Source organism: Pinus tabuliformis, chromosome X (assembly GCF_031772625.1).
Source record: "Pinus tabuliformis cultivar Carrire ecotype Pingquan chromosome X, CPIR1, whole genome shotgun sequence".
In the NCBI taxonomy this organism is placed as follows: domain Eukaryota; kingdom Viridiplantae; phylum Streptophyta; class Pinopsida; order Pinales; family Pinaceae; genus Pinus; species Pinus tabuliformis.
Genome location: NC_142308.1, coordinates 670,406,225 through 670,550,403, shown reverse-complemented (window position 1 = coordinate 670,550,403; position 144,179 = coordinate 670,406,225). Strand labels below are relative to the sequence as shown.

Here is a 144,179-nt window from a genome sequence, read left to right as displayed (position 1 = left end):
AAAAATTTCTGGGTTAATTACAAAGAAAAATTTCCCTACTCAGCTTTTGATCAGGGCAGCAGTTTGTCAGGGCAACAATTAAATGAGTCAAGGTTTGGTATAAATACATCCATTGATGTGCCTGAAGAAGTTTCAGCTGGTTCTGATGGAGGAGATGAGGATGACAACTCCAACATAGAGCGAGTTGATCCAGGTTTGGCATCTAAAGTTGTTGTGGAGCTTAAAAATCTGAGGAAAGTCTATACTACACCCAGGAAATGGTAGGAGTTTTGGTCATTTGACCATGGAACGAGTCTAAGAACTAAAAGAGTCCATAGGGAAGTTGAAGCAGTAAAGGGCCTCAACCTGAAACTCTATGAGGGAGAACGTTTTGCTATTGTTGGTCACAGTGGATCTGGAAAGTCTTCCATCATCTATATGCTCTCTCGACTTTTTTGTTGCACATCAGGAGAAGCTTACATTTATGGACTTCCATTAGCAACAGAAGGGGCAGAGCTGAAGTCGATTGTGTCTGTCTGTCCTAAGAGTGATATCTGTAGTGGCCTGCTAACTCCCCGTGAAGAGCTAGAATATATTGATACCATTAAGGGGAAACGATGAGGACCTCAGAAATTCAGGTCGGAAAAGAAAGTCTGTCAAACTCCAGATTGATGAATTGCTGAAGGAGCTAAACCTTATAGAAGAAAGCAGATAAGCAAGCACGACAAATTTGTGGCCTGGATAGCTTTTTAGATGTGTCCACTGAACCTGTTGATGATGAAGACTCTTATTTGGATGATGCGGATGCAATACAGTTCTTCCAGACCCTTATCAATGAGAGTGTCAGCGCCTTATTCCCCCAAATGGTGGAGACAATTCATAGATGGGCTCAATATTGGCGTTAAAGACAGAGGATATACGTATTGTACAGATGTAAATCCATATCCTTTCCATCAAAACTTGTTCAATTGAAATAATTACTGTCATCTGCGTTAAAAATTCACATTAGATATCGTTATGGTGATAATTCCAAAACCAATGGAAGGCCTGCATTATTTGTTCCTCCTGCTGTAATCTCGGTAGAACGGCAGCGTTGGAGTATTGATGAAGCAACACGCCTTGATGTACTTCGTTTGGCTATAGAATTGGATGCCGACTATGTTGATGTGGAGCTCCAGGTGGCATACGATCTTGTTTTTGATGCTGTTTACACACCAAAAGTTACTAGATTCTTACGAGAAGCAGAAGAGTGCCAAGGGTAAACGTGTAATGCCACCGCTATTCAAACGGTGCCAGAACAACAAAATAGGATTCGATTCCTATTTCCCAGATTTTAATTAATATTGCAAACTAGATATGCGCTCCAGTTTTGGTCAATCATCAGCAGATTTAGAGGAAAGCTGCCTTACTTTAGGATAGAATATAACGCTCTTTTCTAATTTATGAAGTGTTAGTTAAAACAGCGCCTTTGTTTTGGGCAGCAGTTTTATTTAATGTATTAAAAAATTCATTTATAAAAAAGAGTGTAGAGAGGGGAGTTTTTCTGAGCGCTGGGAGCTGCTGGAGAAGCAGAGAGCTTTTTATTGTACAGTTTTATGACAGAGAATTTAATGGAATTTCACAGCTCTGTTTGCTGAGATTCATGTGGTATGTTGATTTAGCATAAGTTTTTCCCTTTGTCTCATATGTAAACTGTTATGTTTCATTCACCTCATGATCATATCTATTTGAGCAAATGAAGTGATTAGGTAGGAATTCATAGTATTATATGCTCCTCCTATAAGTTTGTTCAATTCAATGTTTTCTTCTGTTTAAGGAGGATTCGAAGTATTATTTGCCCTCCTTAGCTCCTCACCGGTCTTGCCATCCCATTTGAAACCAGATTTGGTGTTAAATTGCATGCCTACCTTGCCTCAGTTGAATAACCTGTGTAGTCATTATATTTCTCTGTTTCAAGCTGTGATTTTGCCCATGCAGCCCAGAAAAGCCCCGTCATTCCATTAAAAAACCCCAAAAATCATTAAATCAATCCCCCTTATCAATTTACTAGCCTAAAATCTTTATTCTTAATTGGTCAGCCTAATCCTATTGAAAGATCTACCGAATCTGACCCGAGAGAGCCTTCTCATACCTCGTAGGGCTATCTACGAGGTGAAATGGTTTGATGTAGCCTTGAAGATTTACTTTTCTCAGCCTAGGGTGAAATCTCAAGCGCTAACAGGGGGTATTCCCCATGGAAATGTGAAGATGAAGGACAAGTTGGAAACCAATGAGTTTGGGAGACACGATTGAGTGGCCTAGCTACTTGGTTAATTTAAGCAAGATTTAAGAATTAGATTAAATTCAACTTTGATACCAATGTCTTATGGAGTCAATTTTTCGCTTATTATCAATTAGAGACCAAGTAATCAGATGGAAAATCGTTGCTTAGATGATTTGATAACCTATATGTTATGAAAATCCTAAGATCTAGGTGTGATGAAAGAAACTTGGTTACTTTTAGTTATATGCTTATTCTAAGTATGACCTTCCTCTTAACTGTTTTGGAACCAGTCTTTAGAGTAGGTTGTGGGATGGAAGCCAACAAGAATCAAGAGAAGGCTTGATTAATGATACCTCCCCATCTTTTCCAACCACCGATGCCTTTGACGCTGTAGAGATTATGGATTTGACGACTACAAGGTCATCATGTTAACCGATGCTGAATCCCTAAAGCTAAATTGAGAAAGGGTGACCCTAGAAGTCTACCAACCAAGATTATGCTTGGAGATATGTTTATTAATGCAACTAGACTTAAAATGCTTATGCAAGGTGGACGAGTGATTATTAGGTTAAGATTACTTAATATTTAAGTACTTAATTTATTATTGATCTTCAATGACAAGAGTATTTAAAATGGAAAGACAATCTTATTACCAAGAATGTGCTAAATTATTAAGTGCCAATATTAAACAATAGGTAAATCCAAAGATACTTATCTTCCATGAGATGCTTAGTCAATGATAAAATTTAATAATGAGAAAATCTATTATCTTCCAAGAGAAAGTAGACGCCAATGATCTTATGACAATGAAAGATGCTTCTAGATACAATGGATAACCACAAGAAAAAATTTGCTCAATAAGATAAGCTCTTAAAGAAAATATTACCAATATGTTAAAGTTCCAAGACATATATCAAATTTAGTATATGAACCCTTAATCCAATAACAATTTGAGCATTTACAATTAGATAATGATTCTTGATAGACAATAAGATCATTAATGCTCTTAATTAGAAAGCCTTCAGGATATGCCAATATTACCCAAATTCCAATGAAAATATGTTAAAATAGATTCGTTTAAGAAGTGAGCACTTAGGATCTTAATGCCAATGTAGAATTATTGTTCACAAACAGAGGCTAATGTTGCAATAAGAGATGCCAATTACGAGATCACAATTTACCAATGTTTTTATGATAAAACAATTATTTTCCAAAAGACAAGGGCTGAAATTTAGATACCAATATCCAATGAACTCTTAGAACTATTTAATTAGGAAATCAAGTTTATTAGTTTATGAGATGAATGTGCTTTAGGAAGTGAAGTCTATGTGCACAATTTGAAGCTTTATGTCACTTGCCACAAATATGTTAGTGCATCAAACCAATAGTAACTTTCTACAATATAATCACAATGAGCAATATCAATATAGAACAACAACAATGAGCCTTTTGTATGCCACTTGTGTTTCAATGAATTTGAATGAACAATGATTATTTGGGACAATAGTAAGTAAATCAGTTCCAAACACATTCAACAATTCCAAATTTTTTACTTCCTTTTGAGCTAGATTAAAAAACTCGAGACAGAGAGCAAAAAAGGAGAAAATGGCTTTTCCACTAATGTATTTTCAGATCTCATTGTGCAACTCTAACATCGATGACAATCATTAATTTCTTGAGAGACAAGTCAATCAAATAAAAACCCAACTCATGGAATGACTTGTTAATTTATTAAGGCAACTTTCTAGATTGTTCCGACGTCACTTAAACAAATTTCTATTTACTGCCAAGAAGAAATCAGAGAGATGAATGGAAACAATGAGATGAGTAAGAGTTTCAAGGTAGCAAACCACCAAGGCCCAAGGGCTATAATGAAGCTAGGAAGTCTGTTCACAATTTCGTTGAGTAGTACGTCCTTCTGCAAACACAAATCTTACCCAAATTTCTTTGCAAACAATGATTAACTCAGAAATAAAAAGTGACTTAAATAGTGAGGAAAATATGGATAAGGGAGCAAGGAAAGAGACCAAGGAGGAGGCATGAGGCCAAAAGGGAGGTTGGGAAACCAACGCTTAGGCAAAGGAGGGGCAGCAACAATAAGAGAAGGGATAACGCAGACAGGAGGAGACCCTTTAGGGCATGCGACAGAGGGATTGAAGCCTTAAAGGCTTGATGACAAAGGTAAGGAGAGTTGCCATGAGGCAACAGAGGAGAAGAAAAGAAACGAGGAGGGATAAGGTTTGATGCAGGGGAGAAAAAGGGATAGTAGAGGCAGGAGTAGAGGCTGAGCGGAGGAGAAAATGGGCAGGAAGGGAAAGAAAAAACAGGATGGAGGGTAAGAAGGAAGGCTGAGGGGAGACGTCAGGTAGGAGGGGAGGAATAAGGGCTACCATGAGGAGATAAGGGGAGAAAGAGGGGAGTCGAGGGAAGAGGAGGCAAGGGAAAAGGTTACGACAAGGCTGGAGGAAGGAGGAGGAGGGGTCGAGAAGGAGATAAGGACACAATAGGTTTGCAACTTATGCTAACAAACCTTACAGGGCAACAACAAGTGTGGAAAGGGCCACGATAAGGCTTAAAAGGCCTAAACAAATTCGGATGCCCTACAAAACAAAAATTTCACCTTAGTTTTTTCTAATTTCCCAAAAATGCCACTAAATCATCTCCAAAGGGCTAGACGTCTTCCTCTTCTACTTGAGTGTTGAGTTTGTAAAGGAAAAAATGGTGGATCTTGCCTTCCTAAGCCTAGATCCATCTCTAGAAACCCTCACTGAAAATTCCAAGTCCTTAAACCCTCGAAACCCTTGAAAAATCTTCTGGGCTAGCTTGAAGCTTATCTGCACAAATAAAATTACAAGATCCCAAAACCACAATATATATAGAAAAAATTCAAAAAAATCTCAAAACCCCAGAAAACCCCAACTGCAAAACAAGGGTTAGAAAATAAAATAATTATACAAATTATATTTACAAAATATACAAGTGTACAATGCTTAGAGAAATTTTGACAAATAATTTTTTTGGAAATTTTTTGACGATGGCTATATGTATTTCGAAATATAAATGAAAAACCACAACCTTAGCGAAGTTAGAAAACCATAAAAAAAAAATTCAAGATCCAAACATAGTCAGCATGTGTCCACAATTTGTGAACATGGAGCCCAAGGGCTGGGGGACCTGCAAACACTATATAATTTCTCAAGAATAAACTGTTAGAACAAAAATGAATCAAAACACCTAAAATAAGCCCAAAACTTATCAATAAAATGTTCCTATCATCTACAATGAAATAACGATCTAATAAAAAAAATTAAGCACAATAAAGGAATGCCTGTACCCAACATGTACCACAAATCAGTAGATCAGAGACACCATGAGTTGCACCCCAAAGTCTTTTATTATGATTATTCAAATGTTCCCAACAAGACAATAGTTTACATTAGCTTTTCAGAGTTACATTAGCCAAAAATCAGATGGCCTGAGACAAAAATGACTTTTAATTTATAGATAAATCCTCCAAGTGGAAAATAATGACTAGTTGGTTTGATCCCCATCAAATAATCTCGACTGTCGATAAATATTTGATGATATTTTAATGTCTGCCGTTGAAATAATTATTTTTGAGGAATTTTCGAATTTCTCATTAAACCAATTTTTTATTAGCCCAAAAATAATTATTTTGAGATAATTTCCTCAAAAAATTGACTTTGAATTGACCACCAAGCCCAAGGGTCCATTTTTTCTTGAAATTTCGTATATTCCCTTGGTGGGGAACCTCAAAAAATTAATTTCTTTAAGACCCATGGATTATTCCACTTGGCGAATTTATTTTTCCTAATAATTTAATTTTTGGCTCTAATTAATTATTTTTCTCGCTTAGGATTAATTTTGTTTTTGCCAAAAAAATAATTAATTGACACTTGAGGGGATTAATTATTTTTTCCACCCTCAAATATTTTAGCCATGGTGTTTAAGTATGAGGGACCATGCACTACAATATTTTTAACATAAGATTTTACAAATTCAGCCCTCAAAGGGGGAATACCCGTTCGTTATAGACCCTCAAATAACCTCCCCAATTCTGTGACACAATATAATATTGTAGACCAAGTGACTTATAATAAAATAATTTAGCCGATTGGCTTAAATTATTCCCAAATCACTTTTACAAAAGAATTGAATAAAACACTAGGACTCACTTAAGATTTTGACGATAAATTCTACCCTAGCTTTGGAGTGAGGCTGAAGGGAAAAACTCTGATGATCATCTGTGTTTTGAAACACAGATAAATCAGTAAGACGAAAAGCCTCCTAGGATGAAATTCGTCGCCAAAATAATAGGCTCATCTAGGTTGTTACATACATACACGGTCTTACTAACATCATTTACATTACAAATTTTGAAGAATGGGTTTACAATGACTATCTCATTTAATGTAACAATATCATTAAACATCCATATAAAATCTATTTAGCTAAGTTAGACAGTTTGGTTTGAATAATTAGTACTATGAGTGTCATGTTCTCATTAAGATACAAATTGCTTTCCAACAATCAGTTCCACTTCTTTCAACTGGGAAGTTGACAATTTACACAATAGGTATAGTAATTTAAGTACATCGTTAAAGTTCAAATGAGACTCATTATCTTGATCCTTAATCTCTAGTCATGTATTCTTCCTTATTTAGGGTAATATGTTGAAATTCAACCTTAAGCTATTATTGGCCTTACCATCCTTCCTTAAATCATTAACATCAAACTTAAATCCCATGATTTTTCATCACTTCAAATCTTTGGTTTATCCTTTCTAGGGCTATTATACCTAATAACACATAAACATTAAGCCATCTTTGTTTAGGTTTTATGTCATGCTTAATCCACCCGCACAAAGGGATAGTGAAGGCTTGGTGGTTATCACTAAGATTAACTCATCTCATCATGTTGCTAGCTCAATACCACTTGCCCTATTTTATCATAGATGAACCATTATTCATGTTGGACTAAGGATTCTTCCCCTCCACTTTTTGTCCTATCATACACTATCTTTGATTTAAAATTTGAAACATTTGGAACCACTGATATCATTATCATTATCATTAACAAAATGTTTTACATGCTTGGTGTGCTTTGGCAATCAAGTGTCCGTGTAACATGAAACAAGGAATGAAAATTAGTTGAGTACACCCTCTATTAATCGAATCTCACCCTTTTTCTCAATTTGTGCATAATCCTTCTCAAGGTCCTATTATAAAATTTCTAGCAACATTCCTTCTTGAGTTTCATGCTAGGAGTTTACTCATCAGTATAAATCATCTATTTTGTTTTCCAACATGTCGTCAATTGTTATCTTTGAATTTTTAAACATTTTCTCTAGTTTATCACATGTCATCCTTAGCTAGTTGTGATCGTTTTTATTTATAACTCCATTTCTTGACACCTTAGAATGTATAGGTTATAAATATGACCTATACCAAGCATCCTTATTCATCCTTCACATTTCTAAATCTACTTACCAATATCCTTAACAAAGTTTTCCACCTAAGAGAGAGACACTCCCACACTTCAATATTATTAACTAGGTATACAACCTAAGGAAGTTGTCGAAGCTTTAATCACTTCTTTAATATGAAAATTTCCATATTGTTGTTATGGAAAATGGGCATCATGATCAATGGTCACTAATATTTGATTGGCTAGATCGCTTCCTTTATGCTAAGGTGGTTACCCTTTTTTTTAACTTGTGGAATTTCAATAGTTTTTGACTCATTTGCATCACTCTCCACATATAGGCACTAATGGGTTTATTACCTTTAGTATCACCATAATTTTGTAGTTGCTCTAAATGATCTATGTATTTATCTCAATCATGTAACTCAATTGTTTAGTTGACCACATCTTCTCCTCAATCAACATCTTTCTTATTTATACCTTACGGTGATTCTTATCATATTCTTATATGAAAATACTTATGTAATTCCATAACCATTTTCGACAAGGTTATTCATGATTCAAGTTTGAATTATAATTTCTCCATATCTTGGATGAATAGCTAGTGTCTTCTTTACTTCCTCAAGTTACCTTAGCCAGTTTAAATATATGTTATTGTATATTAATTCCTATCCCATGGCCTCTTCTTAGTATTTATATTCAATTCTTCAAGTCTATATTATCAGACATAAGAAAAACATTTAAGATACATATTGATTCTTATTACATACTCAATAGTGCATATCTACAAGATAAAACCACTATCATATTACTTAATTATCTATGCCATCATGCCATAAAGAGATTATCAAGGTTTCTTCATCTCTTTTAGACTATTTACTAGCTGTTTAGTTTTCTTTTGTAAAACCCATGTCAATACTTATTATTACAAGGTTATGTTGTGCCTATGAATTCAATCTATCCACTTCTTCAGTCATGTATACCTTGTAAGGGCATAAGTTGATGCTATCCCTCACTCCCTATCATATGTTGAGTTTTGGAATTTCCTTGTCTCTTATATATGCACTAATGCACACCATCCACTTTTACTATAACTTATCCACATGCTCCTTTGATATGATATGACTGCCATACACATATCTTAATTTTACATATCATTTTTAATTATGTTTCATGGAAAATATTAATATCCTTTATAATTACTTTATATAAAAGATCTTCGTCTTTTCTATATATATATAGTGATAAGACATTCCATTTAATAAAAAAATTATGTCCCAAAAAGAAATCTTCACATTAAATTTTTACAAAATCCATTACTATACATATTTAAAAAAATAATCATAATCATTATATAATATTATATATATATTTCCCTTCAAATATATAAAATATTGTTTTGTAATTTTTTAGTCCTTGCCTCGCCACAGACTATAGCACTCTCCTCGCGGTCAAATCCCGTTGACTCTCTGAGTTTTTTTCCATTTTCATGTACATAACCAAACATTTCAAGATTTTCTTTCTATTTACGTTTTTTCTTAAATTATTAAAATAATTTTATAATTTTTGAAAAATGTGTTTCTAATTTTCTGATTGGCCCAGAGCGTTTTGATGGGATATAATAGCCCCGATGAAGTGTCTTTTTATTTTCCTATTTTCTATTGTCTGACAAATCATTTTAAAATGAAAAAAGGCTAATTTTGTAAGTGGTCATTCCATTGGTGAGTACTTTGACACTGACACTAACTTTTTTATGCCCGACACTGCTACTTCTCTGCCTAATGATGCTAGAACTGACGTGGTGCAAGGTCCCTTACGTAAGCGAGGGCGGGGGGGGGCGCTGGTGGGGGGGCACTGAACAGATTTTTGGAGGAAGCTTTCTTTGTGTAGAGTGCAGAGGAAGTTAGTTTTCATTGTGCTTCCTCTACACCTCCACACCCCCCCCTCCTTTCACGATGCTGCGAAGGTGGGAAAGGGTTTCAAACGCTATGTAACATCCTCATTGAAAATTCAATGTAATAAAATTTAATAAAGGAAAAAGTAATAACCATGATTGATGGGATACTTATTCCATACTGAATGTTGGGAAAAACATCCTAGTGTGGGTGTTCATTTGGTTTATTATGGCTAAGGAAATTGGCAAAGGCTTTGGAAAGGAAAAATAACATTTTGGCACATTTATTTATGAAAATAATTGAAATTAGGAGAAAAGGAAGGTGAAAGGCCACAGGTTGCATGTGGGGAGGAAAATGAAGGAAAATAATGGAAATTGAAGAAAATAAAGGTCTAATTGATAAAAAGGCTTCCAAGGATCAGTTTGTAACATTTTGTCAGTTCAGTTTTGGAGCTCTCCCATTATTCTCTCAATCTCTCTCACTCTTGGACACAGAGTTTTCTTGGAGCACTTTGGCATTGGATCAAGAAAGACAAAGAAGGCAAGAAGAAGCAAAGAGAAAGCAACGAAGAGCAAGATCAAGCAACTACAACATGATTCTTTGCAGGTATCGCTTTGCATGTGTCATGGCTAGTAGGGGTCCAATCAATCCCTTGTTCAATTAATTACATTTGCAACATCATTCCCTTGTTATATTTTTGTTATGAAGGTGTCTCTTAGTTCTGGGCAGTGACCTGGTCTCTGGGCCTGAAAAAGTGGCTCAAATACTGGGGACGATGGCACAACACTGAGAAACAAATCCCTTGGACACTGGCATACCACACTGTGGGAGCATTCAAATCCCTTTGGAAACATGCATGCCCATATCATGGGAGCATTAGGGGGTTAATTGGTCTAAGAACTCAATGGGACCCAGGGGTTGGTTACTTGAGAGGTTGGGATGGTTCCTGGGAGTCCTGTTGCTGATGTGGAAGGTCTGTATGGTGTGTTTCCGTTGGTTCCACTTCCTTAAGGTGAATTAGGAGGTCAAATCATATCATAGTAGACCCTCACATGTTTACCTCGGTTGGATGATTACTTGGGTAGATGTTGGAGGAGGGTGTTACAAAGTGGTATAAGAGCGGGTTCCGTTCTCTTTGGGGAATGTTAGGTTTTCGTTCTCTTTAGGTGGTGTCTTGTTTCCATTCTTTTTGGGTGATATATGATACCACAGAGTGGTATCAGAGCATTGTTCACCCCTTATATTGGATGGGTGGGTTTGTTGGTCATGCATTCATGTCAGTTGCACGTGTGTTAATCATCCTTGTATTCTATATGCTTGTTGCATATACATGGTGTCGGTCATGGTTGTAGCGATGTCCCAATGTGAATGAGGATGTTTTTGTTGTGAAGTGTGTCGTCATGAGTGTATGGTTGGTTACATATTGTTATGCTTGCATATTTTCAGTGTACATTGGTATGGTTGTTGTTGTCATGCATGAGGTCATGGTATGTGTAGTTGATATGGTCATGCATTGATGACTGGAATCTAGCTAGACTGATCGTTACATAGTTATATGCTTATGTGTTATATGTCTATATGCTATTATGATTATGTTATACATGAACTACACTGATTGGTTGATCTTGTAGATGAGATATCATCCTCGAATTTTGCTAAGGTACATTGGTTTATTGTGATTTGGTTTACCTGACATAGTATGCTTTGCATGAAAGAGATCAAAATGACTAGCAAGATGGTAGACTACAAATATTCTCCCTATGAATCATATGAGCAGTGTGGTGTTGGGAAATCTTTTGATTTAGCAGACACATTGAGAAGCTTGAAGGAAGCAATAAGGAGTTGTAAGGTGACCAATGAAAAAATCATGCAGACACAAGGGAAACAAGAAAAGGTTAATGCAATACTCCTTCAGAGTTTGTCATAATTACAGTGACAAGGGCCACTTCAGATCAACCATGGACAAGAGGACAAAACTAATGGGGCATATGGTAGTAGGTCTCATGGTGGTCACATGTCCATATAGAGATGACATGGTTAGAGATAGCAGATTGTTGGATACTCCGGATAGGAGAGGTGATGGATATAAGTACTAATCTAGTTCTGGTTATGATAGGCATCATGATCGTCATCGTTATCATCATTACAGGAGGAGTGATAGAGGATACTTGCCAGATGAATTTAAGAATGCAAAGCCACCTACTTTTGATGTATATTTGGAGAAGCCGAAAGATGCAAAGGGTTGGATACTTGGGATGAACAAGTTATTTGAGTTGCATGAGTACATAGAAAACATGAAGGCCATAATTTCTATCTTTAGCCTAAAAGGTAAAGAAGATATTTGGTGGGAAGATGTGAAGCAGTTCAGAGACATCAAGACAGAGAACTTGAGTTGGCATGATAATTAAGAGGATTTTCAAGAAGAAGTACTTGTCAGAAAGGTATTACGACAGTAAGGCCAAAGAATTCTATGAGCTAAAGATGGGATCAATGACAGATGAAGAGTAAAAGATAAAGTTCCTATAGCTATTGAGGTATGTATCGTATCTTAAAGATGAGAAGGCTAAAGTTCAATGATTTGTCAGTGGTTTTCCATTAGCATTTAGAGATTGGATTGAGTATGATGAGCCTCGGTCACTTGAGGAGGTTATTGGAAAATTGAAACATTGCTATGAACAGTCAAAGCATAAGAATGAATCTCAGCAAGGATGGAAAGGGAAGGATAAGGATAAAGGTAAGGGTAAATGGCAGTCGAAAAGAACAAGGCCTCATAATGTAGAAGAGAAAGAAAATGTGGCACCACAAAAGAAGTTCAATGCAACTAGACAGGGACATGGATCACAACAACAACATAGAGGTGATGGTATTGGACGGTTGGAGTGTTGGACATGCGATAAGGAATACCTTAAGAGAGACTGTCCATATAATCAGGGTGATAGGCCTTAGATCTATAGTGCACAGGAGACATATGCTATTGAGGATGTTGGACAAAGTATTCCTAGGATCTATGCAGCACTAGATAACAGAAAAACATACCATCAGGCATCTATCATTGAGATGGATGGTAAGATTTGTGATGAAGTTGTTTCTATTTTGATTGACCCTAGATCTAATTATAGTTATGTTAGTCCTAACTTGTTGGGTAAGTGTGGTTTGAATAAAGAAGTGCATGCAAAACCTTGTTTAATGCAGTTGGCTATAGGTACAAAGAAAAGAGTTCATCATTGGGTAAGAGTTTGTGCATTTGAGTTGAATGGTATGTCTGTTATAACATAATTCAACACTTCGGCAGTTTTGATGCTCTGATATGTCATTGGGAAAACTTTTCCCATTCAGACTTGATCATTTCTTAGAAAATAATATTTTCAATTCCATACATGACTCTGCCCTTTAAAAAATGCGTACACACACAGGTACCATAATACATAACCCACGTACATAATTTAAAATATGAAAAAATAAAATATATCCTATTTTTTGGGCGGGGTTTACGGGTTTCACCAAAATCCCACCTACAAGAGCCCGTGGCCTAACTGAATCAACTGATTTCTAGTGGTATTTATACACCTCATGGGAAGGCCTAATCATAGAAGGAGATAGGATATAGACATTATAATCCCTTTTGTCCAGATCAAGTATGATTTTCCTTGTGCTTCTTGCACTCCCAGTCATAGGAAACCCTTGTTTCCTTGCAGAGATGCTCATCTTCCATTATATGACATCATTTTGCACATGCTTGATATGTTATCTCTGAGGATTGGGCTGGACGGATCCAGAGGAAGGTTTCGTTGGTGCCATGGTCAGATCAGGTTGTATCTTTCCACTACTATTTGTTGATACCAATAAAGAATCTCTGTATTATTCCTGATATGTTATGATCTCATGTTTTTTTTATGATTCATGTGTAATTTATCATGGTTTATATGTTTATTCTTGATGATCTAACATGTTATTTATGCACACAGTTTGAACTACTTACTATATATATGCTTCTCTAAATTGTGTTGCAGGTTTGATCACTTTGGAGGAAGCAGAGGGTTTGGACCCTACGAGATTAAAATTAAACATAAAACCTACGGGTACTCCTATCAAACCCAACTTTGGTAGTTTATATAATTTTCTTGCTTGAATGTATGCTTCTTGTTGATAGTCTGCCTTTGATCTGTTGAGGATGTCAACCCTTACCTTAGGGAAGTTTTTCCCACCCACAGAACTGGCGACTCTGCTAGGGAATACAATCTTGTATTTCCTAGAAGGGTTGTTTTTTTCCTTTATCTAGGCTTTTCTTTCTTGTTTCTTTATTTTTCCAATATTGTTGACTCATTTGCAATCAGGTGAATTAGTCTGATCTTTTGGATCAGGTTTGTGTTTTTTATTTTTCCCTATTTTTTTGCATATACACATTTTTCTTGTATACAAAAGCATACACACATGGTTTCTGCCAAAGAAACCCATGTATACGCCAATTTCTTTGGAAACAATCACATGTACACGCGGCTTGGCCATTACACAGTCACGAAGATTTGGAAAAATTTGAATCTTTTCAAATGTTTGCCTTCAGTTAGGGGTGTAGCCTGGTTTTCCTGCTCTCTTGAGGTCATTTGCAGTCTGGAATGGTCTTGTTTCTTGCTGGTGTCGGTTTCTTTGTCTCTTTTGCAAAAATATTTTGTCAACCTAGGGTTTGCAATTTTTTGAAGTTTTTGCATTTTAAGTTTGGGTTTCAGACCTTTTTGGTAAAGTTTCTGACTGTTCTATGCTTCTAGAATAGTGAGTTGATTCTCAACTTGCTTATAATCCAATATTTTCATTACTTCGCTTTGCATTCTTGAAGTTGGCTCATTTGGTTTCTTTTTTATTATTTGAGAAAGGTCTTTGCAATTTTGGTTCAGTGAAGGATTTTGGTTCTCTGAAATATTTCTATTTTTTTGAATCTTTTAGGTATCCTTCAGGTCAAGTTGTTCAAGTGTTTTGGTCTCTTAGTCACTTTAGTCTTATCATCTTGATGATTGTTTATGGCTTGTGAAGTTTGGAGTCTTTTCGCTTGATTTTGATTTTGAGGTGATTGATTGCTTTGCTTTCTTGAAACTTTTGTTTTAAGTCCTTAAAAAGAAAAAAGAAAAAAAGAAAAAAAATTGTTTTTGCCTTTCCTTTCTTTGATTTTTGGTTTTTAATCTTTTTAGCTTACCAACAAGTGTGCAAATCTTTGTTTGAGGTTGAAATTTGCTTCGCTTGGGAGATATTTTCTTGGATATTTGTTTCTCCTTGTTTGGTCAAATTTTGGCTTTAGGTCTTTGAAATAAAACATTTGTTTGTTTGGAGCATTCTGTAGAATCTTTCATTTAGGCATTTCTAGTATGCATTAAGGTAGTTTGCATTTTAGGCATTGTAGTCTCTTTCGATAGATGCTGAATGTGTGAATGTGTTTAAAAGAAAAAGAAAAGAGTTTTTGCTTTCATAGATTCCTCATAGAACCTTGTAGAGATCACTTTTCATTGAAGAAAAATAAGTTGCATTTGCATGTAGCCTAGTTTTCTATTGATTCCTTTTTGCATTAGAAAATCATAAGTTTCACTTCTGCTGCCCGTGACCTAAATCAAAACCAATAAAATTAAGCGCTTAATCTAAAATGAACTAGATTTTTTTTTTGTCATATATACATCAATTAGTCTAGGGCATTTAGGGCCTTGGAATAGGTGTGTGGAAAGTAAACTCTCCAAGGCCACTCTAAAATGAAACATATAAGTTGATTAAAGAGTGTAAATCCAGTCTCGTTAACTAGTCCAGGAAAACTCTTCTAACACGAGTTAAGCATGAGGAAGAGTGAAGACAAGGAAAGAGAGATACCCCCTCTCCTACTTGTTGGATCTCGTGCCCACGACTGTTTTTCTCAGCTTCTGATCACGAACTGGTGACCTTAATTTCCTATCCTAGGGACCGCACAAGTGACGGTAGGGGGTAATGCCTATGGTACATCAGACAAACGTTGCATCACTTTCATAATACTTCTAGAGGGTGCCCTTGCGAAGCTTGGGTACTTTCACCGACAAATTCTATTGTCTAGAGGTTAGAGTAATTGTTTCTCATACCTTCGTTGGTAGGCTTGGGCCGTAATTATCCCAAACTATCTTCAGAAGGTCCTTATCTTCACTTTCTTGTATTTTGGTGTCCGATCCTAATCACTCGGAGCGGAAATACCTAGAAGCTACTTGTTTGGTTGTATATTTATGGACTTTTTAGTGAGTGCTCTTTGCTCCTAGATTGCCATAAGTTTTTATTTTTTGAGTCTTTAAAAGTTATATTAATATTTAAAAGTGGTTGATCGACATGTTTTTCGATCTAGGAGGCTTTGCGGGCTTTCATATGCGAGTGCCCAACCTTCATCTATAAGGCATAGGAGTAGTTCTGCTAGTGATTTTCAACCAGTAGCAGCTAACACATCAGAGATTAATCCTTCTTTAGGGTATCTCATTTCACAGGCTGAACCTAGTTTAGTTCATAATTTGGACGGTAATGCTCCAGTCCTTTCTAGGGTGCTCTTCTAATTGGAAGATGAGATTGATATTGAGGACGTCCCTGAGTCCCCCATGACTCCTTCGACACCTATTGCTTCCCATATTCCTTACGTCGTATGATATGTGGGTACCCCGAATCATAGGCCGACAAGTCCTATTCACTCTCCTTTTTTTCTGATGGCCAATTTTAGTGGCATAGGTATGGCTACTAATACTTCTGGTGTGAAGACCGCTCCTTCAGTTGCAGGTGGGGTACTATTGATATCCTTCCACCCCTTTCACTGGTGCCTATCCTTTTGGGATGCCATCTAGTGGGATTCCTTCGTTCCTTCAACCTTTCCATATGCTATATCCACATCTATGAATTCTATGCCAAGTGGTTCAACATATTTTCAAGGTTTTGCTTTTGGAAGTGGTCATATTCCTCCTTCCAACCCACCTTTGAACTTAGGACAGGCTCAAAATGTTAATCCTTTCCAAGGAGGTCAAGGATGGCCAAATCCTTCTGTTAGTGGTTTAGGGGCTGGGAACTTATCCCATCTATTTGGTCAAAAGGGGATTATGCCCTTCCCTTTTTCTGGGACCTCACAGGTCTTTCCTCCACTAGCTAGTGCATGGAATCCTTATCAGAGGATTTCTCCTTCTTTCAATGTTCTGCTAGGAGGAAATTACCCTATGCATGGTTACCTTGTGACTAGGGGTGGATACCTTCTGAATTCTTCTGTTCCACAAGGATTTAGTTATGGTTCACGTCCTTCTATGAGTAACCCATGGAAACCTGATGCCTCTCCAAATCCAAGATACTATTTTCCTAATGTCGGAAATTTTTCTCTTGGTGGGTGGAATTCTCCTACTCCTCTGCGCTTACCATTCCTGGCAACTTTAAACTTTCCAGATCTTTCGAAATTGATAAATGATCTGATCCGATACAATCCATCTTGGCCTCCATTCCCCACCAAAATTCCATCTGATATTCCAAAATTCGAAGGGAAGTCTGGAGAGGATATGACTAATCATATAACCACGTTCTATTTGTGGTGCTCATCTAACTCCTTGATCGATGGTTCGATCAGGTTGAGATTATTCAAACACACCCTAACTGGAAACGCTACAAAATTGTATATTGAGCTTAGAGGGGGAACCTTTGCTACATTTGGCGAATTGGCCACTTTGTTTCTAAACCATTTTCAGTTGTCTTTCTGATATGATGCTGGAACTGAGCTTCTAGGGAATTTTGAACAAGACAAAGAAACTCATATTTCTGACCACATCCAAGAGTGGCACAAAAGGAAGAGGCTCTACAAGGCATATATCCGTAATGAGTTCCTTCTTGAATGGTTTTTTAAATCTTTGCAGCCAAATATTTCTAAGGATGTGTCACTCTTCAGAATGTTCACTGAAGAACAAGCCATCTTTAGAGCTCAACAGTTAGAACTCATATATTCTCAGTCTAGAGTCCTCTATAATATTCTGTATGATGCTCCTCAATTGATGACCGATCTAGCCAAACCTAAGCTGCGACCCCATGATGATGGAATTGTAGGGTCAATCGATAGTAGTACATCTAATCTGTTGAATCAATTGCAACATTTGTCTTTACAATCTGCTTCTCCGACACAGGATATGCTGTTAGTGTCTATGTCTTCCCAACCTTTAGCAGTTTATGCTATCCAATCTTCAAATCCCAAAGGGGACTAACAATCTGATGGGAAGAAGAAGGGACATGGTAAGAAGAAATATAAGGCAGGGAAGGGAAATGCGAACAATCCTAGTAATGATACTGGGGAGGGAAAGAAGGATTCGAAAAAGAAAGTAAAATTCCCATGAAAATTATGCAATGGGGATCATCTTACCCATATTTTCCCTAAGATTCAGGATGCTCAGTGCTTGTTAGCTCAGCAGGGTTCTTCAAGCTCCTAGGTTGTGCTGACTAACCCTTTTCCCCAAGGGCAGAAAATTCTTGCTGGTGCTAATGCTGGTACTGGAACCCCCACAGGGGGCAACCAGGATGGGGAATCCACATTGAATGTGTATATGGTGAGGTCTCATGTTGATGTTTCTACAAGATCACATGATTATGGTGAGCCAGAACCTTCTAAGGCTAAGGATGCTTCCGATATCCCATAGACGCGCCATATCGAGAGGCCCACAGTTGAGTCTATAACTCGGATGCCGGAAGTCTCTACAAAACGTTCAACTGTCAATCCCAATGCTAGGGCTGCTAAGAACTATTATATTGTTGAAGATATGGGTCAAAGCCCCTATGCAATGTCAATGTTAGAGGTACTCCAATCATGTCCTGCAAAAAGGAGTGCATTTCTCACTACGATCAGAGTAGTAGATCCAAAGAACTCTCTTGTTATTACATTTGATATGTCAAGTGTTAAGAAGAGACTCCCTCATCATATGAATTTCCAGATTAAATCTACATATCAGAAAATGAATATCTTTTGAACTATAGTTGATGAAGGGGATTCCACGTGCATCATGTCGATGTCATGTTGGAAAGCTATCGGGTCTCTAGAAGATGTTCCTTCCCCTACTCTCCTTATTGCATTTGATGGTCATTCTCATAGGCCTCATGGAATTATTCCAACCTTTCCCATCTATGTTGGGGGCAAGGTTGTTAATGTCGAGGTAGAGATAGTTGATTCCAACCTTGATTATAATATTTTGTTGGGTCAAAATTAGGTTTATGCAATGGATTCTATTGTTTCATCGTTGTTTCACATCCTATGCTTCCCTCATGAAGGGAGAATTGTTATAATTGATCAAATGGCTTATTCTCCTAATGATCCCAATGCATCTTTTGACTCTACTGTCCCCTTGGTGAAGAATACCAAGCAACCTATTGAGAATTTGGGAGTTGGAATGTATTCCTCATTGATGGGTACTTTTGATCTTCCTTCTCCTATTGCTCATGTTAATTCCATTTCATCCTCCAAGATCGCTCCTCGAAAAGGTTCGTTCATAACTCATTATTTTTTCGAAGCTTAGCCCTTACCCCCCTCTACTACCACATTATAAGAGGGGAAAGTAGGTGGAATGACATATCCCGTATCTGCAACAAAAATCACGTACCAATCTATTGTGAATTCTACATATTCTGACCCCATTCCTCTCCCATCAGAGGATTTGGATGGTGATGTGGCTCTGGTCTGGACTCTTGACTCTACTTCAGCTATGGATTGCCTTGACATTGTCTTACTATCTGAAGAGGAAATCTTAGAAGCAATGACTGGTGCAGAAAGACTGTGTGATGATTTGCATCATCGCTGATATTTTCTCCTAGATTTACATTGAGTTGAGTCAAATTTGTCTGGTCCTTCTTCAACTGGAAGTGTTCATAAAATTCTAAATCCTTTGGCCCCAACACATATTTTTGCCGAAGGTAATATGTCTAATATCTCGGAAACCATTCCGATGAACATTTCCATGAATCCCAATATTATCATGAATATCTTCATTGGAGCTACAAGTTCCCCTGAATAAATCAAGATTTATACTGACCTCTTTAAGGAATTTTGAGATGTGTTCGCTTGGTCTTATGAAGAAATGCCTAGAATTGATCCATTGATAGTTCAACATGAGATCAAGACATACGAAAATGATAAGTCTATACGACAAAAGCTTCCACTTGTAAATCCTAGGAAAGCAACAACTATTAAAGTTGAGGTTGAAAAGATGCTCAAGGCAGGTTTCATATACCCCATTCCTCTAATTGAATGGGTCTCGAATCCAATCCCTGTTGATAAAAAGAAATGAACAATCCGAGTATGCATCAACTTTAGGGATTTGAATAAGGCTTGTCCTAAAGATAATTTCCCCACTCCATTTACTGGTTAGATCATTGATGATTGTGCTGGAAATGAGGTGTTTTAATTCATGGACGGTTTTTAGGGATACAATCAAATAACTATCTGTCCTGAAGATCAACACAATACATCATTTATTTGCCCCTAGGGTATGTTTGCATACAAAAAGATGCCTTTTGGCCTCAAAATTGCTGGAGCTACTTTTGAGTGGCCGTGTCTTACGCTTTCCATGAAATCAAGCACATAATAGAGGCATATTTGGATGACCTAGATGCTTGTTCTCAAAAGAGAATTGATCATCCAAAACACCTTCGTTTGGTTTTTGAAAGATGTTGTCATTATAAGATCTGGTTTAACCATAATAAATACATTTTCGCTGTCACATCCGGTCATTTATTAGGATTCATTGTGTCCAATGAATGGATTTGTTGAAGCCTTCAAGGTTGAGGCAATACTTCAGTTTCCTCCCTCGTCAAGGGTTCGTCAACTTCAAAGTCTCCAAGGAAATGACAATTTATTAAGGATATTTATCGTAAATTACGCCAATATTACTAAAAGATTTATGCTATTACTGAAGAAAGGAGTTCCATTTGTTTGGAACAATTTCGATCAATGCTCCTTTGATGATTTGAAAAAGGAATTTACCTCTGCTCCTCTTTTGAGTCCACCCGATTATAGCAGTGATTTCCTCTTGTATCTTGCTGAGTAGAATCAACCATTGGTATGGTTCTAGTTTAGGAAGACGACGCTCTTAGAAAACATATGATTTATTATCTGAGTCGAGGCTTATTTAGTCTTGAACTTAGGTATTCTCATATAGAGAAATTTGCTTTGGCAGTAGTTCACGCTGTCTAGCGACTCCGTCATTATATTCTTCTTAGGAATTATTTTGTGCTAGTTGACGTCAACCCATTTCAATTTTTCCTCAGTAGGCGAGTGATTGGGGGAAAGTATAATAAATGGATTGTCATCTTACAAGAATTTGATCTCAAATTTAATCCAAGTCTAAAAAATCTTTAGTATTCGCAAAATTGATTTCAGAGTTGCCTTGTGAAGAATATGTTGTTTATGAAGAGTCATTTCCTGATGAACATCTCTTCCTAATATCTTCACAAGATCCTTGGTATGGAGACATCATAGTATATCTCCAAACTTTGAAGTTCCCTCAGAATTTTTTGAAGGATGAATGTAGAAAATTGCATCACCTAGCTAAAAATTATATTATTATCGGTGACACTTTGTATCATCGCGAGATTGACTCAATCCTTAGGTGTTGTTTAACCTTAGAGGAAGATGAGTATGTTCTTAATGATTTCCAAAATGGAGCTTGTGGAGGTCATTTATCTGGGCTTGCTACAGCCTAAAAAATCTTGTGTGTAGGTTATTTTTGGCCCTCAATTTTTAAAGATTGCATGGAAGCGGTCAAGAAGTGCCATCCTTGTCAGGGATATTCTCTGAAAATGCACGCTCATCCAGTTTTGCTTTTCCATGTCATCACTGTCGATCCTTTCACAAAGTGGGGTATTGATTTTACGACTTGTAACTCGAATTCGGCTAAGGGTCGCAAGTACATTATCGTAGTAGTAGACTACTTTACGAAGTGGGTCAAAGCTATGCCTACTTTCAATAACGATGGTGAGACAACGAGTCTTGTCCTGGTTAACCAAATAATTTCACGTTTCGGTATTCCAAGGGAGATTTTCACTGATCATGGTAGTCATTTTCATAATAATATGATGTATGAGTTGGCTTTAAAATTGGGATTTCGGCAGGAGCATTCGTCTCCGTACTATCCTCAATCTAATGGTTAGGTTGAAGCTGTGAATAAATCCCTCACAATTATCCTGCAAAGGACAATTAATAAAAATAAATCCAACTGGCACATGATGTTATATCCTGCACTTTGGGCATACCGGATGTCCATCAAGACCGCCACGAGTTTTACTCCCTTTCAACTAGTTTATGGTTTGGAATCAATCTTCCCTGTGGAATGTGAGATCCCATCTCTTAAATTAGTAGTTGAACTTCTTCTAAACACATCTAGTCTTGAAGAATGTCTTATTCATTTGGAACATCTCGATGAGCAGCGTCAGGATGCAACCACAATGAATGAAGCTCATAAAAAGAGAGTAAAGGCCCAATATGACAAGATTGTGCATCCTAGGGTTTTCTCTGAAGGTGACCTTGTCCTAGTCTATGACCAAGATAAGGACACCTTGGGGGCAGGCAAGTTCAAACCCATGTGGTATGGTCCTTTTATCATCAAAAAGGTCTTGAAGAAAGGTGCATATGAGTTGGTTGAATTTGATGGAAACATGTTGTCGGAGCCCAGAAATGGGCTCTATCTTAAGAAGTATTATGCCTAGGTTGTTGCCTAGCATTTTCTTTGTTTTGTAAATATTGTACATAGTTGTTTGTTTCTGTCTATGGGTCTCGTGGTGATGTTGGTATTTTTTATCTGCTTTGGCAGGTTTCAATGGGTGATCTGGTGTATCTAGGATTCACCGTTGGTGCTAGTAAATATACTTGGAACTTAGCTTCTGCCGCTTGGGTAATATATTATCCATCTAGTCAGTTGTTAGTCTCAAGAGGCATATGTATCGATCCTGAATCCAACAATATTGTTGAATACAATACTACCATTAATTTACTATCCGAAGCAATATCTTTTGGTATTGAATCATTAGTGGTTTATTTGGATTCACAACTGGTGGTGTCTCAATTAAATAACATATATTGTGTGAGAGATCCTTTATTACATCACCAATTTCTAAGAGTGAGATTATTACAAAGATCATTTAATTTTATTACTTTTATTCATATTCCACGATTAGAAAATTCATTTGCTGATTCTATAGCTAATCAAGCATTAGATTGGCACATTAATCATTCATCACATTAAAATAAAAAATATCATAAAATCATCTATATATGTGATCAAATCATCGCGAAACCGTCTCTATATAGATAGGAATAATATGTCCAAAATGTGGAAAACTATGCTGCAAAATTAGGGCTTAAGCCAGATCATGTCCATAAAAAGATCAATCATCTAATCTAAGTCTGTTGGCCATTCCCTATATGAGCATCATGGAAGAAGACAATGCATTCACCGCCCGTCAGAACTCCTACTGCTCGCCTCTGAATGACCTTAGGAAGATCCTCCATGACTACCATGGGAACCTGGCGAGTCAATCTCTCCAAGTTCCTCTGAAATTTATGAAGGACTCTCTTGGTATCAGCTACTGCTCTCTCCGCATCTCTGCCACAATGCCTATGCCTGGGTAGATCCTCAGGTCTCACTAGTCCAACATCTGCAGCATGATCAAATATTATTGTAAGATTTTTGTTTCATGAAAAAAGAATTTTAAACTTCTTAAGATCATATTCAAAATCCAGAAAAAATAAAATAACATAAAAATTTATTTTTTTACCCATCTCAACCCATGCAGCGCCCTCATGAAGTACTAGATCCGGGTTCTCTTGGTAGTCAATGCCTTCATGGGGGTAGTCATCTATAGATATGACTTGTTCCTCCCACTAGAGGAAGAACTTGTCATCAAATGTTGCTCGAGTGACTATGCCTCCGCCAAGTCCCCTGATCAAGTCTGCCCATCTAGCCATCCTCAGATCCCTAGGATTACTGATGGTTGTAGACACTTTGGGTCGGAGTGCTAGTACTCTCTACAAGAAAAATGAAAAAAGCATGCTCCCATAGCCAAAATGCTTTGTTTTCCCTCATCCCACTGAAGATAGTTGCTTCTTCATGCAGGCCAAGAGCCTCGTACACCAATCAAATAATTTCGGATGAAGGCACTCTACTGCCAAGAATATGGTAGGTCGAGAGGCTTGATTTAGAGGTTCCAAGCATGCTACTCTAACAATGGTAAAGAGGATAATCTTGATTGGTAGGCTACTCACATTTTTTATCAGAATCTGTGATCCGACCTTATCTGTCCCTGGTGTGTAGTAGATGTTTATGTAATCAGATATATTTAGGCCTCCTCGGGCCCTCTCTTTTAGATCAAATGCATCCCCTCTTCGGGAAAGTCTTGTGATGAAGTAAATATATTCCACATCAATTTGTAAGGGAATTTTATCAATCATAAAAACCTCTTTCTTTGGATCCTAGTAATGAACAAGCATGTCCAACAATCGAGTTTGGGTTTTCATATTTGACATCATGAAAATTTTGAGAAATCCACATCTTCTTAATGCATCCAATGCCATTGGATCCTCTAAAACCCCATTATCAACATCAGCATGCTCCCTCTCCTTCCAAACAATTGCCATCCTGCAAATTTAAGAATATTCATCCATTAGAAATCAGAATTTTTAAAATTCTCTGCGCGTACACGAATTTCTCAAACAATAGTCACGTGTACACATGACTTTGCCTTTGAAAACCTGCATGTAGGGCTTTCTATATGCGGTTTCCAAAGGGCCGACCTGTGTACATGCAAAGAAAATTTTAAAAATAAAAATCCTATGGTGAAAATCGATTGAATCCATTTAAAATGCATAAATTGGATGACATTATGGATTTAGAATTACCTGGAAGCCTTCAGTTGATGAATTGGTTGAGGAAATCGTGAAGTGGAGTTGCCTAAATTTTTTCCCAAGCTCTCAAGCTCTTAACACTTGCAAGCTAAAATGAATTTTGGTGAGTTGAAATGTCTTTTTATATTAAAACTTTAAAACCCAATTTTATAAAGTTCATAATTTTTAACTTTATTATTTCATGAACTTTTTAACTTTTGGCCTGAAGTGTTGGGGGAGGTTGTTTTCTAGGGTAAATGAAGACTTTTTGAAAATTTTCAACACTTCGACTCCATGATCACAGACCTATCGTGGCAACTATCATTTTCGTCACTAGCATAAAGGTTAGGACATATCACTTCTTCTGTTGCATTATGCATCTTAACATCATACTATGATATTTTGCCATAGGGTCGACCGCTTTATGTTGCAGTTTTCAAGCCACTTTCATTCGCTGTCTTATAAAATCGTAACATAATGGTAGATCCATCCCTTACATGGGCTTCCTAGTTAGATCCTCACTAGCATATGTTGCCCATGATGCAAGAATTTCTTAGGCTCGGGAGTCCTCTTTAGTCCCGCCATGACTTTGCGATGAAGCCTCATTTCTCTTCTTCTTCACTATTATTTTGGATTTATACCTTAGAGGCTCCCATGTGTTAAGTTGTACTACTGCATTGCATATTGACTACTTGTACCTTTTTGGCCTTAAGCTGACTTCATTTGGACTCATGTATAAGCCACTTTTGACCATGACCTTTCTGCAAGTTCAAACCATGCATTCATTAGCCTTTGTGACTTGACACCCTTTATCCATGGAAAGAACATTCCTTTAAGTGTTGATGACCAATTTTGGCTGCCTTGCATTGACCATAGGAATATTCCAGTCCCAGGAACTAGTGCATATTCCTTTAACACTCATTCTTTCCACTGTACTATAGGCATTCTTTTATTCCTTTTCAAGATTTAAATATGAAAAAGACAAAAAAATTATATATTCTGAAAAGAGCAGGAACATCATAGTTACTTCCATGTTTGATGGAAACAAGAGTCAGTTATGTCGCCCTTGAATAAAGCACTCAAAATAAGTCTTTCCTCCATTGGGATGGGACTTAATTTGACTTTAGGAGAGCCATAACCTTATTCTTGAGTCAATCCTCCTCCAGTTGGTTATCTCTTCCAATCATATGGAGAGTTTGTTAATGCCTCCTGCATTGCAAACTTATACAAAGTTATTTTATGTTGCCATAGAGCCACATATGGGTTGTGCTTTTGTTCAAGGTAATTCAACCTGTGTCAGCCATTTTGTGGTGTCTCTTGACTCATTTTCATTTGGCCATACCTGACCTGTCAAGTTATCTTCAGTATCACATCAGTTATTTGGTCCTTCGCTCGTGCTGGTTAAGAAGGTCTCCATTGACTTCTTGTTGGCGAGTCTACTCTTATCGAATCTAACAAATTTCTCTGAGAGTAGGCCTAGAGACACACCCTGGCCCTATTTACATCATTGATAGGTGGCTTGTGCTTAACATCGATCAGTATCGTGGGTCTTTGACTGAGTGGTTTCCCTTGTGTTTGACGTCAACTTACATTATCAGACATCGGGATTCGTGCAAACATTGGTTTCCATTTGAACCTATTGGTGGATTCCTCGCCTCTATGTCATCTCTCATTATTGGTCGGTTCAGAGAGTTTCTATGTGCACTAGCCACATCTTGTGTACGTTGGAAACGTGCTTCAGAATGGTTACTTGATCTCTTTTCATCTGAGTTCTTCCAAATTATTGGCCTGCTAGTTACACTCGCGCTAGTTGATGTGGGATTCCTTAATGCCTTCCTTCTAATAGATCTTTTCCCATCGACTCCAACACATTGCTCTGGGAATAAGATATAGAGTCCTTTTTTAGTACCTTAGGGTTTGCAGTCATCAGTGGCAGACTCCTTCGCTATTGAAAATGATAATACATCAATATCTCCTGATTGATAGGTTCTCTCAAGTGTTTGACTTCAACACATTTATTCACACTCTTTAGATTGTACTGGGGCACCTTGACTCTCATCATCATTATCGGTGACTTGTATCGTGTTTGTTAACGATATACATCGATGACCGGTAATCAAACAATTTCTCACTTGGTCGAATTTAGCTCATTTATTCCCATAATGTAGAAATGTACCATTTGCGATCGGTGAAGACCTTGGGTTGTGTCAGCATCTTGGTTCATTTGTTATCTCCTTCAGTTTTCTGCTAGTGTTACCAGCCACCCTTATATGTTGCAGTTCATATCTGCATCATCCTATGTGTTGACACCCGAGTTTATGCAGTACCACTATTCCACCTATATGACATGGTACTATTATGAGGATCAGTTATGCAACATCAGTGATCATGCATTCTTCGAGCATTATTGATAAGATTTTCTTCTATATGTGATATTGAGACATAGCTCTGTTGTGTTCCTTTGTGGCTATGATAAGATGATCCACTATGTATTCTTCAAGATTATTTGTACACTTATGTATACATAATGGATCTTCTCTTTACTTGATCATCGAACATGCTTTACTATCTCTAAGCATGGTTATGCCCGCCTCAGACATGAGTCTTCTTTCTGATTCCTTCTTCAGGTATTTAGTGAGTTGGAATCTGGTGATCTTCTCTCAGGTCCTCAAATGATCTCTCTTTATACTTAATACATTTCATCCATCATGTATCCCTTCTGACCTCATATTAGGGGGCATCTGTTATAGCATCATTCAACACTTCTATAGTTCTGATGCTCTGATATGGCCTTGGGAAACCTTTTCCAATTCAGACTCGATCATGTATTAAAAAATAATATTTTCAATTCCATACGTGGCTGTGCCCTTTAAAAAGGACATACAAACGCAGGTACCAAAATACAAAACCCACGTACATAATTTAAAATATGAAAAAAATAAAATATATCCTATTTTTCAGGTAGGGTTTACGGGTTTCACCGAAAGCCCACTTACAGGAGCCCATGGCCTAACTGAATCAACTATTTTATGGTGGTATTTATACACCTCATGGGAAGGAATAATCATAGAAGGAGATAAGATATCGACATTATAGTCCTTTTTGTCCCCAAATCAAGTCTGATTTTCCCCGTGCCTCTTGCAATCCCAGTCATAGGAAACCCTTGTTTCCTTGTAGAGATGCTCATCTTCCATTATATGGCATCCGTTTGCACATGATTGAGACATGATATTTGAGGTTGGGGCTGGACGGATCCAGAGGAAGGTTTCGTTGGTGCCGTGGTTGGATTAGGTTGTATCTTTTCACTACTATTTACCGATATCAATAAAGAATCTATCTTGTTCCTAATATGCTCTGGTCTCATGTGTAATTTATCATGGTTTATATGTGTATGCTTGATGATCTAACATGTTTTTTGTGCACACACTTTGAACTACTTGTTATATATATGCTTCTCTGAATTGTGTTGCAGGTCTGATCACTTTGGAGGAAGCAGAGGGTTTGGACCCTACGGGATTGACATCAAACATAGGACCTACGAGTACTTCTCTCAAACCAAACTTTGATAGTTTATATAGTTTTCTTGCTTGAATGTATGCTTCTTGTTGATAGTTTGCCTTTGATCTGTTGAGGTTGTCAACCCTTACCTTAGGGAAGTTTTTCCTTCCAACAATGTCTACAACAATGCACTTGAACATATTGTCGTTGGGATCATATAGTATGCTATTGGGTATGGAATGGCTATACCTTCACCGGACCAAGGTGGATTGTTATGAAAAATCCATTGAGTGCTTGGATGACAATGGGGAACCAAGAATATTACAGGGAAAGAAGAAAACGACATTAGTTAGGATGGTGAAAACTATGCAAGAAAAGTGCAGAAACATAAAAGGGAGTGTGTTATTTGCAGTGCATATTTCTAGTGAAAAAGGTAAGGAAGTTGAGGATACAAAAGTTTTGAGAAGGTACCCAGTTCTACAACAGTTTCAGGATGTGTTTCCCGCATAGATTTCTGAGTTTCCACCTCACAGGGAAGTAGACTTTTCTATTGAGTTAGTGCCAAGGGCGATTCTAGAATAAAAAGCACCTTACAAGATGAGTACACCTGAGTTGGTAGAGTTAAATTTGTAGCTGAAAGAGATGCTTGACAAAGGATACATTAGGACAAGTGTATCACCTTGGGGTGCACCAATATTGTTTCTAAAGAAGTAGGATGGCACTCTCAGGCTATGCATTGACTATAGGCAGTTAAACAAAGTGACCATCAAGAACATGTATCCATTGACAAGGATTGATGACTTGTTCGATCAGTTGAAGGGAGCAACAATGTTCTCGAAGATTGATCCGAGATCCAGATATCATCAGGTACGCATCAAGGAAGAGGACATTTACAAGACAACTTTTTGGACCAGGTATGTGCATTATGAAATTGTTGTAGTTCCATTCGGGTTGAATAATGCTCCAACTATCTTTATGTGCTTGTTATTGTGTTCATTGATGACATATTGGTATATTCTAAAAATGAGGAAGAGAATGCCGAGAATTTGGCATCAGTGTTGAGGTTGTTGAGAGAGCATCAGTTGTATGCTAAGCTCAACAAGTGCAGTTTATTTCAGACTAAGGTACATTACTTGGGACATGTTGTCTCCAAGGAGGGCATAACAATGAATCCAAAAAAGGTAAGAGCTATCATGAAGTGGGAAACTCCCATAAATGTGGATGAAGTGAAATTTTTCATGGCGTTAGCAAGTTACTATAGGAGGTTCATCAGGAACTTCTCATAGATTGCTTATCCTATCACATCATTCCAAAGGAAAGGTAAGACAAGTTTTGAGGAGTGTACGACAAGTTTTGAGAAGCTCAAGCAGTTGTTGACACATGCACCAATTGTTAAATATTGCAGATATAGATAAAGAGTTTGTAGTATGTACAGATGCTTGCAAGAGAGGACTTGGTGGAGTCTTTATGCATGACAAACAGGTGGTATGCTAAGAGTCACGAAAACTGAATGAACATGATCTGAATTATCCAACACACGATCTTGAGTTGGCAACGATCATACATGCATTGAAGATGTGGAGGCCCTACCTTCTGGGAAAGAGGTTTTTATTGATGAGTGATCACAGTGGGTTGAGATACTTGTTTGACCAACAAAATTTGAATGTCAGACAGGCTAGATGGTTGGCCACGGTCAGTGAGTTTGACTTCGAGATCAAGTACATCAAAGGAAAGGAGAACATGGTCGCATATGATCTTAGTAGGTGGAAACATGTAAATCATCTAGAAACTATGAGTTCCTATGGGACAAATTTACAAGATAGGATCTTGCAAGCAGTGTAGCAGGATGTCAGGGATATGGAGATTGTGCATAGGTTGTAGCAGAGTACATGTAGAGGTACAGGTGCAGAGGATGTGGACTATCATCTTATAGCGAATGGATTGGTCAGGTTTAGAGACAACATATATGTGCCAGACATCAGTGAGCTCAAGAAGGTGATATTGAGGTAGTTTCATGAGAAACCATATTAAGGTCACCCCGACTATCAAAAGACGTTGACCGCAATGAATAAATTCTATTATTGGATGAATCTGAAGAAGGATGCAGCAGAGTTTGTGGCTAGGTGTTTTGATTGTCAATAGGTGAAGGCATAATGTAAGCATCCAGGTGGATTGCTACAACCGATTGCGATTCTAGAGTGGAAATGGGAGGTCATTTCCATGGCATTTTATCATAGGTTTGTTGGGTACAGTGAGACAACATGATTCCATCATGGTTGTTGTGGAAAAGTTTACAAAGGTTGCACACTTCATTCCAGTGAAGCTTACATTCTCAGCTAGCGATGTAGCACAAGTGTTCATTAGAGACGTGGTTAGATTGCATGGAGTTCCAAAGAAGATTGTGTCAGACAGGGATGCAAAGTTCACTTCCAAGTTTTGGAAGGAGTTATTTGCAGGTTTGGGCACAAAGTTAGCCTTCAGTACAAGATATCATCCGCCAACAGATGGACAGAAAAAGAGAGTCAACACGATATTGGAGGACATGTTGAGGATATACGTGATGCATCAAAATCGAAAATGGGAAGAGAAACTTCCACTAGTAGAGTTCGTTTACAACAATGGGTATAAGGAATAGTTGAATATGAGTCTGAATGAGGCATTGTATGAGAAGATTTGCAATACTCCCATTAGTTGGAGTGATCCAGTTAACAGGGTGTTGATTGGACTAGACATGTTGACAGACATGGAGTGAGAAATGTAGGTAATCAAGAAGAATATGAAAGCAACACAAGATAGGCAGAAAAACTATGCATACAGGAATAGGTTTTCCGGGAGTTCCAAGTTGGGTAACATGTGTACTTGCACATCAAATCGAAGAAGATCTTATTGTGGATTGGATCATGTGCCAAGTTAGCACCCCAGTTTTGTGGACCTTTCAAGATCATTGAGAGGATTGGGCCAGTAGCATATCAACTTGCACTGCCTCCGATAGTGAAAGTCCATGATGCTTTCCATGTGTCCTTGCTTAAGAAATATGTTAAAGATATTGATAATGTGATTGACTGGTCTGTATTGCAGGTGGATCCATATGGAGAATTATAGCTGGAGCCTTAGTGTTTATTGCTCTGGAACCAAGCAATCGAGCAGGTTAAAGTGCAGTGGAAGCACTTTGGGCCCGATGAAGCTACATGGGAGATGGTGAATCAGATGCAGGCTATGTATCCTTCATTGTTTACCGGTTGAGGCAAAGCAGTTTTGGTATGATGTTTGGTATATGTTTTGGCATATGTTTGGGTGATGTTTTGATATATGTACATATGTATATGGATGTAAATACCACCATGAGCTATGTTATAAAGCTCCAATAAGCGGTATGGATGTCATGTTATTATGTTTTTACGTTTTCATGTTGGTTTTCTTCTCAACAGGGCGATTATTATAAATACTGCATCGAGCTATGTTATAAAGCTCCATGGGCAATATGTTTTATTTTCAGTGGTTTTGCTAAGGTATAGGCGTGGTTGAACACCAAGGGCGATGTACCCCAAGGGGGAGGGTTCTGTAACAACCCTGGTGAAAATTCCATGTAATAAAAGTTAATAAAGGCAAAAATAATAACCACAGTTGATGGGACACTTATTCCAAGCTGGATGTTGAGCAAAACATCCTAGCGTGGGTGTTCATTTGGTTTATTATGGCTAAGGAAATTGGCAAAGGCTTTGGAAAGACAAAATGGCATTTTTGGCACATTTATTTATGAAAATAATTGAAATTAGGAGAAAAGGAAGGTGAAAGGACACATGTTGCATGTGAGGAGAAAAATGAAGGAAAATAATGGAAAATGAAGAAAATAGAGGCCTAATTGATAAAAAGGCTTCTGAATATTAGTTTGTAACCTTTTGTCAATTCAGTTTTAGAGCTCTCTCATTATTCTCTCTCTCTCTCTCTCTCTCTCTCTCTCTCTCTCTCACTCTTGGACATAGAGTTTTCTTGGAGCACTTTGGCATTGGATCAAGAAAGGCAAAGAAGACAAGAGGAAGCAAAGGGCAAGCTAGGAAGAGCAGCATCAAGTAGCTACAACAAGATTCTTTGCAGGTATCAATTTTCATGTGCGATTTCCTTGCTAGATTTGGCATGCATGATATTGCATGTGGTTCTTTGTTGTCATGGTGTGGGTTTTGCCAGGTGTGACAGTGTTTTCAGCCTCGCCTTGCCATTTCTGGATAACCATGGTGTGATGGGGTTCTCATGTTTTGTTTGAGCTGTATTACCAGATGGATTCGAAGCTGAGTGAGGTGGATCTCCGAAAGAAAGAAGACATGGCCTAGTGATCCCTGAACCGAACTGTGGATTGCGGTAAAGCCACTGGCCTAGTGATCCCTGAACCATATTGTGAGTTGCGGTAAAGCCAGGTATTTTGTGCGTTGGTGGACCTAGGAATCCTTGACTGGTTAATGGAAGGATATACAGTAAAGCCTAGAGGTGGGTGCTCTCCATCAAGTCTAGTAACCCCAGGATGGGATATGTGGTAAAACTTAGAGAGTGGGTTTTAGTTTAGGGCCTAGTGATCTGGTGTGGATTGCGGTAAAGCTTGAGATACCATGAGACAGGAAAAATCCTCACGGTGTAGGTGAAGAAATCTGGTGGCATCCATGCTTGTTTGTCCTAACGATCTAGTGGAGGTCATTGTAAATCCTGTTATTACATGTTTATTGTGTTGGCCTAGTGATCCGAGATGGATTGCGATAAATCTTGGTTTCTGTTGATGAGGGTGAGGTGGTTTAGCCTTGGGATATCCTGGTTGGTCCTTTTGGTTTGACTCCGACATTCATGCTTGGAATATGACACATGGGTGAATGGATGAAGAGAGAATTAGCTCAGCCATTCTATGGTCAGGTGGAACGTGGTAGTTCCATACCAGTTTGGCTTTTGCATCAGTAATATTATGTTATTTCTCCTTGTTATTTCATGAGTATTATACTAGTTTATATGTGGATTCTGTGGCTAATGTATCCTTGATATTTCTGTTGCTATTATGCTGGTTATAATCATGTATTATGACAATGATGATGTATGTCTTTCCTCATGCTTTTATTTGTAAATGAATGAACAATGTATATATGACCTAATAGATGATAATGCAACTAATGACATAAGGGAACAATGCTTCTTAGCGATTCTCAGATAAGTATGAGACGCCTATGCTTAGATACGTTGTTTACACCTGTAGATTACATATTTGTGACATGTTTGACGAAATGCCTATGATGGATAATAACGTTCAAGTCAAGCCCTTGTTCATGTAATTACATTTGCATCATCATTCCCTTGTTATATTTCTGTTTTGAAGGTGTCTCTTAATTCTGGGTAGTGACCTGGGCTTTGGGTCTGAAAAAGTGGCTCAAATCCCAGGGATGCTGGCACAACACTAAGCAAAAAGTCCCTGGACATTGGTATACCATGCTGTGGGAGCATCCATAGCCCTTTAGATGCATGCATGCCCATATCATGCGAGCATTTGAGGGTTAATTGGTCTAAACACTTAGTGGGACCCAAGGGCTAGTTACCTGAGAGGTTGGGATGGTTCCTGGGAGTGTTGTTGCTGATGTGGAAGGTCTGTATGGTGTGTTTCCGTCAGTTCCACTTCCTTAAGGTGACTTAGGAGTTTGAATCATATCATAGTAGCCTCTCGTCACATGTTTACCCCAGTTGGCCGGTTACTTGGGTAGATGTGGGAGGGCGGTGTTACACGCTAGTAGGTCACAAGAGCCGAAAACGATTTAGGTCTGAAAATGAATTCCAATACTATGTGGATAATTTAGTCAATTGATTCACTACCCTGCTCATATTTTATTGAATTAATTGCATTTTTGTTTCAGTATAATTGAAATTGATGCATTTCTAAATTGAGATTTACAAATAAGGTTAGAAGTCAACCTCCTCTTTTTAAAGTTTTAATTTCATCACTATTAATCGCTATTGGTCTTACACCATGTTCAATGTCTACAAGTTCATGCATTTCTATGCATGCCAAAAATTATCCATGACTTCAATCAATATTTTCCCAATAATAGCAATATGAAGCTTTGAGAGTCTCGTAACTACAAAAAATGGCATCAGAAAAAAATGAAAATATATCATATGATATTCACATTGAAAAGATCATATTTCCAATTACAATACAATGCCTAATTCTCACTCAAGATGCATGCATGGAAGTGCCAAATTCCCTTAGCGGATGTTGCGCAAAAATTGTGTGGAAATGCATAACTTACAAATCCCTTATTCACCATACATTACATGTGTTCTCAAGGTTAGAATGAGCTAGGATGTGTAGAACCCCAACATTAACAACTAGGATTGACTGTCCCACAACTAAGAAATGTATAACAAGTCAACTAGGCGCTTTCTTATTACCGGGGTATAAAAATATGTTCCACTTCTCGGATCTTCATCTTCTTTATCCAAATCTTCTACTTTCTTGCATGGGGAAAAAATAAATAATCCCTATATAACTACTAATTAATAGCAAGATTATGTTTTTGATCAAGCCCCATAAGCAGGAGAAGCAAAGAGAGGAATTTTTTGCTCGACTGATAAGGAGAGGAACATGGATGTGATTTCTTTCATGTCGATATTGTTTTGTATTGCCAAGACAATCGGTATCTTCATCTTCCACTAACCTTTCCTACTGGCAATTTCCCCTTATAAGGCGTCACCAAGGTCGCTTTGTTGACCAAAGGCGGAAATGTGGAGAAATCACCATTCTCTGCACTCCCACACACCTTTCAATAATACAACTACATTATTGGTTGGGCATATTTTTTGGCATGTGCATTACAATGATTGGAAAGCACATAAAAAAGAAAAAATCTTCATGCAATAATGCATATTCAATGCATGAGATAATGATAGCACAAACCAAATTACTATTGTGTGTGACAAATTATAAAGTTCCCCTGTCGTAAATCATGCACTGCTTTGGAAACCAACAATTTAAATATTAAATTTACAACATCCAATGCATTTGTTGCTAGCTCAAAACAACAATCCCCGACCCAAAAAAACACACAACAAATGTATGCGATACTTGCAGTATACAATGAATCTAAGAATCCACACAACATAGGCCACACCACTAAGAGTGACACTTACTTTTCTCATTTTACTAGACTTAGACTTCAACAGTTTAATCAAAATCACTCACAACTTCGTGAGCACGATCAGCCGTAAGAAACAATGCATCATGGTTGATCGTGCTCACGAAGTTGTGCCTTCTCATTATACTTTCGGATTTTCTTCTATTAAAAGGATGCTCGGGAAATGACCTTTGGTCCTGTCCTGGATCTCTGCCGACTTCAAGGTGGTTTTCTTCAATTAAAAGGATGCTTACGAAATGACCTTCGGTCCTGTCCTGGATCTCTGCCGACTTCAAGGTGGTTTTCTTCTATTAAAAGGATGCTCAAGAAATGACCTTCGGTCCTGTCCTGGATCTCTGCCAACTTCAAGGTGGTCATAGAGGAGATGAGACAATGATTTTACAGATGCCTATGTCTTGACCTTAGCTCTGATAACATGTTGGAAAATGAATTAGGGCAACATGATCAATTTTACATTTTCCTTTCTTGACATTTACCTATGATTATTAGGTTCTTTTTAACTTGTTTATGTTTATGTTATTCTCATCAAACAATTGCCAAAACAAAGAAAGATCAAATGAATACAAGATATAGACTCCACGTTCGGGAATACATCCATGTATAACCTTTCTAGAGGGAAAAACCCACAAAAACTCTTCTTATCAACTTTAAAAGAGACTTTCCAAGACCAAAAATTCTAAACCAAGACTTCACTAAGATTAAATCGACCAACCTACCTTCATAAAAAATATATGTTTTTGTAAGAGGAGGCTCTTCTAGGATTATGAGATCCGTATGCTTCCTATGTTACTTTAGATCTGAAATAATATCAGAGAAATCTAGATCTTCTCATCCTTCTTTTTTCCCTCATTTCTTTCAGCCCGTTAATGCTTCTTAACTTCGCTTCTTCATTCTTCTTCATATGACCACAGATGAGATCATATATTTCATCAAAGGAGGTCAAAGTTTTTTATATAAATTCTCTGGGTGGCTTCTCAAGCCCATCTAATGGCCAACATGAACAAAGCTGGTCGGCTTAACTTGTGGAGCCTTTTAGACATTATAAATTACACAATTTCATTACATTTTTTTATTCAAGAGTTCAATAGGGTAATTCATAATGCCAATGACATATTGATTCATGACATTCTCTATAGGCATGCAATGGATGTCTTGACCTATTTGACCAATAACTTTAAGTATGAAATCCATGTTTTATAAACAATTTTTCTTTTACATTTTTTTTTGAACAATACGTAAGAGTTACATCATGACATAAGACAAATGACAATTATGAAGACCGAAACTAGTTACAATTTCCAACACAAAGAAATACTAGCTTGCTAATATTTGTATGATTGTATAGTACAATTTACAATTATAGGGGAATATATGTTCATTCTAAGTCATGCGTTTTTAGTATGTAAACGTGGTTCTAGACATAATAGAACACAGAGAATAAAAAGGGTTTTTAGAGGATAAAAGGGAAAGATATACAAATATTGATAAGAAATTGATTCTCTATATACATATTGGTCTAATTAAATACATAGTGTTGCATATATCTATCTATCTATCTATCTATCTATCTATCTATCTATCTATATATATATAATTTGGCTATATATATCATAGATTTTTTAAAATTAATTATAAAATATTATCTATAATTTTGGTGAATGAGAACATAAAATCTCAAAGGTCTAATAGAATTAAAACCATCCTCTGATACTATATGTAATGGCTTGAAATTAAAACATGTAAAATATTTACATCAATTAATGGAATTAATAATCAACATAAAGAAAATGTTTCAGTTGATTAGTATATAATTTACAAAACCCTTAAGAGTTGAGTACTTACATGTAAAACGAAGATTTAACTTATTGGAAATTCAGAGTCGTTGCACTATTTAGATCTCGCTGATCGCAACTAATGTTTTGGGCATGACTCTCCGCCTAATCGTAGACCCAATTGCACTAAGTCTTTCTACAACTTGCCACCCCTAAGCCCTCAATCAACTACCTTAGCCAATGAATCCTTCTTTCTTAGAATTCCCAAATGAAAAGAAAAATGCTTCACATTCTCCTTTTCATCCATTAAATAGAACAATTTGTTCAAAAAATGGAAAGAGAATCGTCATGCACACAATCCATGTGTCATCATTAAAATTTCCATTTTTTTTAAGTTTTCCTTAACTCAATATTTACTCTTGCTTATTTTATTCCTTTTTACTTTTTATTAACTTTACTTATTCTTGCTATTTTTATAGTTTAATTTTATTTATTTATTCATAACTTCACTTTATTATTCATTATTTTATTTATTTATTATTATTATCTTTTTTATTACTATTATTTTATTTATTTTTACTATTATTATCTTCTTACTTTTATTGTTTATTATTTTATTTATTTTATCATCATAATCATTATTTATTTATTTATTAATACTAGGCATTACAAAGTGTCATTGATTAAAACCATTGGCTCAGAAAGCCATATTTAGGGTCGTAACATGTATATTCTATATACAAATATAAATGATTTTTTTCCTTGGGGCAAAAAAATCAATTAATAATTAAACAAATTCATATAATGCCACTTTTAAATTCAGAGTTGAAGTTATATATTTTATTTTCAAGGTACCAATGGCCAAGGCCATCATGTCAATTAATTTGTAATTTTAATAAAAAATAAAATTAAAATTAGACAAATGTGAAAAATAATTTAGGTATTGATTTTTAAGGCTTTTCATAGTCTTGGTATTTGGTCTTTAATGCCATGGTCGAAAAATGTTGGAATTTTAACCCTAAAAAATGATGATGTTATGTCACCACATTTGCATTTTGGGGTGTTTTTTCATGTCTTTTGTAGTCATGGTATATGGTTTTTAATTTCGTGGTTGAAAAATATTGGAAATTTAACTCTGAAATGAGAAATGGTAATGTTGCACCACTACTTTTCAAAATGAGCATAAAAATTAGCAGTAAATCGACCTCTAAAAATGAGAAGTAGGTCAAGTTCTTGTTAAGTTGGTAGCTTTGTTCAAAGTTTTTTTGGTAAAATAAATTCTGGTTTATATGTATATAGACATAAATGCACTCCATCCTTTCACCCATATGTGATGTGTTGAGGAAAAGAATGACACTCTTTCTAGTGGCATTGAAATGGTTGTGGATACCATCGTCATTATCAAAACATGGCCTCACTTAAACCTTATAGCCATGATGACCCCTAAGGGTGAGGAACCCATTTTACAAGGCTTTCATGCCTTGGATCTTGAGAACTACACTACCTAAAAAACAATTCAATGTTGGCTTCCTTCACTTCCAGTCAGAAACATATTTAATGGTTGATGATGTATGAACAATCTAGACCTCATCAATCAAGTGTTTGGCTTTTTCATTGCTGGCCTAGAAAGCTCTGTCTTGGCTATCAAGGGGAATGTATCAAGCATGTTATGCCATAATCCTTATGTGATGATCATGGAATATTTTCCTCTACAAATGGTACTAAGTATCACCTCTCACATCCTCCATTTCAGGGAAATCCCAATTAGAGCATGAGTATATATTATGCTTCGTGGCCATCACTACATACTGAACGACTCTTGGGTGAGTCACAAGTATAACTTCCCATCAAGATCAGTGATATGGCAAAAAAACCTCATCAAATCTAAATTTCATTGCAACCCTAGCTTAGTTTCATGATGTGACAAATCAATTAAAATTTGGTAATGGTAGAATTGTTGCACCCAATTGAGGATTTCAAACCTAAAATTTAACCTCAAATCAACTCCCTTGATCTTCCATTAATAATTGCATCTTAAACCAGGTAGCATGCGAGTTCCCTATCAACCTTGAAGGGGATTTGTGTAGAATAATTTGATGGTTTAGGATTGGCTCAAATTTCCTTCCCAAAATGGTATTAGCCCAAGGATTACCCGAATATCAAAGCTTAAAATAGGTGCATTTGAACTCCATGAGTTGAATTTAGGGGTATCTCTTCACATGGGAAATCTTCTTGACAATGATATATCACCAATAGTTTCACTTATGCTCACGGAAAGGAGAGGGGGAAGTCTTATGTCATTGGAAACCCTTTTTTCAATGATAAAGGAAAGGGGGAAGACTTGTATCCTTTGTGTCATTGGAGAAACGGGACCTAGTGTGATGCACAACCACTTATTGCTAGTGAAGCAATATATTCTATGATAGATATAGCCTTATCACTAGAAAGACTGACTTTCCAAAAAAGCAAGGATTCATAGTACTCTCCCTTGTCATTGTACAAAGAACAATTCACATGGCAATATTGTATTGTGTTGTAAGAAATATTTTTAGAAATATAGTGACTAAGGGTGGTATTTTTGGGATGGGAAATCATCAATGATGTAACCACCACATATACCCTTATCTATATATTGATTGACTTAATAATATTTTGGTGCTATAGCCCTTCCTTTCTCAAGTATGATAGCTAGTTCCTTTGGAATTTGGTGTTGTAGAGGATATTACACCACCATATGGGTTTTGTTGTGGTTACAATACTAACTCTATGAGTGGGAAGCTAATAATCTACTTAATAAGAGTGTTGATTCATGAGATGGAATGTATAATGATGTATCGAGGTGAGAAATTTGAGACCTCGCCCCTCAAACAACAATCTAGGGAATGGGTTTGTTATAGAATAAAGAGAATATGGAGAAGGGAGAGGATTTTTTTTTATTCATATGGAGAAGAATTAAAATTGATGAGGAGAAATTAAGACAAAATTATATATTGGAAAAGGGAGAGAAGAGATTATACAAGAGCATTAAGATGAATGCTTGATTGGGCACTTGTAAAAGATGGAAAATGAAGAGATTTATAAATAGTAATGGTTGTAGGAAATCACACATATGAATGTAGAGTGTTTATCTCAAAGAGCCATGCATGCAAGAATATAAAATGTAATATGTGCTAGAGAATATGGATAATGATATCTTGGAAGATGAGGTAGAAAAAGAAATAAAGAATATGGAATGTTGAAATAAGAGGACTAAGTTCGTAGGAGGACCAAGGGTTGAAGGAAAGCCTTATAAATTGGTGAATGTTGAAGGAACTTAGCACATGGATTGAAGAATTGGAAATAAGACAATAGAGTAGAGAACAAGAATTTGGTAGTTCAAAGGCTAAAAAGAAGAAGAGGAACAAGAAAATTTCCAAGAAGGAAATATTGGAGTATAGTTACTTAGATTCCTTAGTAGAAGAAAAGGGGCCAAAGTGGAAGTTTCATCATTATGATGGAAGTTTAAATGTTGAAGTATTGATTTACTGAATAAGTGAGATGGAAAGGTACTTCATATATGAGAAGAATTAAGACTCTATAAAAAATATAAACAATAAAGGCAGAAGGATCATAAAGAGAGCCAAACAAGAGACACAAATTTTATCCTGGGAAAACCCTAACCAGGGAAAAACCCAACAACCTTTTCTTAGAGAAATTTTCCAATTCAACAAGAGATACAATTTGAACTTTCCAGTCAAATAAAAGTCAAACTTACCAGTAACCAAACCAAGGTCAAACTTGGTCAAACAAAAATATGTCCAACCACCTATACATGTTGGTCAACTCAAGTCAAATAGACCAAATTTAGATCTTTTGTACTCTCTACAGAAATTCAAACTGCTGCCTAGAAAATCATAGAAGATTCCCACATGTGCGAAGTCAACATAAGTGAAACTCGAGCTTCTTTCTGCATCAGATCATGCCTTGAATTTGTCCTTCTTCATGCCTAAGATGATATCTTAAGATCTAAAATTCTGCCAAGAGGAGGAGGTCGAATTGCATTTTAAATAGTGATCAAAAGAGACTGAATAAGTGTGACTAAGGGTGGAGGCTGACTTGAACTTTTGGGGCAGGCTGACTTGATTTTTGAGGCAAGAATTTAAATTAATTTTTTTTTTCCCTTCTTTTGAAGCCAATTTAAGATTCAAATTATATTTATCATTTCATATATATTTGGAGGGCTTAAGACTTTAATTATGAAGATCGACCATAACTAAAAAAGTTCAACAATATCAACATTCACTTTTTAATTCTTGTTGGTCCTTGAACTAAGTTGAGTTTTCAAGCGCAATAGATACAAACACAGTATTTTTCAAATATTGATAATTACTTCTAATGATATAGATCTTCTTTTAACAATTCCAGTTTATCATCAGATAATTATGTTAGTTTTTGTAGAATCAGGTGGTGTTCTAGTCTCAAACTTTATGGAGAGGCTAAAACACAAGAGATATCCAAAACCCATAAGTCGTTTATGGAAATTCCACCTAGAGATAACTCAATTAAATTAATTGACCATCATTTAAATTTTTCCTAAGTCTAACTTAGGAAAACTGGTTAATTAATAGGAATTAATTGAGAAAGGTGATAATTCTATAGAAATTTACATGGATCGACTTAGAGATGATCTAAACCATCGATTAAGATTTAAACTTGGCCATTGAAGTCTCAACTGGAGTTTATAAGAGGAGGTCGATGGGGTTAATGGAGGATACACACTAGTGTAGATACTCAATGATCTAAACAGTTTGATTTTCCAGTGCAAGTGATTCAACGAGAGAGGCTGAGTTAGAGATCAAGTAGGAGGTGGTAGAGGAGTGAGGCAATATTCTAATGGAGGTTTTCAGTGCCAGAAGGGTCAGATGGAGGAAGTGTGAATTTTCCCACAGAGAGGTTGCGCAGGGAACACACAGAGGGAGTTCAATATTTCCATAAGAGGCTTCGATTCATTTTTTGAGTGCCGAGAATTTCTTCCAGAGGGGCTATTGAATAATCTCCAAAGGCAGATACAACAACAACAACGACAAAGATAAATTTATAGAGGGTTTGTAGAAGGGCTTATGCAGAGGATGATGCAGGGGCTAAGAGGACGAACTGTAGAGCTAGTTTTGAGAGTTGATTTCTGTTGTGGGGTGAGGAAAATTCCTCACAAGAATTTTGCCAATATTTTTCTTAGATAGAAACGCGAGTTTGGAATTCATTTTATTGTACTCAAAATTACTACTGCATATTAATAATAAAACCCTCATCTGCTACACCAATTTTCCAACATTGTGTTTTTCTGGGGACAATTGTCCAAAAATAATGGTGTTAATTTTTTGTGTGCGCTAGTATTTCTCAGTTTCCAACATTTTTATTTCCACAGTATTTTTATGGTGAAAAATTGCAATGTGATTTATTTGATATTTGCCGTAGAAAATAAACTGCATAATTAATTTACATTAAGAAGAATACATTTCGAGTTGTTGCAATTAGACTTGTAAATTTTCACATGTTATCATAGCACAATTGATAGGTAGGAGACTTAGAGATGAAGAGGGAGAATTTCATGGCTCAAAGGGAGAAACAACACAAATTTTCCAGGGGATGCGAAGTGCCTAGCCAGGCAGTGTGAATTGTCGGACAAGGGGTCAAATTTCTAGTTGTAGAGTTCAGGAAGGGTCAATTTGTCCAGTAAGTGATTCCAACAGGCAGAAGGTGAACACCTAGTATTTTTCACAGAGTAGATTCCTTGTTTGGGCGCAGTTGGATTTTGCAGCAGTTTTCAATAGCAAAATCATCGTTGGGTGGAAGAGAAATAACACACATAGAGGGAGATTTCTCTCAAAGGGTTTCCAGTTTCATAAATCCAAAATTTCCAGTTACAGTAGGTAGTAGCAGCAGGCAGATTTTCTCACTCTAGGAAGGAGTGCAAATAACAAAGCTAACAACCGAGCAGGTGAAAGAGGGAGATTTCCACCTCAAGTAGAGTTTTTGCAGAGATGGCCTCAACAGGGCTTAGAGATCAGGACATAATAGAGGGTGCATCGAATTATTGTATCTTGAAGGCCAGGATGGCATTCTTGATAGATGAATATGGTCTGAAGATGTTTGTAGAAAGAGTTGTAGCCATACCGACAGATGCTGATCAACTAGCGAATTACAATAAGGACATGCCCAAGGTGAAGCAATTGATTCTCGATGGAGTTCAAGATCATATAGTATCACACATTGCAACCAAGAATATGACCAAATAAATGTGGGATGTTATTGCCTCATTATATCAGAATTCTTTCGAGCAGTGAAAGATGTTCCTGAAGGAAAAGATGAGGAATGTTTGAGTGCAAAAGGGAGAAGGCATAAACCCCTATCTCACCAGAATTCAGGATATCTAGGATGATCTTGCAATCATAGGAGAGTAAGCTCAATCTACAAAACTTGTACGTTTGTCCCTCAACAATGTCACCGAGGAATGTGAGACCTTTGTCCAAGGCATTCTAGGATGAGATCAGTTACCTGGGTGGGACTAGAGGTGGGCAGATCTCACACAAGAGGAGATGAGGTGAGCTCTAGTAAAGAGCTCCATCAATGGCAGTAGTAACAAAGGATCAAAGGGTGTGAAGGAGGAAGAAAATGTGGCTCTTGCATCAAAAGGGAAAGCAAAAGGTCCCAGTTAGGCACAAGGCTCGTAGGGAGAGAAGAAGAAGAAGAAGGATTTGCCAAATATCAAGTGCTTCATGTGTGGTGAGTTCAATCACTACAACACTCAATGTCCTCAGAGGAAAAATAACAAGAAGAAGAAGGATCTGTCAAAGATCAAGTGCTTCACGTGTGGTGAGTTCGGTCACTACAAAACTCAATGTCCTTAGAGGAAAAATAACAAGAAGAAGAAGGATCTGTCAAAGATCAAGTGCTTCACGTGTGGTGAGTTCGGTCACTACAACACTCAATGTCCTCAGAGGAAGAAGAACAAGAGTTGCATAGAGTTGGGAAGGGTCCATGGGATAGGAGAAACAGTTGCAATTTAATCCTCACTTGGATCATTACCCTTACTACAGGGGCCCACAATATTCAGTAACAAAAGGATCAATGTCAGTTGGTGTAGTGAGTTCCAGAGTGACAGTTGCAGACTAGTCGCAGTCATATACTGAGGAGCGTAGAGCAGTGTTGATAGCAGTGTAGTAGGCATAATGTAGATTCAACAACAACAAAAAGTTCCCAGTAGGTGGTGCAGAGGCTAGTAGCAGTCACAGATTCAGGAGACAGTAGCAACATGTGATCACAATTGATTTAGTGTTTTTGATACTTCTTAGTTGCAGTAGTTACAACGACATCAACAAAAATGAGAGGGAGTATTAGTTGGGTTGCAGTGCAGATGCAGAGTTGGCAGTAGTACATGTTGTACAATGTAGTGTCAACAACAACACATATGAAGCATGGTTCAACCATAGTCTGTGGCAAATGAATTGGAGTTAGCGCAATGGTTGATGGACAGTGACAAGCATCTATAGTTGTCAGACATCAACAACATGTATGGGAGGATGATGTAGAGACAGGGTGTTGTAGCAGTACATCAATAGAGAACACCTTCCTTGCTAAGAGGGAGTGTTAGTTTTTGTTGCATCAAATGGTGTTCTAGTCTCAAACTCTATGGAGAGGCTAAAACACAGAGGATCTCCAAAACCCAAAAACCGTTCATGGAAATTCTACCTAGAGATAACTCAATTAAATTAATTGATCATCATTTAAATTTTTCCTAAGCCTAACTTAGGAAAACTGGTTAATTAATAGAAATTAATTGAGAAAGGTGGGAATTCTGTAGAAAATCACATGGATCGACTTAGAGATGATCTCAGCCATCAATTAAGATTTAATATTAGTCGTTGAAGTCTCAATTGGAGATTATAAGAGGAGGTTGATGGGGTTGATGGAGAATACACACCAGTGCAGATACTTAGTGATCTAGACAATTTGATTTTTCAGTGCAGGTGATTCAGTAGGAGAGTTTGAGTTAGAGATCAAGTAGAAGGTGGCATAGGAGTGAGGCAGTATTTCGGTGGAGGTTTTCAGTGCGGACAGGTTAGATTGAGGGAGTGAAAATTTCCTCACAAAGAGGTTGCGCAGGGAACATGCAAAGGCAGTTTGATCTTGCCAGAAGAGGATTTGATTCAGTTGCCCAGCGCTAGGAATTTCTTCCAGAGGGGCCAGTGAATCATCTCTAGAGGTAGGGACAACATCAATAACAACAATCAATAGTTTCTGGAGGGTTTGCAAAAGCGTTTGCGCAAAGGTTAATGCGGGGGCTAAGAGGATGGTCTATAGTGCTAGTTTCAGGAGATGATTTCTGTCGTGGGATGAGGAAAATCCTCATAAGAATTTCCCCAGTATTTCTCTCAGATGGAAACACCAATTTGGCATTCATTTTATTGTACTCAGAATTATTGTTGCATATTAACAATAAAACCCTCATCTGCTGCACCAATTTTATGACATTGGGTTTTTCAGGGGACAATTGTCCAAAAATAACAGTGTCAAATGTTTGTGTGTTTGCTAGTATTTCTCAGTTTCCAACATTTTTATTTCCACAATGTTTTTATGGTGAAAAATTGCAGTGTGATTTATTCGATATTTTCCATAGCAAATAAACTACATAATTAATTTACAATTAGAAGAAATAAATTTCCAATTGCTGCAATTAGACTTGTAAATTTTCACAAATTACACTTTAGAAATTCAACCGTAAAACCATAAAGGCAATAGAGATCACAATGTACAAAGATAACACAATATTTACCCTGGGAAAACCCACTAACGGAAAAAACCTAGCAACCTTTTTCTTAGAGAGATTCTTCAGTTCAACAAGAGATACATATAATGTTGCTAGTCAACTATGAGGTCAAACTAACCAATTCAACTTATGGTCAAACTTGGTCCACAACCCTCAAGTCAAACTGTGCTGCTACTTGACCTTGCAACTTTGGCCCTGCAACTCAACCTTGCAACTTCCTAGAATTCCAGCCTGTCCAGAAACCACTGCCCAAAATTTCACACGTGCGAGCTCTAGAGAGAGAGAGAGAGAGAGAGAGAGATTTTTCCTTCTTGTCCTTCACTTAGATGCGTAGAAAATTATTTCTTGTGTGTGGTCGAATGGTGTCTATGTGGAGGAGGTTGAATGCCTTTATATAGTGTTCTGTCTTCGCAAATGTGTGTGCCTCTTCACTGGGGCTGACTTGACTTGATGGAGGGCCAACTTGACTATTTTTGGAGCCAAAAATTCAAAATTCAAATTTAAAAAATCTAACATGAATAACATGTATTACATAAATTATTTTAAGCGATAAATAATTAAAACGTCATGAAGAAAATGTCTTACAAATTCTTTGTACATTACAAGGGCTAAAACATACATTATGAAGACCGACCTTAGATACAAAAATTCAACACTCACTCTTAGCTAGGGTGGTATTCATAATGACTAGACATATGTTCTTCTTGTGAATAAATTTCTCTAAGAAAAGGTTATAAAAAGTCATCAATAGTATTAGCATAATTCAACTACCATAATTTTGGTTAAATAATTGACAGGAGTATATCATCAACAACAATTGTCTACCATCATCCTATTTAGTACCTCTAACACATGGTGCATTCTCACCATAATTTGGGTTGGTACTCCTAACACATGATAGCTCAACCATAATTCTAGTCGGTACCTTGACACATGGCTCATCATTAGCATCAACTAGTCATCTATCTTGTCACATAATACACTGACTAGTCTTGGTTCACCATTATTCTGGTCGGTACCAAGACATATGGTAAATCCAAAAAGGTCACACTATAACTGAGTAATTCTGGGCCTTTTGTTAATGAGTTTGATGTTGGAAGGGCCACACTCTATCTAAGTAATTCTGGGTCTCTAGGATCATTCTTCATAGTTTTGGTCAAAATTCTTGACACAAGAAGAATGCATGCCCTCTTCCGAACAATTCTCCCTAATTCTAGTCATATATGACACAGGGAGAATGTCTATCCACGATGTTATATCATCAATTCCCCCTCTAAATGAGAGAGGTGTTTTCAACAAGTCTAAGCTTGTCCCTAAAGTATACAAACTTCACATTGGATAAAGTCTTTGTAAGAATATCAACAATCTACTCATTAGTAGAAACATACTGGAGCTTCACTGCTCCCTTATGCACCATATGACGAATAAAGTGGTACTCGATCTCGATGTGCTTATACCTATCATGGAACATTGGATTCTATATCAGCTTCACATAGCTTTGATTATCACAATATATCACGATCGGTTCTAGCACATGATCAAACAATCCAATGAGTAGCTTCTAAATCCACACTGCTTAACAACTTGCCAAACTAGCTGCAACATATTCAACCTCGACAATGCTAAGTGCAATTGATGTATGCTTCCTGCTCATCCACGAGATCATAGCAGAGCCCAATATGAAGCAGCCTCTGGAGGTACTCTTTCTATCTTCAGCATTACCTGCCCAATCTGCATTTTATAGCCTTGCAACTGTATGTCATCGTTTGAGACATATCTCAAACTATAGTCCATAGTACCATGAAAATATCTCAATATGTGCTTGTTTTCAATCCAATGATCATGTCTCGGTTCCACCTAATACTGGCTCAATGTGTTCACTGCAAAGAAAATGTCAGGCCTGGTATTAACCAAATACATTAGAGAGCCAATCAACTTTTGATACATGGATGGATCTACCAGATTAGACTCAAAGTTTCTTAGCTTTCTCAGGTTTGTCACCATGGGAGTCAAAATCAACTTACAATCCATCATTCCAAACTTCTGTAGGATCTTGATGATATATTTTCCTTGACCAAAAAATATCTCACCGAGCTTTTTCCATACTTCTAGCCCAAAATAGTAGCGCATCAAACCAAGATCCTTCATATCAAACTTAGAAGCCAACTCCCTCTTACACCGAATAATTAGATGGTCCATGCTTGTCAGAAATAAATCATTAACATATAGGAAAAAAGGCAATGAGCTCCTTGGAGTTATATTCTCCTCCATTATTAGAGGATCTTGATATTCTTTCCCTTCAGGTTCTCTACTTCAACCTTGAATTCTTGGAACTTTTCAAATACTTCATCTTTTGTCTTCATGGATTAAATCCACAACATGCGAGAGAAATCATCAATAAAGTTACATAGTATAAATATTCTCCAAGAGATTTGATTGGCATTGGTCCACATACATTAGAATGGTCTAGATATGGGATTTCCTTAGATCTAGTTCCATTTCTTGTAAAAGAATTCTTGACATTATGTTAGGAAAAATACTGGGGGGCTGGGGGGTGAATCAATATTTTTAAATTTTTATTTCATATTTTGAATTTTGTACGCTACTGTTCTTTCTGCAACCAACGTATGTACATGACTCTTGTGAATGTAAACAATGTATATCCAGTTAACTTAATTTGATATATTAATGCAATAAAGAATAGATAAATCACAACACATAACCAACACACATAGAACACCAATATTTTAGGTGGAAACCCAATGTGGGAGAAAACCACCGCTGCCACTGTCTCTGTCTTCTTTCTTATTATATAAAGAAAATATTCATTACATTTTTGTACTGGTGCAAACTCTTACCAATACGCAGACACCCACCTGTAGGAGGATACAACCTCCACTCATTCTCCAACACCCACTGGAAGGGAGTTACAACCCCCTAAGCTCGTTTATCGGCTCCTACTAGAAGGGAGCTCCTACCCCCTTTATGAAGGTTGCAATTCTCAACTCCTTTTGGACCACGTTTCAAAATGTTTCAGATTAGATCCATCTGTCAAACAATCATCAAACACCTTGTAGGCCACCTTTCATCAAATTTTCATACTGGACCCACACTAACAATAAACCCAAACAAATATCCAAACTGAAGTATTGAAACACAAATTTGAATCACTGTAAATCAAATGAATCTCTGAAGCATCAAACTACTGAATACAAAACACAACCAGAACAAATGAAATTTAGAATATGTATGCGACCATTGTTAATAGAACCAACATATATACATGCTTCCTCTACATAAAACCCACATAGAGATCTCAGATCACTGAACACTAAATCATTTGGCTAACTGAATCACTGTAACATTGAATCACTCATTGAATCAAGTATTGAACCAATCACAGATCAATGAACCATACCCAATCATCATAACTGATCAATATAGCAATCCATAACTCAATCAACCCAAATATCACTGCCAAATACATATCATGCTTATCAAGACGTCATTGATAGACAACAAAAAATAAACATCATCAACAATTATCATCAAGCAACACTGCAAACCAAACCTAACTGAAAATATATACGCCCCATCCACAAAACAGATTAGTGTATGTACGTCACTACCATGCATAACACCAACATATATATTTCAACATACTGATGAAATCATCACAGAATTTGTATGCGACATTGCTGAATAAGATCTGCGTATGTATGTGACGTTACTAAATAAAAATCGCTTATAGATCTTAAATCACTGAATCAATCCTTTGCTACAAACACAACACATACTACGCATACCTTACTATCAAATCACAGATCACTTCATACTCATTCAAATAGATCTTGCATCATTAGATACTTAAACATGGGCAAGTTAGTCAAATATAACCATTAGTACTCAAAGCACTTTCAGATCTCTCAGATATGAGCCTCCTCCATGCTCCCTGGTGTACACCTGCTTCAGATCAGATTACACATGAGTAAACCATTTACTTGCACACTTAACACCTTGATACCCATCTCCTTATATATCTTTTTCCTTAGCCAATACCTTAGGTAAATACTTTTATAACATCGTTTGTATTCGTTAACGGGATCAAATGACCATTTCCGCTCCAATTACTATGGGCCAATACCATGGTAATGACCCCTGGTATCCAGATTTCCATGGTTCAAATTATGTAGGGATTTTACTCATAAGACCTGTGTATGTATAAGGACCCTTCTTCATAGGAATCACATATACTTTCTCAAACTCCACTAAACTGTCATTTCTCTATCCATATCCTCTGTAGCATCTATAAAAATCTACATGAGTTCCAGAATCATCATATTATCACATTGTTGACATCAAGTACATCTTTATTAAGCAGGTTTCCATCAAGGACAACACATTAGCCATAATGCCAACAATCTCCCCCTTTGGACTTAATGGCAACCACTTTGGTGTTTGGACACCACCTGCAAACATCTTGTTAGGTCCCTATACTACTAGTGTAGCCCCTTATTTTTATTGTTAGTGTAACCCCCTTATTGTTATTGTTGTGCCCATGTAGTCCCCATATTGTTATTATTGTGCCCCATAGAAGCCCACTATTGTTATTTTTGTGCATTTACATTATTATTGTTATGTAGGCTTTGATTATATTGTGACCCGTTAGACTCCTATATATAGAAAGGAGGTCTTGTTATTTGTATCATTCAAGAATTCTTCATTTATGTGATGTAAATGAGGTTTCCCCCTCGAAGAGGCTAATTTTGAAGTCATTGATCTATCTTTTTTTTATTTAGTTACATAACATTTGGTATCAGAGCTTTGGATTCTAGGGTTTCACTGCTTCAAACAAGCCATCATGGAATTTTCGCTATAACTTTTTTTCTATGAAGCTTCAGAAGCTGAAATTGCAACCACATGGAGATGAAATCTTGGTGAACTTCTTGTATGAATTTTGGATCTTGTGTCTCTATATTTTTGGAGATATGATCCAAGGAAGTTAGGGTTTTTGCAGGCTCCAAAATTCTATCTCAAACAGGTGACCTAGGGAAAATCATCATAAATTTATCTCTGAGCATTGGATTTGAATTTCTTAAAAAGTGACGGAAAGAGGACAAATTGTAGTTTAGTGGGTATCGTTTCCAGGGCCGAAAGTCAAAGCAGTGACAGGTGGGACTTCGTATAAGTTATCCCTACTGAACTACTCTATAATCAGGTCATCGTGGGAGATTTGGAATAACACTTCCTTGAAGAATCCAATCTTGGTTTGAATTGTTGGGTTGGAAAGAAGACTCAAAGGGATACTATAGGACGAAATTTAATACCTTGGAGATTCGTAATTACAAAGATACAACAACTGCAATATCTAGCTCATAAAAAGCAAGAAAAAAATGTGTATTTTTTAAATTTTGCATAACTCTTGTTTGAAAAATCAGTTTGAACTGATGCAAAGGGCATAGTGAAAAATATATATCATTGTTTTATTTCAAAATGCCTCGAAACAAAAAAAAAATGGAAACCTAGTAAGAAACGATAAAGATCTTTTATGACACATGAAGAAGAGGAAGAAATGCAACAGGATATATCAAAATTACGAGACCAAATGCAAAAAATTTCACTCTTGCAAAGAGTAACCAAAAAGGAAATGGAAGCAAAGATGGATGGTTTGAAGAATGGTTTAAAATCAGACATGGAAGGTTTGAAGGATGGATTAAAAGTAGACATGGAAGGTTTGAAGTATGATTTAAAAGCAGATGTGGAAGGTTTGAAAGAAGGTTTGACAAAGTTGCTACAAGAAATGCTTCCTAATGGCGAAGATATATTAGACGTAACTCATGATGAAAACAAAAAAAAATGTTAATAATGATTTCATTGAATCTAACATTGGATTGAAGACCCACAATATTCCAAAGATCTATATGAGGAAGTTTGATGGCAATGATCCGATAACATGGCTACTACAGATGGAGCAACATTTTGATCTTCATAATGTGCAACACAAACAAAATGTACGCATTGCAAATTTATATTTAGAACCCAATCATTTTGTATGGTATTGATGGCTTTGTTCTCGTAAACCACTTGTCACTTGGTCAATTTTTACGGAGGAAATGATAGCACATTATGAGGATACAAAGAAAAACACCTTCGTTAGCCAATTCATAAATCTCAAGCAAAAGGGTTCAATGGCGGAACACATTGAGGACTTCCAAAAATTGAATATAAGGGTAAATGATATTTTAGAGGAACATAGGATTGATTTATTCATAGGGAATTTAAAGGATAACATCCAACATGAGGTTCACCATTGGGAACCTGATTCATCGAAGAAGACATTCAAAGTGAAAGAAAAGTTGAAAGCAAAATTATGACAACTAGGAAGTATACCACTCACAACTATAAAGATGGAAGTGTTACTGCTCTTAGCCTTCCACAACCTACAAGGTTGACACCACAAAAATTAGAAGAAAAAAGAGCAAAAGGGATTTGTTACATTTGTGATAGCAAATACACTAAAGGTATTAAGTGTTCCTAGAAGAAAATATTTTACATAGAGTGTGAAGAGGAAGAAGAAGAGGATATACACCAGGAACCAACCCTAGAGAAAGAAGAAATGGATCCGGTCATATCTTGTAATGCATTGGAAAAAATTACCACTCCTCAAACTCTCAAGATAGAAAGACATATCAAGAAGAAAAGGTAATAATGCTTATTGATTCGAGTAGTACCCATAGTTTTATTCATTGTAAGATAACTAAGGAATTGAATTGCTTCATATATCCAACACTAGAGTGTCAACTGATGGTTGCAAATGGAGGAACTATAAATTTCCTTGGAAAGTGCCATAAGATCAAGTTAACCATGCGGGAATATGTATTGAATAGTTCAATGCTTTCCATTCCAATGGGTGGTGCTGATGTTGTACTAGGAGTCCAATGGTTACAATCTTTGGGTACGATAACTTTTAATTTTCAAGAAGTTTTCTTGAATTTTTTTTGGGAAGGAAAAAAAATTGAACTAAGGGGTATTGCAGGGAAACCATGAAATATAATCAGCTCTAATGGCATGAAAAAGATTCTAAAGAAAGAACAACGGGGCACAATTGCATAATTATTCTAACTAGAGATTCAAACATCGAAATCATCTATTTCTCTAGATCTCCAAAACGTATTGGACAATCATTCCAAGGTATTTGACACTCCCAAAGGCCTCCCACCTATTCGTGGTCATGATCATTCTATTCATTTGATTCCAAGAAGTTTTCTTCCAAACATCAGGCCTTACATACATCCCTATGCCCAAAAGAGTGAAATTGAACATATGGTTGCAAAAATACTAGAGGCCGGTATAATTCAACCTAGTGAAAGTTCTTTCTATGCTCCAGTAGTATTGGTGCATAAGAATGATGGATCATGGCACATGTGTCAAAATTATAGGGATCTCAACAAGCTCACTATTAAAGACACATTTCCCAATCCTATCATTGATAAATTGTTGGATGAATTACATGGAGCAATTTACTTCACCAAGTTGGATCTTTGTTCATGATATCATCAAATTAGAATGAAGATTGAAGACATTTCGAAAACAACATTTAGAGCACATGAGGGTCATTATGAATTTTTGGTCATGCCTTTTGGCCTTACCAATGCACCTTCTACATTTCAAGGTTTGATGAATTCCATTTCAAACCCACCCTTAGAAAATTTGTGTTAGTATTTTTTGATGATATACTAATCTACAACAAGTCTTGGAATGATCATATTCAACATGTTGATAGGGTTCTCAAACTATTAGAGGAGAAACAATTATATGCAAAAACCTCCAAATGTTTCTTTGGAGTAAATGAAGTGTAATATCTGGGTCATATTGTATCTCATGAGGGCATTAAGGTAGACCTTAACAAAATTAAAGCTATTAAGGAATAGAAAATCTCCACAACCATAAAGCATCTTCGAGGATTTCTCGGGTTGACATGGTATTATTTCAAGTTCGTTAAGGATTATGGGAGAATAGCAGCACCTCTAACAACATTATTGAAGAAAGATGCATTTTCTTGGACTCCAGAAACAACTAAGGCCTTTGAACATCTTAAAGAGGCAATGTGCCAAGCACCGGTCTTAGCTATGCCAGACTTCACAAAAACCTTTATTGTGGAATGTGATGCCTCAAGAAATGGAATTGGTGTTGTTTTAATGCAAGAAGGAAGACCCATTTCTTTTGAAAGTCGTCCAATCAAAGGAAAGTATTTACATAAACCTATTTATGAGAAGAAAATATTGGCAATATTACATGCACTAAAGCAATGATGACCTTACCTAATGGGAAGACACTTCAAGGTAAAAACAAATCATGATATCCTTAAATACTTTTTGGAACAAATATTATCTTCATAAGAGCAACAAAAATGGGTCACAAAGATGTTGGGTTATCATCTACAAAAAATGGAAGAAAAATGGAAGCAAAATGTTGTTGCAGATGCAATCTCAAGAAAGGTTGAGGATGTGGAAGGATTGCTTTGTGCAATTTCTATTATCCAACCAGATTGGATAACCGAAGCAAGTGATGAATGGAAGAATGATGAAGAAGTGTGGATGTTCATTCAAAAGTTGCAGCAAGATCCCAGTATATCTGATACATTTAGCTGGAAAAATGATTCATTATGGTACAAAGATCACTTATATCTTTGTAAGAATTCTCAACTCAAACAAAATATTCTTTTGGAATTGCACACCTCTTCCTTAGGAGGGCACCTAGGATTTTTAAAAACTTACCACAGGGTCAAGAAGGAATTTTTTTTGGGAGGGCCTTAAATATGATATTCAAAAGTTTGTGGCAGAATGTTTGGTTTGCCAACAAAATAAAGTTGAGACAATTAAGTCCCAGGGCTGTTACAACCTTTAGCCATTCCAAGTCAACGTTGGGAGGAGGTTTCAATGGATTTTATCATAGGTTTACCCAAGTCCGAAGGAAAAAGTGTCATCATGGTGGTAGTTGATAGAATTACCAAGTATGCAAATTTTTGTGCATTATCTCATCCATTTAAAGCCAGTACAATTGCTACTGCATTTATGGAAACAATTCAAAAGCTACATGGAAACCCAAAGATTATTGTAAGCGACATAGATCCCATCTTCAATGGAAATTTTTGGACGGAATTATTTTCTTGTCTGGGTACTCAATTATCTCATAGCTCATCTTATCATCCTCAATCTGATGGGAAAACAAAGATAGTGAATAAATGTTTGGAAGGATATCTTCGTTGCTTTGTATATGATAAACAAACACAATGGGTCAAGTGGTTACATTTGGCTGAATGGTGGCATAACGCTTCCTTCCATAATGCAATAAAAATGACCCCATTTATGACACTTTATGGATATCATCCACCACCCATCACATCATCTTTAAGGGAAGATTATAAGGTTCAAGCAGTGGAAGATCACATCGAGCATCAACAACAAGTTCTCCAACTCTTAAAAGATAACCTCACTTTAGCGCAAAATTGAATGAAATAACATGCATATCAACATCAAAACAAAAGAAGTTTTGATGTAGGCGACTAGGTATTTTTACGGCTACAACCATAGAAGCAAATGTCCCTCAAGCAAGTTAAGAAGGATAATAAATTATCACCAAAGTACTATGGTCCTTAAAAGGTGTTGCAAAATATTGGTACTATGGCATACAAATTGGAGGTTCTTGCATCTTCCCGAGTGCACCCAGTTTTCCATGTTTCATGCTTAAAGAAGGTTATCGCTGACATGCTCCCAGTTCAAACAATATTGCCATAACTTGACAAGGAAGGAAAAATAATATTTGAACTTGAAGCAATCACAGAAACAAGAACCCGAAAACTATGAAATCGATCAATTTTAGAGTATCTCATCAAGTGGAAGAACCTACCTGCTGAAGATTCCACATGGGAGGATGAAAATTTTATACAGAAGCATCCATAACTACTCAAGCGTTGAGGACAACACTTTTTTAAAGGAGAGGGGCATGTTAAGTTCCTATACCACTAGTGTAGCCCCTTGTTGTTATTGTTAGTGTAGCCCCCTTATTATTATTGTTGTGCCCATGTAGTCCCCATATTGTTATTATTGTGCCCCATAGAAGCCCACTATTATTATTGTTGTGCCCTTACAATATTATTGTTATGTAGGCTCTTATTATATTGTGACCCTTTAGAATCCTATCTATAGAAATGAGGTATTGTCATTTGTATAATTCAAGAATTGTTCATTTATGTGATGTAAATGAGGTTTCCCCCTTGAAGAGGCTAATTTTGAAGCCGTTGATCTTTTTTTTTTTTGGTTACATAACACATCTGAAAACACACTTGTAAACACCAAGTCTTCTCTCCAAACATCTCTCCAAAAACCAAGCTTCTCTCCCTCTTTGACATCAACGAGAAAGAGATGAACTAGGCTAAATTAAGTACTTCCCTTGTAGTGCTTATTTTTGTAAGTCTGATTTGCTGATATGAATCCTGAAATCTATATATTGACTATGCTCCCCCTGAGAATATGCCGAACCTGTTGAATATATTTCAAAAGAGTACATGACTTTATGACTCAATGAATTTTCCTATCACCAATGACTCATGATTACATTAGACACCCAACATATTGGGTTAACATATTGAACCCAAATTTTACATCAATGTCCCAAAAGAATGGGATTACATACATAGCAAGAATTGACCCCAATAGTCCATACATGAATGAATTTTACAATGATTTACAACATGGGTCTTTTCATGACCTTTGCATCAAGAGACATATATGACACTTTTAACCAAAAATATAGACTTCAATAATGAGGTATCAAGACCATGATAGTTATCAACAACCACCATGCACCATATAGGAATCTGCAACATAAACATATGAGAGCAACAACATAGATAACAACATGAACATCTTCATCATGTAAGATAAGGCAATGTGTCATCAATTTCTCCAATAACATCAACACATGCAATGTTTCTAAGCATCACTAGGCAACTGTAGCAGAAGCATAAGATTGTGCAATAAGGCTCTGTCATCAACTCATCCCCTTGATTTCGTGTTAACAAGGTTAGTACACTCGCTCCTCATATAGGAAGAACCACAATCCTCAAGCAACAAACACATGTGCAAACAACATCATAAATCATAGAATTGATCGGAAACATCATTAACATCTTCAAACCAACTTGATCAAGTGCAAGACATCATCCATAACTTCATCACATGCAATCCATGCATCATTGATAATTAATGACATAATGACAACAACATATGTATCTTCAGTAGTAACAACAGTAACAACCATAAATCAACAATGATATATACACATCATCATGCTCAAGAAACCATAATGCCAAAAATGAACTATTAGAAGCATAGAATATTCCCCCCTAAACCTATGCAACAAATCAATATCAGAACCAGAAAGTTGATGATAACCGATGGAAGCATAACTGATTAAACTCCCCTTCAATTTTTTCCACTCCTTTTTCATTACTGAGAGACATACGCGACTGTCTAGCTCAAAAAAAGTGTATACACATGACTGTCTCCCATACAACTTGCGTAGAAGAATTAAACTGCGGGAGTTTACAACCACAACTCTCCCTGAACATGACATGCATATTAGAACAATTAGCAAAGTGAAGAGGCAAGGAGCATTCCTAATTTCTGTCTGAGATATTCAAAGGAATCACATGGAAGAGGCTTGGTAAATAAATCTGCAACTTGTTCCTTTGAAGGAACATACTCCAATTTTACTTTTTTTTCAAGTACTTACTCTCTAAGAAAATGGTATTTGATTGGAATGTGCTTCGTTTTGGAGTGCATGACAAGATTTTTAGAGATACTTATGGCACTAGTGTTTCCACAAAAAATACGTACAGGTTGAGGACAGGTGATTTGAATGTCTTGCAATGTTTGGATCATCCATAGAAGCTGAGTACAATAAGAGGTAGCAACAATATATTCTGCTTGAGCAGTTGATAAAGTAATAGAACTTTGTTTCTTACTAAACCAAGAAACTAAGTGAGGTCCCAAATAGAATGCTCCTCCACTAGTACTTTTTGTGATCATTAACATTACTTACATAGTCTACATCTGTGTAAGCATGAAGTGTAAATTCTACGTTTTTGGGATACCATAGACCAAAATCTTGAGTGCCTTGCAGATACTTGAATATCCTCTTGACTGCTTGGAGATGAGTTTCCTTAGGATTTGCTTGAAATTGTCCAACTATGTCAACTACATGCATAATGTTTGGTCTTGTACTTGTAAGATAGATCAAATTTCCAATCATAGATATGTATTCTAGTTGATTAACTATAGGAGAGTCATCATTTTGACTGAGATTGCATGTTATGAAACCAACTCACAAAAAGATAGAAAAGATAGATGAACGCCTTACAATTCAGCCTCTTCGAGGGGGAAACCTCTTTTACATTACACAAATGAACAATTCTTGGATGATGCAAATGACAAGACCTCCTTTCTATATATAGGAGTCTAAGGGGTCATAATATAATCAGAGCTGACATAAAAATAATAATGTAAGGGCACAATAATAACAATAATGGGCTTCTATGGGGCACAATAATAACAATATGGGGACTACATGGGTACAACAATATAATAAGGGGGTTGTACTAATAACAATAAGGGGCTACACTAGTAGTATAGGGGCCTAACATGCCCCTCTCCTTCAAAAAGTGTTGTCCTCAACGCTTAAGTAGTTCTTGATGCTTTTGTATAAAATTCTTGTCCTCCCATGTGGAATCTTCAGTGAGTAAGTTCTTCCACTTGATGAGATACTTTGAAATTGATCGATTTCGTAGTTGTCGGGTTCTTGTTTCTGTGACTGCTCCAAGTTATGAAACTAGCTCACAAAAAGATAGAAAAGAGAGATAAACACCTTAGAATTCAGCCTCTTCGAGGGGGCAACCTCCTTTTTACATTACACAAATGAACAATTCTTGGATAATAGAAATAACACAAAGCAATGCTTCCACATCCTCATCCTTTCTTGAGAGTGCATCTGCAGCAAAAATTTTCTTCCCTTTTCTATAGATGATGTCAAAGTCATAACCCAACATATTTGTGACCCATTTTTTCTGTTCTTCTAAAGATAATATTTGTTCTAAAAAGTATTTAAGAATATCATGATCCATTTTTACCTTGAAGTGTCTTCCCATTAGATAAGGTCGCCATTTCTTAAGTGCATGTATTATTTCCAACATTTTCTTCTCATAAATAGCTTACTTGAGATGTAGCCGTAAAAATACCCAATCACCTACATCAAATGCTTTTTCATTGCGATGTTGATCTACTTGTTGTTTCATTCGATTCTGCACCAAAGTAGTGTTATCCTTTAAAAGTTGGAGAACTTGTTGTTGATGCTCGATGTGATCTTTCACTGCTTGAACCTTTTTCTTCTTGATATGTCCTTCTATCTTGAGAGTTTGAGGAGTGGTGATTTCTTCCAATGTTTTACAAGATATGGTCAGATTCATTTCTTTATGCTCGATGTGATCTTTCATTTCTTGAACATTTTTCTTCTTGATATGTCCTTTTATCTTGATAGTTTGAGGAGTGGTAGTTCCGGCCAATGAATTACAAGATATGGTTGGATTCATTTCTTCTTTCTCGATGTGATCTTTCACTTCTTGAACCTTTTTCTTTTTGATATGTCCTTCTATCTTAAGAGTTTGAGGAGTGGTAATTCTTGCCAATTCTTTACAAGATATGGTCGGATTCATTTCTTCTTTCTCTAGGGTTGGGTCCTGGCGTATATCCTCTTCTTTTGATGTTTCTTGATCATTTTCTTCCTCCTCTTCATACTCTATGTAAAATAATTTCTTCTCAGCACACTTATGACCTTTAGTGCATTTGCTATCACAATTGTAACAAAGCCCTTTTTCTCTTTTTTCTTCCAATTGTTGTGGTGTAACCCTTGTAGGTTGTGGAAGGCTAGAAGAAACAACACCTCCATCTTTATAGTTGTGAGGCGTAGACTTCCTTGTTGCCATAATTTTGCTTTCCGCTTTGTAACAAAGCATTTTTTCTCTTTTTTCTTCCAATTGTTGTGGTGTTGCTCTAAAGAAGGTGTTGCTCTTTGTATCCTCATAATGTGCTATCATTTCCTCCATGAAAATTGACCACGTAACAAGTTGTTTACGAGAACAAAGCCCTTTATACCATAAAAATTGATCTTGTTCTAAATATGAAGATGCAATACATACCTTTTGTAATAGTGGTACGCCATGTAGATCAAAATATTTCTCCATCTGTAGTATCCAACTTACCGGATCCTTGCCATCAAACTTCCTCATATCGCCTTTTCTTAATTTTAGGAGCTCGATCTTCAAATGTCTGTAACTCTATAATTTCAAATCTTCCGGTTTTGAAATCGCGACTTGCAATAGTCCTCTGCGTCCTCTTTCTAATGCCACAAGTGTGATCGAAATTGGATTCTCTAAGAAAGAGTTATGCACAATCTCCCAAGATGACCTGATTATATACCTTTTCAGAAGAGCGAAATTGTATGAAGTGCCACATGTCACTGTTTTGACCTTAGTATCTGAAAAATATATACAAGAAATTACAGTCCGTTCTCTTTCTGTAACTTCTTACGAAATTTCAATCTGATTCTCAAAACAAAAGTTATGACGATTTTTCCTAGGTCACTTGTTTGGAATGTAATTCGGGAGTCTGCAAAAAGGCCAACTTCCTCAGATCATATCTCCGCAAATATAGCACGAAAAAATCTGAATTTTGGACCCGAGGTTCATAACGATTTCAACCCAAATGGGTTTTTTTTTAGCATCTAAAACGTCGCAGAAAAAAAGTTATAGCGCAAATGCCACGATGACCTGTTTGGAGCAGTGAAACCCTAGAATCCAAAGCTCTGATACCAAATGTTATGAAACCAGCTCACAAAAAGATAGAAAAGATAGATGAACGCCTTACAATTCAGCCTCTTCGAGGGGGAAACCTCCTTTACATTACACAAATGAACAATTATTAGATGATACAAATGACAAGGCCTTCTTTCTATATATAGGAGTCTAAGGGGTCATAATATAATCAGAGCCGACATAAAAATAATAATGTAAGGGCACAATAATAACAATAGTGGGCTTCTATGGGGCACAATAATAAAAATATGGGGACTACATGGGTACAGCGATATAATAAGGGGGTTGTACTAATAACAATAAGGGGTTACACTAGTAGTATAGGGGCCTAACATTGCATCATGTTACCATTGGTGTGCATACATGTTTGCAGTCTTCCATTCCATATTTCTTCATAATCTATTTGAGATACTTGGCTTGAGAAAGAAATGCAGCATCTTTAGTTTGTTGAACTTGAAGACCAAGAAAGTATGTTAGCTCACCGAGTAGACATTTCAAATTTGTGTTGCATAATTGAAGCAAATCCTTGACTCATAGATTAAACATTGCTTCCAAATATAATGTCATATACATAAAAAATTACTATCAAAAGTTTATCTTTATCGAATTTGAATTATAAATTGCTATCTGCAGATCCATTTTTGAATCCTTGTTGCTGAAGATACCCGTCAAGATGATAATACCATGCACGAGGAGTTTGTTTTAACCCATATAATGCCTTCTTAAGTTTGCAAACAATTTTTTTATCATTGCCTAGTATGAATCCTTCAGGTTGTTCAACATAAACTTCTTCTTCTAGGTCCCGATTTAAAATTGCAGATTTAACATCCATTTGATATACCTTAAAGTTATGAAAACTGGAAAAAGCAATAAACATTCTTATGGATTCAAGTCTAGCTACATGTGCAAATGTCTCTTCAAAGTCTATCCCTTCCTGTTGAGTATAAACTTTGCATAAAAGTCTTTCTTTGTTTCAAATTACTTCTCCATTTTCATTTAGTTTATTCTTAAACACCCACTTTGTCCCAATTACATTTTTATCATGAGGCCTTGGTACCAGTTCCCATGTATGGTTTTTTTTAATTTGATCAAGTTCTTCATGCATTGCCTTAACCCAACATTCGTTTTCGCTTGCTTGATTCACATTTTGAGGTTCAATTGTGGATAGTAAGGCTAAGTGACTAGATCTTCCCACAAAAGTTCTTCTAGTTTGTATTCCTGCTTCCTTATCACCTAGAATTTGAGATTGAGGATGAGTTTTTTTAACATACCTTGATGGAACCTTTTTTGACATACCAACATTTTCATTTCCTTCTTTTGATGCTTCTCTTTCTTCTTCTCCTACAAATTCTTGGATTTGAGTAGGGAGAGGTTCAACATTTGCTTATGCTTCCCTTTTTGTAATTGTGGATGCTTCATCAATCACAAGATCTATACTTTCAAAAATATTTTGGAGCATTTTATTGTAACATTTATATCCTTTACTTTTGGAAGAGTATCCAAGGAGGATTCCTTCATCAACTCTGGATTCAAACTTTCCAAGCTTATCATCATTTTTCTTTATGAAACATTTACTTCCAAAGATTCTAAAGTGTTTGACAGTTGCAAGCTTACTATACCAGAGTTCATATGGAGTTTTATCACTATTTACTCGAACATGAACCTTGTTAAGTATATCCATGACTGTATGTACTGCTTCTCCCCAGAAGGTGTGAGGTGTTCCTGACTCATCAAGCATGGCACGTGCCATTTGTTGAACTGTTATGTTCATTCTTTATGCCACTCCATTTTGTTGAGGAGTTTTAGCTATGGAAAATTTTCTTTTGATGCCATGTTGTTCACAAAAATTGAAAAAATCATCTAATATAAACTCTCCTCCTCTATCAGATCTAAGACATTTGATTTTTAGATCCAATTCATTTTCTACCAAAGTCTTGAATATTTTAAACTTTTCAAATGCCTCGTCTTTAAACTTTAGTAAACCAATCCAACACATTCTTGTAAAGTCATCAATAAATAATATGAAGTATTGTTCACCATGAGGAGACTTCTTTCTCATAGGTCCACATAAATCAGTGTGAACAAGTTCAAGGGGTTTACTTGAAGTACATTCTTTAGCTTTAAACTGAACTTTGGATTGCTTACCAAATTGACATGATTTTCAAATGCTATTTTTAGGTGGAGAAATGTTGGGCAAGTCACGAACTGCTCCCATCTTGCTTGATTTGTATAATTGAGAAAATCTGAGGTGCCCCAACCTTTTGTGCCAAAGCCATATTTCTTTAGATTTGCTCAAAAAACAATGCTCTTTTCCGCCCTCTAAGATATAGACATTGCTTGGAGTTCTAGTTCCTTTGATTATGATCTTACCTATATCCAAATTTCTTACCACACAATTCTTTGATCTGAAAATAACTTCATGCCCCTGATTACACATTTGACTAACACTTAAAAAGTTATGTCTTAGCCCATAAAAAAAATAAATTCTTAGCCTTGACCTTTTTATTTAAAAACACAAATCCTTTCCCTTTAATAGAAGCATGTGACTTTTTACCAGAAGTCACATTCTTTTCTTTTTTAATTTCATTAAAAAGAAACTAACTTATCTTTGCCACATGTCATATGATTTAAACATCCGCTATCAATGTACCATATATTCTCTTAATTTCCTGCATACAATGTTAGACCATAATTTTAAGAGAGTAATTTTCTTTTTCCATACCTTGGGTAGTATATTATTCTATTCATGTTGATAAGATGACTTCATCCTGCTTCTGTATTCAATTTCTTCATGAACGAAGTTATTGCAAATAGAGCATTCAATTTCATTATGAATAGGGGAGAAAACATTATAAGAATATTCTTTTGTCCCGATTGCATTCTCTTGTTTTCTTACTTATCTACCCATAAAAGTTTTATAAGCAACACAATGAACTGCTTTATGACCAAAGTTGTGACAAGTGAAGCATTGACAATTGAAGTAAGAATACTAGAGAGTATAATACCTTCTTGAGTAGCTTTCCCTTTTTTCATGGAAAGGTTGTTTTGCATGAGAAAGATTTGATCCTTCATTCTTTTGCTAAGTTCTATAATTCTAATGATTGCTTCCTTTTACTGCATTGATGTAGCTTCTTGTACCTATTTCAGAAGATTTCATAGGTTTTGATGTTTCACCATTTGGATTGTATCCAAGTCCTATCTTGATTAGAGGAGAACGTTGCACTTTAATGATTTCTTCTAAAGTTTCAGATCCTTTAGCAAATCTAAGATTTAGAGCCTTTGTTTTCTCAAGTTCCTTTCTTAGACCCACAATTTCAAGTTCTAAGCTTTCACAATTCCTTTCCTTTTCTTGGACTTGTTTCTTCAAAGCTTCTTCAACTAATTTAGCTTCTTCTAGATATATCTTTAGCTGAGTTATTTCTTCAACAAGGGTGTTTTCCTTATACATACTGATTTCCTTTTCTTGATTCTTGTTTATGACCCTGAGTCTATCAATTTCTTCTAGAGCATCCATAAAGACATCATCAGATTCATCTACACATTTTCTTCAAATGCCATAAGTAATTGACAATCCTGATCTAATTCATCATCCTCATTATTGGAAGAATATTCACTATCTTCATGAGTATAAAAACTTTTCTTGCTATCAAAATTTCTTTTAACATTCTTCTTTGGAACATTCTTTCCTTTCTCATGATTTTCTTTATAAGGACATTTAGCGGCATAGTGACCTACTCTTCCACAGGCAAAACATTTAAAAGGAAGCTTACCTTTGAACCTGCCAGTTCCTACTTGGAGCTTCTTCACAAAATTCGCTTCTTCTTCATCTGAAATATAACTTGTTTCCTTAGGATCTTATTTTTCTTTCCCTTTGTTTGTGGCTTTGAATGCTGCTTCTCTAATACCTTATGTACCCCCTTTTCTCATCTCATAAGCTGTCAAGATCCCATGGAGCTATTCAATAGTGAGATTCTTCAAATCCTGCATTTCTTCAATGGTAGAGACTTTGGAATCGAACTTTGAGGTTAGAGATCTTAAAATATTTTCAACAACAATAGAATCCTTTATTTCGTCACCAAGGTTTTTCATTGAGTTAAAAATATCGTATACTTTAAGGAAAAAGCTTGTATTAATTTCATCATCATGCAATCTAAGAGTCTCATACTGAATTCTAAACATTTGAAGTTTAGCGCTTTTTACCTTAGTGTCACCTTCATAGCTTTGGACAAGCTTATCCCATATTTCTTTTTCTATATTCAACTACATGACTTTCACAAACTCAGATTCAACCAAACTTCCCAAGATAGCATTGACAACCTTTGCATTGATCTCATATTGTTTCTTCCCTGCATCATCTGTGGGAATGGAGGTTGGGTATTGATATCCACCTTCAACAATTTCCCATACATAAACTCCTAGTGCCTACAAATATGCTCTCATTCTGACTTTACAATATATGAAGTTAGTTACATTAAACAAAGGTGGCTTAATAGAATATACTCCCTCTTGACTACCCATATTGATGGATCTCCCTTTAAGCAATCAAGCTTCTTCAAAGAGACCTGCTCTGATACCAATTGTTAGAAAAAATAATGAGAGGGGGGCGGGTGAATCAATATTTTTAACGTTTCATTTCATATTCTGAATTCTGTACACTACTGTTCTTCATGCAACCAAAGTATGTACGCGACTCTGTGTGAAAAACCGGTTACCCGATTCCTACTGCAGCAAACTGATTATATTTCACCTACTTGTTAAATTAATTGAACATGTTACTTGCAGTTTTCTACGGTAAATACTGAAATACATACACTGCAGCCTACACCAAAATAAAACCGTGGAAACTAAATACAACATAGGAGAGAAATAAACATCACACATACCTACACAATTATTTTTGGACAAACGTCCCTGAAAAAACCCAATGCGGGAAAACTGGTGCAACAATTGAGGGTTTTATTATTATGCAGTAGCTTTTGAATACAATCTCTGGATGCCTTGCTGGCTATCCAATACATAGAATATCACTGACAAAAGAATAGTGAGAAGTACCTCACACTATCACAAGAGATCTGACTGATCCAGTCACAGAATGGCCAACCCCTGCCTGCCTCTGTGTAGTCTCTACGCAATCACTACATAGGCCATGCGTCACAGCTACTGGGGTCTGCGTCACTCCTCCTGGCTGATCGATTTGCTTTTGAGACTTCTAATTCTGCCCCACCGATCTCACACCCCAGCTTCTGGCTATGGAAATCGATTCTCTAGCAAATTTACAAATCCCCTCTGGACTTCTGCGCTGCCTCTTCGTGGCCCTGCATCAGCCTCTCTAGCTCTGCGCTGCCTCATTGTGGCCCTGCATTAGCCTCTCTAGCTCTACGCTGCCTTTTCGTGGCCCTGCATTAGCCTCTCTGGCTCTGCGTTGCCTCTATTGGATCTCTCTTTTCCTTCTCTCCTGAGTATTCCTGGATCAGGAGAAATCTCCAACCGGAACTGTCCCTACCCGTCATTACAAAAGATCACTTCGAATTCTATTCCCGGCAACTGCTGTGCTTAAGAAATTCGATCTTCTGATCTCCCACTCAATGTGTCTTCCAAATGCCCATCAAGCCTCCTCTTATAATCCTTTTGTTGGGAATCAACAATCCAGATTAGATCCTACTCAATGGATCAGATCAATTTGGCTTGATCCTCGTCTTCTTCTAGAAGTTTCACCCACAGTTAGATTAATACCCTTTAATTATTTTAATTTCCTAAGTTTAGACTTAGGCACCCATTAAAAATAATTAATTATTTAATAAAACTATCTCTAGGTGGAATTTCCAAAAACAATTTCTGGGTATTGTGGAATACATGTGTTCAAGCCTCCCTACAAAATTTGAGGCTTAGATCACATTTGATACTACCAGAAATCAACACTCCCTCTTAGCAAGGAATGTGCTCTAGTAATTCAACCTGCTGAAGCATCACCCTTCTCTGTAACATCTCCCTCTGCACTAATGATGTATGAAATCGCTGCCCACTAACTACTACAAAAATTCTACATCTATACTGTTGTTGACCCTACCACTGCCAACACTGCATCTGTACTGCAACTCCCTCTCAAATTTTGCATCCGTGCTGCTACTGGCATTGCCACTGCCCACATTACATCTACACTGCAACCTTATCCAACTGTTGTTGCTACTGCATCAACAATGGAAAAGCATCCAAAATTACTGAACAAGTGTTCAACATGATGCATCTGTTGCTAGAGTTCTGACTACTCCTAGTCTCTATGTTGATCCTCTAAAGCCTCTGCGCTTTGCTGACCTCTGCTATGTGTCAACTGCACTGCTGCCAACTCTAGCTCTGCACTACTAAGTCTCTGGCACTCCTAGCCACTGCAACTCACTCCAACACTCCTTTGCATCAACTGATCTGGTCCATCCTGCTACTAGTGATCTAGGTTGTCGTAGCAAGGTATTGATCCAAGAGGTGGACTCCTCAAGGGTCCTCCCCAATTGCAGTTCTTTCGAACTATAGTTCTATATCACCCCACCTCTGGGCGGTCATCGCAAATTCCTCCTCCTTGATCTGTGTAGATGCAGCCTTTGGGTCATGCTTCTTGTTGTTGTCCTTCTTCTTGAGAGGACATTGTGTAGCACAGTGACCAAGTTCGCCACACCGGAAGCACTTGATCTTCGAAATATCATTCTTCTTCAGATGCTCCTGTTGCCCTATAGAACGAGGGTTGCATTCTCATCCTCCTCCTTGGGATTCGTCCCACTTTTGCTGCTGCTACTATCAAGTTTTCACTTGACTAAGTCTCTCCTCATCTCTTCCTGCTGAAGAGTGACCCACATTCCTTCCCAGTCTGACAATCTCTCTTTGCCCAAGATGCTATAGACAAACACTTACCATTATTTTGAGACTGAATTTAGAGCTAGCCTCACCATCTCGGTAGGCTGAGGTGTTGACTCCACAGCTGCCAAATCGTCTTGGGTCTCTTGAGGCTTTGCAAGGAACAAATCAATGCATTCCCCCTTTTGCATTTGTGTGGATCTCATTTTCTGTTCCAAGTACATCTGTCGTTGCTTAGAAGACCCCCTGATAAAGCATGGACAAGGCATCCCACATCTCCTTGGCTATCCCTTTGCCTAAGATGTGACATACGACATGATCCTTCACTCCGTCGAGGATCATCCATTTGGCCTTCACCATCTCTCCCTTGTACTTCTTGAGCGGATCTAGATCTGCAGGCTCAACTACCACATTGTCGACGTAGATCTTGAGAAAATGTTCATCCAGAAGGCATGACATCCTCGCCTTCCAGATCACATATTTGGATGCACCATCCAACCGATCCTAATCTTACAATCCACTGGCTGCCATATCTTCCAATCGAAAAAGTCGAAGGACCTCCTCTCTCCTATGCACTATTGCTGGGCTAGCCTACGCACTCCCTGCTGGAGTTAGTAGATCTGCTGCCCCTTGCTGCTGCTCAACAAATGAGAATTCAAATTCCCTAGCTAGGAATTCTTTGAGGAAGAAATTCCCTTGTGTCACTGTCTCTCCCACTGACGCTATTCTGCCAAAAACTGCTGCAAAATGTCTGCGTCCCAGCTGAAGGTCTGCTCTGCAAGGAAAAATACGCTTCTCCCTTCTGCCTCTGGAAAGCTTCAATCTGGAGATCGAATTTCTCTGACAATTCTCTAAGAGAAATCGATCTCTCCTCAAAACTTTGACCTTTTGGCCCAAGGACTGTGTTGCTTGCTGGGGTTTCGAATTGCTACCTCTGCAGTAATTTCAAACTCCTCTTCCTTTCTGCTTCTGAGCTCTTCTGCTCACGATCTGTGCTCTGATACCATGTGAAAAATCGGTTACCCGATTCCTACTGCAACAAACTGATTATATTTCACCTACTTGTTAAATTAATTGAACAAGTTACTTGCAGTTTTCTACGACAAATACTGAAATACATACACTGCAACCTACATCAAAATAAAATTGCAAAAAATAAATACAACATAGGAGAGAAATAAACATCACACACATCTACATAGTTATTTTTGGACAAACGTCCTCGAAAAAATCCAATGTGCGAAACCAGTGTAGTAGCTGAGGGTTTTATTATTATGCAGTAGTTTCTGAATACAATCTCTGGATGTCTTGTTGGCTATCCAGTATCGAGAATATCACTGATAGAAGAAAAGTGAGAAGTACCTCACACTATCACAGGCGATTCGACTAATCTAGCCATAGAATGGACAACCCTTGGCTGCCTTTCCGTAGTCTCTATGCAATCACTGCGTAGGCCCTGTGTCACTTGTCCCAGTTGATCAATTTGATTATGAGACTTCGACTTCTGCCCTCCCAGTCTCACACCCCAACTTTTGGCTTTGGAAATCGATTCTCCAGAAAATTTACAGATCGCCTCTCGGCCTTTGTGTTGCCTCTGCGTGGCCCTACATTAGCCTCTCTAGCTCTGCGCTGCCTCTACGTGGCCCTACATCAGCCTCTCTGGCTCTGCATGGCCCTGTATCAACCTCTCTGGCTCTGCGCTGCCTCTGCTGGATCTCTCTCTGCCTTCTTTGTTGTGTATTCTTGGATCATGAGAAATCTCCAACCAAAACTATCCCCACCCCTCACTACAAAAGATCACTTCGAATTCTCTTCCCGACAACTGCTGTGCTTTAGAAATTCAATCTTCTGATCTCCCACTCGATGTGTCTTCCAAATGCCTATCAAACATCCTCTTATAATCCTTCTGTAGAGAACCAACGACCCAAATTAGATCCTAATCAATGGTTCAGATCATTTTGGCTTGATCTCCGTCTTCTTCTCTAAGTTTCACCCACAGTTAGATTAATACCCTTTAATTATTTTAATTTCATAAATTTAGACTTAGGCACCCATTAAAAATAATTAATTATTTTAATTACACTACCTTTGGGCGGAATTTCCCAAAACGATTGTGGGTATTGTGGAATACAAGTGTCCAAGTCTCTCGCAAAATTTGAGGCTTAGAGCACATCCGATGCTACCAACAATCAACACTCTTATGAATGAAAACAATGTATATCTAGTTAACTTAATTTGATATATCTTTCATCAGAGAGTTAACTTAACCAATGCATTATTAATTTATTCATCATCCATAATGCAATAAAGAATAGATAAATCACAGCACATAAAAAAAACACATAGAACACCAAAATTTTAGGTGGAAACCCAATGTGGGAGAAAACCACCGTTGTCGCTGTCTTTGTCTTCTTTCTTATTATATAAAGAAAATACTCATTACATTTTTTTACTGGTGCAGACTCTCACCAGCACGTAGACACCCACCTGTAGGAGGCTACAAACTCCACTCGTTCTCTAGCACCCACAGGAAGGGAGTTGCAACCCCCTGAACTCATTTACCGGCTCCTACCGGAAGGGAGCTCCTACCCTCTTTTTGAAAGCTGCAACCCTCAGCTCCTTGTGGACCACTTTTCAAAATGTTTTAGACTGGATCCACCTGTCAAACAATCATCAAACAACTTGTAGGCCACCTTTCATCAAATTTTCATACTGGACCCACACCAACAATAAACCCAAACCAATATCCAAACTGAAGTACTAAAACACAAATCTGAATCATTGAATCTCTGAAGCATCAAACCACTGAATACAAAACCCAACTAGAACAAATGAACATTAGAATATGTACGTGACTTTTCTTAATAGAACCAACATATCTATATCTATATATATATATATATATATGTGTGCTTCCTCTACATAAAACTCACGTACAAATCTCAGATCGCTGAACATTGAATCATTTGGCTAACTGAATCACTCACTAAATCAAGTATTGAACCAATCACAAATCATTCAACCATACCCAATCATCATAACTGATCAATATAGAAATCCATAACTCAATCAACCCAAATATCACTTCCAAATATAGATCATGCTTATCAAGACATCATTAACAAACAACAACAAACAAACATCATCAACAATTATCATCAAGAAACACTACAGACTAGATCTAACTCAAAATATATATGCGACATCCACAAAACAGATCATCATATGTACGTCACTACCATGCATAGAACTAGCATATATATTTCAACATACTAATTAAATCATCAAAAAATTTGCACGTGACATTAGCGAACAAGATCTGCTACGCGACATTACTGGATAAAACTTGCATATGGATCTTAAATAACTAAATCAATCCTTTGCTGCAAACACAACACATACTGCACATACCATATGGTCAAATCACAAATCACTTCAAACTCATTCAAACAGATCTTGCATCATTAGATACTTAAACATGGACAAGTTAGTGAAATATAACCATTAGTACTCCATGCTCCATTAGCCTCCTCCATGCTCCCTCGTGCACACCTATTTAAGATCAGATTAAACATGACTAAACCATTTACTTGCACACTTAACACCTTGATCTCCATCTCCTTATATAGCTTTTTCCTTAGCCAATACCTTAGGTAAATACTTTGATAATGTCGTTAGTATTTGTTGACGGGATCAAATGACCATTGCCGCTCCAATTACTATGGGCCAATACCATGGTAATGACCCATGGTATCCAAATTTCCATGGTCCAGATTCTGTATGCGACTTTTACTCACAAGACCTGCGTATGTATGCGGCCCTTCTTCATAGGAACTGCGTATAATTTTTCAAACTTCACTAAACCGTCATTTCTCTGTCCATATCGTCTATAGTATCTGTACCAATCTGCATGAGTTCCACAATCATCATATTATCACACTGTTGACATGAAGTACATCTTTATCAAGCAAGTTGCCATCAAGGACAACAAATTAGCCATAATGCCAACACATTCTTCCCAAGCACACATCCTTTACATACTCCTTCATGTTCTTCTTGGAAATATGGAACACCTGCAACCATTTTCTTTAAGGATGTCAAAGCTTTATAGTGAAGGTGAGCATATCTTCTATGCCAAAGCTTACATGGATTAATGTTATTATGTACAAGTGCTTGAGTAGGTCATTTCAAAAGTCTATACAACCTTCCTTCTCGGACTCCAATTACTCTAGCAGAATCTATACTAGAGGCTTTGAACCAAACAAGAACTTTTCGATCAATGGATGCTACTCTATCTCTTTTGTCTTCCAAGCATGAAATGGAATCCAAATCCTTCTTCAAACCTGTAACATATAATATGTTGCTAAGATGAACATTATCACCCGATTCTAGCTCAATGGAAGTCTTTCCAATTCCTTTGACTGCAAACCGTTGTTGTCTCCAAGTTCCACCTTTTGTCATAACCTTCTTTCCATCAGACTCGTGAGGTTATCTCGATCTCCCGTCATGTGCCTTGAGGCACCACTATCTACAAGCCATAAGTCTTCATTATGTGCAACTGAACAAGAGCGAGCAAGAAAATAGAAGAATTCTTATTGCTTGGATTTTCATTCTTAGGCTTCTTTGGAAGTTCATCCAAGTCTATTGTGGTGGCTTGTTGGTTTCCCTTCCTCTTTCCATCATTTGAGATTTTAGGATAATCACTTCTATAGTGACCAAATTTGTGACAATGCTAGCATTAAACCTTTGAAATGTCTCACTTTCCTTGAGGAGCAAATCATCTTTCTTCAGGTCTTCTTCCTCCATTTCTTCTTTGAAAGAAAAACTTCTTTCTTCCTCCACCTTTCTTGAAACATGCTGCATATGCTTAAGAATCACCTTCATCGGATTTCTACATTCTTCCTCTATACATGATCTTTGATTCTTCTTGAGTACATGTGGTCCATAGTTCATCAAACTTTGGAGCTTCTTTTCTTGCACATATTTGTTAGTTTTTGTAGCATCCGATGATGTTATAGTCTTGAGACTTTGTAAAGAGGCTAAAACACATGAGTTCTTCAAAACCCAGAAATTGTTTTTGGAAATTCCACCTAGAGATGACTCAATTAAATTATTTGACCATAATTAAAAATTTCCTAAGTCTAACTTACGAAAATGGTTAATTAATAGTAATTAATTAAGAAATATGAGAATTATCTAGAAACTCACACGGATCAACTTGGAGATAATCTCAACCATTGATTAAGTTTTAATCGTGGTCGTTGGAGTCCCAACTAGAGATTATAAGAAGAAGTTGATGGGTAGATGGAGAGACACACCAGTGCAAATACTCAGTTGCACAGGGAGTTCAAATTCCTAAGTACATGAGTAATTCAATAGTGGAGATCAAGCCAAGAGGCGAGTAGCAGGTGGCAAGAGAGATTAGTATTGATCTAGAGGAAGTTTTCCAGTTCTCGAGAGTCAGAAAGAGGAGGACGAAATTATTCTCCAGGAGGCTATGCAAAGGCAGTGCAAAGCCTCAAGTGAGCAATTCGATTTGTTGAAGGGGAAGACGTTTTCAGCTCTAGAAGCCGGTAAGATTATCTGGAGGGCCGAAGAAGCAGTTTCCCAGTCAGCAACAAGCATGACGACTTGATTGGCAACAATTCCAAACCAAGCATGTGAGGGTTTGCACTAGGGTGACACAAGGTCTGCGCACAATAGGTGGACAACTTGCTCTTCAGCGGTGTTCAGGTGCCAAGATTGTTCGGAGAGGGTAAAATCCCTCAATATATTTTTGCCAGTATTCCTCTTGGGTATAATAGCTATTTTGGAAACATTTTATTGTATTCGGAATTTATGTTTCATAATAATATTATTAACCCTCAGCTATTGCAACTGGTTTTCCCACATCGGGTTTTTCTAGGGACTTTTGTCCAAAATAACGATGTCACGATTTTTGTGTGCTAACATTTTTTCAGTTTCCAATGCTTTTATTTTCCGTAATATTTTATTTGTGAAGATTACAATGTGATTTATTCGTTGTTTTCGTACCAATAAACTGCATAATTAATTTTACAGTTAGAAGAATTAATTCCAGTTCATGCAATAGAAATTTCATAGAATTTTTCACATGGTATTAGAGAGAGTTTGACATACGAGAAGCTCAGAAGCATGAGAGAGAAAATTTCATCGTTCAGAGGGAGCAACAGGACAAATTTTCTGAGGCTGAATAGTGCCTAGCCAGGCAGTGCGAATTGCTGGGCAAGGGTTCAATTTTCTAGTTGTAGTTGCAGTAAAGTTCGATTTGTTTGGAATAGTGATTCCAGCAGGCAGAGGGAGTAGCAACAACTTAGTACTTTTGCTAAGCATATTTCTTTTCTGGGCACAAAAGGTTTTGTAGCAATTTGCGAGAGCAGAATCAGTCCCAGGTGGAAGAGAAAGTACACACAGAGGGTTGAATTTCTATATTTTCCTACAGGGTTTCTAGTTCCAATTTTCTGGAGGAGATCCATAATTTTCCAGTTGCAGAAGCCCGTGCGAGTTTACCATATAAGCTAGTTCGAGTTGCGGGGGTTATAGTTTGAGTTTGGTTTTTAGAGAAGGATATTTAGAAAGGCTAACTGCGTAGTTTCAGACGACATTTGAAAGCATTGTGAGGTAGCCAAAGCGGTTCTGCGCATTCCAGGAGGGAGTGAGTTTCAAAACAAGCAACTAAGCTAGAGAACAAGATGAGATTCATTAAAGAAATTTTCAGGTAGAAAATGGGCCTCAAAACAAAAATGTACAACCAAAATCTACTTTATAAGAACCATTAGGATTCAACATAATGATGCCCACCATGGGGGATGATTCACCATTTTTGGAGTAAACAAGTAAAAAGATAAAAAAAAAGATCTATTTTTTCAACTCATATTTTCAACTTATCTCCCTACAGTTTTACTCAAGTTTCGAGAGAGAGCACTCGTTAAATGCATAATTTAATTCCTCATCCAGAGAGTACCGATGTTGCATACTTTTCATGGAAGCTACTACACGAAAAATGAGAAATACATGAAAAACGTGATTGCAATCACATTTTTTCATGTATTTCTAATTATTCATGTAGCAAGGTCCATCAAAAGTACGCAATATGGGTATTCCTTGGATGAGGAATTAAATTTTGCATCTAACGAATGCTCCCGCTTGAAATTTGAGTAAAACTGTAGAGAGATAAGTTGAAAATATGAGTTGAAAAAACAATTTTATTTTTTTATTTTTTATTTTATTTATTAAATTTGATGATGTCATCTAATCTTATTTTAGTATTTCCACTATTATTTTATAATATTCCTTAGGAGGCCCATTTTAGACCTCAAAATTCTTTAATGCCAGTTTTTGCAGAGATGGCCATAGTTGGGGCCTAGAGATCAAGATAGATTGGACGGTGCCTCTAACAATGTCATTTGAAAGGCCAAAATGTCCTTTCTCCTTGGAGCATGGTCTAAAAACTTATGCAAACAACATTGTGGTATAACCTACTGATCAACAATAGATAACGCACTTCAGAAAGGAAATGGCCAAGGTGAAGCGGATGATTCTAAATGGAGTTCGAGATCATATAGTTTCACATATAACAACCAAGAAAACAACCAAATAGACGTGGGATGCTATCGTAGGGTTATATTCGAATCCTTCCGAGCAACGAAAGATGTTTTTGAAGGAGAAGATGCAGAACATCAAGATGCATAAGGGTGAAGGCACAAATCCCTTTCTCACCAAAATTCAAGACATCAAAGATCAGCTTGCAGCCGTAGGAGAATTGCCTCAAACTACAGAGCTTGTGCGTTTGGCCCTGAAAATTGTCTCAGAGGAATGGGAAATCTTCGTCCAAGGCATTTTGGGATGAGATATATTACTAGGTTGGGACAAGATGTGGTTAGACCTGCAGCAGGAGGAGATGAGGAGATCACTAGTGAAGACCTCCATCAATAGCAACAATAGCAAGGGATCGAAATGTGTGAAGGAGGAAGAAAATGTGGCCCTTGCATAAAAGGGCCCCAGTCAGGGACAAGGTTTGCAGGGGGAGAAGAAGAAAAATAAGGATCTATCTAAGGTCAAGTGGTTCAAGTGTGGTGATTTTGGCCACTACAGTACTAAGTGTCCTTAATGGAAGAGGGACAAGTAGGAGCAGCAGGAACATAGAAAAACATATGCAAAGACAGACAAGTTTTCCTCCAGGCTAGGGAATACTTCACCATGTTTGTAACTATACCTCCAGGAGTGAGGTGGGGCAATATGGAGCTTTAGTCACATAGCTGCGTAGAGATTTGGGCAAGGTCTAGTGAGGCGAGCATAAGATGGTGGTTCCTCATGGATCACCTTTGCTACAAGGGCCCACAATATTCAGTAGTAGGAGGATTAGTGTCGGTTGATGCAGTTAGTTCTAGAGTGCTAGTTGCAGATTAGTTGCATTCAGGTGTTGAGGAGCATAGAGCAATGTTAACAATAGTGCAGGGGAACAATGCAGATTAGAAACAACACAGATTTCCCAGTAGACAGTGCAAAGGCTAGTAGCAATCAAAGACTCAAGAGACAATTGTAGCACAAAGACACAGATGGTTCAATATTTTTGATGCTTCTCAGTTGCAGAAGTTGCAGTAGCAACAACAATAGTTGAGAGGGAGTTGCAGTGTTGGCAACAATACAAGATGTACTGTGCAATGTCAAGAGCAACACAGATGCAACAAGTTGGTTCAACTACGGTTAGCGGAAGATGAATTAGAGTTAACACAATAATTGGTGGACAATAGCAGGTAGCTATAATGTCAAACATCAACAACATGGTTGGAGGATGTTACAGAGACAAGGTGTTGTGATAGTTGTACAACACTAGTTGGAGAGAACACCTTCCTGGCTAAGAGGGAGTGTTAGTTTTTATAGCATTGGATGATGTTATAGTATCGAGACTTTGTGGAGAGGCTAAAACATATGAATTCTTCAAAACCCATAAATCGTTTTTGGAAATTCCACCTAGAGATGCCTCAGTTAAATTAATTGACCATAATTAAAAATTTCATAAGTCTAACTTAGGAAAATGGTTAATTAATAGTAATTAATTGAGAAAGGTGAGAATTATCTAGAAACTCACATAGATCGACTTGGAGATGATCTCAACCATCGAATAAGTTTTAATCATGGCTGTTGGAGTCCCAATTGGGGATTATAAGAAGAGGTTGATGGGTGGATGGAGAGACACACCAGTGTAGATACTCAGTTGCCCAGGTAGTGTGAATTCCTAAGTGCAAGAGTAATACAATAGTGGAGATCGAGCCAAGAGGCGAGTAACAGGTGGCAAGAGAGTTCAGCGTTGATCTGAAGGAAGAGTTTTAGCTCCAAAGAGTTAGAAAGAGGAGGCCAAAATTAGTCTCTAGGAGGTTGCGCAAAGCCTCAAGTGAGTAGTTCGATTTGGCTGAAGGGGAGGATGTTTTCAATTTCAGAGGCCATGAAGATTATCTAGAGGGTCAGAGAAGCATTTCCCCAGTCAGCAACAAGTAAGACGACTTGATTGATTGCAATTCCAGACCAAGCGTGTGAGGGTATGTGCTAGGGTGACGCAGGGTCTATGCAGAACATGTGGATGAATTTATTTTCAAAGGCAGTGAGGTGCCAAGATTTTTTGGAGAGAGGGTAAAATCCCTTAGTATATTTTCGCCAGTATTTCTCTTGGGTAGAATCACCAGTTTGGCGACATTTGATTGTACTCAATTTTTTTGCTGCATAATAACAATATAAACCCTCAATCGCTGCAACCGGTTTTCCCACATTGGGTTTTTCTAGGGACTTTTGTCCAAAATAGCACTGTCACAATTTTTGTGTGTGTTGGCATTTCTCAGTTTCCAGTGCTTTTATTTTCCACAATATTTTATTTGTGAAGATTGCAGTGTGATTAATTCGTTGTTTTTTTTCCCCCTGGAAAAATCGTAATATTTCATTATACTTTGAAAAATTACATATTGTAGATGCATTGAGATGCATATGCTAGAGTCTGTCAACCTGATGGCTCAGCAAAATAGATATCAAAATTATCAGCATAGTTTACCAGTTCATCACACAGGATGATCGATTAGGTCCTTTTGTTTTATATACATATTGCCACGCAGGGCCATTTTATATACTTTCTGTCCAAAAAGTAATCAAAAAACTGTACAATTACTTCAAAATTTATATCAGATATTCAGTTCATGGGCTGTCCGCCCTGTGGTAATGAGGGTCTATGTATGGCCGATGATAATATTGAAATGCATTAGACCCTCGCTGCTCCTGGATCATCCACTCTCCTCGGGGTAGTGACGTGGCCGCCTTGGATAGTTCGTCGGCACTGCTGTTGTGTTCCCTGTAAATATGATTACAAGTAATATCATTAAAATGTACCTTCATAATATTTATTTCATCCAATATATTGCTGAGTGTGTGAGTGTGGCAAGCAGTTGTAGCATTAAACCAGTCTATGATGATCTTCGAATCGCCGAAAATATGAATGTTCATGCAATTATGACCCAATGAGAAATGCATGAGGTGACGAAGTGTAATGAGCTCGGCAAAATTGTTTGAGCCAGTCCCCAAACCCATTCGGACTTTATAGTAGTGTTGTTCGCTCATGTAGAGGATAAATCCGCCCCCGCATCCCTGCTGTTGGGCTGCGCCATCAAAAAATGCCCATGGGGTATTTTTATCTATGTGAGGTGGGTCGCGAGGCCTTCGGGCTCGAGGTTGGGGTGGTTCCGGCATATCATTGTAAGCTGATATAATCTGTGCATATGTGTGCGGCCAGCTTACATTTTTGCCATCAAATATGGTTCGGTTCCGTGCCAACCATAGTTGCCAGCTGATAATAAGAGGGAGGCTCTGTATTTTGGATCCCTTGTGCCGGTGGTACCAATCTTCCCAAGCCCTGTTCAAATCGTCACCCTCCCAGGTGCCCGTGAATTGAATCGCAGATGATATGTTTTGCCATAGTTCCGTCAGGGCAGTACACTTCAGAAAGAGGTGTGTTGTCGATTCAACAACGTTTTTACACAGCGAACACCAGGTAGGCCCGTGGATGGCACGATGCATGAGATTTTCCCCGGTGGGGACTTTGTTTTTAGTATGCACCAGAAGAATAATTTGGCCCGGGGTGGCGCTGTGAGTTTCCAAATAGCCTTCCACCAGAAAGTTATCAAGTCAGGAACTTTGTGTGATATCAGCACTTGGTAGCCCCCCTTTGGAGTATATATACCGCTGTCTGATTGGTGCCAAATGAGTTCATCCGGTCCCTCTTTTATCCTAATGTGTGATTCGTGAAGAGCTGTAATATATTCATTCCATTCATGGTGCCAGCATTGGGGCAGATTGATTTGATGTGCGGATTTCCATCGTTGAGTGAGTATGGTGGTATTGAGAGGATCCGCAATGTTGGCTATGACCTTGATGTCTTGGGAGTGTATATACTGTATAAGATTCCTGGTTAAACGATGTCTTCCACCGCTCCCAATCCAAGGATCAATACCAATGCGAGCCGACTGTCCATTATTTATTCTCCAAATCAGATTGTCCCTGATGAGAGGCAGTGAATGAAGAAGTGCCTTCCAGACTGTTGAGATGCCAGTTTTGGGCCAATTTGGGAGTCGAATCCATTCCATGATATTCATTGGCCAAACGTATTTATGATATGATATGCTAGTCCAAAGATTTTGTCCCGTGAGCAATGTCCACCCCATTTTGGCAGCAAGTGCCTGAGCGAAGAGAGGCAGGTCTTTTAAGCCCCAGCCTCCCCATTTCTTTGGCAAAGCTATCCTATTCCAGGCCACCCAGGCAAATATCCTCTTGTCTTGGTTCCCATTCCATAGAAATCTGTTGCAGATTTGGTGAAGTCTGGCCAAGATGTTTCTAGGTATCCAAGCAAGTGCCATCCAATAAACAGGAGTGGCCTCAAGGACAGATTTTACCAGAACAAGTCTACCGGCTCTTGATAAGTATCTGTGACTCCAAATTTTTAGCCTCTTCTCCAATTTTGATACGAGCCAAGTCCAATCAGCAATCTTCTCACTGACAGGCTTGATCCAGTATCCCAGGTATTTTAGTCCCCGATCCAGAAGGGTGATGCCATAAGGAAACAGACGGTGCGCATATTGGGACTCATGAATGGAAGTGCGGGTGAATATGATGGAGGATTTTGAGTGGTTTGCTAACATGCCAGTGGCAGATGAGAAGAGGGATAGGATCTTTGAGAAGGAGCGGGAATCCCTGATACTGCCATCAAGAAAAATAATAACGTCATCCACAAACAGGAGGTGGGTGAGATAACAATCATCTGATATCTTAAGACCACCAAGATCACCATCCCTCTTAGCTGATGCAATCAACTGACTGAGGCCATCCATGACTATCAAAAATAGAAGAGGAGACAGGGGGCAGCCTTGTCTGAGTCCTCTTTCAGAATGGAAGAAATGAGATGCAGACCCGTTAATGAGCACACTGAAGGTTGGAGTGGTAATACAAGCCATGATCCATGTGATGAAGTTGTGGGGGAAACCCAAGTGGATAAGGAGCATCTTAATATATAGCCAACTGACACGGTCAAAAGCCTTTGCCAGGTCGATCTTTAGGGTGATGGCCTTTTGGTGTTTGGTCCAGATGGAGTGGATGGCTTCCTGGGCCGAGCCAATAGCTTCATGGATCTGGCGGTGTTCAAGAAAAGCAAATTGTTGAGGAGCAATATGACGTGACAGGATAGGGCGGAGACGATTAGCAATGATCTTGGAGATGATCTTATAGAGACAATTGCAGAGTGAGATGGGTCTGTAATCATCGAAGGAGGATGGGGAGTCCGATTTGGGTATGAGGGCTATAAATGTCGAGTTGATGGCATTATACATTGTTCCATACCCGACATTCCTCCACTACCCTTAGCAGATCATGGCTGAGCAGCTCATAGAAAGCAAGGTAGAATTCGATGGTCCAACCATCCGGACCTGGGCTTTTATCCTTTTTGAACCATTTCAAAGTGCCCTCAAGCTCCCCAGGAGTCACAGGATCAAAGAGAGCCTCTGCTTCATCCCCATTTACAAACCTGGGGAAATGACCAGCAATATTTATAATGTCAGCAAGAGTCGAGCCTGGAGGGTTTTTATAAAGATTCCTGAAGTGTGATGATCCCAGGTGAGAGAGCTTGCTAAATGTATCAGCCACACCTCCTTCCGGATTCGGCATGCTCCATATAGTATTAGCGACTTTCCTGCCCTGTGCATAATTGTGAAAAAACCGTGTGTTGTCATCCCCTGCCTTTAACCATATAGCTCTGCTTCGAAGACGAATAGATTCCTCTCTGTCTTTTAATATCTGTGACTTCTGTCTTTCAAGCTCCACCAGGTGAGATTTATCTTCAGCAGTGACAAACCCCAAACCTCTTTCATCCATTAGGGTGCAGAGCTCAGTTTCTATGTGCAGAAGAGCCGAATTTTCCTTCTGATACTTCTCTTTGGCCCATTTGATGGATAGGTGCTTTAGCTGGGCTAGATTGGAGCAAAATCCTTTTGCTAATGAGTCTGATCTGTCAATCGGATTCATAGCCCAAAAATCCGAGACCATCCGAATATAAGATGGGTCCTGTAGCCATATGTGATTAAATTTGAAGGGGGCTTTTGGTTTTTGTATAGGACCCGAGATCTCCAAGTATACAGGGGAGTGGTCCGATATGCCACCAGCTCCAACCCATTGTTTGTAGTGATGCAGTTGCTGAATAAGGGATCCTTTCATGATAAATCTGTCAAGTCTGCGCGCAAGGGCCGCCTCGCCCACCCTTCTGTTCCGCCATGTGGGTAGAGGTTTGTTCATAGGGACATCTATCAGATTGTGTCTTTCTAGTAGATCAGTCATAAAGCCAGTGATCGAGTCGACCTGAGCCATGGATCCCCAAGATTCACCATAGCCCAGAGAAAAATTGAGGTCACCTCCAATGATGATATTCTCCTTAGATAAAATAGAAAGTCCAAGCAGATGTTGCCAGAACTGCTCCCTTTGCTGACAAGGACCATAGATGTTTATAACCCGAAGGCTGGTCCCCAGCTCTGCTGAAAATAGGTCAATACCCATATACCCCCGACCTCCCCAGGATGCTATTACTCTGATGGATTTGGGGTTGTACCCAATAGCAAGACCTCCAGATCGCCCAGTAGAGTCTATGGCCGAAAAAATCCACCCCGGGCACATAGAGGTTAAGGAATCAGAGATGAGATCGGCCGGGCCAAGAGTCTCTTGAAGTAGTATGATGTCAATAGGAATAATCTCAAAAAGTCTCCGCAGGGCTAGTTTCTTTGAGGCACTAGCCATGCCCCTGCAATTAAAGGTGAGGCATTTCATGGGGGAATGCTGGAAGGGCGTTCGCTGCTCTAAGAACCCCGTCAAGAGTAGATTGACGGCCAGAGGCTACTTCAACTCCAGCACGTTGGATAGCCTTAGATAGGTCAGATTTTCTCCCCCGAGATGTCAAGGGGGTTGATCCAGGAATGGCAAGACCCAAACCAGCAAAATGCAAAGGGGAATCCCGGGTTATAATGCGAGGACGAAGGTTATAGTGATGAGACTTTGACCCCCGAGATGAAGAGGGAGAAGAGGAGGGCGAGGATAGGGAGTGCAGAGAGGGGGCAGGTGGAGCCATGACAGGAGAGGATGGCAAAGTGCATTGTGCAACAGATATAGACGGTACATGCATGGAGGAGCAGAGAGTAATACAAGAGAAAGGAGGAGAGAGAGATGTACCCGAAGCTTTGGCGGCTTCTGCTGCTGCCCGTGATCTGGTGACTGGCGGCGAGGGAGAGTTGTGAGTCGCAACCGCTGCCTGTTGAGATATATTGACCGAGGGCGCAGGACCAGGTGCAGGAGTGCGCTGATTTGCCTGTAATACAGTCTTGGTGGGTACAGTAGGTGCTATGGGGGTATCTTCTGCCTTCTTGTTGAGGGGGCAGTCCTTGAATAGGTGCCCAACCTTGTGGCATCGACGACATCGAAAAGGAACCCCCTCGTAATCCAAAATCTGAACCCTGGTGTAGTTTCCCCAATGCAGAGTGATTTTCTCCTCCAGCCCCTCGCGGGTATCCAAATGTACTAGTATGCGAGCAAGGGTTCTGTTCCTTGATTCCACGAAGGTTTTATCATGATCAAGATATGTCCCCAGAGCATTCCCTATTCGAACGAATACCTCCTCACACCAGTATTGTAGAGGAAGACCAGGCAGGCGTACCCATAATGGACCAGCCCCAATTTGTTCTCTCTCGGGATCAAAGAGAGGGCTCCATCTCTTTAGCAGGACCGGTGCCATCTCAATGTGCCAGTATCTGCCGAGCACCAAGTCTGTGTAGGCCTCTTTTGCAAAGTGAAGAGCAAACCAACCTCTAGGTAAAACTTGTACCTCTGGTAATTCATGGAGTACGCCTCCCCAGATTTCCTTGACCCATAGCGTGAGTCGAGCAGCCGAATACGCCCTTCCACGAACATGACCAACCAGTATAGTGCGAGCCATGGTAGCTGCTTCCCCAATGGCAGAGGTTTCACCAAACCGGATCGAGATGTCCTTTGAGGTTGATTTTACGCACTTTGATTTCCTTTTCCGCGAACGAGGTGCAGATGGGTGGTCTGCAAGAGGATCCGGTGTGCCGGCCGGGGGTGTAGATCTAACCCTAACCGTCGGAGTCTCAAAACATCCTGATGGCGAGTGGAGTGAACCAGATGGGTTAGGGACCACCGGGGGAAGGGGATCAGCAGTAGTCTCGGCGAGGAAGGAAGTGCCGGGCGGATTTGGGTCGAAAGGGGGCGACGAAGGCGCGACAGTAGAAAGGATGTGTAGGGTTCCAGGGGACAGTGGGGGTGTATCCAGAGCCGATGATGGCAGTGTGTTGTGCCCTACTGAGAGCGATGCCGACTGGTGATCCGGTAAGGTAACCACCGGAGAGGTGTTAGGCGGAAATAGATCTGACTGTAGACCAGGACCGGCTTCCGAAAATGCGAAATAAGGGCCACCAAATATAATGCGGTCGGGATGGGGGTCTTCGGTGTAGTCTACCTCCTCCAATTCCATTGCTTCTCCCAATATACCTGCAGAGGAAGACATCCTGAAAACGACAGATGGCCGGGAAACGGGATAGGTAACAGATAACCGTCGGCTAAGGGTACGCGGGCAGTAATGGTAGTGGGCTGCAGTGATGGCCTGCGGTTATCCGGTTCCCTGCGGTAATAGACGAGGGTTATCCAAAACCCCCATTAATTCATTGTTGCTGTAGCAATAAAATACATAATCAATTTTACAGTTAGAAGAATTAATTCTAGTTCCCGCAATAGAAATTTCGTAGAAATTTTCACAATATTCCTGCTGCAAATTGTTAGAAAATCAGAAAGGAAGAAATATTCTCTTATATTGATAATTACTTGCGATATTCTTGTAGACTTATTATCTTCTCTTTATGTTCTTCTTTTATCTTTGTTTTATCAAGCAATAATCAAATCAAAACATGAAGATCAACGACACCAGATGTAGGCACTCAACCATCGCTAAACCCCTTTCTAGAGGAAAGCCTAGTCAAACTCTTACACTAATCAAATTGAGATAGACCAAGACCTTAGACCTGACAAAAGAATCTTCTCACTCCACCAAGTTAGCCCTCAAACTGTCCTTCCAAACTCCAAAGATCACCTACAACAATATTGCATCAATGAGAAAATTTCGGCCTAACTATTCAGAATTTTGATCCAGCTACAATATTGCAATTTCTACCCTTCTAGCAAACCAAAAACTTCACACGTGTGGTAGTAGAGAGAGAAATTTCAACTTCTATTGCTTGACAAAGACTTCCTTCTCCTTCACTAGGTTTTCTTCTTCCTTCTTTGAATTTCACACCCTTTTTCTACTTCTAGCTACTACAGATTGAACTTGAGTGTGTATGTTCCAAATGAGGTTGAGTTGCTTCTATTTATACTGTTTCCATGAGGTTGAATTCCTTTGATGAGACCGACTTGTCCTTCTTTGAGGCCGACTTGGTGGAGACCTATTTTAGGTAAAAATAAATTTCTTTCCTGAGTAATAAAGCCCAATAAGGGTTTGTTACATAATGACAAGGACACGAACTCTTGACACAAACCCTAGAAACATGCAATAGAAGATTTTACCTATTAACCATTGAACCAAACATGAAACCCATGTTTTAATAAGTCAATTTCTTTTTATAATAAAATTTCAAATACATTACATCATGACTCAAGTACAATTATGAAGATTGACACTAGTTATATTTTTCAACACTCCCTCTTAACTAGGGAGGTATTCATAATTACATATATATAAAGGTACATGGAAGATCTCAAAATGATATACTCTATGAAGAGTCACATCACACGAAGTGCTACAAATTAGATACCTGACCAGGGTACTCTAATCGGGTGGGACTAACGTGTACTCAAGCTTTAGCCACTCTAGGTACTATTAGGCTTCTAAGCTCTAACACCAACCCATGCAGTCTAAGACATACCTTGAGTTGTTCTTTAACAAACCTTTTAGGACATCAATTCTTGAAGGGCTTCCCAACAAAAGTTCTTTCATGATTCAAGTCTTTCCTTTGAAATTTAAAGTCTCCTCCATAACCTTTGTGTATTCTGCAAGCTTTCCTAACCAAGGAAAATATATAAAAAAAGGTTATTATTATACAATACGAACAAATCTTGACATGAGAAAACCAAACATGAAATATGAAATAGAGAACAATATACTTATCTTTTGGTAGAGTGGCGAAGGCTCCCTCTTAATCTAGTCTTTCTGAGGGATATCCAAAAATGTTCTAACAAGATATATTATATCTACAATCTCTAGAAATCAAAACATAAAAAGAAAACATTACAAAACTTAGAGTAAAAGGATATGCAAGGGACAATATCCCTAAGAGACTTTAGCAAATAAGTCTTTGACTTCAGATTCTTCAGTCTTGTTTTTCTTGGGTGGGGCTTCATCGACAACATTTGCATGTTCTCTTTCTATTTTCTTATTTCTTGGATTCTTAGGACATTGACTTTTGTAGTGTCCCATCTTATGACAATTATAACATTATGACAATTATAACATTCAATCTTTGATAGTTCAACCTGTTTATTTGGTCCTTTGAACTTCTTGTATGTTCCCTTCTTGTGATGAGTAGAGTACGCATTAGAAGTGTTGTTTTCTTCATCCTCCTTCTTGTTGCTTCCCAACAAGCTACATGCTTCTTTTCTATTGCATGCATTCCACATTTGTTCAAAGGTTGGTGTGTCTTTCCAACTGCTAATTCCTGATGCAAAAGAGCTCCAAGATTTTGGTAGACTTAGTAGTGCAACAATCACAAGTTCTTTCTCTGGTACAACTTCATCTATAGCTTGGAGTTCATCTCTTATTCTAGAGATCTTTACAAAATAAGATGACACAGTGTCATCTTTTGTCATCTTTATTGTTCTTAATTCATTCTTGAGACTAGCTATTTGACCAATGTTCTTGATGGTAAACTTGGAGAGGGCTTCATACATTTCTTATGCAAAGTCTATATTGGGTATGTATGGGATTAGATTGTCCTTTACTCCATCTACTATAAGATTCATGGACAAGATATTAGTTTCCCTCTACCTTTCCTTTCCTACAACGTCTGTAGGTTTCTTAACTTTTCCTTGAACAAGATCCAAAACTTCATGTTTAGGAAGAATAATATCTATCTTCTTCTTCCACATCTTGTAGTTGGAGGCTCCTTCTAGCTTATTTTTAGACTTCATTGTCACGTCTTATTTTCTTGATATAGATAGTAGGCCTTCCTCTTCTTATATGGTCCTTCTTTTGTTCCTTCCTCCTTAACCCTACTTTCAATACACCTTCAAGTTGCCTTTTTTTTCCTCCTTCACCTTAGCCCTAATACCATGTTAGAAAATCTGAAAGGCAGAAAGAATTTCTTATATTGATAATTACTTGTGATATTCTTGTAGACATATTATCTTCTCTTTATGTTCATCTTTTATCTTTGTTTTATAAAGAAATCATCAAATCGAAACATGAAGATCAATGACACCAGATGTAGGCACTCAGCCATCGCTAAAACTCTTTTCTAGGGGAATACCCAGTCAAACTCTTCCACTAATGAAATTGAGATAGACCAAGACTTAGACTTGACAAAAAACTCTTCTCACTCCACTAAGTGAACCTCAAATTGTCCTTCCAAAATCCAAAGATCACCTACAACAATATTGCATCAATACTGCATCAATGACAAAATTCCGGCCTAGCTACTTCAAATTTTGGCCCAAAGACTTCAGAATTTCGACCCCACTACAGTACTACAACTTCGGCTCTTCCAGCAACCTAGAAACTTCACACGTGTGGTAGTAGGGAGAGAAATTTTGACTTCTATTGCTTGACAAAGACTTCCTTCTCCTTCGCTAGGTTTTCTTCTTCCTTGAATTTCACACCCTTTTTCTGCTTCCAACTACTGTAGATCGAACTTGAGTGTGTGTGTTCCAAATGAGGTCGAGTTGCTTCTATTTATATTGCTTCTATGAGGTCGACTTGTCCATCCTTGAGGTCAACTTGGTGGAGGAGGCCTAGAAGACTTATTTTACATAGAAATAAATTTCGTTCTTGACTAATAAAGCCCAAGAAGGTTTGTTATATAATGACAAGGACAAGGACTCTTGACACAAACCCTAGAAGCCTGCAATGGAGGCTTTTACCTATTAACCATTGACACAAGCATGAAACACATACTTTAATAAGTCAATTTCATTTTATAATAAAACATCAAATACATTACATCATGACTCAAGTACAATCATGAAGACCGACACTAGTTACATTTTTCAACACAAATGAGTCCCAGAATTTAGGTAAACCATTTAGTGTTGTAGTCACTAGTTTCTTAGGAATGATTTCATCAATCACTTGAAGTTGATCTCTCAATTGAGAAATCTTCATAAAATATGAAGCTATAGTGACATTCCTTGTCATTATGATATCACAAAGCTCATTCTTCAAACTCATGGCTTAACCAATATTGTTGATAGTATATAGACCAACTAGGGCATCATACATTTTCTTTGTAGAGTCAAGATTTATGATGTATGGAATCAAATGATCTTCGACATAATCTACAATAATACTTCTAGATATAATGTCATCTTTCTCAAATTTTGAATTCTCTTCATCCTTTTCAGGTTTAGTGATCTTTCCCTTCACAATATCCAAGAGGTCCTCCTTTGCAAGAAGAAGATCAATTCTTGTTTTCCAAACACTAAATTCTGTAGCTTCCCTCTAATTTGTTTTCTGCTATGGGAAGCCATAGTCATAGACAAGCAAATAGATAGGTTTTCCTCGACTTTGATCTCTTACCAAAGCTTCTTCAAGAGTGATCTCAATGTCCTTGTCACCAAAGCTCTAATACCATGTTGAGTTTTCAAGTGCAATAGATATAAACAAAATATTTCTATAATACTGATAATTACTTTTAATGATATAAATCTTCTTTTAATAATTTCAGTTTATCATCAAGTAATTACACTTCAAAAATTCAACCATAAAAACATAAATATAGTAGAGATCACAATTCACAAAGAAAACACAAGATTTACCCTGGGAAAACCCACTAAGGGGAAAAAACCCAACAACCTTTTTCTTAGAGACATTTTTCAGTTCAATAAGAGATACATCTAATGTTGCTAGTCAACTATGAGGTCAAATTGACCAACTTAGCATATGGCCAAACTTGGTCCACAACCCTCAAGTCAAACTACCTAACAACTTTGGCCCTGCGACTACCCAAAATTTCGGCCTGTCCAAAAACCACTGCCCATAATTTCACATGTGCGAGGTCTAGAAAGAGAAATGCGAGCTAGAGAGAGAGAGAGAGACGTACGAGGTCTAGAAAGAGAAATGCGAGCTAGAGAGAGAGAGAGACGTACGAGGTCTAGAAAGAGAAATGCGAGCTAGAGAGAGAGAGACGTACAAGGTCTAAAAAGAGAAATGCGAGCTAGAGAGAGAGAGAGAGATCTTCGTCCTTCTTGTCCTTTGCTTGGATGCCCATAAAATTCTTTCTTATGTGTGTTGAATGGTGTCTTTGTGGAGGAGGTCGAATTCTTTTATATAGTGTTCTGTCTTCGCGAATGGGTGTGTCTCTTCGCTAGGTCCGACTTGACTATTTTTGGAGCCAAAAATTCAAAATTCAAATTTCAAAATTTCCTCTTTTAAATCTGACATGAAGAACATGTCTTACATAAATCCTTTTAGGGCTAAATAATCAAAATGACATGAAGAACATGTCTTACAAATTCTTTATACATTACAAAGGTTAAAACATACATTATGAAGATCGGCCATAGCTACAAAAATTCAACACACCAACCCCTTTATCAGGTTTTTCCAGCCATATTCATTGAAGTTTCACCCTAGAGATTGTAAGTCAATCTAATCTTTTAAACATCAAACTATTTCTTAGACCACTTAATAGAAATTTTGTTCTCCGTAATTGTACTGTTTACCAACCTAATAATTTTAATGTCCCTTTAAATATCATTTTACAGAATCTGAATAAAAAGCATAGGCAAATCATCATAATTTAACAAATCATAATTGGATTTCAGCCTCTCTCTAAGATCTCCGCAATGGTCAACCCTTTTGTTCTTGCTAACTTTATACTCTATATGGTTTAAACTTTAGTTATTTTTCAAGAAAATTAATGTTTTAATGCACACTTACATTCAAAGCAATTTATCAATTTTAAAGTAGGCTTGAGTGGAGCTGAAACTCCTAGCTTTAATTGACTTTTACGATCTCTATTGTTGTCGAAACATAAACGGGAATATGTCACTATTCACAGTATGCGGGCTAGTCCATGGATTTATCCCATCATGATTTCTTGTCGTATAAAATTGCATGCAAAAGTGTTCTCCAGTCCATCCATTTATGTAGCCAAGTTGATGGGAAAGTCCCCATATAATTGTTAATTCAAAACATTGTCCTTTATTTTAATGTAAATTGATAAAACTTGGGTTTAATTGAATTAAAAAGAAAAATATCTTATGGAAATTCTGACATTGGTAAACCTAAAGGTAGAGTTCCACAAGGACACACCACTATTCCTTGTACGTTGGAATGATATAAAATCTACATGTGATACTCTTAAAATGCATGTTTAAAATGTGCTGCGGAGATGCCTTATCTGGAATGAAAGAGGTTCGTATATTTTCTGAGGTTGCCTTGTGTTGTAAAATATGAAAACAATAAATGTACAACAAAAATTCCATATACATATATATAGCTCAAATTGTGCATAAACTGAACTGAACTAGAGAACTTGCATAGCAGCAATAATAATCGTTACATATTTTGCACCTTAACTTGATCCCCAAAATTCCTGTTCACTCGTAAAATGACTTGAGCAAAAATAATGGCCCATTAACACTGGAGCCTTCATCCGTCAGTCTCTCCTGAATCTTTGAGGTTTACTACTTGCAAAAGCTAGCCATACGACTGTACCTGTCAAGTAGAAAAAGATGGAAGGTGCGAAGAGCGCCAGCTACACAAGCAAACAAGAACGAAATTATAAACGAAAAATCCATTAGTATGACATGCGCTGGTTACAGTTTGGACTCGTAACCATGGGTTTTTATCCTTTAGGGGAGGATAAATCAAGGGAAAACAGGTGCACTCCACTAAAGGACTTGAATTCAGGACAGAGGAAGATAATAAAACAGGATAACAGGTGCACACAATATATCATAAAAGAGAAAACAGGTACAATCCCTAAATAACTTTATGAATTCAAATAAAAAAATTCTTGTAAGAAGATTGTTGATCGGGAACTTACACTCCAGGAGTGAGTTTCATCAAGAAGATAGCCTGTGAGTGCAACACCTATAATTCCTGGGAATGCTCCAGCTGTGCTTGTGAGTCCCTGAGTGATTGGTACTAAAACCAGTTTAGCTAGTCTGCCAAATGCATACAAGGAAAAGAAATACAGGTGCCTATTGCTCTGCTATTACATCCACATTCATGGCAGATATTATTTTCAATTGTCTAAGCAAAGGCATCTTCATGCCATTCCTAGTGTTTTTACATCAATAAACAGCGCTCTACCAGATCTTGAATTTGAAATAATCATAGAAAGTACAAGCATTCACAACATGTCCTAGGACCTATTTAACCACTCCATTGCTCTATCTCCAGCCACAGATTTATTTCCCAATCTAATTCCTAAATAGTAAACTACTACCATTTTAAATCATTTCCCATTTTTTGGATGAAATTCATGCAACATAAAGTTTTCACCATTCAGTGATATTTACATCAGAACATTCGTGTAATGAAAGCACATTGAGGATGGCAGAAATCGCTTTGCAGCAAATAAAGTTGATACAGCCTCACTTTTAAGTTTTTAGTACCTACTACCAAGAGGTCCAAGGTGACTTCATTTGACTCTAATTTGACATATCATGTTTTTGGGCTTATAAATCAGCACATAAATAGAGAAGAGTGGGACCACATATTGTTAAGAGCTAGGCCACAAAGGGGTCAACATATGACATGAAAAAGGCAAGTCAAATAATAACAAAAATATTTGTTTCAATAGAACGAAATAGGGTATGTACTATGTGCTGTATGGATGTTCAGACGTGGTTGAGCCAGCTCGAGCAATACTTTATGCTGCACCAAGACACCTGGTGAGAAGGTTGCATTAGCAACCCTCTATCTGGAAACCGAACCATTTCAATGATACAACAATTAGGAAGAAAAGACCCTTGGGTGCAATTTACAGCTATGCTAACTTCATAGCAAACATCATATTACAACATGACAATGTCCGATAGTGAGATTACTTCAGCCAGCTAAAACACCATCCAACAGTTGATGGAATACACCTGAAAACATCAAAAGTTGGCTACCAGAGTAGAGGAGTGATAAAAAGCTGCTCAAAGTCTACATCTAAGTGTTGACAGGCAAGATTCAACATGAGCCAAAGATCAGATTGCACCAATGGAGATTGCTGTGTCCATCAAGCTAGCTCAAAATATCAAAATAAATTCAAATGCATGACACAAATACACTAACCCATGCTGGAGATGAAAGGAAGGAGCAGGTCGTTCCAAGAAAGAAGATCTTGCTACATACTTCCCAAACACACAAAGAATTGGAAGAAAAGTGAGCAAGGGACTCTGTTTTAGATGCAATAACATATGGCCAAAGCGGCATAAATGTCCAGAAAGAAGGTTGTTTATCAGTTATCTTAGAAGAAAATGTGAATAAATACAAAGAGCATAATGAGGAAGTTCCAAATGACATGGGATCAGAGGATGAAGTTGCTACATTGTTTGTTGATATGTTCACAGATTGTAACAACAATGGCAACAATCACACAAGAAGGAAAGTGTAACAGAGAAATTCAGTACACACTCTATATCAGTTCAGGATGAACAGGCAGGTTCAGGTGGGTTCCACCTTGAGCCAGTCCCAAAGCGATAAATGGTAATACTAAATTCTTGAAGTAAAATGATGGATTTGAAAAGATAAAGGAGAATCCCAAAAGGATACGAACAGCAAGATAAAGGAGAACACAAACTTTTACTTGAACTTTTAACATTACCATTACTGGTTCCAGGATGTTTGATTCCAATCCTATCAGACTTCATATGAATAAAGTAGAATTTCATACCCCATTCAGAATTCAACAAACTAAACCATTTTTATGATTCGAGAGTTTAAGGGTTAGCAGGATTAAAACATTTTAACACGTGATTCCAAATGTACGAGGTTATGGGATTGGAATTTTATCAAGAGCACCAAGTCCTCTACCAGATGTTGATGCTGACCATTGGACTCATCTGTCTTGACCTCAGCAAAAATGTACCCTTTACTCAAGCCAAAACCATTGATTTGGCATGTTAGGCTTTCTACCTCATTTTAACACTTGGTAGCTAATTTCATCAAAATTGAAGGATGTTGACTTGAGCAACAACAGGTGGATTGACTTGGATCCACAATTAACACCAAGCACTAGCACTGATGTCACTGGAGGATTGGCGTAGAGGTCAGATGAGGAGGAAAAGGGTGATCCTAATGATGAGGATCCCAGTATAGGGGCTGAGTTTGATGAAACATAGTTAGTTGTTGTGGCACAATTTCTTTTGGACTCTAGAGGCCATTTAGAGCCTTGATTTTTATGTATTTTGTTTCAGATATGTAGTGCACTTGGTGCCATTTTGCTATATTTTAATTTTTCCCTTACATGTTATATACATAAGAAAAATTTGTATATTTTGCATTGAATGGTTTGGATTTACATTGGGATGTGCGTGTGTCTGTGCATCAGTTTAATTATTTATTTAAAATTGCATTTATTATGTTCTTTTAGTAGACTGGTTCTTCAACCCTGCTGACCACACTTTGTTAACAGTCCAAGAAGCAAGAGTACAAAGCAGCGGAGCAAAATTTTTCCAAGGATCATTATCATCATTCAGCTTCCAGTTTGATCATTGTAAACTCAATTTCTGCAAAAATTATTGTAAATGATGCTAGTATGACTATTGAGCCATGTAATAACACCTAGGTAGGCCTATGATTTTTATCAAAGGGTTTCATCCTAGGGAGTTTTTTATCCCCCCCGAATTATGTGTGTTTGTAAAAACAGATAATCAGTAGAGTTTTTCTCTCAGTTATAACCCCAAAACTAGGGTGGAATTCTTTGAGGAGATCTTAGGTGAGTCCTAGTGTTTATTGAGTCTATGTAAAAGTGTGTTTAGGAATATTTTAGTGCATGGTTACTCATAGTTAGACACCATGGCTAAATTATTTTATTATTGGCATACTTGGTGTAATATCCCTAGCTTTGATTTTTCATTTGAGGAAATTAACGAAGTTTATTAGGAAGGTGCTAGGCATATCACAATTTTGTACAGATTTTGGAGATGATTTCGACTTGAGGAGCTTAGGTGAAAAAGAAAGATTGCAGCTCATTGGCGGGTGGGGGCCACAAGAGCGAGAGAAAAAGGGAATGCGCACTTGTGGAGCAAGAGAGAGAAAAGAAAGGGGGTGGACCAGTGGAGAGTGGGGGCCACCAAGGGAGAGAGAGGCCAACAATTATAAATAGAGCAAGGAGACTCTCATTTGGGACATCTTGGATCATTTTAACTTTAACCACTAGTTCTCTTGAGCTGCTAAGCCAAGACAACCCATCCGGTTTAGCACAAGGATTTCCCGAGCGGGAATTCCACCCTCATTTTGGAGAACTTCGAGTGTCTCCCTAGTGAGGCAATTTGGGGAGCTCAATTCAAAGTTTCCATTGGTCATAATTGCAGTTTACATCAGCTGGTACGTGTTCTTTCCAGGGCGTAGAGGTGGCTCAAATTTCTTGTGGGGAGATCAGTTACAGAGGAGCAAAACACAAGGGAATTTGCAGGTATTTTCCCCTTATTTTAGCCGGAGATTTTGTGGTGAATAACACAGCTAAGTTTGAGGGAATTCTTGGGGGTCGAAATTCTACATTTCTGGAAGTGCGCAGAGGTCTCCAGGTAGGCATGCACAGAGGTTGAGGAGAGATAAGGGCCGAAGATTGGAGGTATTCCTCAACGGAGAATTTAGCTAGTGTTGGAATAGATTTCCAGTGGTGGATTTGGGCCTAATTTAGCAGTATCAGTACTGTGGGGCGTTTTCTGGCCAAAACGGGCGATTTGCACTTGTTGGGGGTCACTGGGGGTCGGTGGATTCGACCCAAACCCTTTCTAGGCTTTTGTGGGTTTGGTGAGAGGAGTCAGGGGCTAATGTTACAAAATTTTCCAAGCGATATTCAGGCTTGGAATTCTCATTCTTATAGTAGGGAAAGTTGCTAGTTAGCTGGGGAAATTGCACCACTTTGTGGGTTCGATTTTGGCTTAGAGATAGGCAAAACCTTTTCTAGGTATTTTTGGGTTTGAGGAGAGGAGCTCATGACTGCAATTTCAAAGCATTTCGAGGATAATTTTGAGCAGAACATCCAATTCCATTTGGGAATCTGTAGAAGATTTTTTGGACAGTGCATATTATCCGTTTGGAGCCATTTCAACAATTGGGTCAACGAGATTTCACCTGGGGTTTGCATAGCTTGCTTGGCAAGCCCAGGTTCCATTGTTCTCTCATTTTGTACTCAGATTTCCCCATATTAATAAAATGGCTCATATATTCTACTCATATTCATTGGTATTCTAATTTGGGTGCTTGATTTTATATTTTGCTTCCTGTTCTTAGTTCATAGCTATATATTTACTGTTATTTTCCAATAGGAATATTATAGTGGTATCAAAGCCATGATCTTGGCTAGCTGTGGGTGTAATATCCCCAATTTTGTGAGCATGAGAGTCACTAAGGAATTTTCCCAATTTTAGTAAAATATTAATTAAAAAGGGGCAAATATTATTGGAGAAAGGTGGCTAGTATTATTTTATAGGAGAATAGCAACAAATTATTATTTTATTAAATGGCGACAAAAGTAACTTAGTGGAAAATGGACCCCACTAATAAAATAATATTAAAAAAAGGAGTCTAGAGGCATGAGGAGAAATTATAAAAGGAGGATGGACTTATTTGTAGACTATCTTTTGGCTTTTACACTTCATATTTCATCTTCTCTTGGAGCTGTTTAGCACAAGGGCCAGAGTGTTGTTTAGCACCAGGAATTCCAAGCGGAATTCCACCCTCATTTCGGAGAACTTCGAGTGTCTCCCTAGTGAGGAAATTTGGGGAGCTGAGTTTAGAGCTTCCATTGGACATCATTGTGGGAGTTTATTCAGGGGTTCGTTTTTCTTGGGTGCAAAAGCATTTTGTGGAGCACATTGTGGGAGCAAGTGTGGGTTAGAGGCTTCGAGATTTTGCAGGCAATTTTCTTATTGCTAGACTGGAGTTTGGACAACGAATTGCCGAGCTAGATTGGAGGCTATTACCTGAGCCAATTTTTCTATGTTTTGGCAAGGGTGCATGAGATAATGACCAAACGCTGCGCAAGGGTTTAGAGATGTGGAATTGAGAGAGATAAGCGCTGGAGATAGGAGGTATTTCAATTTTCTCAATAGAGAATTTAGCCAGAGCTGGGAGAAATTTCCTGTAGTAGATTTGGGCGTAATTTAGTAGTATCAAAACTGTGGGGCGTTTTCTAGCCAGATTGGGGCAATTCACACTTGTCAGGGATCACCGGGGATCAGTGGATTCATCCCAAACCCTTTCTGGGTTTTTGTGGGTTTATTGAGAGGAGTCTCCAACTAATTTAACAGAATTTTTTGGGCGATATTCTGGCCCAAAATCCTCATTCTTATAGCAGATTATATTGCTTATTAGCTGATAAATTTGCATCACTTTGTGCGTTTAGTTTTGGCTTGGAGTTGGGCCAAACTCTTTCTGGGTATTTTTGGGTATGAGGAGTGGAGCCCATGGTTGCAATTTTAGAGCATTCCAGGCATTATTTTGAGTAGAATGTCCAATTCCATTTTGGCAATCTGTAGGAGATTTTCTGGGCAATGCGTATTATCAGTGTGGAGCCATTTCAATAGTTGAGTTAGCGAGATTTCACTTGGAGTTTGCATAGCTTACTTGGCAAGCCCAGGTTCCATTGTCATCTCATTTTGTACTCAGATTCCCCATATTAATAAAATGACTCATATATTCTGCTCATATTTGTTGATTTTTGGTAGCATCAGATGTGCTCTAGCCATGAAAATTGGTGGAGAGGCTAAGGCACCTGAGATCTCCAAGACCTAGAAATCATTTGGGGAAATTCCACCCAGATGGAGAGAGATTAAAATAATTAATATTTTTAATGAGTTCCTAAGTCTAAACTTAGGAAAATTAAAATATTAATGTGTATTTATATAATATGGGTGGGAAAGTTCTAAATAAAGAGGATCAAGCCAGACCTAATCTTAGCCGTTGATTAGAGATTTAATCTCAGTCATTGAATCGTCAACAGGAAAAGTATAAGAGGAGGCTTGAGGGTTAGTTGGAGATACACCAAGTTGATCAGTAAATTCGATTTTCTGGGGTAGGGTTTGCTGAGAAATCGAGTTATTGATTTGTTGTAGCGAGGGGCAATTCGGCAAGAGGTCGGGAATACATATCAGAGAGGCAGAGAGACAACGCAGAGCCTAGCAAGGCTGACGCAGAGGCTTAGAGGGCCAGCGCAGAGGACACTGGAGGCCAAGAAGCTGACGCAGAGGCTAGCAAAGTTGATGCTGGGTTGAAGGAGCTGCATTGTGGTGTTTCTGTGGGGTAGACTGAGCGCTGAGAGGCAGACACAAAGCCGTAGAGGGTGACGCAGTTCCAAAAGATAGCTTGGAGCAGCTTTCGCTGTCCAACTAAGGAACAATCGAAGTTACATTGGGGCCAATCATCTAGTTGTTGAATTAGCTGGAATATCTATCTCTGGAGCAAGGTACTTCTCCCAAGGAAAATCTCTAAAGGGTGAGCCATTTTTGGCACCCTAGTTGTATTCAGAAATATGCATAATAATAAAACCCTCATATCTCTTGCACCGGTTTTCCCACATCGGGTTTTTCCGGGGACGATTGTCCAAAAATAACGGTGTCCCTTGTGTTGTCTCAGTGTATTTCAGTTGCTGATCTGCATGTTTGTGAAGGCCACAATTGTGTTTATTTCGATATTTATGCATATAAATAACTTGTTAATGTAAAGAACAAGTAGGAGATAATAAACCAGATATTGCAGTAGGGGTTTTTGATGTGTTAAATTCAGAAATTTTCACATGGTATCAGAGCGATTGCAGATCACAGGAGCACTAAAGACACTAGCAGAAGAAATTTGAAAAATTTGCAGCGAAGCATCTGTCCCGAGAGATAGTGCTGTTCCAGAGCTGAAGCAACAAGATGAGAGGGTGACGCAAAGGGTGATGTAGAGCCTGCATCAACATTTTGAGCCAAGAGAGGAGCCATTGCAGAGAGGAAAAGAGGGGCAGATCAAACCTACGCAGTGCTCGGTCATCTTTCTCAGCCAAGAAGGATCGACGCTGTGGCCAGGAGGGGCAGATTCAGCCCAAGCCGTGATTGCACAGAGCCTGAAGGGCTCAAATTCTTCAGTTGCTGGGGCTAAGGGAGCTGTGCAGATTGTGATTTGAGGAGCTGGCAGGATGTTGTTTCTGTCTTGCAGATCAATGTCTAAGGAGACATAACCAAGGTAGAGGGAAGCACTACCTTGACAGATTTCTACCCAAGAAATCCAGATTCGAGTTGCAGCGGCAAAGGATGATTGGAGAGGAGTGATTCGACAGTTGGCAAAAGGATTTCCAAGAGGGAAGTTGAGACTCAGAGGGAGTCTAGAAGAGGAGCACAGATGGCAATGAACAGATTGAGGGATCAGGATAGATTGGATGGGGCTTCCAATTTTGTCATCTGGAAGGCCAGGATCCTGGCAATCCTGGATAAACATCGCATCAAGGACTATGCCTTGAAAACTGTAGCTATCCCAGTTGACCCAGCTGCTAATGAGAAGTATGAGGAGGCTGAGGCGAAGGCGAAATGCATGATCCTAGACGGGGTCAAAGATCATGTCATACCACATATTGCTGAGAAGAACACAACAAGGGAGATGTGGGAGGCCCTGACCACCTTATACTAGGGCTCTTCCGTGCAGCGGAAGATGTTGTTGGAGAATCAGCTGAGGTCATATCAGATGCAAAAAGGAGAGGAGATAGATCACTTCCTCCTCAGGTTGCAAGGAATTCGCGACCAACTTACTTCCGTGGGGTCTACACCAGATCTAGAGTTTATGGTCAGGACTGCTCTAAATGCAGTCTTCGAGGACTGGGAGACATTTGTCCAAAGCATCTTGGGCAGAGCAACTCTCCCTAGTTGGGAGGAGATGTGGGCAGCTCTTCGACAAGAAGAGATCAGGAGGTTAACCAAGGCAGGGAGTAGTGGTAAGGGAGTTTGAGTCAAGAAAGAGGAGGAGGATGCGGCACTAGCATCTGCTAGACAATAGGGGGTTCAGAAGAGGAAGAAGAAGGACATCTCCAAGGTCAAGTGCTTCAACTGTGGGGAGTTGGGACATTATTTATCTCAGTGCCCCAGGAAGAAAGGCAAGGGAGAAGCTTCTGATTCAAAGGCAGCTCCAACTAGGGCGGAGAAAGAGGTCGACACTGATGACGATTGTGCCATGAATGCTCATGCACCTCTAGAGAAGAGATGGGGAGACATCGAGTTATAGTCAGGAGGACTACATACTAGGGGCAGGATCCTTGAGGTGCCCAAACTCTTGGATCACATCCGACTACGAGAGCCCTTAACGACAGTAGCATGATGACAGGTGTCAAGTGGAGCAAAGTGTGGTGGAGTGGCAAGGCAGTGCTAGAGTGCAGAAGTCTGTAGCAGCGCAGTGGAGGCTGCAGCAGTGCGAGAGGCACAAAGGTGTTTGCAGCAGCGCAGTGGCAGCAGAGGGAGCACAGGATAGCAGTAGAGGTAGCTTCAGCATCATGAGGCTTCCAGATTGACCAGGATGTCAGTATTTGGGTAAAGTCAGTTACTTCTCGGTAATTGAGTTGTAGTGCATCAATTAGCAGTCGCAGTGCTATGGGTAGCATGATGCAGCATGTTGAGAGGAAGCTACACTACAAATGTGGCAGTGGCAGTGTCATCGGCAGCAGTACAGGAAGCAACAGTGTAGGGGATGTGAGGCAGTAGGCCAAGCATCAGCATAGGTACCAATGCAGAGGATCAATGTGATGTTTCTATGATGAAGCATTATTAGAGCACATTCCTCGCTAAGAGGGAGTGTTGATTTTTGGTAGCTTCAGATGTGGTCTAGTCATGAAAATTTGTGGAGAGGCTAAGGCACATGAGATCTCCAAGGCCCATAAATCGTTTGGGGAAATTCCACCCAGATGGAGAGATATTAAAATAATTAATATTTTTAATAAGTTCCTAAGTCTAAACTTAGGAAAATTAAAATATTAATGTGCATTAATATAATATGGGTGAGAAAGTTCTAAATAATAAGGATCAAGCCAAATCTAATCTTAGCCATTGATTAGAGACTTAATCTCGGTCGTTGAATCATCAACAGGAAAAGTATAAGAGGAGGCTTGAGGGTCAATTGGAGATACACCAAGTTGATCAGTTAATTCGATTTTCTAGGGCAGGGTTTGCTGAGAAATTGAGTTAGTGATTTGTTGCAGCGAGGGGCAGGAGGCCGGGAATACATATCAGAGAGGCAGAGAGACAGCGCAGAGCCTAGCAAGGCTGACGCAGAGGCAGCCTGGGCTAATGCAGGCAGACGCAAAGGCTAGCAGAGTTGACGCTGGGCTGAAGGAGCAACGCTGTGGTGTTTCTGTGGGACATGTTGAGAGCTGAGAGGCAGACACAGAGCCGCAGAGGGTGACATAGTTCCAGAAGATAGCTTGGATCAACTTTCATTGTCCAGCTAAGGAACAATCAAAGTTACAGTGGGGCCAATCATCCGGTTACTGAATTAGCCAGAATATGTCTCCGAAGCAAGGTACTTCTGCCAAGGAAAATCTCTGAAGGGTGAGCCATTTCTGGCACCCTAGTTGTATTCAGAAATCTGCATAAAAATAAAACCCTCATATCTGTTGCACCGATTTTCCCGCATTGGGTTTTTCCGGGGACGATTGTCCAAAAATAACGGTGTCCCTTGTGTTGTCTCAGTTTATTTTAGTTGCTAATCTATATGTTTGTAAAGGCCGCAATTGTGTTTATTTCGATATTTATGCATATAAATAACTTGTTCATGTAAAAAGCAAGTAGGAGATAATAAACCAGATATTGCAGTAGGGGTTTCAGATGTGTTAAATTCAGAAATTTTCACAATATTTACTAGTGTTCTGATGACAAGGCCAAAATAAAAAGCTAAGAAATCATTGGATCCACAGAAAGGTTAAAATCAAACAACATGGAAGTAACCTTGAATGAGGTGATTAGGATGCAACAAATGATGATTGATGTGGGGGAGCCGCTGATTCACACCACAATTGGGAATTAGGACCATTCTCAAATATACAACAAATCCACTATGCCCAAAATTATGGATAATGCATCAAGATGGCAAGACATGATTGCAACTGATGTGGAGTTATTGGTAGAAAATTGGAGGGCATACCAATCATTGGGACATGGCATTTAGGTGTCCCTCTCTTTTTGGGAGTTCTGTGAACTAAGAGATGTGCACAAATCAGTGGAAATTTAGTGGAATTATGTAGGAATGATGAGGATCAAGGCAAAAAATGAAAAGGAAGTTGAAGGGGCCATGGTTGGCAAGGAGATAGTTGAGCATACACCCGTTGATGAGGTACCCAGTGTTGTGATAGAGTTTTTGGGTGACAGCAGCACACCACAGGTTGATGAGGTGTCGGGAGACATCTCCACCGTTCATGAGGAGCCGATAGGTATAGTGGCATCCATGTCTATGATAGAGCTTCAAGACGACAACCACATACAGCTCACTGGTGAGCATGTCTTGCATGTCAAGTTGTCTATGGAGGAACAGTTGGAGGCTCATGTTGAGCACATGATGGAGGAGGACGAGTAGTCATCTTTTGGGCTAGCCACCGATTTAGAGCAGACAGATGCACAAACTGTCAACAGAGTTGCAGTACTTCCAAACAGTGGCTCTCTTTGAGCTCATATAGATGGGGCTTGCAGCATTATTACGCTATCCTTGCATAGCGGAGAGAGAGTGCAGAGTCACCTCGACATATTTTATGTGTTGACCAGGATGGTGAGATGAGGCGACATGAGTTGCGCAGGGTGCAACACTCGTAGGATGGAGGGCTTGTTCTATGTGCGGGAGTTCGTGCATTTGATCCCTCTCTCGGGTGTTGGATTGCAAGAGATCCTGAGTTGGTACCCGGTGGAGTGGGCTGGACTCATGGAGATGGTTGTAGTCCAGAGTGAAGCTCAGTGGGAGCTCTCAGACACCGAGGGTACTGGAGGCCCAGGGTGGCATTGGGATGGCTATGGAATTGATAAGGTAGTCGACCCAATTATTAAGCGCATGCATTCTTTAGGGGAGTTCCAATCGGCACTAATGGCTAGACAGTTTGTGAGAAAATTCCATGGGTTGTTTTGGCATGTTTGTTTCGCATGGGGTCACAGGATGATTAACATTCTTTGGCAGTAGCTAGTTGGAGGAGGCGGCATGGGTAGGCCACCGGACCGGGCATTGTATGGAGATGATGTTCTCCCATTTAGGTATTGGGTTCAGGGGTCACTGAGGATTGACATAGCAAAGATATCCCTCTAGCAAGTGGGGAGTTAGGCTGCTTAGGTCTACCTGGATGGATGAGGAGACATGACATGTGTCATGGTGGGTTCACTAGCAGAGTGGCAGATACTTTGACACATGCGGGATACCATATGTTACAGGGTGGTACGACAGTAGGCAGTGGTACACATGACTGCACAAAGTTATGTTGTAGGGTCCATTGTTATATAGAGGGATGTGCCTTGATGCATACAAACCCAATTTTAGACCATAACATCTAGTGGTGTGTAGGGCTATGCAGCAAGGAGCAGTGGCCTGTAGAGGAGCATGGAGATGCATGGTGGTGTGCCATAGCATGTCGGTTTACACTCTGGAGTAGGACTGACTTGCATCGCATTGAGCACTCGCGGGGAGTGTCAAGTACAATGACACTAGCAGGACACGAAATGATGCAGGTGTTGATATTTCTGAATCTAACACTTCAGAAATTCCTACTACATTATCTGGTTTATTTCACCTACTTGTTTATTCCTTAACAAGTTATTTAACCATATAAATACTGAAAATAAACAAAAAAGCAGCGTCAACTCATATACAGATCATCGACTAAAATAATAGAGAAACGCACAAGGGACACCGTTATTTTTTGGACAATCGTCCCTGGAAAAACCCAATGCGGGAAAACCGGTGCAGCAATTCTGAGGGTTTTATTATTAAGCAACTTTCTTGAGTACAACTAGGGTGCCAAACTGGTTCACCCAACAAAGATTTCTACACGGCAGTAATACCTCTTTCGGAAGCAGATATTCAGCTTCTCAGCACTAGTTTGCCCCACAAAATCCTTCCGGCACTTCTCCAAGGCTCTCCATCAGCCTTACTAGCCTATGTGTAGCTTTGGAACCCCGTGCGTCAGCTATTTGCCTCTCTACGTCAGCTCTTTGGCCCTCTGCGTCACCCACGCAGGACCCTCAGCCTCTGCGTGGCTCCTGTTGCCTTTGCGTAGCCTCCTCAGTCACTGCGCTGACCCTCTAGCACTATCTCTGCCTCTTTGTTATGTACTCACTGCCCCTCACTGCAACTCAAATCACTTGTTCGAATTTTCTCAGCAAACCCCGCTCTAGAAAATCGAACTAACTGATCAATCTTGGTGTATTTCCAACTGACCCTCAAGCCTCCTCTTATACTTTTCCTGTTGAGTTTTCAACGACCGAGATTAAGTTTCTAGTCAACGGCTAAGATTAAATTTGGCTTGATCCATGTCATTTAGAACATTCTCACCCAGTTTTATATTAATACCCATTAATATTTTAACTTTCCTAAGTTTAGACTTAGGAACCCCCTTAAAAATATTAATTATTTTAATATCTCTCTAACCGGGTGGAATTTCCCCAAACCATTTCTGGGTCTTGGAGATCTCATGTGCCTTAGCCTCTCCACCAATTTCATGGCTAGAGCACATTTGATGCTACCCCAAATCAACACTCTCTCATAGCGAGGAATGTACTCTAGTAATGCTCCACCACTGAACATCACACTGATCATCTAGCACCGGTACCTGTGTTGATGCTTGGCCTGCTGCCCAACATCCACTGCACTGCTGCTTCCTGTACTGCTACCTATAGCTCTGTCACTGCCACTGCTACATCTGTACTGCATCTCCCTCTGCATTCGTGCTGTTGCTGGTCCTTCCACCCAACACTGCATCTGCACTACAACTCTCTCTCAAATGTTGCATCATGCTACCCATAGCACTGCCATTGCTAACTGCTGCACTGCAACTCAGTTACCGAGATGTAAGTAACTGATCTACCCAAATACTGACATCCTTGTCAGTCCAGAAGCCTCCTGATGCTGCTACTATCCTGTGCTCCCTCTGCTGCTTCTGCGCTGCTGCAAACACCTATGTGCCTCTCACACTGCTGCAACCACCTCTGTGCCTCTCTACACTACTGCAACCACCTCTGTGCCTCTCTACACTACTGCAACCACCTCTGTGCCTCTCATACTGTTGCAACCCCCACTCCGCTACTACAGACCCCTGCACTCTAGCACTACCTTGTCGCTTCATCACATCTTGCTTCTACCGACATCCGTCATCCTGCTACTATCACTCGGGGCTCCCATAGCCAAATATGATCCAAGAGTTTGGGTACCTCAAGGATCCTGCCCCTCATCTTCTGTAGTCCTCCTGACTACAGCTCAATGTCTCCCCACCTCTTCTCTAGAGGTGTATGAGCACTCATGGCGCAATCGTCATCCGTCTCGACTTCTTTCTCAGCCTTAGCCGAAGCTGCCCTTGAGTTAGAAGCCTCTCTGTTATTCTTCTTCCTGGGACACTGGGTTGCATAATGACCCAGCTCCCCACAACGGAAGCACTTCACCTTGGAGATGTCCTTCTTCTAACTCTTCCCTTGCTATCTCGCAGATGCCAGAGCCGCATCCTCTTCCTCGTTTTTCTTGATTCGACCTCCTTCGCTGCTACTCCCCGCCTTGGTCAGCCGTCTGATCTCTTCCTGGCAAAGGGCTGCCCACATCTCTTCCCATCCTGGAAGATTAGCTCTGCCCAAAATACTTTGGACAAATGTCTCCCAATCCTCGGAAACTGCATTTAGGGTGGTCCTCACCATGAACTCCTGATCTGGTGTGGCCCATATGGAAATAAGTTGGTCCCGAATCTCTTGCAACTTGCTGAGGTATAGATCTTTCTGCTCCCCCTTCTTCATTTGATACGATTGCAGCAGATTCTCCAGTAGCATCTTCCTTTGCACATAAGTGCCTTGATACAATGTCGTCAAAGTATCCCACATCTCCTTTGCCGTATTCTTCTCGGCAATATGTGGTACGACATGATCCTTGACCCCATCAAGGATTATGCACTTTGCCTTCCCCATTGCATCCTCATACCTTTCATTATCAGCTGGGTAGACTGGGATAGCCACGATTCTCAAGGCAAAGCCCTTGATGCGATGTCTATCCAGAATAGACAGGATCCTGGCCTTCCAGATGACAAAGTTGGGGGCCCCGTCCAACCTATCCTAATCCCTCAGTCTGTTCATTGCCATCTCCGCTCCTTCTGGACTCCCTCTAAGTCTCGACTTCCCTCTTGGAAGTTTTCTCCTAGACTCCCTTTGAGTCTCGACTTCCCTCCTGGAAGTTCTCTCCTAGACTCCCTCTGAGTCTTGATTTCCCTGCTGGAAATCTTCCCACCAACTGTCGATCCACTCCTCTCCGATCCTCTTTGCAACTGCAACTTGGATCTGGATTTCTTCGCTAGAAATCCACTAAGGCAGCGACTCCCTCTACCTTGGTTCTGTCCCGTTAGGTACTGCTTTGCTCTGATAGAAACAACACCCCACCAGCTTCCCAATCCACAATCTGCCCACAACTCCCTATGCCCCAGCAATTGAAGAAATTAAGCCTTCCGGCTCTGCGCAATCCAGGCAAAGGCTGAATCACTCCTCTAGCCAACTGCATCAAGCCTACGTGACTGAGTAGGATGATGTGGCTCTTCGTGAGCCTGTTCTGCCTCTCTCTGCCTTTGCGCTGATCCTCTCTTTGGCTCGAAATGATGATGCAAGCACTCTGCATCACTCCTTCTTTGCTGCTTTCTTCTTAGGAGTAACTCTGTCTCTCGGGACAACTGCTACTGCTGCAAATACTTCTTATTAAACTGGTGCCTTCAGTCCTCTTGTGATCTGCAACCCTCTGATACCATGTTGATATTTCTAAATCTAACACATCAGAAATTCCTACTGCATTATCTGGTTTATTTCACCTACTTGTTTATTCCTTAACAAGTTATTTAACCATATAAATAATGAAAATAAACACAAATGCAACCTCAACTCATATACAAATCATCAACTAAAATAATAGACAAACACACAAGGGACACCGTTATTTTTTGGACAATCGTCCCCGAAAAAACCCAATGCAGGAAACCGGTGCAACAATTCTGAGGGTTTTATTATTAAGCAACTTTCTTGAGTACAACTAGGGTGCCAAACTAGCTCACCCAACATAGATTTTTATATGGCAGTAATACGTCTTTTCGGAAGCAGATATTCAGCTTCTCAGTGCTAGTCTGCCCCACGAAAATCCCTCCGACACTTCTCCAAGGCTCTACGTAGCTCTGGAACCCCCTGCGTCAGCCCTTTGCCTCTTTGCGTCAACTCTTTGGTCCTCTGCGTCATCCATGCAGGGCCTTTAGCCTCTGCGCAGTCTCTAGTTGCCTCTGCGTGGCTCCTATTGCCTCTGCGTAGCCTCCTCAGTCACTGCGTTGACCCTCTGGCACTATCTCTGCCTCTCTGTTATGTACTCACTGTCCCTTGCTGCAACTCAGATCACTTGCTCGAATTTTCTCAGCAAACCCCGCTCCAGAAAATTGAAATGACTGATCAATCTTGGTGTATCTCCAACTGACCCTCAAGCCTCTTCTTATACTTTTTTCTGTTGAGTCTTCAACGACCGAGATTAAATCTCTAATCAATGGCTAAGATTAGATTTGGCTTGATCCATGTCATTTAGAACATTCTCACCCAGTTTTATATTAATACCCATTAATATTTTAATTTTCTTAAGTTTAGACTTAGGAACCCCATTAAAAATATTAATTATTTTAATATCTCTCTAACCGAGTGGAATTTCCCCAAACCATTTCTGGGTCTTGGAGATCTCATGTGCTTTAGCCTCTCCACCAATTTTCATGGCTAGAGCACATCCGATGCTACCCTAAATCAAGAACAGGATGGGGAAACTATAGCAGGGGGTATCCATCAGTGTATAGTGGTAGGCCACAATGTACAATGGCATGCCGAGGAATACAGGGATGCTCTGTGGTATGCAAGGGCGTATGGTGCTGCATAACGAGGTCTTGGAGGGTTGCCTCCAGGGAGACTTATGTACAGAGACATAGGGCATACCTTTCGGTGTAGTTCACTCAAGATCAACAGGGACGTAGATGTGTGATACTCGATGGTATCCATGGGGACTCAAACGCTTGTCCTTCTACATCACTTACAGAAAAAAACGATTTGGCTGTTGTCCTTTGACACTTTGGGCATGAGCAGCAGGGGATAGGGAGCTCACCCGAGCTATTTGGATGATACTCAACGCACTAGGGGAGAGACCTCTTAGCGGTGGCATTAGGTCAGTGCACGAGTTGACAGCCATAGGTTGGGGGATGAGGTGATCATCTGCAGGGGTGGCATATCATTCATCACTGAGCCTATGCTTGTGGAGTTGGTCACGAGGGAGACATGTGTCACTCTTTCCATAGGGCATGTCAAGACCATGCATGAGCAAAGGATACCGTGTACGACTAAGGCAGTTTTCCAATATGTGTTCGGGCTCCAGACATTGTATTGGCACATTATCGAGAGGGCAGGTGGCAGACTTAGTGGTGATGGTTGGCAAGAGCAGGATGGATCCACATACACTGAGTCGATTGCGAGTATCAGATACCCATCTATTGGCTGCTTTCAGGGAGTAGCAATTTGGCACATGTGGTTTCTAGCGGTCATTAGTACTACGTAGTGGCAGGCATAGGGCAGTATAGCATGCATCATATTAGTTTATGATATATGGAGCCTATATATTGATTGCATGCAGGGACTAGAGACGAGGCACAAATGGATTCCAATAGTCGTCAGAGCTATGCCGCAGCAGGTCTGGCTATGGGATCCAGGGATTCAGTTGGTTGATAGATCACTCTGTCTCTTGATGAGGGGAGTCATGGAAAAGAGTGATCTAGCTCACTCTTGGGTTGATATATGGGGGTTTGTAGAGGCCTTCATCGTGTGGTGAGGTAGGATTTCCCTATTGCTGCATAAGTTCAGGGTTAGCTTTGGATGGGTAGGCTTTGGCATCATGGAGATGCCTGGGCAATATGTATTTGGCCTTTATCAGTATTTCATCATCAGGTTCCAGGAGAGGAGGATGTGGTATGCGCACGATGGGCAGTCAGATGTAATCAGAGTGGCGCAACGTCGGCATGGTGGCATATTTTTTAGATTAACAAGGGACCCTGGTATCGAGGGATTCTTTTATGACAGGATGGTGTACGGATTCAAGGTGACTCAGTGGTACATTTGCGGCCTCGGTATTGTTTGCAGTTATAGTTTGGGTCAACAGAGAGGGGGAGCACTTGTTCGAGCATTGCTTGAGGACAAACAATTTTTGGCAGGGAGGACTATAATATCCCCAATTTTGTGAGCATGAGAGTCACTAAGGAATTTTGCCCAATTTTAGTAATATTAATTAAAAAGGGGCAAATATTATTGGAGAAAGGTGGCTAGTATTATTTTATTGGAGAATAGCGACAAATTATTATTTTATTAAATGGCGGCAAAAGTAACTTAGTGGAAAATGGCCCCCACTAATAAAATAATATTAAAAAAGGAGTTTAGAGGCATGAGGAGAAATTATAAAAGGAGGATGGACTCATTTTGTGGATTATATTTTGGCTATTACACTTCATATTTCATTTTCTCTTGGAGCTGTTTAACACAAGGGCCAAAGTGCTGTTTAGCACCATGAATTCCAAGCAGAATTCCACCCTCATTTCGGAGAACTTCGAGTGTCTCCCTAGTGAGGAAATTTGAGGAGCTCAATTTAGAGCTTCCATTGGACATCATTGCAAAAGTTTATTCACGAGTTCATTTTTCTTGGGTGCAAAGTGTTGATTTCTGGTAGCATCGGATGTGCTCCAAGTCTCAAATTTTGTAGGCAAGCTTGGGCACATGTATTCGAAAGAACAAAAAAATGTTTTGGGAAATTCCACCCAGAAATAGTTTTATTAAAATAATTAATTATTTTTAATGGGACCCTAAGTCTAAACTTAGGAAAATAAAATAATTAATGAGTATTAATCTAACCGTGGGAGTAAGTTCTAGAAGAAGACGAGGACCAAGCATAAATGATGTTAGCCATTGATTAGCTTCTAATCTGGGCCCTTGAATGTCAACAAGGAGATTATTTAAGGAGGCTTGAGGGTCATTTGGAAGATACATAGAGTGAGTTCAGAAGTTCGATTTTCTGAAGCAGAACAACTGCCGAGAGAATATCGATAGTGAGCTTGTGCAGTGAGGGGCAGGAATAGTTGGGTTGGAGTATCTTCTCTAGAGCCCAGGATACACAACAGAGAGGTAGAGAGACACTAGAAGGAGGCAGCGCAGTACCCAAAGGGATTGACGCTGAGCTAGAAGGGCTCACGCAGAGGCAACGCAATCTCTAAGCAGAAGTTTGAATTTGCTGAGGGCGCTGACATTTCTGAGCCGGGAGGGCTGAAAACTGCTCCAGAAGGCAAATCGATCCCCAATTACGCAGAGGCAGAGCCTTAGAGGCTGATGCAGGGCCCATGCGGGGGCAACGCAGAAATAGCTAGGGACACATTGGTTTAGCTGTCGGATCAACCAAAATTTGCCGGGTAGAGTGAGGTAATCTCACAAATTTCTTCTGCCAGTTTATTTCTTTGTAACTGGATTAACAAGAGGGCATCCAGAGTTGTACTTAGAAAACTACTGCATAATAATAAAAACCCTTAGATCTACTGCACTGGTTTTCCCACATTGGGTTTTTCCGAGGACATTTTCCCAAAAACAACTGTCACTTGTGTTGTATCTTTCTCTGTTGTTCTGTTCTTGTTTCGACATATAATTTAATTGGTGTAGGTTGTAGTGTATGTATTTCGATGTTTTCTGTAGGAAACTGCAAATAACTTGGTTATGTAAATCTAACAAGTAGGAGAAATATCATCAATGCTGTAGTAGGAATTCCCAGGTTAAGGAATTTTCACATGGTATCAGAGCTAATGCAGGTGAAGAAAGAAGAACAGTGCTAGAAAACCCAGTGTTGAGCAGAAGAGGGTCATCGAAATAGTTGTAGGAGGCAGCAGTTCAAAACCCTAGAGGGTTTGCGCAGTCCTCGCCGGAGGGCAGATTTTCGAGGCAGTCTCTCTCTGAGTGGGTCGACAGAGAGAAGGGCTTCCAGATTGAAAACTTAACGCGGCAAAGGGAGCAACATTGAAGCCTCAGCGTGAGGAGGAGTTGGTGGGACGCAATTTTTCTGTAGGTCATTTTGCTAGGTAGAAAGACGTCAAAAGAGAAGAGAAGCATTGTGAGGGAATTTTTCCTCAGTAAGACTTCCCGCCAAGAAGTCCATTTTCTCACTAGCTGAGCAGCAATAGTGAGAAGTAGAGAGAAGATTTTCAACATTTTTGGCAGAGATGGCAACCAGTGGCTTGAGAGATCAGGATAGGTTGGATGGGGCATCCAACTACATCATCTGGAAGGTGAGAATGTCATTCCTTCTAGATGAGCATGCTCTCAAGACATATGTCGACAGTGTGGTGGCTGTGCCTGCAGATGCAGATTTGCTGAAGAAGTACCGAGCTGAAATGGTAAAGGAAAAAAGAATGATCCTCGACGGAGTGAAGGATCATGTTGTTTGTCACATCGCTAGCAGAGGGACTGCTAAGGAGATGTGGGATGTGTTGTCTACGCTATATCAGGGATCTTCCGAGCAGCGGAAGATGTACTCTGAGCACAAGCTAAGATCTGATCAGATGCAGAAGGGGGAGCGTGTGGATCCATTCCTCATGAAGCTTCAAGAAACCCGAGATGAGTTATCGGCTGTGGGGTCTACACCTCAAGATTCCGAGTTGGTTAGACTGGTCCTCAATTATGTCTCAAATGAGTGGCAAGTCTTTGTCCAGAGTATCTTGGGTAGGGCGACTTTGCCAAATTGGGATGAGATGTGGACAACTCTCAAACAAGAGGAGTTGAGGAGAGACTTGGTCAAGTGTAAGCTTGACGGAAGCAGCAGCAGTGGGTCAAAGCCCAAGGAGGAGGAGAAGAATGCAACCCTTGCATTGAAGGGGCAGCAGGAGCAGCGGAGACGTAAGAAGGACGTCTCAAAGATAAAGTGCTTCAGGTGTGGTGAGATGGGTCACTACGCAACTTAGTGTCCTCTCAGGAAGAAGGACAAAGATGAGAAGCACGATCCGAAGGCTGCATTCGTAAAGATTGAGGAAGAGGAGTTCGTCATGACATCCGAAATACCTCCAGGAGGGAGGTGGGCTGATTTGGCGTTGTAGTTCGAAGGAGCTACAAATGGGTAGGATCCTTGAGGAGCCCACCTCTTAGATCAATTCCTCGCTTCAGGAGCCCAGATCAGTAGTAGCAGGATGGGTTAAGTGTCAGAGGGTGCCAAGGAGTGTCGAAGAGACAGTTGTAGTGGCTAGGAGCGCCAGAGACTAAACAACGCAGAGAAGAGTTGGCAGCAGTGCAGATGGCACAGAGCAGAGGTCATTAGCAGCGCAAAAGATTCAGAGGGTCAGTGCAAAGACTAACAGCAGTCAGGTTCCAACATTCACATGGTATCATACTGAGCACAGTTAGTTCAATAATTTGGGATGTTTTTCCGTTGCTGATGCAGTAGCGGCAGCAGTTTGTAGTGCAGGGGCAGTTGGCAGTGGCAGTGCCAGCAACAACACAGATGCAAAAATTTAGAGGGAGTTGCAGTACGGATGTAGTGTTGACAATGGCAGGGTTAGCAGCAGTACAGATGCAACATTTGCGCAATTGTTGGTGGAGAACATGTCAGACATCGACAAAGCAGAGGGAGATGATACATAACATATTGATGCTTCAGTGGGAGGCATTGCTAGAGCACATTCCTCGCTAAGAGGGAGTGTTGATTTCTGGTAGCATCAGATGTGCTCTAAGTCTCAAATTTTGTAGGGAGGCTTGGGCACGTGTATTCCAAAGAACCCGAAAAGTGTTTTGGGAAATTCCGCCCAGAAACAGTTTATTAAAATAATTAATTATTTTTAATGGGACCCTAAGTCTAAACTTAGGAAAATATTAATCTAACTGTGGGTGTAACTTTTAGAAGAAGACGAGGATCAAGCAAAAATGATCTTAGCCATTCATTAACTTCTAATCTGGGCCATTGAATGTCAACGAGGAGATTATTTAAGGAGGTTTGACAGTCATTTAGAAGACACAGAAAGTGAGTTCAGAAGTTCGATTTTCTGAAGCAGAGCAGCTGCTAGGAGAGTATCGATAGTGAGCTTGTGCAGTGAGGGGTAGGGATAGTTGGGTTGGAGTATCTTCTCTAGAGCCCAAGATACGCAGCAGAGAGACACCAGAAGGAGGCAACGCAGTACCTAGAGGGGTTGACACTGAGCCAGAAGGGCTCATGCAGTCTCCAAGAAGAAGTCCGAATTTGCTGAGGGAGCTGACATTTATGAGTCGAGAGGGCTGGAAACTGCTCCAGAAGGCAAATCGATCTCCAATTGAGAAGACGCAGAGCCTTAGAGGCTGACACATGGCCCACGCAGGGGCAACACAGAAATAGCTGGCGACACGTTGGTTTATCTGCCAGATTAGTCGGAACTTGCCGGGTAGAGTGAGGTAATCTCAAAAAATTTATTCTGCTAGTTTATTTCTCTGTAACTAGATTGCAAAGAGGGCATCCAGAGTTGTATTCATAAAACTACTGCATAATAATAAAAACCCTCAGATTTGCTGCACTGGTTTTCCCACAATGGGTTTTTCTGGGGACATTTGTCCAAAAACAATTGTGTCACTTGTGTTGTATCTTTCTCTATTGTTATGTTCTTGTTTCGGCATATAATTTAATTGGTGTAGGCTGCAGTGTATGTATTTCGATGTTTGTCGTAGGAAATTGCAAATAACTTGGTTATGTAAATATAAAACGTAGGAGAAATATCATTAGTGCTGCAGTAAGAATTTAAAGGGTAAGTTCCTTAGATAGAACACCAAAAGACACCACTCACAAACAGATCACAAATCAATACACCAGTATTCTTGACGTGGTTAAAACCCTCAAAAAGGGAAACAGTCCACGGCCTAAGCCAACACGGCCACTTCAGGCAATTTATTAATGTAAAAGAAAGAAAATTTTACATAAGCTTCTCTCGTGAATGGTCACCTAACAAATGACCCTCCATGCTCTTTAAATAAAGATCATGGACCAATCGGGTGTTAAGCCACGGATCAAGTGTCGGTAATATCGAGGAGAGAATGATCTGTCGGATCACTTCATGTCTAGAACATATCGTGACCGCCGGATTGTAAGTTACAAAAAGTACATTCTAAAGAAACACACTTTACCTAACTATACACTAGACCAAGTTATACTTAATTATTTTCTCTGTGTCGGAATATCCTAACATCCCCCCTTAAGAACAACTTGGGATAGGATTGAAGGATGTACAAAGATGACACAATAGGAGAAGGAAGGAGGTGTTGTCGCACAGAGTGTCTAAGCACCGCGACAACGCTCAGACCAGGGGCTGTCACCCTGATCCCCGATCTCTCCGTTGAAGCTGTCTCCCTAGGCTAAGGGGGGTAGACCCTATGGGATAAAGGAAGACCAACTAGGAATCAGCTAGCTTGGGAGACACAGCAGGGGAATCAAGCACTTGATCGATATTTAAAATTTGATTAGATCTTTAAATGCTTAAGACCAGTACCTTCGCTAGATGAAGAGAAAACTGAGTAATTGGTTTGCTGCTCCTGCTTAGGAAATAGAAATATGAACAAACCTTTTAACAATTTCTTGAGAATACTTACTGAAATGTTTAGCATACAATGAGCATTAACACATTCAAGCAATAACGATCAATTTCAATGAATTAGCAAAGTTCCAGCAATTAAATTTCTACAGATATGAATTCAACCATGAATTTCAAATGCTGACCAATTTCAAAAAAATTATTCACCACTTTTGAATAGTTAACCTTTAGATATAAGAATCTAGGCACACTTAACTATGACGAATATCACAAAGAAACTTTAAATCCACAAACTCAGATAATCTTTTTCCCAATTTGCTAAGCAAGACGTAATGCAATTTTTTTTTCCAATTTCAATTTGCTCAATTTTTTTTTGTAAATATTTATTTATTTACTTTTTTAATTTAGATTTTTATGATTTAGAAGTATAAATAAAACAAAAATTAAAAGCTAAATGGAAAAAGAAATCGAATTATATATATATATATATATTATAAAATTTGAATCAAAACTAAAAATATATAATCGAAATTAAAAATAAAAGTTAAAAGGGGGCTCACAATTGTATACATACAAATGAAACATAAGAAATACCCTAACCTAAAACTAAATATATCTAAACTAAATGAAAATGGAAACTAAAACACCATACGCATAAAAACAAATTTTGTTTTTGTGTGCAGGTTTGCGGGAGTTCGACGGCTGGAGAAGAATAAATGAATCGCAGGCTTGGCAGTGGCTGAGGGAAGAGGCTGAGATGGGAGTAGGTAGAAGGGCAATACGATGGTTCGATGAAGCCATAGGGAGCTCAATGTCAAGCAACGAGAAAGATGGATAGGGCTGCGAATGCAGGTGGAGACCACACGCAACAGGAAAGGAGAGAAACGCAAGGGTAGATGGAGCTGCGTGAGAGTTTTGGTGCAGATAATGACGGCTGCGTAGAGGCAATGGACGCAGGGATGAGGGTAGCGTAAAGATGGCGTGAGGCAGGCGGAAAGGGAAGACGGAGGTGATTTTGAGGTGTTGATGACAGCTACGCAGGCCAGGGATAGCCGAGAACAGAGATGGAGTGATGTCCTGGCAGCGTGGAGAAGGTGGTAATTTACAGGCAGAGAGCAGAGACTGGCTAGTGGGAGAAAGCTGCATGGAGGTTTGGCAGCAATTCCACAGCCTGCTTAAAAAAATTTTTGAAAATTTTCCTGTAACAAAGATAAAACCCCGAGCAGCAGAACTGTACACCTGCAAAAAACTGGTTCTAAGGCCAGATCTTACCCTCTAGGGCCTAGATCTGGCTTCAAGATTGAACCTCACCTTCAAATCTGCAACCTGCAATGGCAAAACAAAACTCCCAGAAACAATATATGCAAGGATTAAACTAAAAACCCCAAAACTAGCTAAATAATTACAATATTCACAGGTTAAAGGCTCTAAGCAGCCAGATCTGTCATTATGCCACACATATATTTTTAAAATTTTAAATTTAAGATGAGGTGCTTTAGAAAACCCTTCATGCATCCACAACGGAAGTTCTAATGATAAGCCCGGGATTAAAACCAGCTGGGCTCTTCAGAAAATGCTATCCGGGAGTTGGCTGGTCCAACTAAAGACTTCCCCGAACGCCCGGTGATCTCAAAATCAAAGATTTCCTGCACAACTTAATTCAACCATTAACATAGAGAGAGAAAACGACAATGAAATCCAGATTTAATGGAGATACCTGCCATTATATTCAGAAATTAAACTATCATTCAAACCCTAATGATCAAACAAGATACCTGTGTTTAAATCACTCTTCAATAAGCTAACATCAATGGCTGAAAGTAAATCTATGCAAGAAAATAAAACATCTTACAACATTTTTCCGAAGAGTAACACCAGCAGAGATTAACCCCAAAGTCTTTCTTTATTTGCACATGAAAAACGATTACAAGAGAGCTTTCCTTAGCACACAACTCTAAGGTCGAATGATCTCAAATAACAACTGACCCTCTATTTAAAGAAAAATTTCCCAACGGCTAGTTCAAGTGATCCTTGTCAAAGTGATTTTGACCGTCGATGAAGATCAAAATTTCTTTTAATCTCATCCGTCGAAATTTTAAATATTGAGGAAATTTCGAATTTTTCAATTAAATATATTTAATAAATTCAAAAAATTAAAACTTTGCATTTATTTCCTCAAAACTTTGACTTTTATTTAACCCCAGGGACCTAAGACATAAATTTTAACAAAATAATCAAATAATCTTAGTCCCTGGACCAATTAAGATTTTTTTTTTTTTTTAAAGGATCCACGAATTTTACCTTTGGAAAATTTAAATTTAACTAGGACCTAGGACCTATGAGGGGATAAATTATTTTTCTAACCCTCAAGACATTTTACATCATGATTTTTACATTTTTACATCTCAAGGGGGAAAACCCATTTGATATAGACCCTCACAGACTACCCAGTTCTGCGACACAAATATAATTTAGCAGATCAAACAATTTGTAATAAAATAACCTAACCAAATAGTTAGGATTATTCCCAAATCAATTTTACATAGACTCGATCTAGCACACTAGGACTCCCCTAAGATTCTAATGACAAAATCCATTCCGGCTTTGGGGTTAGGCTGAAGGAAAACTCTACCGATCATGGATTGGTGAGACAAAAAACCTTCCGGAATGTAGATTATCACTAGAAAATTAGGTTTACCTAGGCAATTACATATATGACACGGATCTGCTGAGACTATTTACAATTTACACATGCAGATTGGGTTTACAATATAACATGATTAGGTTGATGATGATAGTCGAATGGCACGGACATGTTGATTGAGTGATATTCCTTTTGCGAAAAAGAAAGGGGATGTACTGCTATGGGTCGTTGACACGTAGTGGTCAACAGGAGGCATTAGAGCCTATCCCCCCTTAGTGACAACTTCCTGAACTCCAACCATAAATTGAAGTTTAGTAAACTTCGCCTTTGTGAGAGCCTTTGTAAAGATGTCTGCAACTTGATCATTGGTTGAACAATATTGCACTTCAAGATCATGGTCATGAATAAGTTTTCAGATGAAGTGCATGTGTAGTTCAATGTGTTTGCTGCGCTGATGTTGGACTAGATCTTTGCATAGTTGAATGACACTTTGATTATCACACCAAAGTGTAGTTGGATGCTGCTGCTGAAAACCAAACTCTGACAGGATTTGACGAAGCCACAAGGCTTCCTTACTAGCTTCAACGATGCCACGATACTCTGCTTCTGCTGAAGAAAGAGAAATGACACTTTGTTTCTTGCAAGTCCATGTAATAGGTCCAGAACCAAGAGTGAAGACATAACCTGCAGTAGACTTCTGATCATCAGGGTCACCAGCCCAATCAAAATCAGTGAAACCAATCAATAGAGGAGATGCTTCTGCACTGTAATGAACCCCAAACTGAACTGTACCTCGAACATAACGAAGTATTCTTTTAGATTCTTTCCAATGACTTTCATGTGGGTTTTGCATAAACTGAGCAACAAGGCCAACAACAAAGGAAAGGTTAGGACGGGTATGGGTCAAATACAAAAGTTTTCCAACAAGCTGATGGTATAAGGTAGCATCAACTTCAGGGGGAGTACAAGTGATTTAAAGTTTGGCTCCAAACTGAAAGGGAGAAGGGGTTGGCTTATAGTCTTCCATGTGAAAGTGGTGTAGAAGATCACAGACATACTTGGATTGGGAAAGGGAAATACCTTCTTTGGATTGCAAGACTTGAAGACCAAGAAAATAACGCAATTGTCCTAAGTCTGGCATTTCAAACTGATTTCTAAGGCTGGACTTCACATGGTTTATAAGGTTGGGATCACTACCAGTAAGGATAAGATCATCAACATAAAGAACAAGAATGATAAGAGACTTACCCACTTTCTTGGTGTAGACAGTATTGTCAGAATGACACCTAGAAAAGCCAGTATCTAAAAGAAAGCTATCCATTTTGGCATACCAAGCTAGAGGGGCTTGTTTGAGACCATAAAGGGATTTCTTAAGCCAACATACAAGGCTGGAGTCTGTTTGTATAAAGCCAGGAGGTTGTTCCATATAGATTTCTTCATGCAAGTCCCGATGCAAGAAGGCAGATTTAACATCCATCTGATGGACTTCCCATTTGAAAGAGGCATCAAGGGAAAGAACAAGAGGGATATAGTTCATTTTGGCAACAAGGGAGAAGGTTTCAGTATATTCAATGCCTTCAACTTGTGAAAAACCCTTAGCAACAAGACGAGCTTTATGTTTATCAACTTTTCCATCTGGTCCAAACTTGGTTTTGTAAACCCATTTGCATCTAACAAGTTTTCGTCCCTTTGGAAGAAGAACAAAGTCCCATGTATCATTTGCCAATAATAAACGATATTCTTCATTCATAGCTGCGTCCCAATCTGGATGGCTTGAAGCTTCTGCAAAGGTGTTAGGATCATAATTCGCTGAAGCTTGAGCAAGTAAAGAAGAGGCTCTATCGAATTGAGAATGTGTACGACACTGATCTATAGGATCACCTACTACATCTCGAGTAGCATGGACCTATTTTGGAAGCTGAGGCGCTGAAGGAGGATCCTGAGAAGGTGGGGGAGGATTGTCATCCTCGTTGTCATCATCTGAAGAAGGAATATTTTCAGAAGCAGAAAGGATAGAGAGAGGTGGCACATCCGCCGAAATAGGCTCGTAGGCCGATATATTTTCAACAAACTTTACATCTCTTCTAATGATAACATTTTTGGATCTAACAAAAATACATTTTTCACTCTTAAGTTCTAAGGCTTTATGTTTCTCATCTGGAATATGGGCCCATGCTTCACTTCCAAAAACACGAAAGTGACTTACATCGGGTGTAATTGAGCTCCATGCTTCTTCTGGTGCGATATTCTTTAAAACCTTAGTACGAGTGCGATTTACTATGTAATTTGCACAATTAATTGTTTCTACCCAAAAATTAACACTAAGTCCTTTAGATTGAAGCATACAATTAGCCATTTCCTTTAAGGTGCGATTCTTGCTTTTAGCTACACCATTTTGCTGTGGAGTATAAGGAATAGTATGTTGCAATTGAATTCCATGCTCAATGAAAAAGGTGATGAATTTGTTGTTAACATATTCTCCGCCATTATCAGATATTAGCTTAAGAATTTGATGTCCAGATTGTTTCTCAACAAAGGCCTTAAAGGCTAAGAACATGTTAAAGACTTCACTCTTGAGTTTTGAGAAGTATACCCAAGTATGTCTGGAGAAATCATCAATGAAAGTTAAGAAATACTTGTATCCAGAGAATGAAACAACTGGAAGTAGACCACATAAATCACTATGCACAAGATGTAAAGGGGTTGAGGCGTGCCAAAGGCACGTTTTTCAAAACTATCCCAATGATGTTTTCCAAGTACACATCCGGAACAAACACCATCTCTGAAAGATACCATAGGAAGACCTGTCACCATCTTTTTTTATATAGATTTTGAAGGGAGCGATAGTTTAAGTGACCAAATTGCTCATGCCAAAGTTTGCTCACTTCATCATTATGAGCAACAAATACCGAGGGAAAAGTTGATGACCCAAAGTTGTTAAACTTATACAACCTTGTAGAATCATCAACAACGCCAGTAGCTAAAATATGTCTAGGATCTCTTAAGTCCTTAATTACAACATCATGAGGTGAAAATTCAACAGTTTTACCTTCACCTGAATGAGTTATTTGATATACAGATAGAAGGTTGCAAAATAAGGTCGGAACACATAATACATCATTAAATTGACCATTATCTAGATGAATAGTTCTAGTCCCTACAACACTACGAGATCTATCATCACCAGCATATATATTTTTGGTGTTACAATCATTTAAAGAAGAAAACAAGGCTTTTCTTTTGGCCATATGATAAGAAGCTCCAGAATCAATGAGCCACTCATGAGAATGAGAAGAAGGAGATACATTTAGTGCATAACCAGATTGAGATGCTTGACAACCACATGCAAAAAGTTCTATTTTTGAAGATGAAGTTGAAGTTGAAGAGTGCTCCAAATGGATGTTATGCTTCTTCATTACTGCTTCCAAGGCTTCCATCTTCTTAAAGCATTTGGATTCTAGGTGGCCATCACGATTACAAAAGTTGCAATGTCTATCAGTCTTCATCCTTTTGTTTTTAGTTGCCTTATCATTTTTTTGAGTTGATTTTTCATTGTGAGACTGAAATTGCTTAGGACTCTTGTTTGGTTTAGGACCATTCTTTTTAGGATCCTGCTTCTTAGGATTCTTTGAACTTGGTTGTTGCTAGCCTGCTAAGGCTTTCTTAGAAGAGTTTCCAGTATTAAGAAGACCAAGGTGTAAGAGTTTTTTTTGCTCTCTTATTAAAGAAGCACAAAAGGCATCAAAAGAGGGTGACTTGTAGTCTTGTCCTTGAGAAATAAAAGCTTCTCTAGTAGAATGGAAGGTGGAAACAAAGTTACAAACACAGAGTAGGTTGGTCCTAACTTAATAAGAATGGAATAGATAAGGCTACCATCTTCTTTCTTAACCTTAACACCTTCCAAGAGAAGTCTAAGGGTCTTGAAATTGAACAAAAAAATTTCAATGGAAGAAAAATTATTGAGGTCCAATGTAAGCAACTCATTTTCTAGTTAATGGGCTCTAATTTCATTTTTAATTCCAAAAAATTTATTGAGCTTTTTAATTGCTTCATCGAGAGTATCAATTTCTGCGAAATGAAATCTAAAGTCTGCGGAAATAGACATCCCTATCAACCCACGTGTTTGATCTTGCTTATTTTCCCATTTGGTTTGCTTATTTTCATCTTGAGATTTAGTCTCTTGGCCTGAGGCTATTCTATAAAGACCTTTACTTCTAAGTAAATCCACAATGTAGGATAGCCATTGGAAGTAGTTGGTGCTGTCAAAAATAACTAGGCATGAACTTTCCATTTTAAAAGAAACTGAAGATGTATATGCTGAAACTAAGTGTTCAAATGGAAAGATCTCGAAAAATTAGGCCGATTGAAAAAAAAGCTCTGAAAACAACTTTCGGAAGAAGTTATGACTTTTTGAAGAAAAGTTGTTTAAGATGCCAACGAACCATGTGAATCTTTGAAAGTGGATGATAATGTTATATTTAAAAAAAAAAAATTCCCAACAAAAATACATTTTTCACTTTTAAGTTCTAAGGCTTTATGTTTCTCATCTGGAATATGGGCCCATGCTTCACTTCCAAAAACATGAAAGTGACTTACATTTGGTTTAATCGAGCTCCATGCTTCTTCTGGAGTGATATTCTTTAAAACTTTAGTAGGAATGTGATTTACTATGTAATTTGCACAGTTAATTGCTTCTGCCCAAAAATTAACACTAAGTCCTTTAGATTGAAGCATACAATTAGCCATTTCCTTTAAGGTGTGATTCTTCTGTTTAGCTACACCATTTTGCTATGGAGTATATGGAATAGTATGTTGCAATTGAATTCCATGCTCAATGCAAAAGTTGAGGAATTTGTTGTTAACATATTCTCCGCCATTATCAGATCTTAGCTTAAGACTTTGATATCCAAATTGTTTCTCAACAAACACCTTAAAGGCCAAGAACATGTTAAAGACTTCACTCTTGAGTTTTGAGAAGTATACCCAAGTGTGTCTGGAGAAATCATCAATGAAAGTTAAGGAATACCTGTATCCAGAGAATGAAACAACTGGAAGTAGACCACATAAATCACTATGCATGAGATGTAAAGGGGCTGAGGCATGCCAAGAGGCACGCTTTTCAAAACTATCCCAATGATGTTTTCCAAGTACACATCGGGAACAAACACCATCTCTGCAAGATACCATAGGAAGACCTGTCACCATATTTTTTTTACATAGAATTTGAAGGGAGCGATAGTTTAAGTGACCAAATTGCTCATGCCAAAGTTTGCTCACTTCATCATTATAAGCAACAAATACCGAGGGATGAGTTGATGACCCAAAGTTGTTAAACTTATACAACCTTGTAGAATCATCAACAATGCGAGTAGCTAAAATCTGTCTAGGATCTCATAGGTCCTTAATTACAACATCATGAGGTGAAAATTCAATAGTTTTACCTTCGCCTGAATGAGTTGTCTGATATACAGATAGAAAGTTGCAGAATAAGGTAGGAACACATAATACATCATTAAATTGACCATTATCTAGATGAATAGTTCTAGTCCCTACAACACTAAGAGACCTATCATCACCAACATATATATTTTTGGTGTTACAATCATTTAAAGAAGAAAACATGGCTTTGCTTTTGGCCATGTGATAAGAAGCTCCAAAATCAATGAGCCACTCATGAGAATGAGAAGAAGGAGATACATTTAGTGCATAACTAGACCGAGATGCTTGACAACCACATGCGGAAAGTTCTATTCTTGAAGTTGAAGTTGAAGCGTGTTCCAAATGGATGTTATGCTTCTTCATTACTGCTTTCAAGGCTTCCATCTTTTTAAAGCATTTGGATTCTAAGTGGCCATCACGATTACAAAAGTTGCAATGTCTATCAGTCTTCATCCCTTTGCTTTTAATTGCATTATCATTTTTTTGAGTTGATTTTTCATTGTGAGATTGAAATTCCTTAGGACCCTTGTTTGGTTTAGGACTATTCTTTTTAGGATGCTGCTTCTTAGGATTCTTTGAACTTGGTTGTTGTTGGGCTACTAAGGCTTTCTTAGAAGAGTTTCCAGTATTAAGAAGACCAAGGTGTAAGAGTTTTTCTTACTCTCTTATTAAAGAATCACAAAAGACATCAAAAGAAGGGGACTTGTAGTCTTGTCCTTGAGAAATAAAAGCTTCTCTAGTAGAATGGAAGGTGGAAAAAAACACAGAGTAGGCTGGTTCTAACTTAATAAGAATGGAATAGATAAGGCTACCATCTTCTTTCTTAACCTTAACACCTTCCAAGAGAAGTCTAAGGGTCTTGAACTTGAACAAAAAATCTTCAATGGAAGAAAAATTATTGAGGTCCAACATAAGCAACTCATTTTCCAGTTGATGGGCTCTAATTTCATTTTTAATTCCAAAAACTTTATTGAACTTTTTCATTGCTTCATCAAGGGTATCAATTTCTGCGATATGAAATCTAAGGTCTAGGAAAATAGACATCCCTATCAACCCACGTGCTTGATCTTGCTTATTCCCCATTTGGCTTGCTTATCTTCATCTTGAGGTTTAGTCTCTTGGCCTGAGGCTATTCTATAAAGACCTTTACTTCTAAGTAAATCCACAATGTAGGATAGCCATTGGAAGTAGTTGGCACTGTCAAGAATAACTAGGCATGAATTTTCCATTTTAAAAGAAACTAAAGATGTATATGCTGAAACTAAGTGTTCAAATGAAAAAGATCTCGAAAAATTAGACCGATTAAAAAAAAGCTCTGAAAACAACTTTCGGAAGAAGTTATGACTTTTTGAAGAAAAGTTGTTGAATATGCCAACGAACCACGTGAATGTTTGAAAGTGGATGATAATATTATATTAAAAGAAAAAATTCCCAACAAAATACATTTTTCACTCTTAAGTTCTAAGGCTTTATGTTTCTCATCTGGAATATGGGCCCATGTTTCACTTCCAAAAACACGAAAGTGACTTACATCTGGTTTAATTGAGCTCCATGCTTTTTCTGGAGTGATATTCTTTAAAACCTTAGTAGGAGTGCGATTTACTATGTAATTTGCATAGTTAATTGCTTCTGCCCAAAAAATTAACATCAATGAAAGTTAAGAAATACTTGTATCCAAAGAATGAAAGAACTAGAAGTAGACCACATAAATCATGATGCACAAGATGTAAAGGGGCTGAGGCATGCCAAGAGGCACGTTTTTCAAAACTATCCCAATGATGTTTTTCGAGTACACATCCAGAACAAACACTATCTCTGCAAGATACCATAGGAAGACCTGTCACCATATTTATTTTACATAGATTTTGAAAGGAGCGATAGTTTAAGTGACCAAATTGCTCATGCCAAAGTTTGTTCACTTCATCATTATGAGCAACAAATACCGAGGAAAAGTTGATGACCCAAAGTTGTTAAACTTATACAACCTTGTAGAATCATCAACAATGCCAGTAGCTAAAATATGTCTAGGATTTCTTAGGTCCTTAATTACAACATTGTGAGGTGAAAATTCAACAGTTTTACCTTGCCCTAAATGAGTTATTTGATATACAGATAAAAGGTTGCAGAATAAAGTAGGAACACATAATACATCATTAAATTGACCATTATCTAGATGAATAGTTCTAGTCCCTACAACGCTACGAGATCTATCTTCACCAACATATATATTTTTGGTGTTACAATCATTTAAAGAACAAAACATGGCTTTGCTTTTGGCCATGTGATAAGAAGCTCCAGAATCAATGAGCCACTCATGAGAATGATCCGGATTTAAACAGGAACACATCAAATTACAGAGATAAGCATAAACACAGAGATGCAGCGAAAATAATACTTCATTTCATTAATGTAAAATACTGAAATATGCTTACAAACAGAAATGGAAATAAATCAGCTAGGGCGATGGTAGCTTATCTCTGAGAAGAGATGTGGCGGCTACATGCCTCTGAACTGTCTTACAATGAGGCTCAAGGGCCTTTTTATTATTGAACAATAAGAGCAAACTCCAAACAACCAAAACCCTCACCCGAGGAGATGTAACAACAAGAGTTTATGGGCCCCGTTGGGGTGAGTTGGACAACCAACTTCCCGGGGTCGCGACTTGGTCATATTATCTCCGTTTGACGTGCATGATAACCTGTTGGAAAGATCTCTCTGAGGACTACGACGGAAAAGACGATTAGGGCCTCAAAACGGCTCCGAAGTTTAGGACCCGAAAAACTGCTAAAAATAGTAAATGTGCTATAATTAAGGAAACTAAAAAAACTAAAAGAGCAATGGTGGGGGTCCAAGTGGAATTGGCAGGTGGCCACCAATATCCACCTGGATCATTCCTCCCCCCTTATGAAGCAATGGTTCCCATTGCGTTGAGTTCCTCCATGAGATGAGGAAACTTCTGCTGAACTTGGTCCTTGGTGAGCTACTTGTTGATCTAGATTGTCATTAATGTCAATATGAAGCCAGGGAGAAGCAGAGCAGACTTGTGAAGAACAGGAGACAAGCCACTGGAAAGAGGATTGCATCAACAAAGGTACATTAACAGAGTCATCGGAAGTCACAGAGAGATATGTCCAAGGGAAACCGCTATTAGAAGAACAAATAGCAACAGAGCATCAGAGGAGTTAACAGAGAAGTTAACAAAGGAGCGGCAGAAATCAAGACAATGCAGAATATCAGAATAGAGAACACCGGAAGCCCTCAAAGAAGCGGGTTACGAAGCAAGAGAAGCATAGAGGAAGAGTCATTTGAAACCAGGAGAAGCAAAGAGCGGAGGAGTATATATATTATATAGATGCGATAATAACACGGACCTGTGGCTCCATTATAAACTGCCCTAATGTAATATCGCATTCGCTATGTCGCTAGTCTCAAAGAGTTGTCACCCCTGAAACCTCTGATTGCGATATACAGTTGTGGACTCGATGGTCCTATTATATCGCGCCCTAATGATATATCGTGTCCGCCATATCGAGAGTTATGTATTGCAGTGTTTTAAGCCTTGTCACGTTAAAACTGCGATAACGATATGTATGCGGACCCAACTACACCATTGCAATATGATTTAATATATTATCGCATTCGTCGCATATTGCAAGCCTCTTGTAAAGCCTTGCCACATTGAAAGCGCCAATTGCGATATATATATATATATATGGACTCGACGGAGGTATTAAAAACAGTTTATAATCATATCGCGTCCGCCGTATCGGAGGTTATGCATCGCAAGTTATAAAGGGATGGCACACTATAAACTGCGATTGCGATATATATATATATATATATATATATATATATGGACCCGAAATCAATGTCAACCGTCGGATCAAATAAAAGGAGATCAACGGTGGAGATCGAGCGGATTGGTTGGTGATCAGGATAAGCGACAACCGTCGGATCGAGCACCAGATCAACGATCACGATTTAAATGCTAATCGCGGAGGTGAAGGGTTGATCGGAGATCGGAGAAAGGAAGGAGTAGCGCTGCAGAGGTGTCTTTGATGTGCGGACCCGACGATATATATATGTCCGGGTGTATAAATATTTGAAGTCCGACTAAGTGTTTCGGAGCGGGTTTTCTGTGTATTCCATGTGTATCCCTGTATTCCGATATGTTGTGTGGTCCCGGGTTTAAAGGCTTAAGGCCTTGTCATATTAAAGCTCCGATTGCGATTGCGGGATTATTAATATATATTGTATGAATATTATAAAAGGGGGCCTCTCTGATATTTTCTTTAATATGCAACATTATTGTAATTCGGCCTCTCTTCCACATTAACGTGTCCTGTGTGTATTGATGGATTTGAAGAGACAGAGGAAGCCGAAGAGTGAGCACAGAGGAAGCTGAAAGATCAAGCGAGCATTAAGGAAGCCGTAGAGCCAGCGCAGGAAAGGAAGTCAAAGGTCAGGAGTATCAGGCATATAAAACAGAGAACAAGGGAAAGTTTGAGGGCTGGCGAACTGTAAGAAAGAAAGGAAGCCGAAGTTCTGGCAGAAGTGGAAGGAACAGGAGGACAAAAGTAAGTCATAGGTCCAGCAGGTTTGGAGCAGAAGATTACAACCAAACAGATCCAGACAGTTTACAGCAGAGAGTTGGAGCCCTTGAGGTTGGTGCCTCAGAACTGAAAGGATTGGTGTGCTCGGAGTTGGTGCTCCTAAATTCAAGGTTGGTGCCTTGACAAGACAAAGTTGGTGCTCTGGAGGTTGGAGCCTCACAAAGAGTCCAAGTTGGTGCTTGGCAACTGATTGAAACCATATATATATATATATATATATATATAGTACTTGATTTATTGCAAAGATCACATTAATAAAAGCATCTATCCCTGTTATCTACTTTTGTGTTCCAAATAAAAATGTTTTTAACTGATATAAATAATAATTGAAAAGAAATACTGATTCACCCCCCCTCTTAGTATTTCCAACAATTGGTATCAGAGCGGGCTTCTTCATATCAGCCAAACAGCTTGAAGAAGGATTCTTAGTCATGACGAGAAATCAAGAAGTGCTAGGAAGACCTCCTCTGTTCGATGGCACAAATTTTGGTTTCTGGAAAAAGAATGTCCTATTACTTAATGTCCCTTGGACCTGAGGTTTGGCATTCGGTCTTAAATGAGTACATAGCTCCTTCCACTCTTCCAACAGATCAAGATGAGAGAAAAGTCTACGTTGCAAATGCAAAAGCCTTAAACTCTATCATTAGTGGAATCACTAATTCTGAATTTACAAAAGTCATGAATTGTAACTCTGCCAAAGAAGTATGGGATAAGCTAATTGGCTTATACGACGGGGACTCCAAAGTCAATAAGGCAAAGCTTCAAACACATAGAAGGCAATTTGAAAGTCTGAAAATGGATGATGAAGAAGATATTGCATCATACTTTCTCCGAGTAGCTGAAGTGGTCAACTCTCTTAAAGGATTGGACGAAAAAATTGAAGAAAGCACCATTGTTCAAAAGGTCTTAAGAGCTCTCCCAGACAGATTTGACTCCAAAGTAAGTGCCATAGAAGAAGTGAAGGATCTGGATACTCTCAAGATGGATGAACTCCATGGAATCGAAATTGCCTATGAGATGAGAAAAGGTTGCCCAAGTTCCAAAGATGTAGCATTCAAGGCCTCAAAATCAAAAAAAGGGAAAGAAAGGAATGTCAGTAGTGATGACTCCGATGTTGAATCCGAATTGGCGCAATTTGTACGAAGGCTGAAGAAAGGATCTAAGCTAAAAGGTAAATACCCTCTTATTTGTTTCAAATGTGGAAAAATAGGTCATTATGCTGCAAAATGTCCTCATAAGCATGATAGTGATGATGAAGAAAATTCTAAAAGGATGGTATACAAAAAGAAAGGGTTCAATAAGAAGAATTTCCTCTTTAAGCGAGATAAGTTTGACGAAGATGAATTTGTAGTCATCAAAAAGAAATCAACTAACCAGTTCCCTCACTGCAAAGGAGGTAATCAAGAATCAGATGAAGAAAATGACCATCCTGGAAGCCAAGAAGTATTATTCATGGCATTCACAAATGATGATGACTCAGGGCTAGATGGAAATGTAGATGAATTGTTAATAAGTGCCATTGAAGAAAATGAGAAATTACAGAATAAAATCATTTCTCTCAAGGTAGAAAACGAGGAAATAAAAAGAAGGGAAGATCTCTTGAAAAATAAGCTAAAAGAAAAAGAAGAAGCTTGCGAAGAACGTGAAGCCGAAATAGTATCTCTGAGGAAGGAATTGGAGCAAGTTAAAAAGGGTTGGAAAAGCTCTCAAATACTTGACACTATCCTAAATAATCAAAAACCTCAACATGACAAATCTGGAATAGGTTTTAAAGGAGAATCATCAAGTACTAAGAATAATGTGAAAATTATGCCGACATACTTTCCAGCAACTCAAAAGAAGAAAGATTATTTCATCAAAGGCTCATCCTAGATCCAAAGAATGAAGAGAGAGTAACTCCAAGGAAGAATGTTGATTCGAATCATGGATGTTACAACAGATACAAAACAATATTTCATCAAAGGCCCATCTCAAATCCAAAGAATGAAGCGGGAGTAACTCCAAGGAAGAATGTTAATTCAAATCATGGTGTTAAAATTGGCAACTAGGGCCAAACTCCATGTGGGTCAGCTCATCTGTGGCAGCTGATATTTTATTGGATCCCTCTCATCGAGAGGTGTAGGATTGATCTAAAGATCATCCGATTCCGATAAGTATTTATGCAGATATGAATTTATTTTGATTATGGAATTATTATCAAGCCGACCAGCAACTTGAGTAGGCTCAGAAGCCCAATAGTCATGCCTATTCATCATCTACGTTTTAGTATAAATTGGTAAGGACTTGAAGTCATTTGGACAACTATTCTTGGTGTGATCTCCTCCTCTCCACGTCTTGGGTTTTTGGTGCAGGAGAGAGACACCAAGGGTTATACGCTGGCCTACAAGTGAAGCCCTAAATTACAGTCATGAGAGACATTAAGACACAGATGAAGGGAGAGGATTCCAGCCGCAGTTAAGGGAGATCTTACCTACCCTAAACGCAATGATGAAGGCCTTATACGCAGCCCTAAACTACAACCACGTGAAGCCCTAAACGCTGTAAGGTAAAGACTAATTAATGGCCTGAACCCGCTGTCTATTCCGTAGTCACAAAGAGGCATAGCCGCAGTAGGAAGGAGCCCTACCACAGGTTCTACTACGCAGCTATAGAAGGTCTTCATACAGCCCTATATCCACAGTTGAATACGCTGTATAGAGGAGGGCTAAATGCAGTCACAAGAGACCTCATCTATCCGCTGTTGAGGAGCCCTAATCCGCCACACTCAAGAAGATTTATACGCAGACCTATATGTTGCCTGAAGAAGCTTCAAACACTGTCATGAAAAGGTATTAGAGCTACTGTTAATACGCATCCCTAAGAGACCTGTTATCGCATTGCTGTAGTGTAATGACCAAACACAGTAACTAGAATCTGAAATACAGAAAGCCTGAAGAATTTAAATTTGTACTTACCTTAACTGCTGCTGATTCTGCTGGTGATGTCGTGGCTATTTTGATCCAATCTCCGGGAGACCAATACCACCCAGCCAGACTGAGCAAACCTAGCTGCTCAATCCAGAAAGCTTCTCAACAGAAGCTCTCTGTCCCTCCGTGCCCAGAACCTCAGACGGCTTAAAGCTCTTCCAATGGATAATTATCTTCCTCCTGGTTTTCTCCTGGTGAATTTCTGCTTCTGGTTCTTTCTGCTCCTCTCTTGTTTCCCCCCCTTCTCTCGGTTCAGGCTCCGGTTTTATCTACGGGCCTGGCGGTGGCCGCCCTCCTACCTGCAGCGACCGCCTTCCACGCATTGATGGCTCTCAGATATTTTCCTGCTGTCCTCTGCGCTCTGTTATAAATATTCAGTTGGTCTTAAGCACCCCCTTTTGTATAAGGGTCCTTTTGATTTTTTTGGTATTTTAGTATATAGTTTAGTTTATTAAAGATTTAATTTTTATATGTTATAATGCTTTAAATTATATATTTTATAAGTTAAATTTATATATGTTATAAAGTCTTAAATTTATATATGTTATAAAGTCTTAAATTTATATTTATAAGACTTAAACATATTTATTATTTAAAACTCATCATATTTGTTTTATTATAAAGTTTAAAACTTTATATAGTGGATCAGTTTATATGGTCGTTACAGTAGGTGACAACGTAGCCTATTCAAGGACTGTTTGGGCATGATAGGACTGTGTGCAAGGAAGCTGATGACAGCGTGTTTGTGTAGAGGATTTTGGAACTATAGCCTAGCTGCTTTGCTAGGCTGCAAGCCATAGCAAGCAGCTAAGGCTGATACGTATATGAACTAAATAATGAAGCAACAGAAGGATAGCAAGGGCATGATGTATGGGCAGCATGATGTATGAGATTATGGGTAGCATGATGTATGAGATCATGAGCAACATGATGTATGGGCAGCATGATGTATGAGATCATGGGCAACATAATGATGTATGAGATCATGAGCAGCATGATGTATGGGCAACATTATGAGCAACATGATGATATGAGCATGGCAGCATAATGATGCATGATGATATGAGCATGGGCAGCTTGATGATGAATAAGACCATGGAAGATGCAGCATGATGAGCAACATGAAGATGAGAGCAGCTCAGTCATCAAGGTTCAACACATGTGACAGTACAGCATGGTGTCACATGGTTATGTGTTGCAAATGAATGAGAGGCAGCACTATGATAGGTGAAGGAGTCACCTTAGAGAATCAGTTGAAGCTATATGTCTTCAACTGATCTCATGCAGATATCAAAAGTCAAAGTGTTGACTTCTATTGTAAATGTACTATCTCTCTCTCTCTCTTTCTCTGCTGAACTTTGAAGAACATAAAAGAAGAATTGATCAAGGGTTTCCCCACATTGTGGGGTTTGTCCCTGGCTGGCGCCACATCTTGTGTCCTCTTGTCTTGGCTTGTCTTCTGCAATTTATATTTATGTTCTATCTGCAGTTTACTTTAATGCTGATGTGATTGCTAACTGTGAAAATTTAAATAAATTGCTCTCGCATAGAACATACATAAAATTAACACATGGCTATTACAACAGGTACAAAACTATCTTTTTTGGGCATTGTTTCCATTGTAAAAATTTTGGTCATCAAGCTAGACATTGCATGGCTCGTAAGAATGACACACCAAAACTGAAGGATCAAATAAACAAACCATATTGCCCCAAAGGGCAAGGACAAATCAAGATCTACAATTCTTTTTATCCCTTAGCCAAATTTGATCTGATTTGTTGTTATGTAATAATAATGGACACAATGGACAAAATTGCCCACTCAAAAGAGGAAAAGCAAGAAGTGAGAATTCCAACACGGATAAATGTGGCCCAGGCTCTAGCTCTATGTGCTCAAAATAATGAAAATCATTGGTTTGTGGATAGTGGGTGCTCCAGACACATGACAGGGGACAAAAGGAAGTTTGTCTCATTGAACAAAAAGGAAATGTATCCTTTGGAAGTGGATTTGCCAAATTGCTGGAAAAGGAACTGTTACTCTTATTAATGGAAAAGGAAAAGCCCAAAATGCTTTGCTAGTAAACGAGCTCAAACACAACCTCCTGAGTGTTAGCCAAATCTGTGATCAAGGACATAATGTTGTCTTTAGCACCAAAGACTGTGAAATAAGGAACTCTTCCTCAGGGAACTTGTGGTGAAAAGGGTTAGAACACCAGACAACACCTACATTCTGAACCAAATTCAAGAAGATAAATGCTACTTAAGTCAAACAGATGAAAGTTGGTTGTGGCACAAGCGACTTGGACATATAAGCTTCGATAACTTGATCAATATCAGCAAGATTAAAGCAGTACGAGACATTCCAAAGTTATTCAAACCAAATCAAGGAATATGTAGTCCATGTCAACATGGAAAGCAAACCAGAACCAGCCACAAGACCAAGGAGTTTTCTACATCAAAGCCTTTGGAGATCATCCATGCTGATTTATGTGGACCAACTAGAACTCCGGCACTCCAAGGAGAAAGGTACTTTGCTTTATTTGTTGATGACTATACTAGAATGATGTAGATATATTTTATAAAATATAAATCCAAAGCATTTGAGTGTTTTAAGAATCTTAAAGCTCTTGTAGAAAAGGAAAAGGACTCAAAGATTAAGTGCCTCAGAACAGATAGAGGGGGAGAATTCACATCAAAAGAATTTAATGAATTCTGTAAAACACATGGAATTCAAGAGAACTCTCTGCTGCCAGAACACCCAAGCAAAATGGGGTAGTTGAAAGAAGAAACCAAACAGTTCAAGAAATTGCAAGAATAATGTTAATAGCAGCTGACTTGCAGCCAAAACTCTGGAGAGGAGCAGTCGGGACAGCTGTCTATACCTTGAATCAAACTCAATTAAGACCAAATAATGAAAAGACTCCTTATGAATTATGGAAAAGAAGACCTGCTTCAGTAAAATACTTCAAGATTTTTGGAAGCAAGTGCTTCATAAAAATCAATGATGGCTCACCAGGAAAATTTGATTCACGGGTTGACGAAGGGATCTTTCTTGGATATTCTACACAGAGCAAAGCCTACAAGTGCTACAATAATCGACTACGGAAAATAGTGGAAAGCATTGATGTAAAGATTGATGAAGACCTTCCAGAAAAAGAAATTGAAGAACATGAAGTTGATCCTCTCATTGAAGAAGAAGAACCTGAAAAAGAAGAAATAGATCAAGAAAAACCCAAGGAAAAAGAACCATCTCAAACCCCTTCAAAGATGAAGTTTCTCCAAAAATATCACCCAGAAGAGCAAATTATTGGCAATGTAGATGAAGGGATGCAGACACGAAGAAGAATGACAAGTACACCAAGGAAAAATGATGTTTCTCTTCTATCCATGATAGAACCAGAAACATTTACTCAAGCAAGTAAGGATCCTCATTGGGTAAAAGCCATGGAAGAAGAAATGTCTCAAATTGAGAAGAATGAGACATGGGAGCTGGTACCTCGTCCAAAGGACAAAAACATAATAGGAACCAAGTGGGTATTCAAAAACAAAATGAATGAAGATGGACAAATCATCAGAAACAAGGCAAGGCTTGTTTGTAAAGGCTATTCACAAGTTGAAGGAATTGACTTTGAAGAAACATTTGCACCAGTAGCTCGTATGGAAGCTATCAGGATGTTCTTGGCATTTGCTTGCTCAAAAGGATTCAAAAACTATCAAATGGACGTAAAATCAGCTTTTCCGAATGGGGAACTCAAGGAAGAAGTCTACATGGAGCAACCAGAAGGGTTTAATCTAACAGAACGAAAAGACTTTGTTTGTAAGTTGAAAATGGCATTATATGGGTTGAAACAAGCTCCTAGAGCTTGGTACGCAAAATTGGATCCCTATATACAACAACAAGGCTTCAAGAAGGGGGTGGCAAGAAGTAATCTCTACATAAAGACGGATGAGGATAAGCTACTAGTCACACTTGTTTATGTTGATGATCTGATTTTTGCTAGTAATAATGATGAGATGAGCCATGAATTTTCTCAAAACATGTCAAAAGAGTTCGAGATGTTGATGATAGGAGAGTTATCTCACTTCCTTGGACTACAAGTATCTCAAACCATGGCAGGCTTGTTTATATCTCAAGCCAAATATCTTAAAGACATGCTTAAAAGATATGGAATGGAAGACTGTGCACCCATGAGCACACCTATGACCACAAATTGCAAATTGAGCAAAAATGATGACTCCCCTCCGGTAGATGCAACTCATTACAGGTCAATAATTGGAGCCCTTCTGTACTTAACTGCTACAAGACCTGACATTATGCAAGTAGTAGGAATGGTGGGAAGATTTCAATCAGCTCCTAAACAATCCCATTTGTTGGTTGTAAAAAGAATTCTCAGATACCTGAAAGGAACTCCTGATTTCGGTCTCTGGTACCCTAAGAGCTCAACTCTTACTTTGACTGCATACACCGATGCTGATTGGGCCGGAAGTGTCGATGATCGGAAAAGTACTAGTGGAAATGCATTCTTCCTGGGAGACTGTTTAGTATCTTGGCTCAACAAAAAATAGACATCCATATCACTATCTACAGCTAAAGCCGAGTATATAGCTGCCGTAGATTGTTGTACTCAAATACTATGGATGAAGGAAGCTCTAAAAGATGTCAACATAGGTACAAATCAACCAATTACCATCTATTGTGATAACACAAGTGCGATCAGCCTCAACAAAAATCCAGTGATGCACTCAAAGACCAAACATATACCAATCAAGTATCATTTCCTTCGTGAACAAGTAGCTGAACAAAACATCATCTTGGAATATATCAATACTAAGGAGCAGATAGCTGATATTTTCACAAAACCTCTTCCTCGAGAAGCATTTGAACATCTTCGTCAAAAGATGGGGGTTATCTCTTTAGCATCACTTAAGTTGATTCATAAAGAGGTTGCAGGACAAGGGGAGTAGTTCGACAGGGGGAGTCCTTGTGCACTCCTTTGCCACTGATGTCAAAGGGGGAGAGAAGAAGAATATTGCCATCAATGACAAAGGGGGAGATTGTTGATCTAGATTGTCATTAATGTCAATATGAAGCCAAGGAGAAGCAGAGCAGACTTGTGAAGAACAGGAGCAAAGCCACTGGAAAGAGGATCGCATCAGCGAAGGTACATAAACAGAGTCATCGGAAGTCACAGAGAGATATGTCCAAGGGAAACCACTATCGGAAGAACAAAGAGCAATAGAGCATCAGAGGAGTTAACAAAGGAGGGGCATAAATGAAGACAATGCAGATTATCAGAATAGAGAACATCAGAAGCCCTCAAAGAAGCAGGTTACGGAGCAAGAGAAGAATAGAGGAAGAGTCATTTGAAACCACGAGAAGCAAAGAGCAGAGGAGTACAAAGAGCGGAGGAGTATATATATTATATAGATGCGATAATAACACGGACCCGCGGCTCCATTATAAACCGCCCTAATGTAATATCGCATCCGCTGTGTCGCTAGTCTCAAAGGGCTGTCACTCCCGAAACCTCTGATTGCGATATACAGTTGCAGACCCGATGGTCCTATTATATCGCGCCCTAATGATATATTGCGTCCGCCATATCGGGAGTTATGTATCGCAGTGTTTTAAGCCTTGTCACGTTAAAACTGCGATAGCGATATGTATGTGGACCCGACTACACCATTGCAATATGGTTTAATATATTATCGCATCCGTTGCATATCGCAAGCCTCTTGTAAAGCCTTGCCACATTGAAAGCGCCGATTGCGATATATATATATATATATATATATATATATGGACCCGACGGAGGTATTAAAAACAATTTATAATCATATTGCGTACGCTGTATCAGAGGTTATGCATCGCAAGTTATAAAGGGATGGCACACTATAAACTGCGATTGTGATATATATATATATATATATGGACCCGAAATCAATGTCAACCGTCGGATCAAATAAAAGGAGATCAATGGTGGAGATCGAGCGGATTGGTTGGTGATCAGGATAAGCGACAACCGTCGGATCGAGTGCCAGATCGACAGTCGTGATTTAAATGCTAATCGCGGAGGTGAAGGGTTGATCGGAGATCGGAGAAAGGAAGGAGTAGCGCTGCGGAGGTGTCTTTGATGTGCGGACCCGACGATATATATATGTCCGGGTGTATAAATATTTGAAGTCTGACTAAGTGTTTTGGAGCGGGGTTTTCGTGTATTCCATGTGTATCCCTGTATTCCGATATGTTGTGTGGTCCTGGATTTAAAGGCTTAAGGCCTTGTCATATTAAAGCTCCGATTGCGATTGCGGGATTATTAATATATATTGTATGAATATTATAAAAGGGGGCCTCTCTGATAGTTTCTTTAATATACAACATTATTGTAATTCGGCCTCTTCCACATTAACGTGTCCTGTGTGTATTGATGGATTTGAAGAGATAGAGGAAGCCGAAGAGTGAGCGTAGAGGAAGCTGAAAGATCAAGCGAGCGTTGAGGAAGCTGAAGAGCCAGTGGAGAAAGGAAGCCAAAGGTCAAGAGTATCAGGCATATAAAACAGAGAACAAGGGAAAGTTTGAGGGCTGATGAACTATAAGAAAAAAAGGAAGTTGAAGTTCAGGCAGAAGTGGAAGGAACAGGAGAACAGAAGTAAGTCATAGGTCCAGCAGGGTTGGGAGCAGAGGATTACAACCAAACAGATCCAGACAGTTTACAGCAGAGGGTTGGAGCCCTTGAGGTTGGTGCATCAAAACTAAAAAAATTGGTGTGCTGGGAGTTGGTGCTCCTAAATTCAAGGTTGGTGCCTTGACAAGACAGAGTTGGTGCTCTGGATGTTGGAGCCTCACAAAGAGTCCAAGTTGGTGCTTGGCAACTGATTGAAACCATATATATATATATATATATATATATATATATATATATATATATTGTACTTGATTTATTGCAAAGATCACATTAATAAAAGCATCTATTCCTTTTATCTACTTCTGTGTTCCAAATATAAATGTTTTTAAGTGATATAAATAATAATTGAAAAGAAATACTGATTCACCCCCCCCCTCAATATTTCCAACACCACTTGCCCTTGTGAAGGAGTTGCCCTGCTTTGACAACTCGATATAGTTGGATATTCTGTTGGCGAGTGTGCTTGATCTGTGTGTCCATGATTCGATCAGTTGCAACTTGTTCCATGCAATCTGGATTTAACTCTGTGGGTGTGAGTTGTTCTGCAATGTCGGATGTGTCTAGTAATGGTGGAAAGTATGGCCGAAGGCAGTCCACATTGAACACTGGGTGCAGGCCAAGGAATGGGGGAATGCTGAGCTCAAATGCATTGTCTCCCACAACCTTGGTAATGGTGTAAGGACCATATCGGAGTGGTCTGAGTTTCCGATAGGCTTCGGTAAGGCGTTCCTTTTGCAAATGCAACCAGACTTTGTCGCCCACATGAAACTTGTGTGGCACCCGATGTTGATCATGTCGCTGCTTGTACTTGGCATTTGATTTCTCCAGAATGTCATGGACCTGCTGGCGAATATGTTGGATGTGCTCAATGAAGTTGTTTGCCTTATTTGTTTTGGACTGGACATGAGTTGAATCTGCGTGAGTAGCTGCAAATGGCATGGCCACATCAATGGGACATAGTGGCTGGAATTCCAAGCCCACTTGAAAAGGGTTGTGGCCAATCGAGCTATGGAGAGCTCGGTTGTAGCTGTGTTGAACATAAGGGAGGCTCTCGTCCCATGTGTGTGGATGCTTTGAGTTGTACATGCGCAGAATGTGTACGATCATTCTGTTGACAACCTCTGTCTGGCCATCAGTTTGAGGATGGAAGGCTGTGGACTTAGTGAGTTTGGTGTCCAGCATCGACCAGAGACTGGACCAAAATGTACTGAGGAACCTGCTATCCTGATCTGAGATGATAGATTGTGGGATCCCAAAGTGTACCCACACTCGTTCAAAGAAGAGTTTAGCAGTGGCTTCCACTGTGATATTCTTCTTGCAGGCTGCCATAATGGCCATCTTCGAGAACCTGTCGATGACTACAAAAACACAGTCGTTTCCATGCTTAGTGGAAGGAAGGCCTGACATGTAATCCATGGAGATGGATTCCCAAGGTCGACTAGGGGTAGGCAGCAGGGTATAGAGGCCTTGCTTCTTGATGGTCGGTTTGGCAATGGCGTAGGCAGTGCATGATTTGATGTACTTCCCAACATCCTGTCGAAGATTCAGCCAATAGAAATACTTCTGCAGTACTGCCACCATTTTCTCGACCCCGAAATGCCCAGCAGCTCGACTGTAGTGTGCTTCCCAAATCATCTTGGCACGCTCGCTTGAAGGAACACAAAGGTGACCCAAGTGGCATAACAGGGCATCCTGGAGGTGAAAATATGGAACACGCTGACCCTCCAAGAGTGTCTGGTATGTGTGGCCGAATTCTAGGTCGCTTTTGTAGAGAAGTGGTCAATCAGAAGTCTCGTGCCCACAAGAGTTGAGCATGGTGGTTAACGCCATGATCGGTGGTCGTCTAAGGCAATCTGCAACATTATTGGTGCTGCCCTTCTTACACTTGATATTCAAATGGAACTGTTGCAGGTATGTGGACCACTTCTGATGGCGATCATTCTACAATTTCCCTTGGGTCTGTATGAACTGCAGGGGTCGGTGGTCTGTGTGGATCACTGTTTCCTTCCCCAAAATGTAATGCTTCCATTGTCGGCAGGCCTGCACAATGGAATACATCTCTTTGTCATAAGTGGGATACTTCCGGACTGTGTTTGAAAGTGTCTCACTATGATATGCCACTGGATGGCCATGTTGAGTAAGGACTGCCCCAATAGCATAGTCAGAGGCATCTATCTCGACCTCAAATGGTTGTTGCAAGTCTGGTAATGCGAGCATTGGTGCCGAGCAGAGGCGATCTTTCAACTCTGTGAATGCCTTCTGTTGAGATTCAAACCAAAAGAATTTTGCTTTCACTCCTCCCTTGGTGACTTGACTCAAGGGCCAAGTGATATGAGAAAATCCCAACACGAACCTGCGGTAGAAGTTGGCAAGACCTAGAAAGCTGCGAAGCTCTGTCAGAGTGGTTGGAGATGGCCAATCTCGAATGACTTGGATCTTGGCTGGATCCACATGCACCCCCTGTTCATCAGTAATGTATCCCAGATACTGAACCTGGGTCATGCCAAAAGTGCATTTCTCCAAATTGGCACATAACTTGTGTTGGCGCAGTGTTTGGAGAACATGTCGGATGTGGTGGAGGTGCTCTTCCCAACTCTGGCTGGAGATCAAGATGTCATCCAAGTATACCACTACAAATGAGTTGGTGAATGGCCGCAAGATGTCATCCATTAGCCTCATGAAGGTTGCAGGAGCATTCGTCAATCCGAAAGGCATAACCAACCATTTGATCTCCTGACTTCAAATCGATCTTGCTGAAATAATTTGCCCCCTTCAGTTGGTCCAGGAGGTCATCAATCCGTGGGATCGGGTACCTATTACGAACAGTGATCTTGTTCAACGCCCGATAGTCAATACAGAGTCTCCAAGTCCCATCCTTCTTCTGTACCAACACGATCGGACTCCCACATGGCGATGAATTCGGACGGATGTGGCTTTTCTGCCACAGCTCCTGAATCTGCCTCTTGATTTCATCGTTCTCCAGAACGGAGCGCCGATAGATTGGTCCATTGGGCAGTGGTGCACCTGGGGTCAGATCGATGGAGTGCTTGACCTGACAGTGCAGAGGAACCCTTGCAGGGGAGGTGAAGATGTCCTCGTACTCCTCCACGACCTTGTCCATCTGTAGTTGTCGTGCGGAGGGGCCCTGTCTGGAGGTCGTGGCCACCGTCTTCTTCTTTCCTTGAGGGCGTATCATCAGGAAAACAAATTTCCTGGTTTTGGAAATGAGCTTACTGCATTGTTTTGTAGTAACCAAAGAGATGGCGGTAGGCGGTGCTACCTCCGGTATCCTATACAACTTATTTCCCAAAGTAACAATAACAGCATGGGGCCTTGATTCATACACAACATGTCGCTTCCACAAGTATGGTTGTCCTAATAATACATCACAAACTTCAAGGGGAGCAATGTCACACAATACCTCATCTGTGAAGGGCTTGATGTTGTATGGAAGATGACACTGCTGGCTCACGCGAAGATCTCGTCGTTGGTGAAGCCACCCGCTGGTGTACGGTTGTGGATATGCTGTGGTCGGTAAGCCCAGCCGCTTCACAACCTCTGCCGAAATGAGGTTCTTTTGGCTCCCATTGTCGACAATGAACTGTAGCAGGGAGCCTTTACCCACCTCTGGGAGTGGAAGAGACAGTCCTCCTCCTCTGGATCTTCGGGTTCCTCCTTCTGGATCTTCGTGGTGGCATTGGGCTTCACATCGATAATCTGCTTCCCTTTGTCATTCCCCTTGTCGGGTTTTGACTTAGAGTCAGAACATGCATCTGATTCTGAAACCTTTAGCTCGGCCACCAGTGACTGCTTGGCCCGACACTCACTTGTGTTGTGAGTGGAGCTCTTATGGAACTCACACCACTTTCTCGTGTCCTTTTTTGGCTTCGCGGCGCTGTTCTTTGCTTGCAGCTTTGGCGGGTTGTCTTGGGCTGCCGCGCCTTGACTTTGTCCTTTGTTCTGCGGTTTGGGGGTACCTTTCCCTTGCTTTGGATTTGTAGATCCAAAGTCTCGCTTCTTCTGTTTAAACTTTTGCTCGACCTTGACGGCATATCGGTATGCCGTGCCGAGCGAGGAGATGTTCAGGAATTCTATTTCTTCCTGGATGTACTTGTGCAGGCAGCCGTAGTATTTGAGTACCAAATGCTGCTCCGAATCCTTGATACCCAACTTTGTGCTAAGGGTATGGAAAATATTGGTAAACTCCGACATGTCTTGGTCCCTTCCTTGCCGCAGCATGGTCCACTTTATGTATTGATCCTCATAGCTTCCGACAGGGTAGTATTGCTCCTTGATGGCATCCCGGAATGAATTCCAAGTGGGTACGACTGAAAATAGTGAGCCTGTACTTTCATCCTTCTGCTCACAGTAGGTTTCCCACCAGTCCTTGACGTGGAGGGCTGCTTTGAGAAGAGCGAAAATAATCTTTTCCCGACTGGAAAAATCATGAACAGAAAAATAACCCTCTAGCAGATTTAACCATTTATCGACGGCATCTGGGTCTATCTGACCCTCGAATATGGGGATTTCAAAATTAACTTGTACCTTAAACGATGTGGCGTTTCTAATCTAGCTGTTGGAAGCCGATGTGTTGCCCTTGGGTAGTCGCTAAAGGATCTGGGCAAAGCTGTCCATCATCGCGTTCCTTTGTCGCTCGAGGGCTTCTTCGAGCAAGATTTTGATAAGATCTCATGCCCCCTCGTCTTTCTTTTCATCCGCCATGGGAGGCCGTCGGGATTTGCGAGGCTGGTCTTGCAAAGGTTCAACCGGTTCAAGCCCTAACTCCTTATATCCCGACCTCGTTGGGGACATGGAAAGAAACACAGAGAAAAAAAGCAGACCGCTCCGATACCACTGATCTGGATTTCAACAGGAACGCAACAAATTTCAAAGATAACCATAAACACAGAGATGCAACGGAAATAATACTTCATTTCATTAATGTAAAATACTGAAATATGCTTACAGACAGAAATGAAAATAAACCAGCTAGGGCGATGGTAGCTTATCTCTGAGAAGAGATGTGGCGGCTACATGCCTCTGAACTGCCTTACAATGAGGCTCAAGGGCCTTTTTATTATTGAACAATAAGAGCAAACCCTAAACAACCAAAACCCTCACCCAAGGAGATGTAACACCAAGAGTTTATGGGCCTCGTTGGGGTGAGTTGGACAGCCAACTTCCCGGGGTCGCAACTTGATCATATTATCTCCGTTTGACGCGCATGATAACCCGTTGGAAAGATCTCTCCGAGGACTATGACGGAAAAGACAAGTTTAGATAAAAAATCGCTGGCGGTAGATTTCCAAAAAAAGGTTGTTTAGGGCCTCAAAACGGCTCCGGAATTTTAGGACTCGAAAAACTGCTAAAAATTGTAAGTTGTGCTACAATTAAGGAAAATGAAAATACTGAAAGAAGCAATGGTGGGGGTCCAAGTGGAATTGGTGAGTGGCCACCAATATCCACCTGAATCAGAGAAAGAGAAGAAGGAGATACATTTAGTGCATAACCAGACCGAGATGCTTGACAACCACATGCAAAAAGTTCTATTCTTGAAGATGAAGTTGAAGTTGAAGAGTGCTCCAAATGGATGTTATGCTTCTTCATTACTGCTTCCAAGGCTTCCATCTTCTTAAAGCATTTGGATTCTAAGTGGTCATCACGATTACAAAAGTTGCAATATCTATCAGTCTTCATCCCTTCATTTTTAGTTGCCTTATCATTTCTTTGAGTTGATTATTCATTGTGAGACTGAAATTGCTTAGGACCCATGTTTGGTTTAGGACCATTCTTTCTAGGATGCTGCTTCTTAGGATTCTTTGAACTTGGTTGTTGCTGGCCTGCTAAGGCTTTCTTAGAAGAGTTTCCAGTGTTAAGAATACCAAGGTGTAAGAGTTTTTCTTGCTCTCTTATTAAAGAATCACAAAAGGCATCAAAAGAGGGGGATTTGTAGTCTTGTCCTTGAGAAATAAAAGCTTCTCTAGTAGAATGGAAGGTGGAAACAAACACAGAGTAGGCTGGTCCTAACTTAATAAGAATGAAATAGAAAAGGCTACCATCTTCTTTCTTAACCTTAACACCTTCCAAGAGAAGTTTAAGGGTCTTAAACTTGAACAAAAAATCTTCAATTGAAGAAAAATTATTGAGGTCCAACGTAAACAACTCATTTTCCAGTTGATGGGCTCTAATTTCATTTTTAATTCCAAAAACTTTATTGAGCTTTTTCATTGCTTCATCAAGGGTATCAATTTCTGCGATATGAAATCTAAGGTCTGGGGAAATAGACATCCCTATCAACCCACGTGCTTGATCTTGCTTATTTTCCGATTTGGCTTGCTTATCTTCATCTTGAGGTTTAGTCTCTTGGCCTGAGGCTATTCTATAAAGACCTTTACTTCTAAATAAATCCACAATGTAGGATAGCCATTGGGAGTAGTTGGTGTTGTCAAGAATAACTAGGCAGAATAAATTTCCAAAAAAACGTCGTTTAGGGCCTCAAAACGGCTCTAGAAGTTTAGGACCCGAAAAACTGCTAAAAATAGTAAACTGTGCTACAATTAAAGAAACTGAAAAAACTGAAAGAAGCAATGGTGGGGGTCCAAGTGGAATTGGCGGGTGGCTACCAATATCCACCTAGATCAGAGAATGAGAAGAAGGAGATACATTTAGTGCATAACAAGACTGAGATGCTTGACAACCACATGCAGAGAGTTCTATTCTTGAAGATGAAGTTGAAGTTGAAGAGTGCTCCAAATGGATGCTATGCTTCTTTATCACTGCTTCCAAGGCTTCCATCTTCTTAAAGCATTTGGATTCTAAGTGGCCATCACGATTACAAAAGTTGCAATATCTATCAGTCTTCATCCCTTTGTTTTTAGTTGCCTTATCATTTTTTTGAGTTGATTTTTCATTGTGAGACTGAAATTGCTTAGGACCCTTGTTTGGTTTAGGACCATTCCTTTTAGGATGCTGCTTCTTAGGATTCTTTGAACTTGGTTGTTGCTGGGTTGCTAATGCTTTCTTAGAAGAGTTTCCAGTATTAAGAAGAGCAAGGTGTAAGAGTTTTTCTTGCTCTCTTATTAAAAAATCACAAAAGGCATCAAAAGAGGGGGACTTGTAGTCTTGTCCTTGAGAAATAAAAGCTTCTCTAGCAGAATGGAAGGGGGAAACAAACACAGAGTAGGCTTATCCTAACTTAATAAGAATGAAATAGACAAGGCTACCATCTTCTTTCTTAACCTTACACCTTCCAAGAGAAGTCTAAGGGTTTTGAACTTGAACAAAAAATCTTCAATGGAAGAAAAATTATTGAGGTCCAACATAAGCAACTCATTTTCCAGTTCATGGGCTCTAATTTCATTTTTAATTCCAAAAACTTTATTGAACTTTTTCATTGCTTCATCGAGGGTATCAATTTCTGCAATATGAAATCTAAGGTCTGGGGAAATAGACATCCCTATCAACCCACGTGCTTGATCTTGCTCATTTTGCCATTTGGCTTGCTTATCTTGATCTTGAGGTTTAGTCTCTTGGCCTGAGACTATTCTATAAAGACCTTTGCTTCTAAGTAAATCCACAATGTAGGATAGCCATTGGAAGTAGTTGGTGCTGTCAAGAATAAATAGGCATGAGTAGATTTCCAAAAATACGTCGTTTAGGGCCTCAAAATGGCTCCAGAAGTTTAGGACTCGAAAAACTGCTAAAAATAATAAACTGTGCTCCAATTAAGGAAACTGAAAAAACTGAATGAAGCAATGGTGGGGGTCCAAGTGGAATTGGCAGGTGGCCACCAATATCCACCTGGATCAGAGAATGAGAAGGAAACACATTTAATGCATAACTAGACCAAGATGCTTGACAACCACATGCAGAAAGTTCTATTCTTGAAGATGAAGTTGAAGTTGAAGAGTGCTCCAAATGGATGTTATGCTTCTTCATTACTGCTTCCAAGACTTCCATCTTCTTAAAGAATTTGGATTCTAAGTGGCCATCACGATTACAAAAGTTGCAATATCTATCAGTCTTTATCCCTTTGTTTTTAGTTGCCTTATCATTTTTTTGAGTTGATTTTTCATTGTGAGACTGAAATTGCTTAGGACCCTTGTTTGGTTTAGGACCATTCTTTTTAGGATGCTGCTTCTTAGGATTCTTTGAACTTGGTTGTTGCTGGCCTGCTAAGGATTTCTTAGAAGTGTTTCCAGTATTAAGAAGACCAAGGTGTAAGAGTTTTTCTTGCTCTCTTATTAAAGAATCACAAAAGGCATCAAAAGAGGGGGACTTGTAGTCTTGTCCTTGAGAAATAAAAGCTTCTCTAGTAAAATGGCAGGTGGAGACAAACGCAGAGTAGGCTAGTCCTAACTTAATAAGAATGAAATAGACAATGCTACCATCTTCTTTCTTAACCTTACACCTTCCAAGAAAAGTCTAAGGGTCTTGAACTTGAACAAAAAATCTTCAATGGAAGAAAAATTATTGAGGTCCAACATAAGCAACTCATTTTCCAGTTGATGGGCTCTAATTTCATTTTTAATTCCAAAAACTTTATTGAACTTTTTCATTGCTTCATCGAGGGTATCAATTTCTGCAATATGAAATCT

The 144,179-nt window shown here is 39.0% G+C and overlaps 2 protein-coding genes across 2 annotated transcripts in view; both read right to left on the bottom strand.

The window, feature by feature from the left end:
- Positions 1-22,966: 22,966 nt before the first annotated feature.
- On the bottom strand, positions 22,967-81,787 carry LOC149141744 (uncharacterized). The gene is made up of 4 exons (XM_089451318.1): positions 80,454-81,787; positions 78,908-79,825; positions 24,115-24,203; positions 22,967-23,223 (listed from the first exon to the last, which is right to left on the bottom strand). The coding sequence occupies exons 1-4, from the start codon at positions 81,785-81,787 to the stop codon at positions 22,967-22,969; spliced, it is 2,598 nt and encodes an 865-aa protein (XP_089307444.1).
- A 7,693-nt stretch (positions 81,788-89,480) lies between these two features.
- The window catches only part of PHT4;5 (phosphate transporter 4;5), a 467,442-nt gene continuing 412,743 nt past the window's right edge, over positions 89,481-144,179 (bottom strand). The window contains 2 exon segments of the mRNA XM_089453117.1: positions 89,481-90,021; positions 90,313-90,399. Coding sequence (XP_089309243.1) covers positions 89,923-90,021; positions 90,313-90,399 — 186 coding nt within the window. The 3' untranslated portion in view covers positions 89,481-89,922.

What these genes read in the sequence shown, in the direction of transcription:
- LOC149141744 (XM_089451318.1), bottom strand. Translation starts at nt 81,787, where the DNA reads ATGGCTAGTGCCTCAAAGAAACTAGCCCTGCGGAGACTTTTTGAGATT. An exon ending in TTAACCAGGAATCTTATACA is followed by an intron (nt 24,204 to 78,907) that starts GTATATACACTC and finishes TTAAATTTGCAG; the next exon opens with GATGGCAATTGTTTGGAAGG. An exon ending in ATTGGATGCATTAAGAAGAT is followed by an intron (nt 23,224 to 24,114) that starts GTGGATTTCTCA and finishes ATCATGCTGCAG; the next exon opens with ATGTTGGACTAGTGAGACCT.